This window comes from Porcisia hertigi, chromosome 36 (genome assembly GCF_017918235.1).
Source record: "Porcisia hertigi strain C119 chromosome 36, whole genome shotgun sequence".
In the NCBI taxonomy this organism is placed as follows: domain Eukaryota; phylum Euglenozoa; class Kinetoplastea; order Trypanosomatida; family Trypanosomatidae; genus Porcisia; species Porcisia hertigi.
Genome location: NC_090595.1, coordinates 1,909,025 through 2,046,541, shown reverse-complemented (window position 1 = coordinate 2,046,541; position 137,517 = coordinate 1,909,025). Strand labels below are relative to the sequence as shown.

The 137,517-nt window shown below is 56.4% G+C and overlaps 26 protein-coding genes across 26 annotated transcripts; 1 reads left to right on the top strand and 25 right to left on the bottom strand.

Moving 5' to 3' along the window:
• Positions 1–221: 221 nt before the first annotated feature.
• Positions 222–719, top strand: JKF63_00523 (uncharacterized protein; the record flags this gene model as incomplete). The annotated part of the gene is made up of 1 exon (XM_067896574.1): positions 222–719. The coding sequence occupies one exon, from the start codon at positions 222–224 to the stop codon at positions 717–719; it is 498 nt and encodes a 165-aa protein (XP_067752731.1).
• A 979-nt stretch (positions 720–1,698) lies between these two features.
• Positions 1,699–9,600, bottom strand: JKF63_00522 (uncharacterized protein; the record flags this gene model as incomplete). Its single annotated transcript, XM_067896573.1, has 1 exon — positions 1,699–9,600. The coding sequence occupies one exon, from the start codon at positions 9,598–9,600 to the stop codon at positions 1,699–1,701; it is 7,902 nt and encodes a 2,633-aa protein (XP_067752730.1).
• Positions 9,601–11,373: 1,773 nt separating this feature from the next.
• On the bottom strand, positions 11,374–15,474 carry JKF63_00521 (uncharacterized protein; the record flags this gene model as incomplete). The annotated part of the gene is made up of 1 exon (XM_067896572.1): positions 11,374–15,474. The coding sequence occupies one exon, from the start codon at positions 15,472–15,474 to the stop codon at positions 11,374–11,376; it is 4,101 nt and encodes a 1,366-aa protein (XP_067752729.1).
• Positions 15,475–18,346: 2,872 nt separating this feature from the next.
• Positions 18,347–20,497, bottom strand: JKF63_00520 (uncharacterized protein; the record flags this gene model as incomplete). Its single annotated transcript, XM_067896571.1, has 1 exon — positions 18,347–20,497. The coding sequence occupies one exon, from the start codon at positions 20,495–20,497 to the stop codon at positions 18,347–18,349; it is 2,151 nt and encodes a 716-aa protein (XP_067752728.1).
• A 1,189-nt stretch (positions 20,498–21,686) lies between these two features.
• JKF63_00519 (uncharacterized protein) lies at positions 21,687–22,151 on the bottom strand (the record flags this gene model as incomplete). Its single annotated transcript, XM_067896570.1, has 1 exon — positions 21,687–22,151. The coding sequence occupies one exon, from the start codon at positions 22,149–22,151 to the stop codon at positions 21,687–21,689; it is 465 nt and encodes a 154-aa protein (XP_067752727.1).
• A 2,670-nt stretch (positions 22,152–24,821) lies between these two features.
• On the bottom strand, positions 24,822–28,496 carry JKF63_00518 (uncharacterized protein; the record flags this gene model as incomplete). Its single annotated transcript, XM_067896569.1, has 1 exon — positions 24,822–28,496. One exon carries the CDS (start codon positions 28,494–28,496, stop codon positions 24,822–24,824), a length of 3,675 nt encoding a protein of 1,224 aa, XP_067752726.1.
• Positions 28,497–31,899: 3,403 nt separating this feature from the next.
• On the bottom strand, positions 31,900–41,333 carry JKF63_00517 (uncharacterized protein; the record flags this gene model as incomplete). The annotated part of the gene is made up of 2 exons (XM_067896568.1): positions 31,900–32,273; positions 39,581–41,333. 2 exons carry the CDS (start codon positions 41,331–41,333, stop codon positions 31,900–31,902), a joined length of 2,127 nt encoding a protein of 708 aa, XP_067752725.1.
• A 7,494-nt stretch (positions 41,334–48,827) lies between these two features.
• JKF63_00516 (uncharacterized protein) lies at positions 48,828–50,966 on the bottom strand (the record flags this gene model as incomplete). The annotated part of the gene is made up of 1 exon (XM_067896567.1): positions 48,828–50,966. One exon carries the CDS (start codon positions 50,964–50,966, stop codon positions 48,828–48,830), a length of 2,139 nt encoding a protein of 712 aa, XP_067752724.1.
• Positions 50,967–52,782: 1,816 nt separating this feature from the next.
• JKF63_00515 (uncharacterized protein) lies at positions 52,783–53,361 on the bottom strand (the record flags this gene model as incomplete). The annotated part of the gene is made up of 1 exon (XM_067896566.1): positions 52,783–53,361. The coding sequence occupies one exon, from the start codon at positions 53,359–53,361 to the stop codon at positions 52,783–52,785; it is 579 nt and encodes a 192-aa protein (XP_067752723.1).
• Positions 53,362–54,244: 883 nt separating this feature from the next.
• Positions 54,245–56,617, bottom strand: JKF63_00514 (uncharacterized protein; the record flags this gene model as incomplete). The annotated part of the gene is made up of 5 exons (XM_067896565.1): positions 54,245–54,298; positions 54,338–54,705; positions 54,742–55,405; positions 55,454–55,743; positions 55,789–56,617. The coding sequence occupies 5 exons, from the start codon at positions 56,615–56,617 to the stop codon at positions 54,245–54,247; spliced, it is 2,205 nt and encodes a 734-aa protein (XP_067752722.1).
• A 1,045-nt stretch (positions 56,618–57,662) lies between these two features.
• On the bottom strand, positions 57,663–59,828 carry JKF63_00513 (uncharacterized protein; the record flags this gene model as incomplete). Its single annotated transcript, XM_067896564.1, has 1 exon — positions 57,663–59,828. One exon carries the CDS (start codon positions 59,826–59,828, stop codon positions 57,663–57,665), a length of 2,166 nt encoding a protein of 721 aa, XP_067752721.1.
• A 1,911-nt stretch (positions 59,829–61,739) lies between these two features.
• On the bottom strand, positions 61,740–62,945 carry JKF63_00512 (uncharacterized protein; the record flags this gene model as incomplete). The annotated part of the gene is made up of 1 exon (XM_067896563.1): positions 61,740–62,945. One exon carries the CDS (start codon positions 62,943–62,945, stop codon positions 61,740–61,742), a length of 1,206 nt encoding a protein of 401 aa, XP_067752720.1.
• A 928-nt stretch (positions 62,946–63,873) lies between these two features.
• Positions 63,874–65,772, bottom strand: JKF63_00511 (uncharacterized protein; the record flags this gene model as incomplete). The annotated part of the gene is made up of 1 exon (XM_067896562.1): positions 63,874–65,772. One exon carries the CDS (start codon positions 65,770–65,772, stop codon positions 63,874–63,876), a length of 1,899 nt encoding a protein of 632 aa, XP_067752719.1.
• A 1,557-nt stretch (positions 65,773–67,329) lies between these two features.
• JKF63_00510 (uncharacterized protein) lies at positions 67,330–68,511 on the bottom strand (the record flags this gene model as incomplete). The annotated part of the gene is made up of 1 exon (XM_067896561.1): positions 67,330–68,511. The coding sequence occupies one exon, from the start codon at positions 68,509–68,511 to the stop codon at positions 67,330–67,332; it is 1,182 nt and encodes a 393-aa protein (XP_067752718.1).
• Positions 68,512–69,153: 642 nt separating this feature from the next.
• Positions 69,154–69,528, bottom strand: JKF63_00509 (uncharacterized protein; the record flags this gene model as incomplete). The annotated part of the gene is made up of 1 exon (XM_067896560.1): positions 69,154–69,528. One exon carries the CDS (start codon positions 69,526–69,528, stop codon positions 69,154–69,156), a length of 375 nt encoding a protein of 124 aa, XP_067752717.1.
• Positions 69,529–75,380: 5,852 nt separating this feature from the next.
• JKF63_00508 (uncharacterized protein) lies at positions 75,381–77,444 on the bottom strand (the record flags this gene model as incomplete). Its single annotated transcript, XM_067896559.1, has 1 exon — positions 75,381–77,444. The coding sequence occupies one exon, from the start codon at positions 77,442–77,444 to the stop codon at positions 75,381–75,383; it is 2,064 nt and encodes a 687-aa protein (XP_067752716.1).
• Positions 77,445–78,384: 940 nt separating this feature from the next.
• Positions 78,385–79,533, bottom strand: JKF63_00507 (uncharacterized protein; the record flags this gene model as incomplete). The annotated part of the gene is made up of 1 exon (XM_067896558.1): positions 78,385–79,533. The coding sequence occupies one exon, from the start codon at positions 79,531–79,533 to the stop codon at positions 78,385–78,387; it is 1,149 nt and encodes a 382-aa protein (XP_067752715.1).
• Positions 79,534–80,483: 950 nt separating this feature from the next.
• On the bottom strand, positions 80,484–83,573 carry JKF63_00506 (uncharacterized protein; the record flags this gene model as incomplete). The annotated part of the gene is made up of 1 exon (XM_067896557.1): positions 80,484–83,573. One exon carries the CDS (start codon positions 83,571–83,573, stop codon positions 80,841–80,843), a length of 2,733 nt encoding a protein of 910 aa, XP_067752714.1. The 3' UTR covers positions 80,484–80,840.
• Positions 83,574–84,807: 1,234 nt separating this feature from the next.
• On the bottom strand, positions 84,808–91,467 carry JKF63_00505 (uncharacterized protein; the record flags this gene model as incomplete). The annotated part of the gene is made up of 1 exon (XM_067896556.1): positions 84,808–91,467. The coding sequence occupies one exon, from the start codon at positions 91,465–91,467 to the stop codon at positions 84,808–84,810; it is 6,660 nt and encodes a 2,219-aa protein (XP_067752713.1).
• A 1,490-nt stretch (positions 91,468–92,957) lies between these two features.
• On the bottom strand, positions 92,958–95,876 carry JKF63_00504 (uncharacterized protein; the record flags this gene model as incomplete). The annotated part of the gene is made up of 1 exon (XM_067896555.1): positions 92,958–95,876. The coding sequence occupies one exon, from the start codon at positions 95,874–95,876 to the stop codon at positions 92,958–92,960; it is 2,919 nt and encodes a 972-aa protein (XP_067752712.1).
• Positions 95,877–100,231: 4,355 nt separating this feature from the next.
• On the bottom strand, positions 100,232–101,527 carry JKF63_00503 (uncharacterized protein; the record flags this gene model as incomplete). The annotated part of the gene is made up of 1 exon (XM_067896554.1): positions 100,232–101,527. The coding sequence occupies one exon, from the start codon at positions 101,525–101,527 to the stop codon at positions 100,232–100,234; it is 1,296 nt and encodes a 431-aa protein (XP_067752711.1).
• Positions 101,528–111,338: 9,811 nt separating this feature from the next.
• JKF63_00502 (uncharacterized protein) lies at positions 111,339–112,634 on the bottom strand (the record flags this gene model as incomplete). The annotated part of the gene is made up of 1 exon (XM_067896553.1): positions 111,339–112,634. The coding sequence occupies one exon, from the start codon at positions 112,632–112,634 to the stop codon at positions 111,339–111,341; it is 1,296 nt and encodes a 431-aa protein (XP_067752710.1).
• Positions 112,635–116,392: 3,758 nt separating this feature from the next.
• JKF63_00501 (uncharacterized protein) lies at positions 116,393–117,196 on the bottom strand (the record flags this gene model as incomplete). Its single annotated transcript, XM_067896552.1, has 1 exon — positions 116,393–117,196. One exon carries the CDS (start codon positions 117,194–117,196, stop codon positions 116,393–116,395), a length of 804 nt encoding a protein of 267 aa, XP_067752709.1.
• A 3,286-nt stretch (positions 117,197–120,482) lies between these two features.
• Positions 120,483–121,679, bottom strand: JKF63_00500 (uncharacterized protein; the record flags this gene model as incomplete). Its single annotated transcript, XM_067896551.1, has 1 exon — positions 120,483–121,679. The coding sequence occupies one exon, from the start codon at positions 121,677–121,679 to the stop codon at positions 120,483–120,485; it is 1,197 nt and encodes a 398-aa protein (XP_067752708.1).
• A 1,688-nt stretch (positions 121,680–123,367) lies between these two features.
• Positions 123,368–127,069, bottom strand: JKF63_00499 (uncharacterized protein; the record flags this gene model as incomplete). Its single annotated transcript, XM_067896550.1, has 1 exon — positions 123,368–127,069. The coding sequence occupies one exon, from the start codon at positions 127,067–127,069 to the stop codon at positions 123,368–123,370; it is 3,702 nt and encodes a 1,233-aa protein (XP_067752707.1).
• A 1,095-nt stretch (positions 127,070–128,164) lies between these two features.
• On the bottom strand, positions 128,165–131,452 carry JKF63_00498 (uncharacterized protein; the record flags this gene model as incomplete). The annotated part of the gene is made up of 1 exon (XM_067896549.1): positions 128,165–131,452. One exon carries the CDS (start codon positions 131,450–131,452, stop codon positions 128,165–128,167), a length of 3,288 nt encoding a protein of 1,095 aa, XP_067752706.1.
• Positions 131,453–137,517: the final 6,065 nt, after the last annotated feature.

The window sequence follows — 137,517 nt, the reverse complement described above, 5'->3', positions numbered from 1 at the left end:
TTCGTAATTGTCGGTGTGCTGTTGTTTCTTTTCCCTTGTTTCACCTTATCCCCCCCCCTCTCATCCTTCCTTTCCTTCACATACAGCACAGAAAAAAAAACCTGTCGTTGCATAGTGCACATTTATATCGAAGTCACAAAAAGGAAAAAAAAAGGACACCCAAGGCGGGCGGCAAACACAAGAATTTCTTTGCCCTGATCGTCGTGTTGCGTGTACCCGCAATGATCCAGTTCCTCCTCCTCATGAGTCGCCAGGGCAAGATACGGCTATCCAGATGGTATGTGACGCTTTCGCAGAAGGAGCAGTCGAAGATTCTCCGCGAGGTGAGCCAGGTGGCGCTTGGTCGCACCACTCGCTTGTCAAACATCTTCGAGGTCGAGGGGCGCAAGTACGTCTGTCGCCGGTACGCCTCTCTATACTTCATCGCGTGTGTTGACAAGACGGAAAACGAGCTGATTACCCTGGAGATCATCCATCACATTGTCGAGGTGCTGGATCAATATTTCGGCAACGTCTGCGAGCTGGACTTGATCTTCAACTTCCACCGCGCGCATTTCATTCTTGACGAGGTGCTCCTTGGAGGGGAGCTGCAACTGAGCAGCAAACGTGCCACCCTTGCGTACGTAGACCGGTTGGACCTCGCTGCGGAGCGCAGCGAGGTGAGCCTAGAGGGCAGCTCTATTGTTGACCAGATGTCTAACGTCATCAAGGGTGTCTGAGCAGTACACGTTCTTTTTTACAGGATATCGTAAGATTTCCATCCCTTGGTTCTCCCCGAGTGGGCAGGCATGTTGCCCCGCGATTTCTCTCCATCCTGCAACGTCCTTTTCTGCAACACACAAACGGACCAGTAGATGTCCATATACACGCGCGCAGGCTTCCTCCCCCCAGCACGCCCACCGCTACTCTTGGACCCCTGCCGTGTAGTACGGGCCGTCCTCCCCGCCCCCCCCCCCCCCTCAAAAGCGGGCCGTGCCTCCGACAAACTTCTCGCAGACCCCCCCCTCCCCGGAAAAACCCTCTACCCGCATCTGCGCTTCGCGTTCGCCGAGGGGCGTTTCCCGGCCGGCGGCATGTCCGCCCCCCAGCCCCCGGCTGGGGGCCCGGGGACGGCGGGCCGCGTGCCCGGGAAACCCACCGCGGGGGCCGGGGCGCACACAGCCGCGCGCGTAGGCCATGCAGGCGGACGTGGGGTGCCGCTCGCCTGGCTGGGGCATCGCGAACAAAAGTGTGCCGCGGCTTCCCCTCAGCTTTGTCTGTGGTAACGGTGGGGGGGAGAAACAGCGGGCGGGTGCGTATAAGGTTGGTGAGGTGGCAACAAAGGGTGTCCTGCGGTGAGGCAAAATGCCCCGGGGGAACCGCAAGTGCGCTGAGCCCCAACGCTAGCTCGCGTCTGTTTGCCGACACCAAAAATGCCCAGCTGTAGCCGAAGGAAGATTGCAGACTCCTCGCCCCACATACGTCCACACAGCGATTGTGGGTTACTAGAACCCTGATAACACAATTTTGTTTTTTTGCGGGGAGACAACATGAGGGGCGAGCTAACGCCTGATACAGACCCACGAAAACCGAAAATAGGCTTCAGTAGTGGTGCGCGGCGTTGGCAAAGGCGAAAGGCAGTAACACGGGAGGAGGGAGGGGGGGGGTATATATATCCCCCCCCTCCAGAGGCGCCGGACCGGATCGAAAAAGACAGGTTTACATTTCAATGCCCTCAGCCACTTTTTGGTAAAAGTCATAGAGGACGGTTCGGTAGTTTTGCCGCGACTCGTGGATGCGGCGACGCATGTAGTTGGCGGCGTCGATTTCGTTCATGTCAATGGCCAGTCGCTGCGCGAGGTTGGCGATGGTCTGCTTGGGCTTAAAGCACGGCAGACCGCTCTCCAGCATGAGCTCTACCATGATGCAGATCTCACGCGCGTACTCTCGCACAGCAAGGTAGCAGCGGTTCAGCAGGGTCTTGAAGTAGATGTAATTCTCCTCGTCCACGAGAGCTCGGGTGAGTGTCTTGCTCTGCAGGGTTGAGTTGCCCCCGACATTCTTGCCGATGAGCTGCACCATTTCTGTTGTCAGTTTGAAGGGCGACGACTCGAAGTTGATGTCGCCCCCTGGTGAGACGTCGAACAAGAAGCCGAAGTCGATGTGGACGAGATTGCCATCAGCATCTATCATTATGTTGCCGTTGTGGCGATCCTTGATGTTGAGGATAAACGACACAACGGAGTACGCGGCTGTGCTCTTCACGAAATTCTCGCGAGCGCGTCGGAAACCGACGGATTCTGGATCGCCAAATGTCTGCACGAAAAATTCTGCAAGGTTCGACTCGACGAGTTTGCCAATCTCATTCCGACTCTTCGACCGCGGCACGCACTCAATGATGCCGCTGCTTTGCCCCGTCGTGACAACACGGTACGGGTAGAGGAAGGACGGCACGTCCACCGAGCAAAGGATGCGCTGCATGAAGCCGATGAGTTGCAGTGATATCTGGTCTTGTCGGCAGTCGTCGCCCATCTTGAAAATGCAAGCCTTCACGACCGGGTGTGGTGTTGCGTTGCCGTGGTTGTTTTCCGCGGCTTGCTCGCGCTCGTCGGTCGCCGCCATGGCAAGGACGGCTGGTGTGCGCGTATCCTCTGCTGCGCGCGGCACGCAGGTGAACTGCACCAGAATCGGGCATTTGGCAGCGCTCTGCATGGCGCCGGCTGTGTGCGGAATAACACCGGTGATCCGAAAGTCCGGGTTTGTAGGAAGGTACAAGTGCTGCAACTTAGGCAGGTCGTGGAAGACGTCGTCTTTGAGCCGCAACCGCAGCTTCTCCTTGCGCTGTGCCTTGTCGTACGCCATGATTTCTCCGGACAGCGACGTCACAAGATCGACGAACGCAAATTCCGACTTGTAGAAGGCCTCCTTGTCCGGTGTGAAGGTCGCCTTGACTCGCTTCCCGAGCTCTTGGCACTTGTTCGCCAGGGGTCCATTGCTTTCGCCCTCAGTCTGCAGGCTCCAAAGCAGCTGGTGCGCGAACATAGTGCTGTTTGCGCTGGTGTGGAGGAGAAAAGCCTCGATGTGGCCACTCTTGTCCATCGCCAGCAGCTGCAGCAGCTGTGGCAGGTAAAAGATGAGCACCTCGCTGCGCTGCGAGAGCAGGCTTCGCATAGCGTAACTAGACACCGTTTCACACGCAGTATAGTGTGTGTGGAGGAGGCGCAGGGCTTGAATGATGGTGCACGTGCGGAAAAGGAACAGCCTCGGCGCACCAGCGCGCAGTACGTCCTCCGTCAGGTAAAGCTCCACTGCCTCGGCAACGTGCGCGTACCGCTCCGGATGCGCCACGACACGCCGCGACGCCTCTCTCCGGACAGTAGGTATGCTGGAGAATCGGTAGACCATGGCGACGACGACCGCCGGGTTGTGGTGGTCAGCGCACTCGATCAACTTTTCCCAGCCAAGAGAGGGCGTCGTGTTCGGTATTTCGAGCGTGCGGCGCGGCGCGCGCCAGACACTTAGCCGCAGCACCTCGTGCTCCACAAGGACCCGCAACAGCCGCAACAGGCCCAGAAGTCGCTGCTGCTCCCGTACAATCAGCTTTCCAAACCCTGTCCCCCCACCGCTGTCCAACGCCGGTCGCAAAGCCACAAGGGCCTCGTGCACCACGCTCAGAGAATCCCAGCTACGGGCGGCTGGCGTGTCCCCCTTGGAGGGCAGGCTGGTGCTAAAATCAAGAAAGCCCAGCGTGGTTCGGGTGAGGAGATTTTCCTCCTCGTTCACCAGCCGCAATAGCGAATGCACCACTTTTGTCTCTTCCATGGCTATCTCCGGCCTCTTGGCGTAGTACCACCTCGGCGGTGTCTTCGTGAACCACCGCAACAGCGCATTGTACCACCGCTGGCGCAGTGCCCCGAGCGCCGAGAAAGGCACAATGGTCGCAAGTCCGGCGCGCAGCCGGCGCATATTCGCCTCTCGCAACAACTGCGCAACGCTGCCAACCACCAACATGCAGCGCATCGTTTCGCCAAACATGTTGTCCCGTAGGGACAGCACCGTCGAGTACTGCATAATGTGAGCTGCGACCAGATACAGATGGCGTAGCACCTCCACAGTGAGGCAGAGTGGGCTCCCCTCCACCACATACATGTCAGAGAGAAAGGAAAGGAGCAGCTTGTGTGGAGAGGCGCTGTCGATTGTGCCGTCCATAGACGTCACAGCTTCCGCCCGCGCACCGATTCCGCTGTACCCGCTCGCAGCGGTGGTGTCATGACGGACCGGTATCTCGCCTGTTTGCACCTGCCAGTTATTGGATGCGCAGTAGCCGTCAAACAGCCCCAGCCGATTGTTCGCTGTCCATAGAAAGGCCGTGTCCAGCTCCTGCAGGATCGGTAACAGGTAGGCCTCGCGGTTCTGGCGCAGCAACCACTTCCAACTGAGAATGGCGTCATACAGCACCTCGGAGCGGAATGTCTGGACGGCACCTTGCACGAGATACTGCAGCAACTGCCAGCGACCGGTGGGGATGCCGTTACCCGAGACAAGCAGCGCCACTGCGGCCGCAAAGATCGCGGCCGTCTCCGTGCGGTCTGGTGCACGCAAGGACACCGGCCCACCGCTCACTTTCTTCAGCGCTGCAGCATCCTCCTTATCATCAACGGTCGATGTCCCAAGCGTGAGCACAGGGGCCAACGGGTAGAGAGTCTCTACAAAAAAAACCCGGGCAGGCCGCAGGATGCTCGACTCGAGCTGCCGCGCCACAGCTGTCGCTAAGGCACGCCGACTGAGGCTCGTGGCTTCCCACAGTTGTGCCACAACGGTGTTTTGAATCTGATCAGCAGATGCATACCAGCTGGCGGCCAGCAGGGTACCCTGCGCATGCCCATACAACACCAGCGTTTGCACCGGGTCAGTCTCGACGGCACTGTCAGCGGCCGCGGCGCCATGCAATACTGCGACAGCGCTGTGGTCTAAATTCGGTGGGGTCTCTTCAAGGCCGTACTGAAGGGCGAGGACGGCACACTGCGATCCAGCAGCGCGCCTGCCAGTCTGCGTCGAAGTCGGCTCTCCAGACTCTTGCTGCTGAACAACCATAAACTTGATGGCTGTTTCAAAGAGAGCTAGTGGCGACTTCTCTCGCAGCACAGCGGCCCATCTCTGTGCTACATTTGCGACAAAGAGCGTGTGCCGTTGGCGCTCTGCGCGATGTGGATCAGCAGCCACCGCTGGGGCCACTGCGAAGTGCACGTGCGCGCAGAGCGCCTCGATCTGCGAAGCCGTGCCTGTTTCAAGGAGGTCTAGCACGCACCACAGAAGCGGCAACCCGCTAGAGTACGCAGCGTAGATAGGGAATGATTCCACTATTTGCATCACCAGCTTGCTGGCTGACTCGCGCACCGAGCCGATCGCGAAGCTCAGCAGGAATATCAGCTGTGATAGGTTCGTGCGAACAACATGGGAAGCGACACCCGGCAGCATCGACTGCACCGCACGGATGTAGTACTCACACGCCGTGCCGAGGATGTAACTGAGCGCCTCCGGTATTGAAGCGCTTGCGACAAACTCTCGCACCTCGAAATGACGATAGAGCGGCAGCTGCGCCACCGACCCCGTCGCCGCTCGCAGGATCTCGAGCTCCGCCACGCTCTGGAGAATCATCAGCTCCCCCGTGTTCAGCCGCTTCCAGACGACTTTGTGGCCGCCACAGAGCTGCTTTAGCGACTTGCATAATGAGGTGTGGAGGATACCGCTCGTCGCGTTAGCGTCTGCCGCCGCGACATGGTCTTGGCGTGTACCGGAAAGCGCGTAGCGTAGAAGCACGGCGGTGTCGGCCATTGCCTGCTGCACATCAGACGAGCACATGCGCAGGAGTGGTGCCGCAGAGGCGGCAATGAGGCGCACAAGCGTGCACTGTTTTGTCGACAAGATAGGCGGGCGGTCGAGCACGACTCCGGCGGGGGTAGGGTGTGGAGACTCCCTGGGCGCCACACCCCCATAGCGCACTCCCAGAAGAGACTCGGCTGTGTATTTGTAGTAGGAGAACATCAACCAGCAAGAGCGGAACAGCGCCCAACACTCAAGCTCCATCTGATCCTCGGCAGAGGCAGTTTTAGCGCCGTTGTTGCCATCGGCCTCGCCCACCCGATGCATACGCGACAGGTGGTGGTAGTAGTGAAACACGTGTTGGTCGTCGTTGCTGAGATCTTCCAGGGTGAGGTAGCGCGCGTACTGATGGTGCATGCACAGATGCTTTATTGACCGGGCTGGGAAGAGGGTGGAGAGGTGAAGCAACATCGTCAGGGGCTGAAGTAACGGCGACAGCGCTGCAAAGGCAATTGGGGCCATCACGGAGGCCGATGTCCTTTTGTCTAGCGGCCGTTGTCCTCCGCCGACAGGGTTCTGATACAGAGCCCCCGAGGACGGCCATGCCACGCGTAGCATGCATTGGATGACACCACGCAAGAGCAACACCACGCTCATGCGCTCCGCGTTAAAGGCGTGGAGCAGTCGCTTGCGATCCTGCTCGATGGCTGACTCAGACCGGCGAGTCTCCTTGTACGGTTTCCCCGCCCCCGTCTGCGCTTCCTGCACGAGCGCGAGCGCCATGCTTGACATCCCGTGCAGCCGCTTATGCACTCGGAGCACCAAATCCACAAGGGCCCTGACAGCAACCGTCATCACCGGCGTGATCATAGTGCTGTAGCTCGTGCGCCCCTCTGCAGCGCGCGAGAGATGCTCGTGCAGGGAGTCCAAGTAAGTGTCGCACAGCAGTTGCCCGTAGCGTGAGAGCCTCTCGCGCCTTGACTCACCGCGGTCACTCGTTGTCGTGCCGCTCCGCGCGAGGCCAGCCTTCTCCTCCTGCGCCTTTGCCGCGTGATGAGAGCCCTCCACGTTGACGACAACTGGTACCAGGATCGAGGACATAGCGTTGAAGCACAGCGCCAACCGGCGGGCCCGGAGCTGTCTTGCCTGTTCGCGTGCCTTCTCTGGGTCTACAGGAGGGTTGGCAACGCTGTTTTTTTGCGAAGTCGCGTCCTGGACGCTGCGGCGAATGGAAAGGCGCACAACCATGTCCATCACCTCCGAGGTGACAAAAGAACGAATATGGTGATTCGCTGAGCACATGTATTGCAAGCACACTGCCGCCACCATGCCCCGAAGCATCGCGTCGCTACCGGTATCTTGGACAGGTGGCCTCGCAGGCTGCTCATCTGACACCCCTCCAAGCGAATCTCGGATAGTGGCGGTGGCCACAGCGTCACCAGAGTTGTGCTGCTGGAGAAGTGTTTGGATCAGCTCCTGCACGAGCCCCTCGATGGAGCGGTAGAAGTTGTTAGAGAAATGTGCACGCCTCCGTGATCCCGCAAGGAGGGGAGTGCTCGAAGCGGCAACCTCGATGTTGTGCATTTCCCTCGGCGTCGCTGCCACTGCGCTCGTCGGAATCGTGGTGCGTGTCGCTGTGGAGGTGGCGGTGGTGGGGCTGCTGCTGTCAAACGCGGCCACAAATGTGTCCTCGTCGCTCGTGAAATCTCTCGCTGTCACGACACTTAGCACACGAGCCGCCGCCTCTGTGAGCGACTTGCGCAGCTGTTTTGCCTCCTCTGTCCCCGGAAGTGCGTTCATAATGCTAGTGGGGAGCAGGAGGAACTTGATGATGTTGCCGCAGATCAAAACACGCAGCGACTCTTCTTTTGGGGGCGGGACGTACGGGGCCGCCGCCGCCGAGGCGGCGGTGGTGGTGCGCCATGTGTACCCTTGTGGTTCGCCAAGGGCGGCCCTCGGAGACACATTGGCCGGCTGCTGCGTCTCTTTTTCCATCTCGAGTTGTGGCTGCACAGCAGAAGAGTGCCACTGGGTTGTAGTTGTGACCGAACCAGCGGGCAACACCACAAGCGACGAATGGTAGGCGGCCCTAGCACTCGTAATGATGTAGTAGCACCGCAGCCGCTCCACCTCTGTCCGAAGAAGATGCTGAACAACGACCTCGATGTTGTGCCGGAATAGTGTGAGAGGATGCCTCTCGGCAGCAGTCGCGGCGTCTTCCCAGGAGCCGATAGTGTCTTGCAGGGCCTTCCAGACAAGTTCGATGAGCTGGTCACCTTCTGTGAAGTCTGGCATCATACCAAGTTCAATCACGTTGGCTGCGCACCCCTTCGCCATTTCCTGATACTGCCGGATAAGCATCGTCAGCGTGGCTGTGACAACGTGCGCGTGCAGCTCCTCGCGCTGGAAGAGGCCGCGTACGACGTATGTCTCCTGAATGATCGCCGTAATCCAGTTGTTTGTTCGCTCGTAGTCGATCACCCGAGAGCAGCTAATGGCTTCTAGAAGCACGGAGAACACGCGCTTGTACGACAGCTCGCGCCGGTGACTGGACATGGCAAAGGCATCGGTGAGGTCATGCATGTGGTTCACTAGCTGCGAGCCGAGGCAGAAGAGTTGATGAGAGTGCGTTAGTGAGATGCCCCGCAGAACACCCACCGCTACAGCGTCATGCACGCAGTGGTTAATGTTCTTGGGGATGAAGTGCACAAAGGTGGCGTCGAGGGCGCGGTGACAAAAGCCGACAAGACCCCAGTTCTTTTCCCGTGCGGAGGACAGCGGTGCCGGCGTTCTGAGATCAGTACCGCTACCATTCCCTACTCGTGCTACACCAGACACCGCAACACTGTTGTTGTTGCTACGGCCACTGTACGGAATACCCGGTGTCCCTGGAGCGGAGGCACCCGCCTCCTCATCCCCCCCTTCTTCACCTTCGTCATCGCGCAACTTGAGACCACATGCCACGAGAGAAGCGGTGAAGTCCTCCAAGCTGACACCGCCACACAAACGCAGTGAGGGTAACTTTGAGAGGAGAGTTGTGTAGAGTGCACTGCACTCCGTGAAAAAGCCTTTTGTGCGATCGGCAGGTAGCCTGTTGTATCGGCACGACACTGCGAAGGCGAAAAATGACACCATTGCAGCTGCTGTGCGCTGCGAAATGAGAAGCTGGGGCGCCTTAGAACCCGTGAGAACGTCGTTAAGCCGTGAGAGCCGCAGAAGAGTACGCACACGTGGGTCGTGAAGAATATCAGGACTGGCACCGATGGCGCTCATACTGCCCCTGCCATTCAAACCAGTGAAGGCGACGCTGCTGCGGGGAGGTCCTGACCAAGTGGCACCTGTTGGCATGGCGGCTGCAGTAGAAGTGGCCGCCTTCCAGGGAAGGTAGGTCGTTGACGAGGCCACACCGGCCGCGGGTGGCAGGGAATCCAACTCCCTCGAATTCTGCTCTAGCAACCGCTCTACCATACGCAGGTACCCCGTGTCCATCCCCCCTGTACTTCCCTGGAGCGCGTCCTGACCAACATGATCGTGGCACCTCTCCTCACTCGGGCCGAAGTTCTCCAGTTTCGCCTCGTCACATCTGTCGATGCTGTTGTTCATGTTGCATTCATCGGAAAACAGGCGGCTCCGCCAGCCTCCCCTGCCACCATGCTCGCATGTCTGGGACGTGTGACATAGCGCAGCCGTAGACGAAGCCGTCTCCGCAAATTCATTTGCCAAGAGTTGCGCAAGCACCGACGCCATCATGAGCGTCGGGCTGCTCTTGATCCACCCAGGAAACCGAATGTCGTTCATGGTGTCGGGAGATCCACCGCAGGGGAGCGGGGAAAAAAAACTTCACATCTATTTGAATTTATATTTGTCCCCTCCCTGCGTGAATGTTGCACACTGTATGGCGTGCTTTTGAGCGCAATGGGTTAGAACAAGTATCGTCGCCTTGTGTGTCCAAGTGTGCTTCCTTATATACCGGGAAGCACGCAACAATCCGCTGAAGAGGAAGCGGGGGGAGGGGGGGGGGCGATCAGACGGTCGAAATCAATCGAGGTAGTTTCAGTTCGACACACAGTAACACACAGAAGAGAGCTACGCAAAAAAAAAAATCATAGACAGACGACCCAGACAGCGCGTGTGCGGGAAGGCGTGCACCAGGGGGGGGGAGGGGGATCTAACGGGTAAGTGCAAGAAAGAGAATATCAAATAAAGACACACACGCAATAGGAGACAGGGTACATAAATAATATACAATACAACGTATTATATATGTGATTTATGCGCGCGCGCCTCTCTCTTTCGTTGCGCTGTAAACACAGAAATCAGGTCTAGTACAGGTCAGCTGCCCATCACCACTAAAAGTGCGGAAGTTATTGGGAAGGCGAGTAGAGAGGGTGGAAGAGATTAAGCGAAAGCGAGGCAGTGGTGTGTTTAGGGCCCGTGTGCGTATGCGCGCGCTTGCGTGTGTCCTTGTAGATTGGCAGTTGTTTTTTTTTTCGCGATCGTTGTTGTTGTATTTGCTCAACTAATGACGAAAGGCTACAAAGGGCGACCGCACAGGTAGTCAATGAAGCGCGTCGAGGGGGGAAGAAGAGATGAGGCAAACGTGTATGGATGTGTTACCGTGAAGAAAGCGACGGGTAGGGACAGCCCTTTGGATGCCCTGTACTCAAAGGGATAGCGTACCCAGCCGAAGTATCGGCAGTGGCAGTGGCAGGGGTGAGGGAGCGTGTCCAATTCCAAGACGCCTAGCTCGAGTGCCCGGGCTTTGTTTACGCGCAACTAGAGTTAGAGCGCACACACACTTTCCACTCCCCGTCTACTCCCTTCCCCTCTTTCCACCTTTTGCTCGCCCCCCTCCCCCCCCCCCCCCCCGCCCCCCGATCGTCTCGGTATAACATGTGCGGGAGGGAGGGGGGGGGAGGGTAAAGGGAGCGCAAGAAAGGAAGAAGGGTGAGGGTTAGGCGGATTGTCTGTAGATTTTTCTGGGGTCTGCGCAGCACGCTCTCTGCTTACCTTAGCGAGAAGAAGTGTATCTCCCCTACTTGCCGCCTCTCTGCCTTTGGCGTGCTTGTGTTTTTACGTGCGCGAGTACAACTATGTGATGGCAACAAAAACAAACGAATAAACCGACACCACACACACACACACACACACACGTACATACAGTCTCTTATACATGTCTCGCGTGTCCGCACATCTCTAGACCATAAGCTGCAACGTCACTTTAAAGTCTCGGGGGGTAGAGAAGCGCTGCCTTCTGTGCTCGAGAGCGCACGTGCGTCAAGAGTCTCACAGTTCGAGCGCACTCGAGCTGCTCTCATGCGTCCCTCCCTCTCCTGTCATTGGACAAAGCACCGGAGGCGGGCGTAATGCGAAGGGTAGCCAAACGAGCTCAACTCTGAGAACACGCCGACAGGGTGATGTTCATGGGCAAACCTTTAATGTATTCAGTACGTTCATTCCTCCGCACCCGAGGCGCGCCCGGGAGTGAAGGGGGGGGGGGAGGGGAAGGGAAGGGAAAGGAAGGCCGTCTTGTGTTATCTGTTGATCTCCGCAATATGACATTCCGTGTTTCTACGCTCTTTGGGGGTCTGACGCCCCTGAGGTGCGGTAGCCCCGCTGCATTGTTTCTGCTGCGTGCAGTGCCGTTTCGAAGAGGTTCTCCAGCGCCATCAGCGCGGCACGGTCCAACGCCTCCACCTGTGTCGAAGTGGAGGCGCCGTATCCTACAAGTTGGGTACTTCCCTGTCGCACAACCAAGCCACGCTGAAGGTAGAGGCGATACTGGAAGCCGTGAGTCGAGTCATATGAGCTCTGCACGCGAATACGGTGATCACGCATCGGGTACGCTACCTTCATGCACCGCATAAGCAGGCGGAACGGCGGCGGCGGCCGGTTGCGTTTGGCCTTTGCAAGCTGCGCCAGCACGTCGCGACACACCTCGGGCGGGAGCTGCTCAATGACGGGCTCGGAGAGAACTTCGGTCGCCACCGTTGCTGCCGCCATATCACGCTTGATGATGTACTGCAAGACTCGCGGGAAGCTGCGCCGAGTGGCCAGCGTGAGGGCGTCTCGCGAGCACCGTCGCTTCGATGTAGCAACAGCTCTGGCAATGGGCAACATACCGAAGCGCGGGAGGACGGCAGTACCGAACCAGTAGCACCCCACGCTGGTCATGATCACGTTAATCGGTGCAGTTGGGTCGTTCATCGCATCGTGCCCATCACCCACCATGGGAGGGGGCACCCCGCCGGCGTCGACCGGCTCGCCCCCCGGTGGTGCGGCCGCTGCCACCATGGGAGTACTTGTATGCTGTCCGAAAAACGCTCCAAAGAGAGCGAGGCACAACTCGCGTGTAGAGTTGGCACCGAGCACTGGGTAGGTTTCGTATTCCGTCCATAAAGTCTCAGCATCCGCACCGGCAAGGTGAAAAGACGCCGACTTGAGTGCCGTCACGAGGACAGGAACAGCTTCTGCATCGGCAGGGGTGGTGGCGCGGCTAGAGTCGTAGTCAGCGATTAGAACGTTTCCTCGTTCTCCGAGGACTTGCGCGCTGTACGATAGGTGTAAGGGTCGCAGGAGCATTTCCGGCTGCTGACTGAGCAGAATGCTCCTCTCTCCGTCCCAATAACTCGTGTCAAGCTCCATGTCGTCGTCATCTCCGCCCCCGCCCGCGGCATCAGCCTCTTGGGAGCCCTGAGGAACCACACATGCCTCCAAGGTGACCTTCACCGGTGCAATCGTCGCGTGGTCACGCTCCATCAAGGACGTGACGTGCCTCAACATCGACCCATCAAAACTGCTCTTCGGGTCATAGAGTCGAGTGCGGCGCACGTTGATGTCGATCTCCGGGTCGTCTCCATCGCTGCGGTTCAGGGACTGATACACCTCCAGCTCTTTGGGAAAGTACTGCTTTGCAAGTCTGAAGAACAGGGACTTGCGCGCTTGCTTCACTTGCAAGAACGGGGGAGAAACGGCCACCACGCGCCGCTCCTCCTCTCCCTCGACCTGCGCCTCCATTTCTGCAATCCACTGCGGCAGGCCAATATCTCCTGACAGATTGCGAAGCCGGACACGCGACTGCCTCCATCCGAGGTCCTCCTCCGCGAATGTTGTCACCATCGATACAAAGTCGCACATGTGTGTGATACGCTTTTCTCGAGGTAGTGCGCGGTAGCGCTGCCCCCGCGCTCCCGTGTCAGCAGAGAGATCCACGTCGGGATGTTTCTCGAGAACAGCGGCGTACTGCCGAGGGAAGTTGTCGCGGATGGCGGCCAGACACGCAAGTCTCCACGCTTCTCCTTTGATCTTTGAGCGGCGCTGTGAGAGAGGGTAACTCGACTGCCGGCCATTGTTTACGGCGACCGTTGACACCCACTCCTTCGTTGCAAGGTCAAAGTGGTAATGGGTGCTGAAGGGGCAGCCGAGCAGATGCATGGTGAGCGAGCCGAGAAGTGCGTAGCAGCTCCACTTGCCGTGGTGGTGATTCAGGATTGGGAAGGTGTCGTGCCGCAACACCTGCAGTTTTAGAACGTCGGCACTGGGAAACAGCAGACCCTCACCTTGCCCGGCGGCCATGCATGGCAGTGAGGAAAGGCAGTCGCTGTACTGATCCAGGAGGTAGGACACAGCCTGGACATATGTGTCGAACTCCACGCGATAGCGCCCGGGCTCGGTTGTCTGCCACACCAGTGCATTGTTCTCTGTGAAGAGGGAGCCGGTGAAAAGGATGGGGAGGTTGGCAGGGGTATTATCAGACTGAGTACGGGTCAGCGCTGCCGCGCTGCCGGCCTCATGCTTAGCTGGAGCGGTGTCACTGCTGCTGCTGCTGCCCGTGCCACCCAAGCAAATCCGGGCAACCTCCAGCGGTGATTTTCCAGTGACACGGCAGATGTGGTCCACCAGCATGTCGAATTGCCACCGCAGCCGCGAGAGCAACGGCGCCGGCGCCAATCTGTCAGATAACAAGTGCGCTTCCCTGTCCCACGCACTCTCGGATCGAATGGCGCTCATTGCAACTGTCTGGAACCCAACGTACGGGGAGGCCTGGCGTCGTGCGCTGTACACGACCGTATTCCTCCGCGCATCAGTCAACTCCAGCAGAGCGGTGTACGTAGGCGGTTCCGTCAAAGAGGCAACCGAGTTCGCGTGCGCTGTTCTCTGTACTGTGGTCGTGTCGTCTTTGGCCTCTTCGCCCAAGTTGCTTTCTGGAGTTTTCGCATCAGCCGTTCCGCCGGCCGTCTCCTCCCTCCAGGTTGCTCTTACGGTCTTCCGCTGCCCCTGCACCAGCGCTGCCGCCTCGTGCACACCCTCTTGAATCACGCTTGTAGAGTCAATCTCATCCTTGTACTGACGCCGGAGCTCCGCGACGCAACGGACGAGGGCATCGTTCGGGCTGCAGCCGCATGCCTCATGAGCAAGGCGAGCCTGTGGTGAAGTACTCCATTCCTCTTTGACGTAGCAGCGGCAGCGCCAAGGCGTCGCCACCGCCTCCGACGCTGCGGCACCGTCCGTCTCTGTAGAGGGGTGCGGTGTGCGCGATTGCAGCGGAGGCTTCACCGAAAACTTTAACGTCCGACTAAAGTGAACGCAGAGCTGACGCAGATCACTCATAATGGCCTTCAGTTCTTGCTGGTGTGGTGACAGTCGGGAGGAGACACCACCTCTACCATCGCCCTGGGTGTAAAGCCCGGCCGCGTGGTTCTTCCTTCCATCATTCTGCTGGTGCCCTCCTTGCCTTCTGCCACCGCCAAGGCGGTGTTGTTGGTGGGTTGCGCGCCCATGGCCGCTAACAGGGCCCATAAACTTGATGTCGCTAGACAATGCTTGCTGGAGACACATCTCGATCGTCTCGCTGGCATCCATGCCATTTGCGACAGCGAGCTCAACAGGGAAGCCGAACTGACGAAAGGTTGCGGAAACGCGGTAGTAACAGCTCTGCTCCGGTTGCTGTAAGGGCGACGCCCGCGCGGATACCGCTGCTTCACCCCCCACACTGCTCACCACCAGCGGCTCCCTCTCCGTGTCATGATTATCGCCCACCATTGCGTCGTCGGTCCCGACTTGCTGGTCCTCGGTTGCTGTGGGCGTTTCGGCATCTACCCCTGCCGCCGCCGGTGTTCTGCGGCGTTGAGGTATACGATTCAGAACAAGCTTCGCCAAGGGCCCGAACATCTCTCGCAAAACCGCCTCTGCATTCTCTACCTGGCGCTCTGGGTCGCACTCCGCTTCGGCTGCCTCGCCCACATCGCCATGAACATAATCTTCCCTTTTCCTATTGCTGGCGTCACAGAGGGCGACGTTCTTCGTTTTGCGTGCTTGTTCATTGTTTGCATCTGTTGAGATGTATCGCGCACACGAAGCGAGGGTTGACGGTAATTCTGCAGTCAACGCTTTAACAAAAGAAACGGGCCATGCACGTCGCATCGGTGACGCACAGCTGGCGGACCCACCACGGATGACCCCAATCGACCATAGGCGAAGGGATCGCTGTCGCGATGCCGGTGGTATCAACGATTGCGCCTCGCCAGTTAGGGGTGAGCATGCCACTGCAGTGCGTGCCAGAGGGGTGACAGCTGTGCGAGGAACGGAAGAATCCAGGGAGGGCTCCAGCGGGATGACCCTCCACACACTCGCGCAGTTACCATGGGACGAAAGACGACTGTGATGGCGCATGATTCTATGATAGATGATGTGACGTTAGTGTGTGGCGAAGCTGCGAGATCTCGCAGCGCAACCTCTGCCCCGATAATCAAGCGTGTAATACAAGTGTGTGCGTGTGCTCTCTAGAGAGTACTACACTGTGTTTTCCTTTGGCGTGTCTGCGCTGAAATGTGAGTACGTCTGTGCAGGTGAGCGGTTTATGTGATCGCAGGGAGTGTGTGGTCGAGTGGGTCAGCCAGCACGTGGGACGTGTGCCGTCGGCTGCTTCTGTTCACTGGTGCGCGCACGGATTTGTGTCAAGTAGACAAATCCACACACACACACACGTACATATATATATATATATACACACGTGTATTTGTGATTATGTGGGGGAGTGTGTGTCACTCAGCTCGTTAATCTCAGGGTCCGTGATTACCTCCACCAACCCGGTCGTGTGTGGGTGAAGGAAACCAACGGAGAGGGGAAAAATGAGAGGGAGGGGGCGCAGCCTCCACTCCCAGTAAACAAAACGAAAGGGGGACTCCTGACAACAAGGTGTACTCCACTCGCCACCCCAAAATACACACACACAGGAAGGGCGTCGCTGAGCTGTGTGTCGGTGCGTGAAGGGACACGTGCTGGGATTTGCGCGCGCACACCCACACACAAGCGCAATACACTGCAAGAGGGAGAGAGAGAGCAGTAACGGTGGCAGCAGGAAGTTGAATAGTTTTCTTGGTTCAAGGCGGGCGGGAGCGAGGGGGGGGGGAGAATAACGAAAGTGTTGATGGCTTCAAAAGCCACCGGTATGGCGCCATGGGGTGGGCGAACTTTGAACACCAGGTAGTTTTTTTTTTTGCCCCTCCCTCCCCTCCGCATCAAATGCACGAGCATGGACACGTCAGTGTACAACACACACACACACACACACACACGAGGCTGTGGGTCCCGGGGAGTGGCAACAGACTAAACTGTCTGGCAGGAAAACAAAAAACCCTGCGGGAAACACAATCCGGGGAGGCACCTAGAACCCCAAAGGACAGAGGTAACTTTCAGGCTACTTTGTGTCGGCCAGCTGCCCCGACCCCACAACATCGAAGAAAACAGAAAAAAATACACCGATAAGCGCAGCTGCTAGCTCGAAATACATTGTTATCCTCACTCAATGGCGGCTTTTCATCATGCCGCCCCCCCCCCCGTGGTTAACGCGTTCTTTTCGCTGCGTTTAGTTTGGCACCGCGTGTGTATGGTCAGGCTCGCTAAACCTCTTGTCCACCTCCCCCCCGGTAAGAGGGAGCGCGGACGGGCGGAGGGACTAACAGCACCTTCATTCGTCGTAAAGCAAACGGGGGAATGCAACGGTGTAGCCGCAATATCGCCATTAATGACCTATTTGGTTTGTCCTCTATCATTATATAAATAAATATATGTGCATGTGTGTGTGTGGGAGGGAAGGGGGGGGTGAAGCGGTTCGTGCTGCTGCACAGCCGCTGCCACCCTTTGGGATTCCAGACAGCGGTTCCGTGAGAACAACGAGCCCGCAACATTGCCCAATGGCAACAACACAGAGGACACACTCGGAGAAATAAACACCAAGCGAGCACCACAGGAACAAGTGATGACGACTACTGCACCGCGTCTACAGAGGCTGTAAAATACATCTAGGCGTTTTTTTCTAATTTCCTTGTTGTATCAACCTGTGCTCTCTCTCCCCTCCCCTCCCCTCCCCTCCCCTCCCCCGCACGCACACACACACGCAACTGTGGGCCCGTACATTCACACAAATCTGTCCAAGTCCTGATCGAGAGGTGCGAAACAGCGGTCGACGCGAATTACCACAGTGCCCACTCATTTCCCCGAGCGCGGCCTCTGCCTCGACCTCCCACCACTCGAACCACCCACCACCACCACCACCACCGCCGCCCCCAAGCATTGCAAGTCGCCCGACGCAGCACACTCCTCGCAGTCACCCAGCCTGCCCCCACTCGCAGGCACTCAGTGCTGGTAGAAGCACGCTCGAGTCACCTTACCACCCGGCACCACCACATCGATGGCCGCGAAGCGTGTTCACTTTTACAGACCGCTGTGACACAACGCTGTCCGCTAAGCAACCGCCAAGAGCAGCATGACTCAACCACTACTATGAAGTCGTTGCATTATTGGGACCTCTCAGCTCCATCACACTACCACAGATGGTACAGTGTGTGTGGGTGTGGGAGGGGGGAGGGTGAGGGGCTTGAGAGGGTGATAGACAGAGAGGCAGGGAGGGGAGGAGGCTGGCTGGCTCGCCTGGTCAAGAGTGACTTGGGGGCCCCCAATACCCCACGCTGGAGCGCGCCCCCTCCCTCAACGGACATGAGAGCGAACAGCCTGCAACGAGAAATTAGCTGAAGAGGGAACATCAAGCTGACTCGAGGACATGGTCAGCGGAGGTAGATGGAAAGTAAAGGACACACCCATTCAAAAAAAAAAAAGAAGCACGCCCGAACAAACCGCGAAGAGATCATGATGGGATAGCCGCCTCCGCGAGTGGAAGAAAAAAAAAGCGTAAACTCATACAGAAGAAAAGATGCAGATTCCATGATGCTCTTGAGTTCGTCACCGCATCCCTTCCGCCACAGTATGTATAACCGTTTCTCGCGGTCATTTCGACGAGCATCAGCACTCTCTCCAGCAATGGACAGCTTCTCCTCCGGAGAAGACTGATGAAAGCCTCCCCCCCCCTCCCACCTCCCACGAATGCACAGCATACATCTGCTGCTGCAACAATAACAACGAAAAATAATAAGAGGAATATCTGGAAGAGAAGCGGCGACGCTAGGATCATTAGAGAACGAACGAACGAGCGAGCGGGGTTGGAAAAAGTGAGGGGGCAAAGAGAAACGGAGAGGCGCGCGCGCGCTCAGATGGAGTAGACAGGTAGCGATAACCTGGCCGCAGGCATCGGCGCAAGCCCATCGATCTCGCGCCGGGTTGTGAGAGACAGCGCGTACACGTAGTCACGGTTTGCAACCAGCTCGTCAAAGTTGGACTTGGCGAGGTCGCTGTCGGTGATGCCAAACATGGTCGGAACAAGGAGCATCTTCGCGGACAAGAGCTTCAAGGCGAGCAGCATTAAGTGATCCACCTTAGCCGTTGAGATGATGGTAGAAAAAAGGGCGTACGCAACTTCAGCTGCGGGAATTCCTCCGTCAGCATCGATAGACGGGCCGGTGTTGCGCATGTCGCGTTTCCGGAAGACGACAAGATCTGTCACTGAACCCTGCGCGTTGATCCGAACGAAGGCGCGGTGATCTGGGTGCCCAATGTAGCTTCGGCGCAGCTCCTGCACATCCTCCGGCACACATGCCAACTCGACGTTGGACTCTGCGCTGCCTGCCTTGGCCTGCATGAAGCTCAGCACTAACGCGCACTGCTCATCGGAATTCACTTCGAGGTGGCACCACGATGGCATGTCCGCTGTGTAGTGTTGCACGAGCGACGCGGGAACCGCACCCTTCAGAACTGCATCGGCACGCAGTACTTCATCGTAGTTGAAAAAATCGGGGAACACGTCGTAGGCGCTGTCGGACGCGTAAAAGTACGAGGGGTCAAAAACACGGCGAAACCACTTCACTGTCGCTATGGCTGCCGGCGGGCGACTTAGCTGTGTGCTGGAGGCGAAGAAAACGGCAAGGCCGCTGCCGCTGTTAGCCAGCCCCTCAATGCGGACACGCAAAGCGTGAAGCAAGGCGGCGGCGACACCCTTATGTTTATTTTCATCGTCCACCGCCAAGTGTGCCGCGACTGCTACGGTTGCGACGCTGACCTTTTTGGCCACAGGCCCTTTCAAGGACACGTTCGGCAGGACTTGCGCCACAACTACTCCCGTCGCCTTGGTGCAAGTCGTTGCCGTAGTTGCAACTGCTTGCGATGCCAACGCAACCTGCCAGTGCTCACAAGGCATCCGCGCATCTCGTGTGACGGGTCGAAGCCACTGTAAACGACCATGATGGTCTAACGAGCAAACCGCGTCGCTGACGGCCTGCCGCTCGGCGTCAGTCATGTCGGTACCGCTGCTACACTGCACACTGGCGGCTGCTTCGCTACGAGAGCCAGGGGACCAAAACGTGCGTTCACGGGTGGCTTCCGGTGCTTTGGGGACAGGCTTGCTCAAAACAAATTTTGGTGGCGGTGGGGCATGCGCCATGAGCACCTTCTCTCGTGTCTTTGCATTCTCCCCACTGCCACCAACGTTTCCGTCAGCGTGTCCCGACGCCTTGGCTGCTGCGAAGAGAGCCGCGTAGACCTCATCGCTCTCGGCGCCGGTGTGACCGTTCAAAATGGCGATGTCGAGCGGTGTTAGTTGCTTCTCATCCGCCACGTACGGGACACGCAGGTCGTCCGCCACCAGTCGAATGAGGGCTGCAGAACTGGAATCGGCTGCGTAGTGCAGCGCGTTTCGACCGTGATTGTCCAAGAATGTTTTCCAGGCGATACCACACGCAGCGCCAAAGTTCTTCATAGAGACACCGTCGCCCATCTTCGCAAGCCTAAGCACCTCGAAATCACCAAGCTCATGTGAGCAAGGGGCGTTCTTGTCTGTTGCAACAACATCCACACCGTCATTGGCGTCCCTCGTAGCACTCACCCCAGCAACGGAGGCAACGTTTAGCTCGTGCGTTGATACTGGATGCGCTTGCCCCTGCTGCTGCTGCTGTTCAGCGATGTGGCGGAGGAACTCATCTTCAAACTGCTCACGGGCGTTGTCAAGTTCGTCCTCCTCATCGCAGTCGTCATCTTCGTAGCCGTATCCTATCTGCGGTGGTGGTGGTGGTGGTGCTGCTGCTGCTGAACCGACAGCACCGCCACGCTGGTTCTGCGACGGTGTCTCTTGCGGTTGGGTCTGCTGTGGCATCGCATCATCGCGGGAGGAGCCGTTTTTATCCCCGGCAGACAGCGTAGAGGCAGAACCGCCCTCGACTTCGGCCGCCGCAGCTTGGGCGGCTCGCAGCTGCGCGAGGCGCTGTTCCAGCGCCGCCCGCTGCTCTTCACTCATCGGAGTCCCGCTCATGGCCGATGATGGCATACGTAGGACTCTGTCACCTTTCCGTATCAGGGTCCCCGCCCCTTACCCGAGCAAGCGGTGCAACACGTTTATGTCGGTTAATATCTTAGGAGAAACAGTTTTGGGGCTCGCGATGCGAAAGTTTGGTTTTGTTCTCCTCTTCTCTCGCCCCGCCCCGTGGAGGCTCTATCCCGAGAACCGCCCCCCCCCCTGTCTGTCTGTCAGAGAAAGAGTAAGACACACACACACACAGAAAAGAGCACGTCGCAACACACAAAGTCAACAACCGAATACTTCCAGCACTGAACAACAAAAAAAGGCCTCCCCCTCAAAAAAAAAGAGTACAACAGAACGACTATTGCCCACTGCGTGCGCACAATAATCACAGGAGGAAAAGGGAGTTTTGATGGGAACACAGGGCGTCAGAAGTGTGGCTTTGAAGCGCACTGAGGAAGGTCAAGCAGCGTATCACTATATATATATGTGTGTGTGTGTGTGTGTTCACTGGCGGCAAGCGCATGGATAGATACGCGTGTGCGTGTGTGTGTATGTGGACGAGAAAAGGGGGCAGAAAAGTTAAGTGGACACACTGGCAGAAGTAACGGAAGGAAAGGCTGAGAGACAGGGAGAGGCGGGCGTGTGTTCTCTTTTCGAGTTCGCGCCAGCAAGAAGAGAAACGTTCACCTACAGTGTCCAGTAAAGGGGAAATTGATGGTATATACAATCATCTCTGCCACTGCACTCACCGAGTGGTGGCACTCGAGGAGCAAGAGCTTGTACATGTGCCTCGTGTGCACTTACCATGTGTTTTGCTTCTTCACGGATGCGCGCGTGTGCGTGTATGTCTTTTGGTTTGCTTGTGTGTCTAAGCACGACACGCGAAACAAACAGTCAGAGAGGGGGAGGTGAGATGCAAAATGACTCGAGGAATAGAAAATGGATGCCCTCGTCAACGGACGTGGGGGATGGAGGGGGGGGGAGCTACGACCAGGGTACTAGGCGCATGTAGCCAAGCACCTCTTTCCCCCCTCAGCCTCCCCCCACACATTCAGAGCCTTTTATTTCTCGCTCGGCCACAGCTACCATTGCTTCAAAAGAAGAAGAAAACAATACGCCACACGACGGACTGACCTCCGCGCAACCCCCCCCCTCTCTCTATCGTGTTGATCTCACCTCAGACGCGTCCTGCGCAGACCTAATGACCAGACCGCGTTTGATTCGAGCCGCGCGGCGTATCGGAAGCCTTCGGCACAGACTTCACTTCTTCGACATAGGGCACGTACTCTGGTGATGGATTAGACTCCACAAAGGCTAGAATCACGTTCAGTCCAATCAAAAGCAGAGCTGCACCGATGGCATAGTTGTAAATGAGACGCCAGTCTGTGAACTTGTCTTGTTCAATAAGCCTTCTCTCTCTCGCCTCCTGTTCGCGGACTTTCGTCATATGGCTTCCCAGTTTTACGCCACCACGGAATTGCCGCCGCACCTCCTCCTTCTCTGGATTACGCCACCGGTGCACGTCGGTGGAGTGTCCAATGTGTGCGTGACGGCAGCACATCAGACTGCTGACATTGGTGAAAGAAATCCTTACCGCGCTGCAGCGTCGCAGTAAGTATGAGCCCGAGCTACAGGATGGCCTTGCTTTTGATGCAAGTGCCATCGCCAAGGCCGCCGCAGCCACGGTTGCGGTAGTAGTTGTCAGAGAGATGATTGATGCTTCCTCCCTACCCGTGTTATTTTTGTTGGTCTTTTCTGTGAGTTCATACGCATGGCGAATGAGCAGAGTTTCATCTCTTTTTTTTTGTTCGTCAGCAACCAAAGCGTCAGGCACCCAAAGAGGGGGGAACAAGGGGGGGGAGGGAGGGGGAAGAGAAGGGGGGAACAACGATGCGCACACGCAAAACGCAGTACTGAAAGGGGCCTCAATCTGCTTCTCTCACGACGGGAGAGCTGCATTGGGAATTTTTATATCGGGCAAAGAGAGCGCGTTCCGCCCTCCCCCCTCTCCCAGGCCGTGCTGCTGAGAAAGCCTATCGCCTCACCTTTGGCGTGGACACCGTCTTTGCTGTGAGCCCGTGATGGGTCATTCAGCCATGACAGCAGTGGCAGTGCGTCGATTCCGGCCCTTGGCTCCGGAGTTCGCTGAGGGGATGGGTGAAAAAAATGAATATAACGTTTCGGGGGGGGGGGGGGATCAGAATGGGGAGGACAACACAGCATAATGACAGCATAGCCCCCCCCTTCCCTCCCTCTCTTCATCATGCACACACACAGACACACATACTCGCAGATGGGCGGTATAATTGGTGCGGGCGGGGTACGGAGGAGTAAAAAAAAAAAGTGCACTCGAAGGTAGGGGAAGAGCAGCCAATACGAAAACCCGCGCGAGTAAAAAAAAAAGTGCGATTAGGGTTTGCATGTATCTCGACAACGAGCACACAACGAACCACATCGACTTCACTACACATCAAAGATTAATGCCCAGCACATCACTTCGTGTGTAGACGGTTTGCCTTTTCCAACGCGCTGTGACTCTCAAAAGGGAGAGCTCCTCTTTGGTCGCTCACCCCACCCGCACCCCGCATTCCCCGCAGCCTCCATGATGTCAATCGGGGTAGCAGCGTGCGACACGCTAACTGCATAACCAGAACCTCATCGCTTATACCGTATGCGCATTCCCCGGGGATGAGGTTCCTCATGGGTAAGACCAACAATTATCAGCTCTTTTATCAACCTGTGCTCTCTCTCTCCCCTCCCCTCCCCTCCCCCGCACGCACACACACACACACGACTGTGGGCCCGTACATTCACACAAATCAGTCCAAGTCCTGATCGAGAGGTGCGAAACAGCGGTCGACGCGAATTACCACGGTGCCCACTCATTTCCCCGAGCGCGGCCTCGGCCTCGACCTCCCACCACTCGAACCACCCACCACCACCACCACCGCCGCCGCCCCCAAGCATTGCAAGTCGCCCGACGCAGCACACTCCTCGCAGTCACCCAGCCTGCCCCCACTCGCAGGCACTCAGTGCTGGTAGAAGCACGCTCGAGTCACCTTACCACCCGGCACCACCACATCGATGGCCGCGAAGCGTGTTCACTTTTACAGACCGCTGCGACACAACGCTGTCCGCTAAGCAACCGCCAAGAGCAGCATGACTCAACCACTACTATGAAGTCGTTGCATTATTGGGACCTCTCAGCTCCATCACACTACCACAGATGGTACAGTGTGTGTGTGTGTGTGTGTGTGTGTGTGTGTGTGTGTGTGTAGGAGGGGGGAGGGTGAGGGGCTTGAGAGGGTGATAGACAGAGAGGCAGGGAGGGGAGGAGGCTGGCTGGCTCGCCTGGTCAAGAGTGACTTGGGGGCCCCCAATACCCCACGCCGAGGCGCGTTCTTTTATCACAATGAGTACAGTTTAGGAAATCTACATGTACTATGAAGGCGCAGTAGAGAGATCGAGAGCAGAAAATACCCCTGCAAGTTTCGTGAACAACTAGACACACACACACACACGTAAACACGCGTGGGGGGGGGGGGAGGGCGCAGGGACATACAGACAAAGTCATCTACGCACGGAAGTCACTCGCTGCTGCAGCTATCAGGCACACACTTTTAAAAAATCCCTACTGTTTCAGTCAAGGGCGTCTCATAGAAAAGCGGTTTCGATAGGGAACGATAGATGTACGTAGTCCCTTTCTCAGGATGATGATTATCGAGCGAGGGGCAGTAAGTGCGTGTGTCTTTGGTGGAGGAGAGAGGGGAGGACACAAACACAAACTGCAATCGTTGTGCTCCCTATTGAATTGATGAGCTCATATCCGTGACCGCTTTGGGTGTGGGCCCCCCTCTTACCAAGACATCTTTTCGGTACCACTTCCCCCCCCCCGCCCCCACGCTGTACCCCTCCCCTCGCACCATAAGAATTGCCTGCAGCCCCCACCGCGTGAACCGCACACAGTGGGTCATACAAAACGCCAGAGGATGCGGGGAGTGGGGTGTGGTAGGTCGCAGTGAATACCTTGACAGTAAACACACGGAGAGGCTTCTCCCTCACCCTCATTCACCTCCCTCCCTCCCCCCCTCCCTCCCTCTCCTTCTTTCTGGTCCGTCCACCACACCACCGTGGTCACCCGGGTTTTCGCATAAACGCCAACAACGTTTGTGCGCGTTAAATGAGCTAATATAATATATTATGCATTTATGTATCAAGTAGTAGAGTCATCGTGGGACAGCGGTAAAACCCAAGGCTGGTCCGCCATATCCGCTCCAGCTGAGTTCTCGACAACTCCCCCGCCGCGTCCCAGCCTCTTTAATGTGAATCAACGTCAAAAATCATTGGTGCCTTTGACCTTGCGCTCCGCCACGCGGGAGCCGAATTGAATAGCGCGCTTTTGTAGATGAGTCACGTCCCCCAGACCCAAGACGCTCGCCACGCGGCGCAATACACGCTTGTCACCCTCGCCGAGGTTCAGCCGGAAGCTCACAATGGGTTCCATGGCAAGCCGCAAGAGCTCGTCGCTTGTCAGTGGGGAGGGTGCATCACGGGAACACGAGGCCGACGTCTGACGCAGCGAGGAAGTAGTACCAGGCGACATCGTCGGCCCAGGATCCTCACAGGCTGCACTGTCCCCCACCGCGTGCCGCGACAACGAGTCGTGGGTGGTCAGGATGTTGTTGCGACGCTTCAGCACAACCCACTCTAGGGTGCGCACGACACCCTCATCGAGGTAAGGGAAGCGCGGTTCCCGCCCACTGTCCATTGTGATACGATCGTCGCGACCCAAGTTGCGCTGCCACAGTCTGGCGAAGTCTCGTTCAAGCTCCCGCCAGGCACCCGGCATGCCCTCTCGCTGAAAGAAGCGCCGGTAGCGCGTATACCCACCCAGCGTCTCGTCGGCGCCCATGCCAAGCAGTACCACCTTCGCTTGCGATACATACGACTCCTCATACGTTCCTGGGTACGGCAGCGGCGGCTGCACCGATCCGTCGGGAGCGTGTACTGGCTCCTTCCCCTTCATGTACCGCGTCGTGAACCACGGACTGGGCGGCACGGCGGCGGCGCGCTGCGTGTCGCACGGCCGGCAGAGCCGCACCGCTTTAGATGGGGCGTCCGGCGCAAACTTGACGTACCCTGCCTTGGCTGCGTCGTTCAAGAAGCTGCCGAGTTTCTTGTACCCGTAGCGCTTGATGTGCGGATGGAGAAAGAGGCTGTACTCCTTGCCGAGCGTAGACAACAGCACTGGTGTCTGCGGACCAGAGCCGCTGCGCCCCTCCTTGACAAGAATGTCCACCAGAATTTGGTACTTCTGCACGTTTGCCACAGAGTCCAGATCGTCTGACGTGGATGACGGAGGGGCCGATGAGGTGTTCGCCGTGGTGTGCGCGGCGTTGCTGGCGTACAAGGTGCAGGGGATGCCGGCGGACGGCGTCTCTGAAGCCGTGCCCTTATGTAAAGATCTGGCAGCAGGTATCGCAGCTGTGTAGGCACGGAAATGCTTGGAGAACTCGTCCAGCGTGACAGTGGGGCTGCTCGTAGCCCCGCACACCGTGGCGGAGGGCGAAGTCAGACTACCACGCGCTGTGGTCACCGTCGTCGTCGTCGGCGGCGGCGTATTGCCAGCCTCTACGTCGCTGCTGCGTAATCTCTGCATGCGTCCCGAAGCGCGCGCGGCATGCCAGAGCGCTGTGCCGATGTCAAGATCCATGATGGTGTGCTGCGGCACAAGCAGATCCTTTATGTGGGCACTGTCCGCAGTGGATTTCGACGGGACATCCACCAAGACCAAGCGCCATTCCCGCTGCGGTGCAGCAGCAGCAGCAGTCTCCCTGACTCCCGCTACCGCGTCGTCCGCCGAGGTGTGAAGAAGCGGAAGGCGCAGAAGCTCTTCCATCGAGCGGAAGGCAGCGATGCGGTCGGGCGCTTGTTCTGGCGTTGCCCCAAACGCCACGTTCACCAGTTCGATTGGGGTTTCCACCGGCAGGAGATAGTGCGCCAGGGCAGCGATGACGGTACAGTCGATGCCGCCGGAAAATAAGATGCACAGGGGCCGCCGACGTGCGGTTGTCAGCTCCTGCGCATCACAGGCGTCCGCTGCGCCGGCATTCGCCACAGTGATGCGGCGGTGCATCGAGACGGCAAGGGCCAGCATGTAATGCGCAGCAGTCCAGTCCACCCAGCTCTGGTCCTGTGACCCCTCAGGTTGGATGCCTTTCATTAAGTTCCGCGCCCATTGCAAAAGCGGCTCCGGCAGCACCGCGATCTCCTCGTGGGCGAGGATTTGCTCAAACGGCGGCGGCTCGTGCGGCACCATCGGCAGTGCAGCCGTTCGCAGCAGTGGATGCACCAGGTGGTTTGTTCGTTGCCACGGGCAGTGCAGGAGGCGTACCTGTGCAGCATAGGCACTGCCTTGGTGCACCCTACGGGCGCCGTTCCCCGCTGCCGCAGCAGAGAGGCAGACGGGATGAAGGCTAAACAGCTCGTGCGGCGCAGCGTCTTGGGAGTCGGCAATATCGTCATCCCCTGCCTCCGCAGCCGCTGTGGGACTGCCGTAGGCCAGAGGGGTCTGCAAAGGAATCGCAAAAAGTCCCGTGACACCGACCTCCTCCCAGCAGACCTCTCGGCTGCTCGCAGCGGCGACATCGCCGTTGTCCTCCTCGTCCTCCTCATCCGCTGCATTCTGCGGCGACAGCTTCATCGAGCGCGACACGGGCGGTGGTGTGCAGGGGGACGTTGACGCCAGCGACGCAGCCGCTGATATCGCCTTCTCATGACGAGGGCGCTTCGACGTGGCAGCGCTGCCACCGCTCACCCTCACGGGGTTCCCCGAAAGCGGCAGGAGACTGTCACTGCTCGTGATGTGCGACGAAGAGCAACACACCGCACTGGGGGCGGTGTCGACAGCCGCAGCGGTGGGAGCCGTGACACACGCCGGTGGGCTGTGCTGCACGCCGACAGAGGTGACAATGAGCTCCACATCCCACTCTGCCGGCACCTCATGCAGCGCCGCTGGGGCGGCAGCAGTCGCGGCACCCACAGACTGCGCGTGCCCCGCATTTTGCAGTGGCGCCCTCACGCTGACGTGCGTGAGGAGCGAGTGCCGACCAAGTGGGTCTCGCCCAAAGACGGCGAGACGCAGCCGCGTCGCGATAAAGATAAAGCTATACGGACCCTCCACCTGCTGCTCAAACAGAGCGGTGCACTTCTGCAGGAAGATGCGCTGACGCTGCGACAGCGGGAGAAGCTTGCGCCCCGCTGGCGTGTTTTGCGTCATCCTCACGCACTCCAACTCCATCTGGGAGAGGCGGCTCGCCAGCAGCACCGTGTCAGAGCCCCACGGAGGTGGACAGAGAGCACCGCCGAAGATTTCCCCATTCCACAGGAGGGAGGAGCGGAAGTCCCACGAATCAGCCGAGCCGTCTTCCTGGGCGTCCGTCTCCACGTTCATGTCGTAGGGTTGTGCTACAGTGGAGCGCCCGCGCAAGCCGAGGACAGACGCCACGCCTGCCACCTCAGTGCGAACGTTTACGGCAGCGGCGGTGGGTACACACACGTGCGGCACAGCAACACCAGCTGTCCCGCCCTCACTCGTCGCCGTTTGTTCTGATGGCATCTGTGACACATCGCTGTCGGTGGGTATCTGACAGACCGTTGAAAAAGAACGCCGTGTGATGCCATACGTGTTGGGACCGCGACGGCGCAGATTGTGAATCATTTCTTCGAAGAGGTCATTGGAAGCGTCGGTGCTGTTGCCGCTGAGAAATCTCCTTACGTTTAGTTCTGCCTCTGTGCATAGGCATGGTGTGAGGCGGTGTGTCTGGGCCACTGAGGGCGCAAAGCAGGTGTCACCGCCGATGCCGTTAGCGTGGTTGCAGTAATCCTGCTGCTGCTGATGCTCGGCCTCGTCCGGTGCTGGGCAGAAGGACTCCGAGTCTGGAACCACCGTGGGAGTGGCATCGGCGCTCACGATCCTCTGCCGCACAAGAAGGCAGATGCCACACATCTAAGGTTCAACGAAGACGACGACAACGGAGGTAGATAGAGGCGTGAAAGGTATCCGCTCGTGAAAAGGACTTGCACCACCAACAAAAAGGAAGGAAAATCAACCATGCGCGACGAGCACAAAATCGCAAATTATAAAAAAAATACGCTTGCTACCACTTCAGCGACAAGAAGCGAAGGAAGGAGACGCAAGAATGTTCCCGCCCTCAACCACAACGGCAAGCGGGGTCGTGGGGGAGAGGGGTCACGCTTAAACGACAGGGTAGTTCACGGGCGGAGGAGACCGCAACACTTTGAAGGGCCCTCCCGGATCGCTTGCGACGAGAAAATGAGCGTGCTCTCCGGGTGGGGTGAGGTGAGAGGGGAGATGAAGAAGGCGCGCAAAGTGAGGACGGTGACCGGGGGCTGTTCGTGCAAGTGAGACGCATGAGAGCCCCCCCCCCCGGGGGGGGGGGGTAGTCATGCGTTAGTGGTTGCTGGCATACTGTAGCCTAGTGGTCTCTCGTCCATTGTTTTTATTTCTGACACACACGTCACAACCCGTGGGGCGTCGTCTAACGTACTCCCGGTTGCGTGTGTTTTATTGCCTCTTGTGCAACTCATAACGGCAATCACTGGCATCGCATGAACTCTGTTTCATTCCACTAATATTTGTTTCTTGTCCCCAGCGCTATTTTGCAATAATTCACAAAACTTTCCACTCCAAAGGACGTTTATCTCCACGGTTCGCTTTTAAGCGCACACAAACACACAAGCTCTTTGGGCACCCCCTTGTCTCGAAGTCCGCGAGGCATTTCACTAACTACACCAGCATCACCCTTCCAAGACCCCAGAGGCGTGCTCGAGGACGGACATGCGGCAGTTCCACTTGATTTTCAGTTCCAATGAACTCCGAACATGGCTCTTCCCCACCGAAAAATCTATGCGCAGCTATTCGCACCTGGTGCTCTTTATCCTTCGCCTTGGTGGCTCCCGACTGGTCAAGGCGCACCCGCGCAAGGCGGCGTGGGCTACCAAGTCAAATAGACACCAGAATAGCGCAATGCGCGCCACACACAACGCACATCTCCTCCCCCCCAAAAAAAAAAAAAATTGGCCAAGCGCATTGGTGCCAGCGTTTGCCGCAGGAGATGTGTGTGTGTGGGGGGGGGGGGGCACGGGTGGCGTTGTGAGAAGAGCGTTACAAAAAAAAAAGTAAACGCCCGAAACAAACCCGAACCACGTCGCCGTTGTTGGCGGCTGATGAGAGAACACAGAGAAATGAGTCAAAGATGAATGACATTCTGAACGGCCAAGAAGACGGGGGCAACTGGAGGCGTGCGAAACAGAAGTGGTCCCTCTTCGGATGTTGGTACCCCTGGCGCGCACACGTCACGGTTGTGCCAGATACAAAGGAGTAATGGCTGATAGGGAGGGGGAAAAACCGAAGAAGTGACAGCCCATGAGGAGTGGGGAGAAAGAGGGGAGAGAGGTGGTGGTAAGAAGAAAAAAAACAAAAAAAACAGAAAAACAGAAAAACCTGGCCAGGTGCACCCACACACACACCGAGTGAAAGGGTGTGTGAGTGGAAGCTGGGGTTCGTGTGTGCAGCTGTTTCCACCCCATCAGAAATGTCATAGTGAGTCGCGTATCACGAGGGAAACAAAAAAGTAGCCGCAGAAACATATATATGAAAACCTTCACACATCCGCAAGAGAAACTAAAACATCGAGCCCAGTAATGTATACTGGCATTTATCGATGGGGTCAAAAATAAACAATAAGAGGTGCGCGTGTGAGCGGGGAGGCCGCCGACGGGGCCGGCAGAGAAAAAGTGAAACTTGACGTGGTGATGAAATACCGCAGGGGAGACAAGGCGGCCGGATGCGAAACCAGAAAAAGGGAGGTTTGAAAAAAAAAAGATGCCCTTGCTGTCGTCGGTGATGCACTGGTGTGAGGGATGCACGCGTTCCATCGCCAACACCGAGCCTCGTCGACACATAAGCAATGCGTGACTGAGCACCGCCTCTTCGCCCCATTTTTTTTCTTGTTTGCTGTTTTCGCAAACCCTTCGGAACCAGCCCGTCTTCACCTCTATTCCTTTCTTGGTCTCTGACACCCCGACCACGACGTACACGCGCGCACACGGGCACATGGCTAGAGGACAATGAAAAGCTGAAAGGCCAGCGCAAAAAAAAAAAAACAAAAAAAAAGGTGAGAGTCGTGCTCCACATTTAAATGTAAAGGAAGGTGGGGGAGGGGGGGGTACACCTGGAAAAGAGAAGCGGGGGAGTGTGTGTGGAAAGGAGGTGTGTGGAAGCGCAAAAAAAAAAAAGGATGGGCTGATCGAAAAAAAAAACGGAGGAGATCTGCTCACGGGATCTCGCATAAGGGGGAAAACGCTTGTCAGAGTTCCTCTTCTCTCTCTTCCCCTCGCTCCCCCAAATAGCTACCACACACACACACACACACACACACACACACGCAAACACACACGCGAAAAATAAAGATATGCTTAAAGACGCAGCAGAACTATTTTGTGTCTCCTCTGTTGCTTCTGCTGGTCTTCTGTCGCAGCGATCCTGCGTAATACAGTGTCCCGCTCACAGTTCGCGACTCCTCTGTATAGATCGCAGCGCTACAACCCCCCCCCATATTACCTGGTGCCTATGTTTGCCCGTTCGCTTTCCGTTTACACAACCCGCGCGTGTGTGTGTGTGTGTGTGTGCACATTTTTCTTAAAATGCTCCCTCAGGTAAACAAAAACCACTCGGACCATTACTTCCCCACACACATAAAACATCAATAGAGCGATGCATCGACGACTTCTTGCCACATCCAGCACCCCCCCCGTTTTTTCTTTCATATGTATACAAATATGCTTTTGGTGGTGGTACCCAGCCGGAAAGGCACGAGCCGTGCAGCTGAGCCAAAGAACCTTGCGGCGATAATGACATCCTTGTGCGGGGCTCCCTAATAATCGTGTCTGGACGTCGGTAAGAGAAAAACAAAAAAATGAAAAATTTTGAGCTTCACATTCACCTACCGCAGCACACCGCATTTGGGGGTGCGGGTAACGTGTTCTTTTAGGTAGACTTTTTTTTTCGTTGTTACGAAGGGAAATATTATTCTTTAACTTTTCTTCGCTACCGCCGCTCCGCCCGGTGGTGACGCTTCCCGCGTAAAAAAAAAAGGACAGTGGGGAGAGGCCTGTCGCATGGAAAGAGCGGTGCCCAGAAGCCCGAAAGGGAAAGGAGAAGGAGAAGGGGGGGAAGTGACAGCGGGAATCGAAAACGGCGATTGGTGCATTCCACTACGCAAAGGGAGTGTTGTTTGGCAAGCATCTTCTTTGGCAGGACTTCACCGCAGCAGAGCACCATTCCCCTCCCCCTCCCCCTCCCCCCCCCCCCACCGCGGCTACACACACTAGTTGCGCGTCGCATCCACTCCCGAGGGTTCGCTCTCGTTCTTCACATTCACCGTCAAGACCGCCTCGGCCCGTTTCGCACGCTCCTGTCGCACAAAACGGCGGAAACGGAAGTGCAACAGAACAGCTGACACAGTGGATATCGCATTTACAGCCATGAGGATAAACATTTGATCCCGCACACACGATGACTGGTTACAGTTGGGTGCTGTGCCAAGACGGCTGGCCTCATTATCGAACATGGTACCGAACATGAAGCGGTTGAGCGCGATGGTGCTGACAAAACCGGACGAGAACATGAAGTTGTAGTGTTTGCCAATGTCGTTGGCGTAGACGATACGCACGCACAGTGCGCCAAGGCCCCAGCCCATACCTGTACCGATGGAGCCCAGAAGAAAGGGTAGGATGAGACCATCCGCTGGGATCACCGCGAAGAGGAGGTAGGAAAAAAAGAGCAGCACCGCACCGATAGGAAGGAAAGTTGTTGTCAAGATCTCGTTCGTGCAGCGCGTCTTTCGCCGGATGAGCCACATGTCCAGTGTGCCGCTCGTGATACGGCCAATGGCGCTGCCCACGCCTATGAGGGCGACGTAGAGAGAGAGGCTAGAACTGGTGTACACACCGAGGTTTCGACTGCGGTAGATTTGCGCCGCGTTCATCTGCATCACAGTGCCGGTGCCCCACATGCCGAAGAAACTGAGCCAGAAGAGCCACAGATCCACCGTGAGGAGATTGCGCCAGAACGATTGGCAGTATTGCGGGTCGCCGGCGACCTTCGTCTGCTGCGCAGCAGAGGTCTGGCCCTCCGCCTCTCGGGAACTCAGCTCCTCGTCCTTGTTACCCCACACCGCTGTCAAGCTCTCATCACCCATCTTCGCCTCCGTTGCATCATTACCAGCCGCATTCTGGCTGCCCGCGTCTCTCATCAACGTCTGGACACCGGTCGGCTCCCTGTTGGCGTCAGCCGTGGCCTCCGTACCACTGATGCCTGTAGAACCAGCTTTCCGGTACACTCCCGAATCCTCCAGCACGTCGTCCGTGTAGCCCAAGCCGGAAAAGTGGGGGTGGCTCTTCGTGATGACGGGGTAGCGCCCCAGGAACTGGAAGGGTAGCGCTATAAAGGAAAAGAACGTCAGCAGCAAAATGGCAACAATAGAGATGGCGATGTAGCCGCTTCTCGATGTGGACACGTAGCCCGTCACGATGGCGCTGATGGTGAGAAAGATCAAGTTGGCACCGACCGCGCCGCAGCCAATGTACAGTCGCCGCAAAGGTGCGTGCTGTTTGCTGTAAATGGCCAGTGTGGCCTGCCGCTCCGCTGCCTGCTCCGCGGTGAGGCGGTTCCGCCGAAACTGGCACGGCACGTACGGGGGGAGGTCAATGAAAAAGCAGCCTAGCAGGGAACAGAACAGTATCTGCGCGCCGACAAAGTAGGCGTAGCCCGAGTAGTTGCTCGCCACACCCTCCGATGACGAGTTGAACCAGCCGTTGAAGTACGCCATGAGCACCGATGTGCCGAGGCCGGAGAACGTCTTCTGGATAATGACTATGTACCCCCGCTCCAGCGGGAAGTTCCCCATGAGCGGCATCAGCGTTGCCACATCCATGGCCGGGCATCCAAAGTACAAAATGGCGTTGAAGATGCAAAACTTGATAAGCGCCGCCTCCTTTGTGGAGCTCGTGATGACATCGTCAAACGAGAGCCCAAAGAGAACATAGCCGAGAAAGCCTAGAAACCCGGCAACCGGGAAAAGCACCTTCGGGCCCGCAAAGTCGAACAGCATACCGGCGAAGAAGACAAGGTACCCACAGCAGTTCCCCACGGTGCTGATCGTGGTGATGTCCGCCTGGTTGAACTGGTACTTGTTGCGCAGATGCTCTGTGAAGATGCTGAAGCCGTACGTGGAGCTGATGGCAATGCCCAGATACACACCGGCCATCAGCATCCGGCAACGGTACAAATCATCAACGACAAGCATCTTGCCACGCTGCGTAATTCTCGTCGTAGTGGTGACCTTGGGGACCACCGGAGGTGGGTGATAGAGATTGCGCCGTTCCTTTTCCGAGGCGAACCAGGAGAAACGAGGGGGTTGCAAGCAACGAAGGAGAGGAGAGGAGGGAGAGAAAACGGCTGAACGGGGAAAGGAATCGAGGACGCGACAACGTTCAGAGAGAGAAAAAAAACGGATAAGCGCGCTATTACCGGGAACAGCACACGGACACCCGGGCAAGGGGGTGGATCTGTGTGTGTGTGTGTGTCTGTTGGTGGATAGAGCAAAAGGGATAACAACCGAGAGGAAAAAACCGCTATGACAGCGAAGCGAGGGGAGGAGCGAGGGAAAACGGCTGAACGAAGGGTGACCTGGGGCAATGCTTGAAAAAACAATAAATACATATAGATATATATATATATAATTTACTGCCTTGCTTCCACCGCTGTCCGCTTCTTCTGGTCTTCGCGTTTTTTTTCTTCTCGTTCCTTGTTTACGTTTCGAGCCGGTGGAATCTTAAATGGTTCGCCGTACTGAAAAATAAGGGGGAGGGTGTGAGGGGGCGGCCGAAACTCGGATGTCGTGATGGGGATTTAGGGACAGCGGCTGCTAGATTGGCACACCGGTAGGTCCAAGAGAGGGGGCGCAGAATGTGGCCTGCTCTAAGAGACGGTGCGATATTAGTAGGTATCCAAAGGGGCGACCAGGGTTAGCGTGCGCACAAGCGTGCACATGTTGATGTGCGTCGAAAGAAAAGACCAAAGAGGGGGAGAGGTGCGTATGGGGCGGAGAGATGAGCAGGCAGTGCCATTGTACGCCAGGGCGGGAAAAGACATCATCCCTCGCCGGTCACCCCACCAACTATGAGATGTTTCGTACTGCACTGCGTGACCACTGGATACTGGAGGGTCTCCCTCTATCCCAGCGAGGTTGAGGACAACCACAAAATAAACAAAGGGGGCGATTCTTCGCGGAGGGGGAGGGAGGGAGGGAGGGAGGGAGAGGGAGAGGAAGAGGGTGCGTGTCTGAAAGCTCCACGACCCCCAACGTCTCTGGCGGGGGGACACTTTCTCAGGGAAGCCGGTGATGTGAAGAGCTATGCAGTTGCTGAGCTCTGTGCTTTCCGCTGACGTTCTTGCTCATGTTTTTTCGCTGAAGGTTGTCACAGGTGAGCGGCCTGGCCTAAACACAGGAGGTAGAAGGGAAAAAAAAAGTGGTACAGTGCTGGCACATACAGTGCGTAAAGGAATTGAAAAGGGGGGGCATCACGCACCCCCTTCTCCTGCCCTCGGCCCCCCCCTTGTTGCCTTGCCTTCTGTCTCTTCTCACACCGTTTCCAAACCCCGAGGCTCAAAAGACGCACAGCTTCCTCTGTCATAGCTGACGGGCAAACGGGCAACGCGTGCGAATATGCCAATGCCGACGCACATCGCTGTGTGTGTGTGTGTGTGTAGGGGGGGGTGCTCTTGGGCTGCCGTGTGCGCACTCTCTCTAGCCATCGCTTCTCGCAAAGCTCCTATGGAGCACAGAACCCCCATGAAAAAAAAGGGTAGCCCCTCAAACATCTTCGCTTTTCACTCCCATATACCCTCGACGCACAAAGCCTCGCATGGGCCCAGCTGACGCATGGGCGGCAAAAGACAGAACAATAAATCTCCAAAGGCTATGACACTGGAGACCCTAATGAAAATAGAGGGGAAGCGACGCGGAAAGAGGGGGGGTGATTCTGAGGAGGTGATACGAAGGGAGGGGCAGGCAGAGGCAGAAGTGAGCACGATGCAGTTGAATGTGGAGGGAGGAGGGGGAGGAGACGAGCCGCAATTGCGAGCTTGACTTCATCCGCCCTCTTCCCCTTCCCCATCCGCTCTGCAGTGCCGCTTTCTACACATCTGCAACACCCGTCTCTGCGTATTACTCAGTCTCACCACCTCAATTCCTGTCGCGCACCAGTTCTTTGTCCTTTGTGAAGTCAGGAGGCCCGCCAAGAACAGAAGAATTCGAGTGGGGGGATCCTGCACAGCATACCTATACACACTGCCTACAAGCAGCCGAACCGCTCCCCACAAAGGGAACCGCCAACAACGCGCTTCTCAGCACGTCAGCGCCGCGTCTCCAGTCGTGAGAATAACACCACAACGACGTCAAGTACGTTGACCTCCCCGACCCCAAGTTCCGTCACGCCCCTTCCTCTCAGAAGACTTGGCGGACAGCAGAAAGACTCCAGTTGCGACTACTCCAGCGCCCTTAGCCCTCCTCGCAGCAACAACATACGCCACACTCACCCCCAGCAAAACGCAGCCCAGCGGAAAAAAAACAGTACATTCTCTGACCCCTTCAATGTATCGCACCCATCAGTCGCCTGCTCGCGCGCATGGCCAAGGGGGAGGGTGCGAGCACACGCCGTGTGTGTGTGTGTGTACAACGCCTTTGCACGCACGCACGCCGTAGCGTAGGCACGCGCACAGTCATTGCACAGAGACACGCAAGGCGCAGCGGAACCTTCCTAGGCACACACACACAGAGAAAAGGGAGGATGCGATACCAGAATAGAGCCATTCCTTTTTTTTTTGTAACCCCACCCACCGACAAATACAGCCATAGCACGACGTTGTGCAGCCAACAATGATACCGCCCGTCTTTCCACACATTCGGAGACCCTTTTATGGGGGAGGTGGAAAAAAAAAAACATAGAGAAACAAAAACGCAAAGGATGGAAAGGCACACATGTGTGGGTGTGCATGTGTGTTGAGGCGAAGAGAGGGGAAAAGAAAGAATGAACAGAAAACGTCGGACAGAGGGAGGTGACAGCCGCAATGTACCTTGCGCTCGACACAAATGAGGAACCCACACGCAAGCTCCAGCACTGTTACCCGCCGCGCTGAGTAAACGCATAAGCAGGAACAACGAATGGGAGGAAGGGAACACAAGCAGCCCTGTTGCATACACAGGCACGCACGGAGGCACGGTGCGTCGCTACCACCAACACACATGGAGTTGTTTTCACTGCTGAATGGCTTTGACAGGATTCTCATTATATTTCACGGCCGAAAAAAAAGAAGCCGCTTTTGCGTGTTGAGCCAATCGATACACGAGGAGGGGGTGGGGGAGCTTAGAAGGAAAACAGCGATGTGAGTACACATTTGAAGCCAGTGCCCTACACGTTTGCCTTATTCTGTACTTTGGGGTGGGGTAGAGGAAGGAAAACGTGAACCCTGTTTTGTTTTTTGTTGGGGGGGGGGGGGGGACGAATCCTGGACGACAGAGAGAGAGATGCAAGTTCAAAGAGAAGAGAAGCATATCTACACACTTTTATCCCATGGAGGCCTATACACACACACTACTGGTGACCAGTACACGTGGGTGTCCATTATGCTCGTTACTGCTGTATGTGTTCGAGTTACACCCTCCTATTCCCCGTCTATACTTCTCTGCGCACTCTCCTCTTGACTTATCGGCCCTCGCCACGCCCTTCCTCAGTATCTTCCTTGAACGGTCAAGGAACACTTTTTTCTCAGGGTTTCATTCCATTGTTTCATATATACATTTTTCTTCGATGGGTGCAACGAAGGCCACCGGAGTGAGAGGGGTGCCAAAGACACAGGCGCAGTCAAAGAGAAATGGACATCGGCCGTAACAGCAGGCAAATCCGTCTCCGTGTTCTGTTTGGCCTTCGGGTGAAGTAAAAAAGAGAGAGACAACGGCGAAATCCCACAGTGGACTTCAGGACCACAGGGAGGACACTCTTTGAGGCACTCTCCAGCAAGAACACTGCAATATATACATACATATGTATAGTAAGACTATTATTAACGATAGTACTCAAAAAAATTCGATAAACGGTAAAGCAAACAAACCAAAAACAGATAGAAGAGAGGAGACAAGTGGGAGGAGGACGGGCATCAGTCCCCATCACCGTCGGTAGGCGCAGGTCAGACCTTCACAAATATATGGGTATGTATGTCTTTTGGGTACGTGCACGTGAAGTCCGCCCTTCCCCCTCCCCCTCCACACACACACACACTCGCTGGCGAATCTCATCAAGGTGTGAAGCGGAGAAAGCAGAACCCAAGTCAACTGCGTTATCTGAACACCACTGAAAAAATATGAAACGTCATCGGTATAAAACAAACCCCGAAAAAGAGAGAAACGAGAACGATGCCACCACTCGACTATAATAGAGAGAAGTAAGAGGGGGAGGGGGAGAGGGGGGGAAAGGGGGGGGAGAGAGCTCAAACAAGGAAGATGAAGGGGGTTATACAACATGAGAGAGGAATAGGGCGAAAGGGGGAAGGGATGGGGGGGAGAGAGAAGGGGGAAAGGTTACCGGTAACCAAATAAACACTACGCACATAAAATAGGGGGGGGCAACGAAAAAAGACAGCAGGCAAACAAAGAAAACACTAGAATATTACATCTGCATGTATGTGCTTGTTCTGTTGGCTCCCACTTTTTTTCCTTCGCGTTGGTGTGCGTTACAAGACGGCTCTCTATAATGGCAAGGGAAGCACACACACACACACACACAAATATAAGAAAAAAAAACAACGTTATGAACAACGAGTGCACACTTCACCTAGAAAAAACACTGGTGCAACCGCACCGGATGCACGACTTTGCTGTGCGCTCCACCAGCCGACATAGAGATGCCCACATCTGATTTTCTCGTCTTCAAACGAGAAGTAAAAAAAAAGGATGAAGGAAGAGGAAGGGAAAACTGCTATCGCAGATCCAACTTGACTCCGAATAATAAAAAAAGCAAGCGACGAAACGTGGGTGCCAATCAGTGTGAGTTCTCCTCCCCCCCCCCCCCACCTGTCCCCTCAACGCGTCGGCTCTCCCGCAGAACATGAACGGCAATCCACTCTCTCTAGCCTGGCCATTCACAGGCTTATCAGGCGGGATGCTGCGCTGGGAGTAGAGACGCCTTGGAGTAATGGCTGACTGGGTGATCTGAGCATACCCCAGCCCAGAACGATACAGAACGATCCCCCCCCCCCCCGCGCCTTCCAAGCCACGCCTACGATACTGGAGACTATAGATGGGCTGCCTACCTCGGGGTGAAAAGGCCTACCTGGAGCGTGCAAATGGCGGACCCAGCGAGATGCGTTCATGTTGATATTTTTACTAGCCAGCAAAAAAACAACCACCACATGCAAACGCCTGTACTCTTGTGGGCACCTGAAACGCGATGCCATCAACGATCCGACTGCCAAGATCCGCAGGGAGCGCTGCTCTGACTTTTGCAAGGGCTCGGGTGCCAAACCTTGTTACAACTACATCAACTTCGGTAGTGAAAATCTCCACGCAGGGGGGGGGAGTGGGTGCAGTCCTACTCACCATATTGTCTCGACTGTGCCCTGATAACGGCCAGGATTGATCCTGGCCCCTCCCCTCCCCTTTGGTCCTCATTGTGGACGTTATTTTTTGTTCCAGGGATACAGGAGAGAGACGACACCAGCATTCGCTGCTCCTCTTTTCCTACAAAAACGGAACAAAGCTCAAGTGATGCAGAGAAAAGAGGGAGCACACATGTAAACGTGTAGGGCTCGATTTGTGATCGCCATGGTGGGTTCTCCCTTCGCAATGTTTTTGTTTCTCATTCTCTGCAACCCGCAAACCAGCACTTAATGGCTCGCATTGGCGTCGATTGCCTCAATGGGGTGGTTAGACATCTCCGCGCACGCCACAGCAGCCTTCTCGGCGCGGTGCCTGAGCACAAATCTGCGATAGCGCAGGTGTAACCACACGCTCCCAGCAATCGCAGTAGCATTCACGCACACGAGGATGACGAAGCTGGTGGTGACACACTCCTTCCCGGCACAGCGGGGGTAGATGGGCGTCCTGCCAGCAGCCAGGTCGGCGTCGCGCTGCCGCTTCGCCTGACGATCGTAGTTCTCACCGAAGCCGAATCGATTTAGCGCAATGACTGCGAAGAAGGCACCAACGTACATAAAGTTGTAGTGCTTACCAATGTCCTTGGCGAAGAGTCCACGCACCGTCAGCGCCGTGGAGGCCCAACTGAAGCCGTTCCCGAAGGAGTCGAAAAAAAAGCCAACGACGATGCCCTTCGACTCTAGGGGAAGCGCCAACAGAAAGATGAGGCCGATCACCATGCAGATGGACGATACCGGAAAGACGACCGTGATGACGTGGCGCTTCTCAGACGAATAGTGGCTGAGGACGTGCTCGAATATACCCATGGACAGCCGGCCCAGCGCACTCGCGACGCTGATGATGACAGAGTACATCGTGTTCGTCTTCTTCTCGTACTTATTGTTTGCGAGTGACTGATAAATCTGGGCTGAATTGAAAGCCATGACCATGCCGCATCCCCAGGTCGCCATCGTGTTCCACCAGCACAGCCAGATGTCGGGCCGCTGGAGGCTCTGCAAGAAGGTCGTCTGGTACTGCGGGTCCTGGTCGGAGATCAGCATCCGCGCCTTGTTTTCGTCTTGCAGCACCGCCGCGTCTTCGGAGTCCACAAATAGGCGCGCTGGACCGGAATCGGGGCAGTCCGCACACTTTTTCTCGACGTTGACTGGGTGGTGTTCGTCCTCCATGCGATGCTCGCACAACGCGCACCGATACTGCGCCACCTCTGCTTCTGTCGACTGTAGCACACGCTTCACATCGTCGTTTTCGGAGCTCGGAGCCTCGTCCGCTGGGTAGTCGGGGAAATCCTTGCTCGGCTTCTTATCCATCCCGCCCAGGAGCGGGAACGGCGCCGCCATGAAGACCAGGGATACGAGAAGAACCAGGACCCCGATCGTGTTGCCCATGCGCGCCGAGTCGCTCGGGTTCGCGTAGGCGACACAGAGCGACTGCACCGTCAGGTACACGAGGAGCGAAACCATTATACCAAACCCGAGGTAAAAGCGCTTCATCGGCGGGACCTGAGTCAAATAGGCGCGCTCCGTCAGGCGGCGGCGCACCTGCATCCTCTCCGGCACACGTGTTTTCTCGTACTGCACGATGTGGTAGGGGGGAAAGCGAATGAAAGCGATCGCAATGCTGCCCATGCAAATGACTAGCGTCGTCATGAAAAACATGTAGTGCGCATCACTCTTGCGAAAGAAGCTGTAGTTGATCACTGCAAGGATGGACGCGCCGAGTCCGGTGAGGGTCTTCATGATGGCAACGACAGGGCCCTTTGTGAGCGGGAAATTGCCGAGCACCGCCATCAGTGAGCCCGTATCGAAGGAGGAGCAGCCGAGGCTCATAATCGCGCTGAACACGGACAGAGTCGGGACGGTCCCTTTAACGTTCCCGTTGAAGGCAAGGGCGTAAAGAAGCGCTCCGAGAGCGTTCAGCGTGCAAGCCAAAATACACACCCACTTCGGGCCCAAGTAGTCGAGCAGAACACCAAATGGGAAGTTGGCAAACCCAACAACGATACCGATCGTCGTAATCGTTGTCAAGTCGGCACCGGTTAGGTTAAACATATCGACGAGGTTCTTGCTGATGATGTTGAAGCCGTAGAAGGTAGACATGCACATACTGGCACAAACACCTCCCACGAGAATGAGGAAGCGCCGGATCTCGCTGATCCTGTACTCTGCTGGGGACACCATTCTTTAGTTTTTTTACGCTTTTAGCTGCGGATCCCTAAGATGAAGGCGGTATATTCCAGGATCGGTCCCTTGTAGTTGCTTTTTGGTTGTTGCTTTTTTTTTTTTTGGGGGGAAGGAGGGGGAGAGAGAGGGGGGCACCTGAGTTTTGCGTCTATGGTTCCAACGTGAAACAGTCGTGCCGTTGAGGTAGGGGAAAAAACAAAGCACGAGGGTGTGATTGTGCAGGCACGAATGTAATACGATATCCATGCGTTTACCACTGCGGTGCAATCCACAACCGTAAGCACGCGCGCGCGGGGAACGGGGAAAGAAGAGGGAGACGCAAAGAAAAAGAGAAAACATAAAAACAAACACAGACAGAAACAAAATTGGAATTAGCGTGGAGGGGCGCCATAAATGTGTATATCTATGTCTACACATGCATATACATACCTGCAAAAGAAAAGTGTTTGTTCTTTTGTTTTCTGAGTGACGTGTGTGTGTGTGTGTGTGTGCTACAGAATGCGGGGGGGGAGCAATGTATCATCAAAATGAAGAGGTACAAGCTCGAAGCACAAAGAGAAACACACACAAAAAAGTCGAGGTTAGTGGTGGTGGTGGTATAAGAAAGGGGAGAGGTAGTACTCTTCCGGTTAGGCGTTCGTTGGTGAGCTCCCCCTGCATAGGTTAAATTGAAGCTCCCGACTGAGTCGTTCACCGATGCACGGCGAAGCTAGTGAAGGCATCGCTCCTAGAAAACGGGGGGGGGGGACAGGGAAAAACGGAAGCACAAAGACAAGACGGCAGAGAGGTTAACGGTGGGGGACGGCCTGTTGAAGGACGTAAAAACATATATCCGCCCCTCCAAGCAAGATTCAACTTTTCTAGACTCACGGTGCACGAGCGAGTCTATGGGTATATACCCAGAAGCCACTTCAGGCACACCTACCCGTCGTCGCATCACAGCTGCACCGCCCCTGCGGTCGAGGCCGAGCACGCGTTTCATGACCGCCCGCGCCTTTGTGTGCATGTCTGAGAAGCACAGGAGTGAAGTCGGCGAGCGCAAACGCAGGTCTGCTGCGCCAACGCACACGTGCGCAGTGGGGTTGCGGGGCATGTCGCCGCTCCCTCAGGCCCGAAGGCGTTTTGGTGGGAAAGCGTGGGTGCGCGTCCAGACGGGCGGGGACGGGAAGCGAGAGAGAGCGATGGGGGGAGGGGGCCAGGGCGCACACAGCCGCGCGCCTGCGCGCAAAAGCGCGCGTAGGCCATGCAGTCGGCCGTGGAGAAGCGCAGGAGTACAGCGATGGACACTTGACATGGAAAGCTGGCGCAGCGCGAGTCGAAGCAATGTAATCAGCGCATCGTGTGCAAGAGCATGGCGTGCAACGAGGAGCTTCTTGAACCCCAAGCGACTCGCCTGCCCGTCGCATCACGGCGATGTAAGATGCTAGAGCGGACGCCTTCCGGGAAGGAACATGAAGCGGCGGAGACGCTGGGGAAGAGCAGGAAAGGAACCCGCGGAGAACTCGACGCCACGAGGGTATCGGTGGGCACGCCATCGGCATATCAGCTTGCCATTGTGTGCCATCTGCTGTGGCAGGCCTGAAAAGCGGGCACAGGTGGGACACGGAGTGCTGAGTGAATATTATCTGCTCTCGTCCCATGAACTCAGCGACCCCCCCCCTGTTTTTTGGAGATGAAACGCTTCCCGCCGCCGCAACGTGAGTGCTGCCCTTAGCAGCCCCCGCATCACGGACCCTGTAAATGTCGGCGTGGCGTCTGAGACCGGCGACAGGAGCAGCACGGAATGGCGCCGATTCGGGCTTCCTCTCGGAAACGGGTGAGAGGCTGCACATGTGTCATAGTTTACCAACTGTCTTCTATTCAGAGTGAATTGAGAGACCAACTGGATTGAGCTACGCGCGGGCGATTACCACCCAAGAGGCGTGGGAGTCAGCGCGTTACATCATCCCTACCAGCTTATATGTACCCCTCTTGGCGTAACCAGTCCCCCCCCCCTCACCCCATCTGGAGGAGCTCCCATACTTTGACAGTAAACGCGATGGCTGCTTGGAAAGAGAGACTCGCCTCTGACCTTGATAGCCGCGAACAAATCCCTCTAAAAAGAAAAAAAAAGGGAGAGGGGGGAGAGGGAGGGGGCATGATAGTCCCGAACGGGTTGAGACTTCATCTGTGCCGCACTGTAAGGTGCTCGGCAAGTCGACAAACGCTGCGAGACACATGGATTGTTCGCTGAATTCGGCGTGTCTCTTCCATTCTGGGCAGTCCGTTTTTTACCTCGTCGGGGGCGTGACCAGCTGCCCGTGCAGGGCGGCGCTCTGCACGGACAGCTGACTCCGTTGGAAAAGTAGAATGGTAGAAAACGTTGAAGGGCAAAACGAGGGAAGGGCTGATGCCACACGAGTGGAGGCTGAAACGCAGATGAGGGGACGTGAAAAGCCTTTGAACCACGAGTGACGCATGCTCAACAAAACAACACAAATGCGAGCGCACATATGCAGTGTGCATATTGTATGACACCTGTATGCCCGACAGTGTCCACCTTAATCCCACTGGATTTTGGGGGTACGTCATTAATGAGTAGGGCGGATGTGCGGCATACAAACCGGAAAGTCCAGGAAAAAAAAATGGGTAACCGGAAAGAGGGAAAAAGTGTCGCCGAGAAATAGAAATGAAACGTGAATACAAAGAGGAAGACTAAAAGAAAAAATTGAAGTTGCACTCCACAATAAAAAGCAAATCAGAGCAGCGATTACGTGCCTCTCTCTCTCCCTACGTATACGATTGCGTATGCGTGTGTATGGAGGGAGAGAGAGAGGGGGGAAGGAAGGGAGGAAAGAGACAGCACCAGGTGGAATGAAGAGATTCTTGGTGATGCGCACTGCCTAGAACAAATCGGTACACGCATCAGAAACGCGGTGGCCTAAAAGATGGTGAACCAACACACACAGACAGACACACAGGGGGGACACACATAAAAGACCGCAGGAGGGGGGGGTTATTAATTCCTGCCCTGAAAAGAAAAAAGGCTTTGCCGAAGAAGATCGGTGGAGGGTAGGCTCGAGAATCCGATCTTTTACGCTGCGACTTAAACTGGGCTTCCTCTTTTACAGCGCTTACGTGTGCGCACTATGCCTCCAGCACTTTACGCAGTAAAAGAAAACGTGGAACACACCAAAAGACGGACGTGCGCCTTCCCCCTTCCCCATCTCTACCCGCGTGTGTGTTTAAGTGGTGGTGGTGGTGGGGGGGAACCAGCGAAGGGTATAAGTTGGGGAATGGAAGAAGGAAAAAAGGAGGGGAAAAAAAGAAGGGGAAAGCCACGCGCGCGTGAAAAAGGGGGAAACGAAATTCTCTACTAATGGAGCGAGACGCAAAACCAAATTTGACGGGGGTAGTCAAACCGTCACGAGAGTGAATGCAAGAGTAAAAACTAAAAGAAGATTTTTTCCCCACTCAGAGGGGAGATAAGGACGCGTTTGTCGAGGAAAGCTTCGCATTTTTTGTTGTTGCTTCCGGGCTCCAGCTTCCCCTCACCCCATGTGTGCGAATTTCCTGGAGCACAGACGGCAGGAGGGGGGGGGGATATGCGGGTGAGGCGCGAAACACGGTGTGGGGGAGAGCGGTCACAAACAACCTTACACGCAGGCCTTGGCAAGAGGGCACCTCAGCAGACTAGCCCAGGAATGAGTCTCTTCCTCAAGGTCCTCGCAGCGGGCACGCGCTACCTGCCACCTGCCACCTGCCCACACCCTGATCTCCCGCTCATCTTTTCTTGGGTCCTCGCACCTCAGCACCTCTTCCATTCTCTTTGTTGTTCGCTTCACCCTTTCCAGAGGCCTGCAGGCGCAACGCTGGTGCGTGCATCTTTCGATCCCGCAGAGCTCGGAGAAGCGCCCAACAACGGATAGAGAAAGAGGAGTAGCGCGCCGACACGCGCCGAGAAAACGTGGCAGAGGGGCCGCAAGATATCACCTAAACAGAATGAAAACAGCGCCCAATGTGAAATAAACCAAAGACGTCTGAGTCACCCAACACGCGTCCCTTGCCACACACCTCTGGCACACAAGTAGAGGCGCAAAGGGGACTGCGCAGAAATGCGCTACGGCATTTCTTTGTGGGGCCCCGCCCCCGCTCCCATCTTCCGCGCCTAGGTCTGAGCTGCCTGCTGCACTTTCTCCGACTCGTGTTGGCATGGCCAAAACCTCTTCGCAGCAGCAGCCTTCTCGGCGCGGTGCCTGAGCACAAATCTGCGATAGCGCAGGTGCAACCACACGCTCCCAGCAATCGCAGTAGCATTCACGCACACGAGGATGATGAAGCTGGTGGTGACACACTCCTTCCCGGCACAGCGGGGGTAGATGGGCGTCCTGCCAGCAGCCAGGTCAGCATCGCGCTGCCGCTTCGCCTGACGATCGTAGTTCTCACCGAAGCCGAATCGATTTAGCGCAATGACTGCGAAGAAGGCACCAACGTACATAAAGTTGTAGTGCTTACCAATGTCCTTGGCGAAGAGTCCACGCACCGTCAGCGCCGTAGAGGCCCAACTGAAGCCGTTCCCGAAGGAAACGGTAAAAAAGCCAACGACGATGCCCTTTGACTCTAGGGGAAGCGCCAACAGAAAGATGAGGCCGATCACCATGCAGATGGACGATACCGGAAAGACGACCGTGATGACGTGGCGCTTCTCAGACGAATAGTGGCTGAGGACGTGCTCGAATATACCCATGGACAGCCGGCCCAGCGCACTCGCTACGCTGATGATGACAGAGTACATCGTGTTCGTCTTCTTCTCGTACTTATTGTTTGCGAGTGACTGATAAATCTGGGCTGAATTGAAAGCCATGACCATGCCGCATCCCCAGGTCGCCATCGTGTTCCACCAGCACAGCCAGATGTCGGGCCGCTGGAGGCTCTGCAAGAAGGTCGTCTGGTACTGCGGGTCCTGGTCGGAGATCAGCATCCGCGCCTTGTTTTCGTCTTGCAGCACCGCCGCGTCTTCGGAGTCCACAAATAGGCGCGCTGGACCGGAATCGGGGCAGTCCGCACACTTTTTCTCGACGTTGACTGGGTGGTGTTCGTCCTCCATGCGATGCTCGCACAACGCGCACCGATACTGCGCCACCTCTGCTTCTGTCGACTGTAGCACACGCTTCACATCGTCGTTTTCGGAGCTCGGAGCCTCGTCCGCTGGGTAGTCGGGGAAATCCTTGCTCGGCTTCTTATCCATCCCGCCCAGGAGCGGGAACGGCGCCGCCATGAAGACCAGGGATACGAGAAGAACCAGGACCCCGATCGTGTTGCCCATGCGCGCCGAGTCGCTCGGGTTCGCGTAGGCGACACAGAGCGACTGCACCGTCAGGTACACGAGGAGCGAAACCATTATACCAAACCCGAGGTAAAAGCGCTTCATCGGCGGGACCTGAGTCAAATAGGCGCGCTCCGTCAGGCGGCGGCGCACCTGCATCCTCTCCGGCACACGTGTTTTCTCGTACTGCACGATGTGGTAGGGGGGAAAGCGAATGAAAGCGATCGCAATGCTGCCCATGCAAATGACTAGCGTCGTCATGAAAAACATGTAGTGCGCATCACTCTTGCGAAAGAAGCTGTAGTTGATCATTGCAAGGATGGACGCGCCGAGTCCGGTGAGGGTCTTCATGATGGCAACGACAGGGCCCTTTGTGAGTGGGAAATTGCCGAGCACCGGCATCAGTGAGCCCGTATCGAAGGAGGAGCAGCCGAGGCTCATAATCGCGCTGAACACGGACAGAGTCGGGACGGTCCCTTTAACGTTCCCGTTGAAGGCAAGGGCGTAAAGAAGCGCTCCGAGAGCGTTCAGCGTGCAAGCCAAAATACACACCCACTTCGGGCCCAAGTAGTCGAGTAGAACACCAAATGGGAAGTTGGCAAACCCAACAACGATACCGACAGTGGATATGGTCGTCAGTTCTGCGCTGTTGAGGCTGTACATTTCCACCATCCTGTTGCTGATGATGTTGAAGCCGTACAAGGTCGAGATGCACATACTGGCACAAACACCTCCCACGAGAATGAGGAAGCGCCGGATCTCGCTGATGCGGTAGTTCTCTGCCACTATCATTGTCCTCCCTCCTAGGTGCTGCGCCGGCGGCAAAGTTGAGCGTGAATGTATGTATATGTTGAGGGGAAGAAGGGAGGGGGGGGGGGGCGGGCGGGCGAGTGCGTGTGACCGAAGATGAAGGTTGTATGCACTGAGAAGAAAAAAACAGACCAGCTCGTAATCAGGGAGCAAGACGGATGACGAAGAAAACAAAAAGGCGGTGCTAGAGCTGTCTCAGAAAGTGATGAGGTGGGAGTACAAGAAGGCGCCACAGGCACGGGATTCGAGTGGCTATTTACTCGTGAGGAACGTGATCCCTGCTAAGGCACCTAAAATAAATATTGGGGAAAGCAGAGGGGGGGGGACCGTGTTTGGGGTAGGTTTACGTGCGTGTACAGCAAGGGGGAAAGAAATTAGGCGTGAGCGTTTTAGCGTGGATGTATATGAGAAATTCTCTATAATGTGTATATTATGTATGTATATATATATATATACGATGTCTTGTGTGAACCCCACCGGCTCCCCACCCACCCCCACCCCACGGTCTCGCTATGATGGCAGAGTTGGTGGATAAACAATATGAAGTAAGGCAGTTTGTCTGGAGAAGGGGCGACAGGTGAAGTAGCTTTTTGTGTTTTCCCCTTGTGTTTCCCCGCTTCTGTGTCCTGATTCGCACCCCCTGAGATAAACCAGTGAAGACAGGCGCTTCTATATATATATATATATATGTATGTATGTATATGTATGTATTGGAGAGGGGTGGGGGGGGGATAGAGGAAGGGGGAGAGGAGAACGGTTGAGCGAGTGAGTGCCGTCAAGTGGGGATCATGGTGGAGCAAAAGTGGAAGGGAAATAGGATAGCGGGGCAGCTGTGGTCGCCTGCGCATTATGACAGAGTACCAAAGATAAAATACAAGAGCGGGATACGCCACGCATGTGTATGCCCCTCACCCTGCTTCCCAGCCCCCTCCCCCCCCCCCGTCTACAACATCCATCGAAAGAGGACTCACGGTTGAGGGAGGTTCCGTCTGAGGTCACATGATGCCTAAAGTGCACCCCCTTTTTTTTGCACGCCACCATTTTTTTTTTCATCCACTTCACAACTATCGTGACGTAAACACAACAGCAAGCACCGGGAAGACACTAGTGGCAACACAAGTGCACACAGAACCACAAAAAGTTCAGGTGAGCCACGAATGGTGGCCCGATGCGCGCACGGACAGAGCTTCTTGGATGCCGTGGAGAATAAAAAAGGCACTCCATGAGGGTTTGTGGAAGGGGGCACTTTACGGCTTCAAGCTCAAGATCATGCCCGACAGCACTAGAGCAAAGGGTATCAACAGGAACCAGGCCATGCGTAGCGACAGCGAGCTGTTGCTCAATGCATACGTGAGGGAAGACAGACGGCCACCACACGCCGCCCCCAATGGAGGGAACAGCGAGGATGAAGAGGCCAAGCGGGGCTGCACTATAGGTGTGGCGCTCAGTACCTTTGACGATGGCATTGTCGTCCTCGAGGGATGCGCGCACGGCACAAGGTACGGCAGTGTTGTCAGCGCCAGATTCTGAGCAATGTCGGCACTCAACACGTCGTTTTCTGCGGAGACGGCAACGCAGGAGACGGGCTCTTTGTGCAGCGCTGGGTAGCGCCGCGCCACAAATTTGTTACTTGAAGGGCGAATCTCATCCGCCTGCCAGTGGTGCGGCTGCCCGTGACCGGAGGTTAGACGCAGAGATGCGACCCAGCCCTCCACCGTCCCAGCAATCCAATGCCTGGGGACAGAAGCGCCGAGAGGATTTGCCAAGACGCGAGTGGCATACTCGGCCGGTGGTCCGTCCGTGCAAACGGCCAGCGAAGTGATCGCGTCGCTCAAGGAAGGGGATGGGTCGGCTCGCGACCACTGCACCTTCACACCCAGTGGCCTGTCACGGTTCGTCGAAGAGGAGGATGAGTCCAATGATGTTAGCGGTGCAAACTCGACCATACCGTCAATGACATACGACTCATTCGCCAAGGAGTTGTAAGCTACCACGACAACGCTGCAGAGCGGACCGTGCGTCACTGCACCCCCCGCCTGGAGAGACTGCCACGTGAGGCGTCGCCGCATATCCGCCTGCTGGGCGCCGTCGATGTCGCCCCATCCGAAGAGACGCACAAGACGAAGAGAAGAAGGGAGCAGCTTGAACGGCAGCGGCAGCGCATCCCCTCCCAAAGTCAGCGCGGTACCCATGGACATGACCGCCTCCGTATCAGACTTGGCTTCCCCCTGCGTGTTTTCATTAATAGGCCTCGCCCCATTAGTGGCGGAAAGCTTGCGACTACGCGCTTTGGTGTATCGCCGCCGCAAGCGCACCGTGGTCAGCACCAGCGTTTTGTCCAGCAAAACCGCAGCTACAAGGAGATGCTCTTGCAGATGTGCCCTACAGGGCTGCGAAGACGCGGACGACGCTGAGCTGCTCGCGTCAGCCTGTACGAGACACACTCGATTCACGCTCAGATCATTTACACGCGCCGGCAGCTGCCACGAGGCCACCGGCACAGCCTCGGTTCGCACACGTGGAACGCGTCGCTGCAGCCCTGAGCCAGGAACGCTACTCAAAATCTGATCGGCGTACTTGCGCGTGTACGCGTCGACATCGTCGTCCTCAAAGCTGTCCGGCACGAGATCAGTGATAGAAAAAACAAGCACGCCATTCTCATCATGTGAGACCAGCAGCGTGTTTTGGACCAGAGCGATGGGTTTCTTGTCTGGGTTCTTTGCGTCACTCGGCACTTCGATGCGAGCCAGTCGGCGAAGGTAGCGTCGAGACCCCATGTCTGCGCTACTGCCAGCGGGCGTGCAGCCCCCAGAGGATGCGGAAGCTTCTGTAGCTCCTGGGGTTGCCGGCTCGGGACCACGATAAACCCCGAGAAACACGAAGGATGTTATGCTGCTGAGCGCCACAAATCCAACCAGGCCGTCGAGGATGCGCCGCTGGGCATCAGACCAGTCCAGTGCTGCCGGCTCAGTCGACGAGCCGCTGCCCGTTTTCCCGCTCGGTGTACTTGCCTCGAAAGGAAGAAAAGCTGAAGTGCACCATGGAATGTCGTCTGGGCCGAGATCCACCGCCCCTGCAAAGCTCCACACCGGGGGCACGACTCCGGAAGGCGCCAAGGGCGTAGTGGATGCAATGGCGGAGGGGGTGGTCACCTTCGGCACGCTGCACAAGGACTGCACGCGCAGCAGCAGGGCAACATTCGGCATGCCAAATCGCTGCCCCCCTCCTCCAGCTCCTATGAGTGCGTGATGGGCATCCACGAAGATGGCGGTGTAGATGGGCGACGGCATCTGAAGAACGTTTTCCTCACGCCCTGCCGCAATTACCTGCTCTGCCCTCAGCACCGTGCGAGGGGGCAGTGGGCTGGCATCGCAGCTGTCCGCCATATAGGGGAGAGGGAGCGCAAATAGACCCTTGGCCACGAGGAAGTACAAAAGAGTAAAGAGTACTTCCACCGCATAGAGAGCGGGAAGAAGGAGGAGGAGGGGGGGATGGACGAGCACAACGTTCAGCCCACAAAACAGTCAGATACACTCACCTCAGAGAAGTAATGTGCCTCCCTCCTTTCTCTCCCTGTTTCTTTTCCGAATGATGATGCAAGACTGGAAGGCGGAAGGACAGAGAAAGGAAATACGCAGCGACGTTGAAGTTTCAAAAAGAGTATCAGGGGGTCCCAGGAGGAGCAGAATGGGCAGTACATGGGCAAAATACAGCCAAGTGGGTAGAAGCGGCGAGAGCGTGAGAGAAAACCTGGATGGCCGACTGGTCCCCTCGTCAACAAATTCTCCTCAAATCCTCAAAGCTTTTTTTACACGCATGAGCATCCTCCTCTTCCTCCCCCCCCCCCCTTTCTCTCCCACCGCCAAGAGCGCGGGAGAACGGCTATGTACCTCCATATATACAACACCATGTAGTCCGTCAGAATACAAAGATGGCCTCATCAACCTCCTCTGTAAAAAGAGCCCATGGATTCCCTTGGGTAGCAACTGGGCAAATACTGCATAAACGCAGGCGTTTGCACTTCTTCTTCGTGTGTACTCCACCACAGATCGCCCCCTTTTGATGAGCTCAGTCTTTCTTTCAGGTTCTTTTGTGTCCGTCATCATCGGATCAACGGTGCCCACGCACTGAAAGGACAAACACACGGGATAACCCCTTCCCTTCCTCCGCCCCCTCCCCCCTCCCCCCAAATGGCCGATGACGCTAGACACACCACCGAATCGTGCGCCTGAAGGGGAGAATCCACAACACTCCGGTTAACATGACCATGGTGTCATATAAACCGATGAGTCGAGCCCAATCACTACCTGATGCGTCGCCAGTGCACCACGCGGCGTGCGAAGCACCGGTGCGCACGACTTGGAGCAACGCCCCCCCCCCTCCACCCACTGAAGATGGTCTGTTCCGCAAACGCTGCCCAACGGTAGCCTCGCGGGTCATCGCATGGCAAACTTAGCATCCTAGTGTTCGCGCAATGCATCCCCCACTCCGGATGGCCAAGGATCCACCACCAATGGATGGAGGGGGCTGCGCACGACACATCCGCCAGACTTCTGACGCATTTGTCCAAGATGGATGTGATGCTGCCGTCTATCGCACGCAGGTTGAAAAAAAGACGTGACGCCACCAACGACCTGGCTGGCGACGTCTAGCAGTGATGGTTGCTCTGGTTCCGCTACGTTGTTGGAGTCTGACCACCTCAACCAGATTTGGTCTGGCATGGACAAGATACAGAGGAGAGACCGACGCGGCCTCCCCACATAGTGGGGCCTTAAACCCCCTCCCCCCCCCTGTGCAACCTCAAACGACGTGGTATATGGCTCGCTGCCATCTGGGTGGGATGGGCAAAGGAAAGAGAGGAAGAGGATGTAGAGCACCATGAAGGGGGAAACTAGCTAAGAAAAATGAATGTCCGCGTTGTCTTTGCAGAGGACCAACACACAACAACATCCAGCCCACCTTTCGACTTACGTGCACGTGTGGATGCGTAAAGCAACCCAAGATTCTCCGCACGTAAGAAGAGCCGCGCCATTCCTTTTTTTTTTGGAAACAGCCGGGCGCTACAAGTCTTCCCAGCAATACAGCGCCGAGGCAGTGGACAGTACAGCGGCGTTCATGAACGCGCGCACGCACGTGAGCTTCCCCCCGCCCCCTCCCCCCTCTCCCCGTCCTCAGCACACAAGCGCGTGAAATGATCAGGGCCTAGTTGACGCGCCAGCGGTAGTTGAAGCGATCGTTGTGGATCTGCTTCATAGTGGCCACGTGTTTCGGCACTAACTGAATTCTGGGCAGTGTCTGGACACTGCGACGGATTGCTGCGTACTTCCGCTCGTGTGTCGCATCGCCAACCGTGGACTGCGGGTCACCAAGTGCAGCGTTCACCGACGCTTGCCCATATTGGGAGACCAGCCTCGCCTGTTCCTCAAGTACTTTCATTGTCTTGAACTGCATGAACGCAATGAAAGACTTTTGCAACATTCGGTGCGAGCGGCGACGAAGGAACTCACCCTCGCGTAGCTTACACTCCGTCGTATTCGACTTTTGCTGGTAGGACCGGAACAGCTGGAAGTGGCGCAGGCGGGATCGATGCACGTAGGCCATCATACGTCGATCCACGATAGAAACCGGGACGTTCACTGGCACCTCCTCCATCATGGCGGTGCGGTTGTAAAAGTGGCTCAGCCCGCCGCGTGCACCCTTCCACTTGCTATAGCGCATGGTACTCATCGACTTGCGATGATACATCATGTACCCGCCCAGCAGGCGGGATGTGCACTGCATCGTACTGCAAGAGACTGCCGCGGTACGTGTTGATTGATCTCCTTTGGGACGTGTGTGTGTGTGTGTGTGTGTGTGTGTGTGTTTTGGTTTGCGAGTGTGCCTCGTAGTTGAGACTCCCGAGGAAGCGCACGAGAAACAAAAGAGGGAGAAAGAGGGTGCGAAAGAGGCTTGGATGCGTAGAGAAGTGAGTGACTGGAGACAAAGATAGAAAAAGGCCCCACCCCCCCCCCCCACCACCCCATACAGACAACGTACAGGCAACAACAGCGCGCTGTGCATGACCAATCGCTCGTTGAAAGCACACCCTGCGTTACTGTTGCTTCACCACTTTCGATAGCAGTGCAACGAATTGACACAGCTCCTCCCCACGGACGTCTGCCGTGCGCGGACTTGAGTAAGGGTGAGGTGGAGTGCGATGCCGCACACGCCGACAACTCCATAGCCTCCACAGACACGCTCAGCCAGTGGAGAGCAGGGCCCTGAAGAGGGCAGATGTCCATGTATGGAAAAAAAACAGATGCCACGGATGAGAGTCATGAAGCGCGGCAAGGCCGCGTGTTCTCTGCGCACTTTTCTGTTATGCCTCTCTCGTTTTAGAAGGAAAGGGAGGGGGGGGGGGGCTACCTGACAGCATGAGATCATTGGCTTGTTCTGTTCACATATCAGCTTTTTTTTCGTACTACGCGTGCGCCTGGGCACGGGGCACATGTCTCATGTATGTTTCTCTCTCCTTCCCGCTCTGCGTGTATCTGTGCTCAAGTCACAAATGCTCGCATACACAAATACACACACACACACAGCAACAAAGAAAACAGACGCCCTCGCACCGGCACACAGAGTGAACCCCCTTTTTTCTCTCCAGGGCAAAATGCTGTTCCCCCGCCTAGGTACGACAGAGCTGAAGCATTGCATTCACACAGTACGCCGGTACACGAGCTTGGCGCAAAGCCGCAGTGTCGGTCGATTCGCTCGTCACAATGGCTGTCTCTGGCAGCAGTCCTTCCGTCACGAGAACGCCATTGCCCTCCGTTGCCCACTCCTCCTCCGTCTCCAGAACCACCATATAGGCAAGACCGTAGTAATTAGCGTCGGGCGACCAACGATTGGCGCCTCCGCGTTCAATCCATTGCACATGGCTGAAGGCAGGGGACGAGGCTGCGGTAGGGGAAGAAGCCGTTTTGGAGCGCTGATGACGTCGCGCGGCGTCTACTGTGCGAATGACGTAGTGGCGCAGCGGGTCTGTCGGTGCATCACATCGAGTCGGGGCACGTAGAGGTGCGCGGGCGCTACCTGTGCCAATTCTGTCCGTCTCTCCGATGCACAATTCGGTCGCGGTCACATCTGCGGCAGTGGGGCGACGGCCATTTTGAGGCACCGCACTCACCCCTGAGGCCAACGCCGGAGACATCTCCTCTTCCTTTTTCATCCGTTGCTGCCACGTGCTGCCGAGGAACCGCATGTGCTGGTGCACAAACGTTAGTACCTCGTCCGCCTCCCCAACAACAAGACAAAAGGCGCAGTACGTGCGCTGAAGCGTGACGAGCTCCTCCTGCACCAGTTGCGCCTGCATTGGGTCCGGTTGAGAGAAGAGATCCGGGTCAAGGCAGTCGGGGGTGAGGAAGAACTGATCTGCATACAGGCTCTGCACGCGTTTTAGTGCAGCCGCTCGGTGCCACCCCCCAACTGCCGCGCTTGAAGGAAAACCGCTTTCGACGTGACTGCCCGCCATTGCTCGAATAGACCGCAAAAAAAGCGGCAGCCCGTACAACTGGGCCTCATTGAGGAGTCGCCGCAGTACGTGAACGCGAGAGGCGTGATGTACCACGTAGAGGCCGTCCGTGCACCGCCACGACGCGGTGGCAGCCAGAGGGCCCCACGAGGCCGCCTCCACGGCGGTCGTGTTTTTCAGAGCCGCAACATAGCTTTGCACAAGCGCTTCCTCCTGCGGGTAGCGGGCGGTTATACCCACAAAAGGCAGCAGAGTGTCCAGGACAAGCGGATTGCCGAGGAAACAGGATAGAACCTTTGCCAACTCGGTGTTGCTCTGGGGCAGAGCAGGGCTATAACTGGATACATCAGCCGTGAGCGCCGCGTTGCAGGGGCCGTCTCTCCAAGCTTGGCACATACAGCCTAGCGTATGACATGCTGCCGCGTCGTGCGCAAAGAAAACGTGTCGCAGATCCTCAAAAGTTGACGCGGCGCGGAATGCTGGGATGCGCTCGCCATATGCGACTTGAAGCTCATGGAGTCGACGGAGACACGTGTGTCGTTTTTGCACATCGGCGAACAACACTGGCGAGGGAACAAGGTCAATAGTCGCCTCACTGGCACCCTCTGCTTCCGCTGCGCCTCCTTGGGCTCCAGTTGACCCAGTCTCCTTGGCGGCAGCATTTAAGAGGGCAACCGATGCACCTCTGGCCCTGGCACCAGCAGCTGTAAAAGGAATAGTCCACAATAGCGGCGTTTTACGACCTGGGAAGCACTTCCCTCCTTCCGGAGACACACCGCTCGGCCGAGACAAGCGCAGCATCGACGGAAGCGGCACCGGCACGGCGGCCTCACAAACTCGCGCCAGAGCTACCACCGCCGCGTACTGCTCTGGGCGCACCCAACACGGGTAGCCGATGCAGGGTGCGCCGGCTGCAGCACTTGTGTCGGCAGGGGAATAGAGGAGATCATTCAAGTTGTGTAGTGCACGTCTAGCTGTTTCCATGCGGTCTACGCTGCAGCTAAATAGCTGCTCCTGTGACAGGGCGCATCCACCACCCTGGCCTACGGATTCCCACGACCCGCCAGACACGCCACAGTTGGAGAGAGCGCGGACACGGTTGATATCGCTGCACACACGCTGACAAAACGAAATCACCTCTTCCTCTGAAGTGCTGCCACCGGCAGCCGAGGTAGTTGCGGCTGTGCCCGCGCCTGCCCCAGCATCCTTGGCAGGGACAGCCGCCCCCGCCAACCCGTCTGCGCTATTCAGCTGCTTTGTGAGCCGTGTTCGTGGCTTACGATAAACAAATGTCACATCCTCTTCCACATCTCCTCCTGAAGACGCCATGACGGTGGCAGAAGTATTGCCACGGCGACGGTTGCCTTCACCTTGTACGAGCGCAGAAAGCGACTCGCTGCCGACGCTAGTGACTGAAGGGGTGGGCCGCCCCGTGACCTTGCTGCCTTGTGCAAGAGAACGTTTAGCGACTGAGACAGCACCACCACCACCACCACGCCCACGCCCATGGGGGCGCTTACCAACCATGTCCGTACTCTCTTCTCCTTGCTACCGAAATCGCAGCAGCGCGGCGTACAATATATGCTGAACAGAAAAGAGGGCACCACACAAAAAACAAAGAGACGAGAGAGGCAAGTTGGGTGAGGGTAGAATAAGGGGAGGGGACTAAAGGGTCAGAGGGGTCAGAGGGTAGGGGGGGGGGGGGAGACGCGCAGCAAGCAAGCACATGAGCACGCCCTAGGTACAAGTAGAGGACGGGAAGTATCCGTTGACGCCCTCACGTAGGAGTCATAAGGACTACCTACCTTGATGAATGCAGGTGTGAGAAGAAACAGAAACCACAGCCAAGAAGAACTCCGTACAGAAGCAGGATTAACAGCGCTGACTCAATACCTTCGCGGACATGTCACGCGGAGTTCTTTTTGTGTTTTTCGGGGGAGGCTTTCACCGCATGGAAGTTTGAAGCTCGAAGATCGTCCCTCGTAGGCGATGTGCTGCAGAGAGGTTTATCGGGGAAGGGGGAGAGTCGGTGGCCTCTACTGTTACGCTCTGGCTACCTCTCCCTCTCCCTTTCTCCCCCCCCCCTCCAAACAATCGCTATCTTCGTTTTTTAGGTGCGCATGCACATACATATGCGTGTGTTCACCCCCCCCCCCCATATTCAGATGAATGCATGTGTCGAATCTGTCGTGCAGAGACGCTCTCGGGTCTTGTTTGCATGTGCACAGCATGCGGATGGGTGGGGGGCCGTCGAGAAGCTGTGGAGAAGGGGCGGGGGGCGCCAGTAGTAGATTTGCGTACTGGAGGGTGGAAAAAAAAAGGGGGGGAAAGAGGGGGAACACGGAGAGGGGGGGGGGCCTAAAAACGGGGTGCAGCAACGGCAAAGTCAAAAGGAAATAGGGTTTGGACGATACTAAGGCTCTTCCCTGTAGAGCCCGCCCCCCTCATCCGAAACAGAAAATGGACGTGGGGCAGAGCAGCATACACTGACGTTGTTTCAGGAGAGACGGCACATCACCAGGGAACGAAAAATACGCACCCTGAAAAGCGCAAAGAAATAACTCATGAAGACTCAGTAGTGGCCTGCGCGTTTTTGACGCGATACACAGAGCTCCTGCGCCACACGGAACTCCCGCTGTTCAGCACGAGCCTGCTCTCGTGCTTTCATCTGCACCACCACTGCCGGCTTGCACTGCCGGCGTAGATGATGCAGCTGTGCCGGTGTGATGGCCAGCGACTGGGCTAGGCGAAGGAGCGTTGCAGCGTCGAAGAGACAAGCTGTGTGCTCGCGTAGGGATGCCAAAAGCTCGCCGGCATCATCGCCGCTCTTGAGGACACCCGCGTCGTCGAGATACTTCAGCGTGGCGAGTGTGACTTCAAGGTGTGCCGGGGTGCGCTCACCGGGAGTCGGCGTGCGGCAAAAGAAGTAGTCCCAGACATGCAGTGTTGTTTCGATGGGGAACACATTCACGAACAAAGACATGTTCCAGTTCGCCACCAGCGTCTTGACTTGCAGGCCAGCCTCTCGGAACTTTGCGGCGATGCGAGGCAGCTTCTTCTCCACAAGGTGCTCCAGCACAGTCTGCTCAACGTTGGCACCAAGCAAAGTCTCTCCGTAAAAGTCGTTGGGCAGCAGATCCTCAAAGATGTGCGTGAGTAACCAAAACACACGCTCTTCGTCGTCCAGGACGAGGAGGAGGAACGCAGCCAGATAATTGAAGGATTGGCAGTAACTGAGCAGCGGATTGCGCCAGCACAATGCGTGCAGGACGTTAGTGAGTTTGTATATGCCCACATCCTTGTCGGAGAAATAAGGGTGACAGGGGAAGGTTCGCTGAACATCCGCAGCAATAGCGACCGCATTCGGACCCGTGACGTATCCGTTGCGCCGCAGTAGCTCGGCACAGAAGTACTCGTTTTCGTCTACCTTGAGCGCCATGCCTGTCAGTGTGAGCCACATGACGCCGCGCAGGTGGTGCGGAATTCCGCACTCCCGCGCTACGGCGCGCAGCTGCACAATCGCCTCTGGAGACGCACTTGCGAGCAGTGAAACACCGCGGCAGAGGCGGTGCCACCTCCTCTCTCGTTTGTGCTCCTGCTCATCACGGACACGTCGCGAAAGGAGCTCAGCGTGAACCCCACACGGATCCGTCGGGGGCGGGAAGCCGAGTCGTGGCACGGATGACCAGTCATGCAGGCTGCTCACTGAAGTCACCGGGTACGGCGTTGGCTGCCCTGCATTTCCGCTGCTCGACTGGGGGGATTTTGATGACGTCTTCTCGAGTGCGGCACCGTTGCTGCTGCTTCTGTACGACCCACAAGCACCCCTGGCCGCAGTAGTACTCACTTCTTGGGCGGACACATTGGCAAGCCCTGAGATGCACTTGGCTCCAACGGACTCCTTCGAACCCGACCACAAAATCCCCGCCTCCAGAGTGGGAAGTGCGCCCCGTACAGCGTCGACCGGCGCCGTCTCCGTTGGAACGATTGCACAGACGACACCACCGCTGTCGTCAAAGCTACCAATCAACCTCATTTCTTCGTCGACAGCGTGGTTTGGGGAATCACAGTCGTGTGTGTAACTGGCAGGCTGCGTTGAAGGACGTTGACCGACGGCCTCACAAGTACGATCCTCAGTCATGGTGGGCGATGGCCACACATCAGCAGATTTACATGCCAAGGGGGTCGTGCGTAACGCGGACGCACTTGCCAGTAGGTGCTCATCCAGCATTACTGTCACGCTCCGGCGCTCTGATGACTTGAGGGCGCTGGCAGAAGAGGCGAGCGATGTCGACGCAGAGCCCTCATCCACCGACTTTGCGGTCTGTGTCGATTTCCATGAAGAGAAGAGGCAGTCTGGCAACAAAGCAGACACCGACGCCTCTAGCGACGACTTCGCCGAACAACTTGGGGGAGGAGAGGAGCTAGCTAATGGGGGAAGAGGTTCCATGTACTCCACACGGGATGGAGGTGACACGGAGGAAGACTGGTACAAAAACGATTCGATAGTGTCGGCTACAACCTTCTCGGTTTGACTGCATTGACTCCCCAGAGCGGCTGGGGAGGACAACAAAACTGCCGCTGGCGTCACGCAAACGCTGGGGTTATCGCCGGCAGCACTGCCCGCAGCAATAGGTGTAATGAAGTTCCTCGAGAGCAGACTGCCATCATGGAGGCGCTGGTCGCTATCCTGGCCAAAAACCGTGCCGCTCTCCGTGGAAGGTGATCCTCGTGGCATTTGGCTGGACTCTACACCATTCGCTACACCTGTTGGCGACCAAGCTCTGTCCGTGATCACTACCAGATATTCCAATATGAAAAGCGTAACAAAAAAGACTTGCAATGCGTTGCAAGGGGAGATCCCCCCGCCCCCCCCCCCTCCCGTGGACAGTCAACTAGAATATCACAGCAAAAAACCACTTCGATCACCGCTGGATCCCTTTCCCCGGTCCCGAAAAAAAAAACACATGAGCCGCTGCTTTGAGGCTCGCGACTGAGGTGTCCTCGGTTTCAGTGATTCAAGTGCAACAGCGCTTACCACCGTCGGTGTACCGTTCTAGGGTACTTCGGCGAGAGTGACACGGACTTGACTGAGCCGGGCGTGTGTGTATGTGTGTGTGTATAAGCGTGGGTGAGTGTGAAGTGGGAGGTGTCACCTGTATGATAAACCTATGCGAAGCGGACTGAATGAGGGGAGAGGGGGGGGGGGGCAGACGAGGTCCACTGCAGCACGCGTAGTGAAGGGATGACAGCACGAGAATGGAGAGAGGGTGAAACGCACGCTGGACAAGAGCACAACAAACCCAGAAATGCGGCAACAAATGCACGTGACCGCAGACACGACTTGAGTGCTTTCTGTGGATGCCAGCGTGAGAGTGAACGACTGCCCTGTCGAACTACCTTGACGTAAGAGTTTCCTCGGAGGGGGGGGGGAGGGGAAGGGGAAAGGAGAGGAGAGGAGGGGGAAGAGTAAACATCGAGTGGAGTACTTCTGTGAACTCCAGCAAGGGAAACCTCTCTGAGCCCACTCGCGCGCCTGTCTACGCGCGCGCGTGTGTGTGTAACCGTTGGCGTGGCAGCACAGATTCTTTCCTCAGGCGTCTTTCTTTACACACAGCGGCACGTGAAATCTGGCCCGTGGCCATCTCCCGAAAACATGCTCTTCTTTTTTTTTCTTTTGCCCCCTCCCACACATGGTCATCGGTCTCTTTTCAAGACGATATGCAAACAACAGAGGAGGTCAAGGACCGTGTGTTTGAGAGCATAGATGAGTGCAAGACGGTAGTGTGGCAAAACAGGAGTAGAGGGGGTGGACTAGCATATTTCTATAATAGAGGAAGAGCAACTCCAATGGCGTGCCTCGTGGAATAATAGGGCGGAGGGGAGGGGGAGTATTGCAATTAAAAGGGGCGCTGCAAACCGTCCACACACATACATATGCCCTCCGCCCCTTCCCACCACTGAGCCACCGACACTCCGGTGAACTAGTAGCAGACGCAAGCCACATGAAAGCATATAATTTCAAAAATGAGAGACGATAAAAGCAATGGTGAAAATGAGTGAAGGGTTTAGATAAATCGATATATGCGCCGATCCTCAAACTACAAAGCGGCATAGACAGGTGCGACGTGCACAGCTGTGAATGTTGCGCATTCACTTCTCGCGAACGGAATGTCATGAGACATACGCGTTTCGACGACGAGACAGGGACGGGAAAGCAAGAACGGGGGAAAAGCGATTCTACAATGATTGGCAGTAGGAGTAGGAAAGCAGTAACAAGCACTGAGAGTGGTAGACCACCAGAGTCAAAGCAAAAAAAAAAGACATGCGCCATCGGGGTTGATGGCCAGGGCAGGGCAGGGCGCTATGCGCACTTTCGTTTTTACAGATACACGTCACAGCATCAAAAACAAGCACAGAAAAACACACTGCCGATCAAAAGGATAGCGATCAGCCTGGTCGACAGATGCGGCGTGTAGGGCGTGCTCGCTCGTGCTAATCTGACCATTATATTGTCTGCGTATGTGCGCCTATTCAGTGGGGGAGGGAGGGCGGGCGGGGCGGAAACAGGGTCGTGTCCAGACAAAGGACAAGAGTGGCGCACCCCATACGGTTGAAATCGCCTTGTGAACTGACACGGACCACCAGTCTACAGATTGCCTGAGCCACAGCAGTTTGGATCTGTGTACAGACGAACCATGTCCATCGTGAACGCCGTGCTCTTCTCCATGTCATCCACCAAGACGTATTCGTTCGCCAGATGCGCCATCGCACTAGGACCAGGACCCACAATCACTGTCGGTATGCCCAGGACACCGTCGAAGTAGCCACTCTCCGTGCCACCGCCCGTCCTGTACGTCATCCTCTCCTTCCTGAGCTTCAAAGCCCTCTGTGTCACAGCAGCATCCTCTTTGCCGTTGAACGCCGGCATAGTACAGGAACGCGTCACCGTCACGTCAGCCTCGGGGTACTCCTCACGCATTAGAGGCAAAACTCGATCGTTGATGTACGCACGCACGCTCCGCTCGATTTCCTCCGGTGTCTCGTTTTCTGTCGTGCGCACCGTAAACACGAAATCGCATTGCGCAGGCACAGTATTTATTGCATTGCCGCCTTGGATCAGCCCGGTGGTGATACAAGGAAACGGGCAGTCGAACCCAGGAGCTTTGCGCCCGTTTTTGCGCAGGTCCAACGCGATCTCTCGCACCTTCGTGACAATCTGCGCAGCGTACTCAATCGCATTGCAGCTCGTGTTCATCAGCGCCATCGACGAATGGATTGCTTTGCCGCGCACCGTGACGTCCCACTGCGACATACCCTTTGAGCCGATGTACACCCTCATGTCAGTCGGCTCACCCACCAGACACGCATCCGCCTTGAAGCCCTTGTCCTTCAAGTAGGTAATAAGGTACGGCACACCGGTACAGCCCACCTCTTCGTCAAACGAGAAGGCATAGTGCACCGGCTTTGAACGCTTCATCGCCAGAAACCGTGGCGTCAGCGCCAGCACAACGGCCAGGAAACCCTTCATGTCGCAGGCTCCGCGGCCAAAGAGCTTCCCATCCTTCTCCACCATTGTGAAGGGGTCGCTGTCCCACTGCTGCCCATCCACCGGCACCACGTCTGTGTGGCCCGACAGCACGATGCCGCCCTGCATCACACCATTCTCACCAGGCAGCGTCGCCCAGAGGTTTGCATGCGTCTTTGCGGGGCTGTACAGAAACGTTGACGCGACACCGACGCTTTGGAGGTAGTCACGGATGTACTCCACCATCGGCAAGTTCGAGTTGCGGCTCGTGGTGTCGAAGCTTATAATCTTCGCCAACCACTCGCGGAACGTCGACGGGTAGGACATGGCAACGCAGGAGAGTATCTTCAATAGGGGAAATGAAGAGAAAAAGAGAAACCAAATATTAATATGAAAGATGCCCGGCTTTAAAGACTATAGAGGGTGGGGGAGGGGGTGGGGGAGGGGAGGGGCCGGCGATCGTAGTGCTGGAGGCCTCAGCGTGAGTGGGGGTTGGTAGTGTTTGTCGCGTTTGCGGTGGTCTTTTTAGGTGGTAGGCTTAAGGGTGGGGGGGGGGGGGTCGAGGCACAAAGAGTTGTCTAGCATAGTAGCCAGGCAACGTCAGGAAGGAGGCACACATAAAGTAACGAAGGAGTGAGGTGCATGAAGCTAGGGTCAGATATCGGGTGCAGCGACGCATAGTTGGTGATGGGAATGATGACCACAACAGGTTCGCTGACGATCTATGCGAGTCCTAGCAAGGGGCACAGACACGCATGTTGCTTGGCGCGGTGCCATTGCTACGCCCACTACCGCGGCCTCTTGAGCCAACAACAACTAACAACCAAGAAGGGGGGGGACGTCATGCCGCCGGAACGGAAGGCGAGTGTCTGCACAGGGGGGGGGGGGAGGGGGGGGGCTCTCTTCTCACCTCCCTGTCACCGCGCGCACGCGTGCGCGTCTCGCGAGAGGCGGTGAACCAAAGGTGAAGCGAGCCTGCGGTAAAGGAGCGTCTTTGACGCAGTGCGCTGCCGACTCGCTCCCCCTTTTCCTCCCTTCCTCTCCCCAGATTTGAAGGGAGAGATTCAACATACATAATGGAGGAGGGGGTTGAAGGGGGTGTCACGGGAACAAAAACAAACAAAGAAATAGAGCAGTACAAGAACGTTGAAGGTGAGAGTGGAGACGCAGAGGGAGGTAGAACGAAGTAGGGGGACCCGGTTCACGACGAGGCTGCTCTGATGAATGACGTGCATATAGGTATAGATGTACTTGGCTACACAAGGACGTGGTGGCATCCCTCGCTCCCCATCTCGGAGGGCGAAACGGCACCACCGGAGCGACCGCGGTTGGGTGGGGGCAATGGAAAGCACTTCAGGCTCCCTACCGATAACCGTGGTGGTGGCAACGAAGACGCTGAGGGCTCCGTCGACACGGCGCGTTGGAGTTGTGCCTCGGTGGACTGCATTTGCACTACCCAGACGGTTTGCCCGTCGGCGGCAAAGCCGCTCTCACAGCTCAGCCAACCATCGTTGACGGCTGCCCCCGCAGCGGGCACGAAATTGTTGCCCTCTGCATGAGAGGCCGCACAGTTTGCTCGAGATGCGACAGCTGCAGTTGATGTCAAGGCGCTACCTAGTCTCCGGGGCGTGGACTTTGGCGGGACGGCGCTGGCGCTGGGGGTTGGGCGAGACATTAAGATTACCTTGTGCTTTGAGTCGGCCCGCACTTTGCTTGAGGCCGCGGCTCCGCCAACAGTCCTTGGCGACCACGCGCCGCGACCCGAAACAGGCGAAGAAACGCTTGCGTCCCTCGACACCTCCCATGATTGCACGGCAGCGGCACAATCGAACACATGCAGAGTACCGTTGGCGCTAAGTGCAGCGATGCGGTGTGCGTCTTGCTGTACAGCGAGCGAGAGAACCGCGGCGGGACGGTGGCCCCGCTGGAGCTCTACAAGTAACGCACCAGTGGCGCTGTCAAAGAGCTTCACTGTCGTGCCACGCTCCGAGGTGGTAGCCAGCAGACGGCCGTCTGGACGAAAACGCAAATGCGCCACCGAGTGATGGTGCGCCGGGATGGTGCGCTGTTGCATGGGCGGTGTAGCAGCCGCACATGTACTGGTGCTAGTCGGGTTGGCCGCCGTCGCTGGATTGGTATCACAAGAGGTACTGGCATCCTCGGCTGACGTCGGTGCCCCAGGGGCCTGCGCGCCCCACTCTCCTGTTCGCGTTTGCCGGCCCGATTTAGGTGGTGGAGAATGCAGCGTCAGGACGGTCACATCCCCAGAGTACCCGCGCGCAGATTGAGGGAAGGCGACGGCGTATGTCGTGCCACCGCTGGTCATCTGCGACGGTACGGAAGCCGAAAGATCCAGCACACCGCGACGGTTCAAGGGCTTGAACATGCTCTGCTGTCGAATATACCGCAGCGTGCGGATGTCAACGAGATGGAAAAGGTCCACAGCCGCCACCAGAAGAACGGACAAGTTTGCCCGAAGCGTCAGAACTGGCGACCCGCAGAAGTGCAGTGCGGTTAAGCATGTGCCAGTCGTAGCGTCGAACAAGTACACGTAGCGCCGGCACTCGGCATCGGCGGCTTCGAGGGCCGGGGCATCAGCTGAGTTAGCTGCTGGCGCAAGCAAATCGTCCTGCTCCTCGTCGTCATCGTCTGATGACGCGGAGACATTCGCCGGTGCGGCACAGTCACCGCTGCTCCTGCAGCCTGTCAGTGGCGTGGCTCCACTTTGGTGGCTATTCACTTCGCCTTTCTCGGTCACCGTTATGGTCGACGGCACAAACACGAGCGGAGGAGTCCTAAAAACGACAGCGACAAGACTACTGTCGCCAGCCAGCGTTGCTGTGAATACAGGCGTGCGCCACAGGGCAGGGGGCGGGGCCGCAGCGTCAGTGGTACCAGGGGAACGGGGGTGGTGGTGCTCCGGGGATGCCGCAACGATGGGGGGAGGGTCGGGATGCAGTGGCCGAACCACCGCCCCTTCACGCTGCTCGGACGCCGTGATCAACTCATACGCCCTGACACCCGCTACTGTCGACAGGAGAGCGACGGTGCAGGAGGGATTTAGCGCGCAGGCAGACGGATAAAGAAGTCGCTGTCTTCCCCGACTGACGTGCATCTCTGCGGCGCAACGCGCAGTACCGGGTGCGTTTTCCATGACCTCGACGAATGCAGGGGTTGCTGACCAACGCGGGGATGTGACAGCGTGTGTGTTTGTGAAGGTGTAAGTGAGTGTGTGTGTGTCGTCTCCAAGAAATTGATGCAAAAGAGTGGAGGGAGTGAGAAAAAAAAACGAGAAAAGAGAAGAGAGACAGGAATCAACAACGAAGAGAGGTTGTGGTGCAGAAAGAAAGGGGAGCGATAGGTCAACGTATCTAGGACAACGATATGGACTCGCGATACGGCGGGGGATAGGAAAGCGGACTGAGTTTGCGAATGCCCCCCTCCCCTCCCCCCTTTTTCCACTCCACGTGTAACAGTGCACAGCTCTTCTCAGAATACGAAACGAAAGGGTTTTTGTGCGTCGCTCCATGCTGCTATGACCGCTACGTAGCTTGGCGGGGGTGACAGAGAGGTGAAGAGGCGGCTAATGGTGAGGAGGAGGGGGGGAGGGAGGGAGAGACAGCTGAGGCAGACTAGAGAGGGTGCCTCACGCTCCGCGAGAACAGAAAAAGAAGGGGCCCTACCTCATATCACTTCAGTGTAGTAAATCGCGTGTACACGACTTTCGCCCTAGGCCCCCTCGCCCTCTCTCTCTCTCCCCGCAACTGAGCACAAGATCATGCGCGTGTAGAAGACATGACCCTTCTCCACTTGGAATCAAGAGGGAGAACAACAACCCTGTGAGGCGGCTCAGCGGAGTTGTTGCCCTGCTACACAGCGCAACAAAAGTCCCACCCACGCGAAGCTTGGATCGAAGTGGCTTTTCGAAAAAAAAAAACAATGAGCTTAGCCTCGCATGGTCACCACCACCACACCACTTTTTTTTTAAATACCCTCCACCCCCCCCCCACACACACACACAGCTAAAGCCAAAGCACAGGCAGAGGGAGATGTTCGGAGGTATACGCGCTTACGTATACCACACACAAAAAAGGGGGCAGCACACAGTCCTCGTTTTAGTAAAGTGATCTACGCCACTCAATTAATTCTCACAGCTTCGGCTCCCATCTCGGCTTCCCCTCCCCCCTCTTCGTTTCTTCAACAGAACACCGAGTGACACACACACACAGAGAGAGGCTTATACTGGAATTGCTGTAGACAGGGCCTCATAACCCTAATGCACGGGGGGAGAGAGGGAGGGAGGGGAGAGGGAGGGAGGGGAGCAACTAGAGAAGAGAAAGACACCCTCCCAATGAAAAAAAAGTGAAAGGGAATTAGAAGAATGAGGCAATCAGTAGAGTCGATCGTCACGCACACCAATCGGAAAGATGCGCGTGACAGAGAGCACCAAAGAGGACTACTCATCAAAGCGCGCCTCGAGTCCGGCTGTGTTGCCCTTCTGTCCCTCGAAGGATGCGCTTCGGATCGTCACTGACTTGGGCCTTTGCACGCGTCAATGTACCTGCGATGCAGCACTCAGCGAGAACGGTGGACGTGCCTGTCTGGAAGTGCGTCATTACATATCCATATGTGTGAGAGACACGCGTGGGGGGGGGGGGAGGAGGGCGCCACTGGTAACTACCCATTACTACCAGACCAAAGTCCTTTCCCACTAGACCTCTGGTGGGGCCTCAAAGAGCATGTTCGACGCACGGTCGATGCTACGATGGCACCGGTAGAAAGCAAGCTTACACTGCTCGTAAGTGAACCCCAGCTCGGTAAGCGCCTGAATCTTTTCTTCATCCTCCTCAGAAGGAACTCGGGAAAGAATGAGGTCCTTGTCCACCAGCCTCTTCGCCTTGCCAGCGCTTGCACCGCCGCTGGCATTTTCCCTATCGCCATCGTACTCCTCCACCTGCATCCCACTGGCCTCCAGCTCGGCGAGGTCGGCAGCGTCGAAATCCCCGCCGTCACCGGCCCTGGACACTGAGGCCATGTAGCCCTGAAGCAGCGTGTTCATCTGGTCAGCCGTCTCCTCATCCATTTCCTCGTCCTCCTCCTCCTCGCCCATGGACCACTCGAGGGAACCCTCCTCTTCCTCGTCTTCGTCGCCATCCATGGTGCCACCGTGCAGCATTCCCTGTGCAGCCCTGGTGAGTTGCTCGTTGTTCATGAGTGTGACAAAGGTCTCCTGGTTTTGCGCGATTACCTGGAAGAGAGAGGGGTGGTTACGCTGTATTCGCTCCATCAGAGCCTGTGGGTTAGATAGAAACTCCTGCCGCAGCACCGTCAAATCAGGAACAACCTCCCGCAATGCATCGAACAAGTCATTTCGACCCTTGTCGTCGTCGTCGTCTTCAGTATCCTCGTCGAGCGCGCTCTCCTCGTCGACCTCTTCGTCCGCAGAGGAGGTGGAACCTTCCAGCGGATCGGTCGGCTCGAGGCGTACCCGTTTCGCTACGGAGCTCTCCAACGGCACAGCTCCACTCGAAGTAACAACGGCCTCACCGCCCACGCTCGAAGAGATGTAGCTTTTCGGCACCACCGTCAAGTGATCGCCCTCTCGCAACCCACATTCTGTGAGTAACTTCTTCTCGTCGCCGAGGTCTACGGTAGTGGAGGCGGAAGGGGGTAGACACGGCGTCGCTGAGTCCCCGTCAGCCGCGCCCTCGTGATGATCGAAACGAAACGCAAAGGCCAAAACGTTGAGCCGGAACTGAATGGCCACTGTCGCACGCAAGTTTTGCACATTTGCCTTTGGGTTGGCCACAGTGATTTCCTTTGTAACAGCCTCGCTCTCTGCCAAGAGGGACGAGTTGGCAGAGGAAACGAGGCAAGTCACCGTAAACTTCATGTGTACGCGAGCGTTTTCCCCGTGTTCGTGCCTATGCCACCCGTAGTAGTAGTGGTGGTGGTGGTGGTGGTGGTTACTACTGCTGTGGTTATGGTGGCGGTAATGATAGTTCACCCGCGTTGGTGAAGGAAAAGAAAAAGTGTGTGTGTGTGTGTGTGTGTGTTTGAGCAACAGCAAGAAAAAAGCAAGAGAGGTTGGTATATGTATTACAGAGGAGGGAGGGGAGGGGATATAGCGTATCGCTCTTGGGGTGTGTGGGCAGTAGGCTCATCTCTCACCTCCATTCCCCTCGTCTCCCCCAGACACCTACCAGCATAAACAGAAAACGCACTTCTGTGTGAGGAGGAGGGAGGTATGACCGAAGCAACGTCCACCAGGGGCACATGATGCCAGGGAAAAAAGCACAAGCTATGATTTCCGCTTGATGGTGTATAGGGGTGTGTTTTCCTCCCCCACTTTTTCCCGCAAGCGCACGGAGCTTTTTTTGGGGGGGGAGGGGGGGGGGGCGGGGGGCTCTCTTTGCCGTTGCTCCCAGCGTCACGACGGCTGAGTCGTGACCATGTGCGCCGAAGCACAATATATGGCTCGTCGGGAAAGGGGGTGCATCACCAGGGAACGCCACACCCACCTGCGTTGGGTTCCTCACCGATGTGCATGAAAGTCTACAGGCTCTGTACCAAAGGGACACTCGGCAGTGCCGGGCGGTGCCCACACCTCCTTTGGCAATGCAGTCCCGCACCACACCTCTGCAGCAGGGCAGAGGCGCACACACTCCTCCATTGCCCAGGCCGGGTTCGTAAGATTCAGGTTAAGTTGGGCAACCATCCGCGGCAGTGCATCAGGAAACCTATCGATGCGCTGCGTCGATGTCGCGGATGGCTCCGCGGCTTCCGTTCCCGCCGCCGCTCCTGAATGTAAGCACGCTTCATTGTAATCGCATACCGAGTCCAAGAGAGCCTTGCGAATACGGAGCGTGCCGCCCTTGCCGGTGGCGAGTGGATCCTTTTTACCATTCATGATGATAAAACTCACTCACACACACACACACACGGAAATGGAGGAGGAGGGGGGGGTCCGGTCGGTCGGTCGGTAAGCAACGCTCTCCACGTCTTTCTCACTTTAACCGGAAAAGTGTGGAGAACTGGGGTGATGTGAATGCCGTATTGTGGATAACCCAGCAGGGAGAGTATGAGAGAAGGCAGCGAGGGTTTTCGCTCCCACACAGACAAAAAAAAGAGAGAGAGCAGGCAAACAGCAGAGGGAAAAACAGTTGATAAAGAACCCAGATACACACACACAGGCACATGGACTTCTCCTTTTTTTACATACATGGGATTGGTATTCTCCCCCCCCATAATCTGCTGCATACCCCACCCACTCACACACCCCCTCCCTCCCCCCAATAAGAAGAGTGCGGAGGGGGGGGGGGGACTCGGGAAGGGTGAAGATGATCACGCATAGATCTGCATTGCACTCTGTAACGAACATACCATTCCTCTTTTCCTTTGGGTTGTTTCTTCGCTCAGAAATTCGTCACACTTTTCCTTGGAGCGGTCTATTTTTTTGCGTTTGTTTGCGTGTTTTCGCTCTTCGGTCATGCACCCATGCGATCCAAAAGGCGTGGCGCATCATGTCAATCGCAGTGCAGAGCACACGTGCACGCACAAGCCACGTCCACCACGCCCACATCACAGTCAACATCGGGGGTGGTCCCTGTCAGTATCGTCTGGAACGGATATGCCTGCAGACATTCTTGCCGTCATTGTTTTCGCGGCTGTGCTTCCTAACCCCATATTGCCACTGCGTCATCGCGGCCCTCTTCAGTTCAACTTGCCCCTGCCAGAGATCGTCGGAGCGGGTATAGGTATCTGTATGTGCGGCTCCGACTCGTCGTCGTCCTCGCCCTCGTCATCATCACAGTCAGCTAGTTGGTGGTGTGATGGTTGGGACACAGACAAATTAACCCGAAGGCTCTGCGCGACTGATGTGTATGTGCTCAATTCCTCGGTTGCGTCGACTAGCCCAAGCGAAGGGTTTGTGGCAGTAGCATTCTTCCACGATTCCTGGGAGACAACTCCTCCACACCCTGACAGAACCGGCACAGTGGGGGTGGCCAGGGGAGGCACGACCACTCCGTGAGTAGCGTCGGCGCTCGGGACAGTGATGCCCCCATGGGCGCCGCACAGGCTGCAAGTTGCCGCGCTCACAGTTCGCGACGCCTTAGTACTACACCTTGAAGGCTGACCACTGAAAGCTCCCGTTGGCACACGCGTGTCGGTTGCGCCTGCTTCGGGCACGGTTACAGTCTGACTGATGCGTGAGCAACGACGGGTGGTCACGGAGGGTGGTGAAGGTGAGCCGACCTTGAGAAGGTGCCGCCGCCCTTTGGCCGGGGAAACATTTCCGCGCGTTTCACCCCGCGCCCGCACCACACGACCCCCGACCGAGCCAGAGGTGAGGCTGGCGTTGCCGTTGAGTACGCAGTCTACTTCGTTGCTGAGGGCCCTCCTCGGCGCCGCAGATGAGATAATTCGGGACGCCGCTTTGGTGTTTGCCCAGTTCGCAGCCCCAGACACGGAGGCCGCGCCATCGGCCCGGAACTGCCTCTCCGTCGTCAGCTTTGCGGCTCGGGGAGAGCGAGCCTCCCACAGAGGCGGCCTAATCGTACCGACAGTGGAGGATTCGCCGCAGCTTTGGTCGGCTGCCGGTGCCTGGGCCAAAGGTGGGACCAGTAAAGCCCTCTGTTTTGTTGACAGCACACCTTGCACGCCCCCTGCTAGGGCAGCTTCGATCTGCGAGAGGGGTACGCTAGGAGACGAAGGTCGCGGGCTACTACCACCGTGACAGGGCCCACCCGGGCCCCTATAGCTTGACATCACTGCAGATGTCGACAAACATGATGGCACTGCTGAGGAGCGGCGCCGTAAATCACCAATGGATGGCGGCGGAGGCGGGGCATGAACACCCGTTTGACACGACGACGCGACGACGCATTCGTTGCTGGAATACGTTGATGTAAGGGAAGAAGGCTGGTGCACCAGCACTGGGGCCGAGTCACAGCCGTTGCCACTAATGAGATCGCTGGCGTCGCTAACAGTCACGCGACAGCCGCTCACTGAGGCAGCGGCAACGGAAAGGATGCTGGCAAAGTGCGGATTCATGACGGCGCGTGTGCCCTGCGGAGTGCGAGAGCGGGCTAAGAAAACAGGAGTGCTGAGGACGTTACACTTGAGAGTGGCATAGTTGTCTCGCTTGTGCCCTGCCACTCCGTATTCACGCGGGGTGCCGCGTGGCGACATGAGCGCCCCTGACGACATCGTCGCCGGCTCGATCGCTGCTGCCGTGAGGGGCCTTAGATGAGCACCAAACTCCTTGTTGAACCACTCCGAATTGGCACCCCAGTTATCTGCGCCCGTTTTACTCATGGAACCCGTCGTGCCTGTAGACAGTAGACGTCTTCTCAAGCCGTTCCTGGCACAGGGTGACAGCATCGCACTCCCCCGCTTCCCGCACCCTGAGGGAAGGCCCGATTGATTGTCACTCTCCTCAATGTCCTCCGCAGAGTCGTCCCCGTACTCGACTGCAGCCTCGTCGAACGTCACGTGCCGTGAGAGTCTTGCGAGTGGGCTGGCGCTGATGTTTTCTGAGCTGGACAACAAATCGGCGGGTGCGCCGACGAGGCCAGTCTCCAGATCGCCAAGTTGTGTGAGGGTCTCACAGAGTGAAATCGAGGGATGGGTAGAGGAAACGCTGCTCGCGGCCACACTCGTGGTCATTTTCATGCGTCCCCCCCGTTTAAGGATGCTGCGAGCGGGCGTTGTCGTTAGCCACGGCCTGTCTAGGGCTGCCGACCCTTCGGGGCCGCGATGAGTCGCAGCGCCAATAGAGGTGGCGCTAGTTGACGTCTGGAGTGTTGAAACGCCGCACGTCACATCCCTGTAATTTTCACTAGTAGGGGCGGTGGACGCTGTGACACCGGTTAGACAACTTGGGTGGAGGCTGGCCGCCCCGACGGACCAAGAGCCGTTGCGGTGCAATACTGGAGAAGTTGCGTACGAGGACGAGGCGTCATGGGAGGAGGTGCTGTCAGATATCGCAGAACCTTGCGGCTCAGCGATCATCGCATCGCTGCTCCGACACGGGTATAAGCGAGCATCGGCACTCGGATCTGTGTGGAGGGGGTGGGCCCGAACAAATGTGGATTGCGATGACCGAACACAGCGGCGCGTGGCGTGGGAACCGTGAAAACGCCCTCCACCTTCTTTGACGCAGGCAGAAGCACAACCTAGTGAGGCTGCGCGGCCGCCTGTCGATGAACAAGAGGATCGGTAGAGCTCTAAAGTTTGAACTCGGGTTAGTGGATAGTCAAACATGACTCGAGCAGCAGCCTCTTTTTCGCGTTCCGGAGCTAACAGGGAGCTGCGTGGCGTGCTGCAACCCGAGTAGACCCTTGGACTCTTGGAGACCCTTGCTGTTCCTAGAGCATTGCTTTGGCAGCTAGCGTCTCGACCCCTGCCAGAGCGCGGGGTGATAGGCGATGCGTGGGGACGCGCCAACTCTGTTCGGTGTGGCGTCTTTGCCAACACGATGGAGACGACTGACCGTTGCGCCAGAGATGCTGAGTCCTCGTGAGTAGCCTCTAGCCAAGGATCGCCTTTCAATACGGGTGTCTCTCCCGTGGACCCCGACTGCTTTGTTCGGTGCAGCTGCGGAGCCGTCATTCACCTGCGGGGTGGGGAGCGACGAAAAAACGCGACAATAAAGGACAGGAGACCAGTATCCGGGTTTGGGGGGGGGGGAAGTCCTCCCCCTTCCGAGAATGGGTAAAGACAAGCACCCTTCCTCCAACAAACAAGGGCGATAAAAAGAAGAAAAGGTGTCTTTGGGAGGGGGGGGCGGAGGGGAGGGAGGAGGGAGGAGGGAGGGAGGAGGGAGGGAGGACTGTCTCTGCCTGGTCTACATGCCCGCCCTGTTTGTTCACCCCCTCCTCCTCCCCTTTTCCCTGTCGTATACACGTAGGTATAAACCGCGTGGGTTATTACCGATGGGTGACGGAGCCGTGCAGCTAACTCGGACAGCTGTAGTGGCGCCTTGAGATGCGTGTGTATGTGTATGTTGTGGTGGGGGGTGCGCGAGCAAAATGAAAAGATGATACAAAATAATTTCTAGACAAGGCCCCGCAAGTGTGTGGGGGGAGCAGGGGGGAGGAGGGGTAGTCCTTTTGTTTCAGGAAGAGACGATGCGGTGCGAAGCTGAGGAACCGCTGACATGACAAAAGTGCAAAGAAACGGAAGAGAGACTCGCGTAAGGAAGAACCCACGCGCCAAGACGAGAGACATGCAAAAGAGCAACAAACGAGAAAGGGGGAGGAAGGAATACGACACACCAACATAAAAGCAGAACAAAGAGGGTGAGGGAAGGGTGTGTGCGTGGGTGGGGGGGGGGGCAAAAAAAAGGCAGATCAAGGGCTTCTTCGCGTGGTTTCCCTTGTTGGTCGTTCACAGTCCCCTGTACACGGCACAGTGTATGTGTGAATCGTACGTGCGTGAGGGTGTGTAAATTATATATATGGATATATAGAGAGATGCATATTTAAGTGTGTAAGAGTGTAGGGAAGGGAGGAAGGGGGAGGGGGGACGAGACGAGCGACAAACCGAGTGATGCTACATGGGTACCAACGCTGATAAGCAAAACAACGACGGCGGGCACACACACACACACACAGGGTGAGGTAATCCCACGAGCAGAGGAGAGGGGAGGGGGAGGGGGGGGGGGCGGGGGCAAAACAAAACAAAGCAAAGCAAAGGGGAAGGTGAGAGTCACTGATGGTTATTACCTGTGCAAAAAAAACAATTGTGTGCTTGTGGATGCGATCGAGACACTCCTCGTCAGATAATGATGGTGGTATTCAAAAAAAAAAGGTCGTGAGAAACAGAGACACAAACAAGCGAGATTATCCAAAGACATAGCGTGTGTCGGTGTGCGCGCGCAACGAGCCGTCGTTGACCCCAACGCGATCTTTGATACACGCTGAGTTTGTTGGAGGAAGATGCTTAAGGGGGAGGGGGGGAGGGGGCGGAAGCGATCTGGGACGCACACTCACATATAGATACACTCATCCTGAGGGGTGAAGGGAGAGCGAAGATGAGATGACGTCGACGAAGTGAGTGAGTATATGTTGGAATGGTGAGCGTGCGTGTGTGTGTGCAAAAAAAAAAAAAGGCAAATAAAACGGATATTAGAAGGCGTCCACTCAAAGATGGAGAAGCATGGCGAGTGATGGGGAAGGCGCTGAGGCAGTTCGAGGGGGTAAATCGCACACAGACACGTGAAGTGTTGTGCACAACACCGCGGCATTGGTTCAAAGATAGGTTGACGCGAAAAAAAACTCTCGAAAAACCTACACACACACACAAAGGGAATATATTTTGTGGGAGGTGAGGGGGGGAGGCCGGGTGTGGGGATAGAAGCTTGCAGGTTCGCAGTTTTATCCTCATCACCGCTCCTTTTCAACATCAAGGGGGGGAAAGGGGAGAGGTAAATTCATGTTCCTATATATATATATATATATGCATATATGCATACACATCCGTACACACAAAAGAAATACAGTAGTCCTGCCAACAGATAGAATAACAGCAAGAACACAAATGGAGCCAACAAGGGTTGTATGAGTGTGACACCAGGGAAGGGAGGCTCAAAAAAAAAATTCTGTGGGGGAACAAAAAGCACGCGCGCGACAAAAGAAGCGGCTGATGAGCGCAACCCGGCAAATTAAAGAGAACACAAAAACATTGCATCCTGACGTCGTCTCCATTTCTTCTCCTTTTTTTCTTCTCCAAAAAAGTGAGGAGGAGTGGCTATCCTCTCTAGTCAATCTTGATGCTGCTGTAGATCATGCGCACAAACGCAATGGATACGGTCACCCCGACAGCACCGGCGGCGAGTCCGTACAGGTACGAGACCATCCCCATGTATGCAAAGAAAATGACTGCAGAGGAGAAGCTGCTTACAGAAAGATAGGTTGTGAAGAAAATCACCGACATGCAGAATATGTGCACACCGGCGCCACCAGGTACGAAGTACGCGGTCCACCACCAGCGATGGTTCTCATAGCACAAGGTGTAGTACAAGGTCGAGATGGTGGTGAGAGCGCAGAGCAGAACCCAAATGCATGCCGTCAGGGTAAGGAAGCCAAAGGAGTAGTAGATTCGCCCCTCCCATAAATCCTGCATAATGTAGTGCAGCTCAATGTAGGTCACGACAAGCGGCACACATGGCCAGAAGGAGTACATGAACCAGGGCCGGTGACTCCATTTTTGTGCGGGGATCTCGCGAGCGAGGCGGCCGACTCGCGTCGGGTTCACGATGGGCTGCTGGCAAAAGGCGATCGAGCCACCCAGTACCGTCAGTGGCAGGCTCACAGTCACGCAGAGAGCCAGAATCTGCAACAGCGTCGTCAGCGGAATGGCCGTAGTAGCACCGTGCGCTTTGTTGATAATGAGAATAAAAACGTACATGATCAGAATCGCACCTGGCAGCGTGAGACTGCAGGTGAAAACGTGCCTCCAGGCGCGACAGTTGAGGTACTGCAGCAGCAGCCCGCACACGTAGCCACTAGCACTCGATGTGAAGGCGGCGGTCAGTAGAAGCGTTTTAAGGAGTGCGCCGCGGCGAGAAGGGGAGAGAAAGCCCATAAGGGCGACGATCAGCACTACACCAACCGTGATTAGAACTTGCACACCGTTGGCGACGAGGATTGCAAGCCAGTTTGCGTTAAACGGCGGGCGAAACACGTCGGCGTGCAGAAGTTTCCACCCCACCTCCTCGCACATGTCTTCAGGGTCTTCAGAATTGTAACGGTTGAAGTCCTTGTGCAACGTACGTAGCAACAAACCCAACACGGCAGAGCCAATGACCAGCACCATAATGAATGAGAAAATGATGAACATGACGTGGGCGCCGGGTTGGGATGCGGCAGTGGTGGTGAGGTAAAAGTCCCACCGCGTCGCCCATCGAACATTTGGGTTTTCCTCCCACCTGACACTGTACGTCCAGTACACGGTCGCCGCTTTGTTCACAACGTCGCTCATGAGGAGTTTGCGTTCGACTTCCTGTGCCCCGGGTAGGTCGGTCATCCTCTTGATGCATTGTTCGGTCCCGGTCCAAGCGATACTTTTGGCCTTGACGCCCACGAAGACCACGATATACTTCCTCTGGGCCTCCTCTGTCGCGATGTCTGTGAGGCTGTCACGATTATACTGAATCGTAAACTCAATGTGATTATTTAGCGCCGTCTCCGCATCTTTTCTACACCTCGCTGGGAGGCCTAGCGGAAACCCCCGTGCGCTCATGGCGAGGTATTTTCTCAGTTTTCTAGGGCAGTCCTTTATCTCTTCCTCCTCCACTTCGGTGGAGAAGGCAGGCAAGTTGTCAATGCTCATGTAGACTCGATACCGCTGATTGATCATTTTCGTGATGTTTTTCGAGTGCCTGTCGCGAATCTCCTCAGTCTTCTGGGCGAAGTCGCAGTGGGGGAGAGGCATACACATCACATCCTCCATCATTTTTACGGTATACAGGGAATCCAGCACGCGGTCACCCCAGATGATCTCGCCAAACGATTCCTCCTTCCGCTCCGGCTTCGCTGGTTGGCAAAAGGGCATTTTTGCATAGTCAATGGGGAACATCTCAGACGAGGACCGCAAGGCATTTACCATAATTTTCACGGTTTCACCTTTTTGGTACGAGACTTCGGATGCACCAGGGACATAAATGGCGTTTGCAGGGGTCACATATGTGGTCAACTGGAGCAGCAGCAGCAGCAGCACAAGAAGCACCGCACCCGCCAGTGGGTTATGCGATGAGATTCGATGTCTCCCAACACCGAGGCTGCTGGAGTGAATGCAGGCATGGTGAGCGGAGGGGGACATCGTCAAGACCAAAGCGCACACAGAGAAACAGGGAGCACAAGTTTCTTGTTTTCAATATTCGCCTAATGTGTTATGTATAAATGTACACTAGACAAATCCGTGGGTGTGTGTGTGTGTGTGTGTGTGTGTGGAGGGGAGGGGGGGGCGTTGCGATCCACGAGAATTAAAAAAAAAGGGGAAGTGGAAGAAGCGTATCGGAATGCGAAAGGCATACCGGCAAAGAGGCATTCACTGGAAGCTCTATCCCCCCAACCGAGGGTCTTCCCCCCCCCCATGGATACTTGGCGTATAAAGAGATGCTTCAAAAGAGTGAGCGAGTATTTGTACCCAAAAGCGCGTAGAACCGTAATAGCAGACGCATGCGTGGAACTCAAGAATTGACGACTTCGCACTATGGCTTACCACCCCCACATCGCGACACCACGGGATGACAAACCACCTTCGGCGAAAAGAACAATTAGAATCCACGGGAAGGGGGGGGAAGGCCTTCTCTTTGAAAGTTGCCTCTTCAGGTATGCACTACACAGCCCAATCCTGGTGAGCAGAGGCGCACGTGCCCCTCCCCCCTCCCCTCCACACACACACGGCCGCCCAAGAGATCAACAGGCCACACAGATGGAAGGAGGAGGGATGGAGAGAGGGGGGGGGGACAATATTAGAAGCAAAACAGGAAATGGCATAAAAATAGAGCAACATAATCTCGATCTGTTCAGCTCACCACTAAAGAAGGAAAACTGGCGAGTCCGTCGAAACTCCAAAAAAAAAAATAGGCACTCAAACGCAAAGAAGCACTCACCCCCCTCTTCCTACCCTCTCCCAACTGTACTGCTGAAGCATCGCAGATGTGGGGATAATCGAATGGGGCACCGGCCAATAGCAGTACGCATCCCTCTTTTCATTCGCGTGCGTAAAAGCGAATCACATAACCAAAACAAAAAACCTACACTGTCTTGTGCTTCTCTACTATGTCTTCTGAAGATCGACTTACGTTGACTGCAACGCCCTTGACCCTTCTGGTGCTTTGGGCGGGCGCAGGGACCCGGACGCGACCACTTGGCTCCTGAAGGTTACTGAACCCATAAACGTCAGCACTACCACCGCTGCTCTGCCGCTGTATTTCTCGCACAGCGACTTGTATCTCTTCGCGGATCATGTCATTCCCGGTGTGGTTATCCCTCACCCATGTCGTCATGGCTGGCGGTACGCCTGGGCCGAGGCTCACCGCCCTACTGCCAGTAAAGCGAACCTCCTGCAACTCTTTTCGTCGGCAGAACAGGTACGTTGCACTGTACATGACCACCATGCCCAGCGCGCACGATGCCCACCAAACTAGCCCACCCCAGAAAAAACGGCGCAGCACAATACCCGCCAGTACCCAATACGCCAAATAGATGGTACCCACGAAGTCGAGCACAAGCTTGCGGCGTTGCAGCAGTGTTGCGAGAGGGTACGCACAAAGAAGACCCGCGAAGAAGTGCTGTAGGACAAAGCGCGTTTTACAGCCATTGTACTGCGGTAGGCGGCCAGAGGTCTTCTCGCCAAGTAGGGGACCACCCCCTTCTATTCGCTCAGCCTGGTTACCCTCCTTGCGAAGCCTAGAGACGGGGTCCAGTGACTTTTCCACCGCAGCTGTTGACCTAGCATGCTCGTCAATGGCATCGATAAACAAAGAGTCAAGCGGCACGTAAAAGCAGTACCGGAGCTTCGTAAAAAAAAACAGCGACGCTGCGAGTGGATCCAACGCCAACGAATCCGTCGGCTTCATGGACAATAAATTGTTGCTTACGGGAACATGGAGTTCACCCTCGGGAATGTGTGAGACCTCACTAAGTACAGACGATCGGTAGTGCTGTTGCACCCCCCCAGTTGTGGAGACACGACTCGGTAGGTTGGTCATCTCCAGGCCCGGTGCGTGAGTATCCATTGGTTGTGGCCTTCCATCTACAACGTCAGAGCAAATCGCCAGCTCCGCCACCCCGAGCAAAACTCGCGCTACGCCAATCATGACCAGAAACAAACTCACGCCATGGATAATCTGGAAAAGAAGAAAAGCGGGGCTGCTGATGGTACGACCCAGTCTAATCGACATGGCCTGTGCACTGCAAGCGTCCAGTGCTAGAGGGAAGAGGACCGCCAAGAGAAAACGTGGCAGGATTCCCTAGGTGGTGGTGGTGGGGGGGGGGGGGGTCAGGGTGTGGGTGTCCGTCAGAACAAGAGATACTTGACAAGCAAAATGCTTCGGAGCAACTGACAAAAGCAGGGGGAACAAAAATGGGGGGGGGGGAGAGAGCGGGTCCGTACCGAGGTGGTTGTGTGTGGGTGAGTGTGTAAAGCCACACTGAAATCCGGAGGTGGTGAAGCGGGTGGTCAATGGTGTGGAAGGAAGAAAAAAAAGGGGGGGAAGGGGATCGTACGTTTTTTTTCACCCTCTGAGGACTGGTGACAAGTGTGTTACAAAAAGATATGTAGATATATATATATATATATATCGGTAACAATACAACAGACTTTGAAAGCGGACAACACCAGTCACCTCCTTCCTTGGCGTATATCCCTCACGCGTACTGTCAAAAGACGCACGCACGCACGCACGTGGGGAGGAGTAGGGGGAAAAAGAAGAGAATGGGTACAACAGTGTAAAAGGGCAAATAACAGCGGGTAGTCGCTACGTGTGCAACAAGACAGCTTGAATCGGCACACGGATTATGCAAGAGGGAAAGGGGGTAGGCGCGCAATGAACTTCGAGAAAGTCCGATTTTTATTTGTGATGGCGCGTGTGTGTGCTTAGTGAAAGGGACAGGGACCGCGGGTCATCTCCGATAAAGACGGTGGTGGTGTGAAGTGGGTACGGGCAATACAAGACGTGCGAAGGGACAGTGGAACGGAAAGGGGGAGGAGAAGTAAGCGAGACAGGAAAGAACAGGAATCGACGGCATACGGTGCCTTCCCTCGAAGAGCAAAGCAGAGGCAAGCATCGTGCAGAGAAAAAAAACGGCACACCATCATCGTGTGTGAATGCCTGAAAAGGTTGCACGCCAACTATGGGGGGCAATGGAGACGTGATACTTGACGCCCGTGAAGAGAAGGTGGGGTAGAACAGCAGTTTGAGCAGCATCTGCTGGTATACCGTCGTTGGATCTTTCCTTCATTTGTCTCTTGCGAATCCGAAAAATGAGAAAAAAAGAGGACAACTTTTTTATTATTTGGAGAATGGGGAGATGAGAGGGGGGGGGAGGGGGAGCAGTTGATGAGAGCAATGAAAGAAAAGAGGAAGAAAAGAAGAGATATTCACGTTACGCGTCGCGTGGTCGAACACGCACACGCGCGACACACACACACGCACACAATGACAGAAACGCACCAAGATACGAAGAAAAAAAAGTCGGCACCTCGCCGTCAGAAAGACGGCGCGGCGTCTTCTTTCGGTGACGCCTTTTCTACAGCAACAGAGGTGTCGTTTGAGGGCCTATTCTCGAGCGAGTGGCTCTCCAAAGATTCGAGCTTCCGCTCGAGCACCGCGAGCCGCTGCGGGAACTCGTTAAGGAGGGCCAGACGGTCTCTCACGGCGGCCTGGACCCCGCTACGCAACCACGTATGCTCCTCTTGGTATGCCCGAGAGGCCTCCGAGGTAGTGGAGGCCAACCAGTCTTCCACAATATCCCGCCACAGGTCCGCGGGACTGTAGAATCTCCAGCGCTGTCTCCAAGACACCCTCAGCTCCTCGCGTTCCTTCTCAGAGAGAGAAGACGCGGCGGTGAGAAGTCCGTTACCGCCGGCATGCGCTACAGCACTTCCTCCACTCGACGATCGTCGTGGGCTGCCCTGAGCAGTGAGCCTGTCGGGAAAAAAAGGGAGGTCCATAGGTAGAGACATCGCTTCGTTAAACTCAGCTTCGCTGAGCAGCTGCCCAAGCTCATCCGTGATATGGTCCAGCACCGGGAATCGTGCAGCCCGGTAGGACCGCAAAGACTGTGCGGCGTGCCGAAGCAACGCCGCGTCACCACGGCCCGCCCACCATCGCAGGACCAATATTGGCCACTCGCGCGGGTTTCGCATACACTTCCATGTACGCTGCAGCACCCATCGTGTCTGGTACGCCCGCCTATCCGAGACTGGCTCCGCCTTGCGGACCTCTGCAAAGGCGTGGGCAACGATTCCCAGAGAGAGGTTTATGAGGACTAATCCACAGACGAACACGAACGCGAAGAGGGCGAAGGCAAGCCCAAGGGAGTCGAGCGTGCCGCTGGCCAGTGCACTCATGCTCTGCTGACGCGCTAGCACGCGCAGAAGGGTGTTCAACGAGGCATCGATATTGTGAAATGCCCATACAGTGTTGCCATACAGCGCACCAAGGGTCATCGCCAACACAGTCGATAGAAACAGGGCGGTGAAAAGACAGCCGATCAGCGCAGATCGTGCATGGGAAAGCACCCGCATCACAAGAGCAGCCCGCGACTCGAGAGAGACGTAGTAGAGCGCCCTGTAAAAAATAAGAATTGTTACGCTAGCGTTCAAGTAGAGCTGCAGCCGGTCCATCATCAAAAGGTACTCCACCTCCATGGGATAGCTCGCCCGGCGGATCATGCTGTCCAGCGTAGGCACCCCCCGGACGCTGTGCACCACCGCAGCAACGCGACACCCACTCGTGACCACCAGCAGACACAAGATAACAAGCGTCATCAAGTTCCAGGATCGGCTGAAGAACTCCAATAAGCCCCACACCGCGGCTAGCCGCGGTGTGCAGGTTGCGCCAGAGCTTGACACCTCATAACTATCGGTATAACAAGCGAAGCGCTGCGCCTTCATCCGCGCAACCACGAACTGCCCTACGTCCCGGACAAATACGCAGATCCACACCAGCCCTAGCGCCATGACAACAGCGTCGTAGGCGGTTTTTCCCACGTCGTCGCGCGTCCATACGCGCGCTGTGGCGAAGCGGCCGGTCGTCTTCCAGGAGCCCCCCAGAGTCACCTCCCCAACCAGCTTCACCGCTGCGAAGCGCTGCAGCGGAGGGTTGTAGAACAACAGCTCCACCACGGCGACACGTGTGGCATCGTCGTCGAGGAACGGTGCAGACATCCCCCAGAGAATGGGCCGCAGATAAGACTCCTGTACGACTTGCAGGGAGATACGCTCGTAGGGGAGCGTGCCATCCGCAAATGGAAAAGCCTGTTCGGCGGTACCGAGGGAGGGAGCAGCACTACATGCGCCGCTCGACATGCTCGATGATGCGGCACAAGAAAGAGAGCTGCCACAACGCGCTGCAACGGTCAGTACACCGATCTTGTCACCACCATCGTTGCAATTTCTCTCCCCGTGGACACCAGAGCGGTGTGGGTTGTCTTCGCTCATGCTCGTGTTTTCTGTCGTTCTGTTAAGCCACATTGGCACGTCGAACAGGAAACCGCCACAGTGGTAGGACTGGAGGTAACCGTAGAGACGCAGCCAGTGACTACCACTGAGGGAATAGCAGCTATAGTAGTGCCAGTTCCGCTCGCGGCTGTAGAGGGTCCCGGCAACACCCGTATCCTCTACCGCAGCGGATAAACAGTCATCGGCGCAGTCGATCGAGTGGTAGAGGTGCATGAGCCCGACCATGGCGTTGTCGCCCTCATGACCAACGCTGCCACCGCTACGTTGAGTGCGCAAGCGCATCGCCCCCAGAATGATGCTGGACCCGGTGGGGTAAAAGACGTTCGCTGTGAGAGGCGCCACCACGTCCACCACGTACTCACCGAATCCCCGCGCGTTGGACACATCGGCAAAATACGAGACTGACTTCAGTGGGGAATAGGGTGTTTGCGTGAGTGTGTCGAGGAGGCTGTGCCTCAGCTGCGAGCACCCGGATACATCCACGTCGTAGAGGAAGTAGAGGCAGAATCCGACCAAAAACAGAAGGTAGAACCCGAAATAGCTGCACTGATCCAGCGTATTGGCCTTAGCAATGAGGTGCTCATCCACAAACACGTAGTGCAGACGGTAAGCGGCAGCGTCGGCAGAGAGGCTCTCTTGGAGAGGTGGACCTCGAGGCAGCAGATTGGACGTCGCACAAGTGTCACGAGTCGCTGCAGTTGCGCCCGCACTTGCAGAGGCGCATGGGGGAGGGGCGAGCGGCGCCGCGGTGGGCATGATAGAGGCCCGCTAGTTACTGCCGAGCGAGTAGGAGCGAGTTTATTTGGACGCTAGGAGTAGAGGAGAGGGAAGGGGGAAAAGACAGTCCATCAGCGCCCAAAACAAATGCTAGAAAAAAAAAGCACATAAAAATCGGCAGCAGAGAGAAGTAAGAAAAGATGGTCAGAGAGACTGCTGTGCCTGTGTGTGTGTGTGTGTGTGTGTATGGGGAGGAGGAGGGGGACCTGGTCGTATGCAAGCGTGGGGCGCCGCAGTCGCCGCAGCTGACACCGTCTCCTTGTATTCTTCCCACCCCTTGCGTCCCTGTTCTCAACACAATCGCTATCTGATGCGCGCCGCTTCTCCTCTACCCATGGCGAAAGTTGAGTGGAGAGGAACACCCATGAAGGAGTGCGCACATCTGTGCGTGTGTGTGTGTGTGTGTGTGTGTGTCTGCATCGGTCTTCACCCCCGAGCCACTGGGCAACACATATTCATTGAGCTAGTTCGAAGGGTTCAGCGAGACAACAAGACAGAAAGAACTGAGGCAGCGCGTGGGCACAGTGGGTACAACACGTCGACCGCATCCGGACGAGAGACAGAGAACTCCAGGGACTGATGCATGGCGGTCTCCGGTGATCCAAGTCGTCAGGAGCTGAGGGGTGCCACAGTCAAACTTGCACAGGAAAAACAAAGCGGAACTATCGACCATACACACACACAAACCACAAGCGGGCACGGGCATGGGCGCGCAGACGCTCACCACCGCTATGGGGAGCTCGATTTACTTTCCCTTGGTTTCTGGCTGAGCGTCTTCGCCGCTTTTGCCCCTCCCCTTTCCCTCCTCCTCCCTCACACACTTTTGCGGGTGCCGACCCGCACCCCCCCTCCCACCACCACCACCACCACCGCCGCCGTTTGTTTGCTTCATCGGTGTTACGCGTTTGCGTGTATGTGTGAAACGAGATCGCCTTTGGGGGTAAGGTGGATCAGTGGCGCAGGAAGATAATAGACGCACACCGCTGGCCGAACAGCGCGACTCAGTGCGTGCGCCCTACGCCTGCGAGTCTGCTGACTAGAGGGGGGGGAACAAAAACAACGACAATAACACGTGGAGGGGGGAGAAGAAGAAGGGGTCAGGGATGAGGAGGAATGGCCAACACGGTGTACTTTTCAATCCGGTACTTGAACAAAAAAAAAAGGTCCCTCACAACCCCCCCCTCCCCTCCCCTCCCTCGCCCTCGTTGCGCCCCTACACGGCATCAGCACTGCGGATGTGCCCATCAGCGGCACTACGCACAGCCAATGTAAAAAGATGTGAGATAGCGCACCGCTCCTGCGGCGAGAAGGGGGTCGTCGTCTCCACACGTGAACGCAGGTGCGCAGAAAGGCGTGTCAGCTCCTCTACAGAGCTGTGGCGATGCACGAGCAGCGGCACCGTTTCTTGGAATGCTAACATGAGCATCGGCAAGTTCTCCCCAACCGCACGCAGTGCACCAGAAGAAGGCATGTCATCTGACGCGATGGATGTAGCGCGGTGCGATTGCAGTGACGCGGACCTCGTCGGTGTCACCGGGACTAGCACTGCGGCAAGCGGTGAGACACATGTCCCCAAGACGCGCACGAACTGGCCAACGTCCAAACCATCCTCGTCGTCGATGTCAACGAGCTTTACCCCGTCCTTCTCGGCTTCCTCGTCGTCATTAGCAACATCAGTGGCGTCTTCCGCGTCGTCATCTCTTGCCTGATCGATACCGTTGCTAACTCCAGGTTCACGCGAAGGGCTCAGCAAGACAGACGCCTGCTCCTGCTCCAGTGTCGAAGCTACCAGTCCCTCGGTAGGATAGACCACACAGCCAAAGGTGGCAAAGCATGTCGCCATTGCTAAGAAGTCCCTAGCTGACGCTACTGCTTTGCCGTCGTTTGTGTCACCAGTACCGACACGCACAGCTGCGTAACGCGCCGATTGCCTGTGCTGGAAGATCAAACACTTTGCAACGGCACCCCTCTCGTCGAACGACCCGTCGTTGTCGCCGCCGTCGAGTTCATCCACTTCGCCCCCTCTCTCCACATACGTGGCCCGCACCCAAACTGCATGAAGCGCGGCTGACGTAGCAACTGCGCATTGCAACAGTGGGCGCAGCGTGCGACGCTCTGTCAGAGTGAGGGCGCCAGTACCTGGAACAGATGACTTGTTTGCACCCGCTACTCCTAGACAAGCGCCCCACGTCTCTGGCGACTGCAACCACGGCAGAGGCGATGCCTTCCCTGCGGCTGCCGCGACGGAGACTTCCATCCAGACGGCTTCGAGTCGCTGCTCCACCTTCGACGCGAAACGGAGCACCGCATCCGGCAAAGGGGGCGCTGTCGCATCCAGCGAGACCAACACCGCGTCTGTTACGTCCACACTGTGGTATGGCGCCAAGCGTGAGGCGGGCGGCTGCGGAACCTCTGCGTATCCGTCGTTGTTAGCGGCAACAGCAGACCGCAGCGATTGCTGGTCATACCACTCCAATGTGTCCTCGGCACATGCCACCATCGCCACTGCGCGCACGGCCCACGGGGTACAGCCTAACAACAGACCCATGAGAATCAAGTGAGCCAGCTGCAACGGCAGCTCACGGCCTCGCTCTGCCCACTTTGTCGTGTGTGAAACCAACTGCGTCCCAGCAGTACTTTTGCCGTACTCTTCGTCGCTCAGCAGACCAGGAATTTCAGGAAGGCACTGGCACAGGATTGCCAATGCGCCAGCAAGCGGTGTCGGCGCGGCGGGCAAATCCTGGCCGGAGCTCACACCGCGCGTCAGCAATGCTTTCGTCGCGGACGGCGCAGAACACACAAGACCATAGCGCACAAAGGTTGACTCCAGTGTCGATGGAAGCCGTCTGTGCTGCAGGCATCCAGAGTCTGTCTCCCCACTCTGCGCTGCAGGCAATAGAGCTTGCGGGCCGCTGAAGGCAACGACCCACTTCTGTAGCACCTCTACACACCACGTCGGAGGGGAGGGAGCGCTGGGCTGGCGATCGCCCGCGAGAAATGCCAGCAGAGCGGCGGAATTCCCCGCCTGCAGCGTCGCGGCAGGCTGTGCCATGCGCGCGCCTGCGTGAGAGTCGCAAACTTGTGCATGCAGGTGGTGCACAACATCTTCGGGGTCGGTCAGCAAGCGAAGAGACGGAATGTGCAACTGAGGCTGTTGTGAGAGAAAGCGATAGAGTCTCTGCATCGTTGGCGCGCGCTGGACTTCGCGGAGAAGCTGCCGGAGTGCTCCGTGAACGGAAGCCGTGGCGCCGGTGGTGGCTGCAGGGCCGGCGGTCTCACAGGAAGCATGAAAAAGAACTTTTTCAAGGCCCTCACGCGACTCCGCTATAGATGCGACACCCTGATATGTGGCGGAGGGGCAAGACGTCCAAGGCGGGGACGAGCCCGGTGTTGGCTGTGGAGTCGGTGATACGGCTTCGCCGTGCGGATGCACGTGCACTATGCCCGGTTCCTCGGTTGGCATCTCCACTTTCTGGATGAACGTGCGAACCCTGAGAGGAGGGTAGTGCATGGCGGCCCACATACGCAGAACCCAGAGACAGCCGTGCGGAGTGATCTGATCCCTCATGCAGTCGTGTATGCACAAGGTGCGTCGTGGCCCATCCCACCAGGTACGACGCGGCGTCGGCGTCGTGACGCTGTTTGGTCGCACGACGAGGAGGAGGAGCTGGACGCCGTGCCCGAACGCGCGATAGCGACTCTCCGCCGGCACTGTGTCGCTGACACCACGCATTGTGTATGGTGTCCCAGAAAGTCCTTGAAACGTAAAGAAGCGCCGTTCGGTGGGAGAAAGAGCAACAGACTCCCAGGGCACCTCGTTGGTGGAGTCGGGCAGTCCAGCGATTCGACACAAGTCAAGCAGTTGGCGCCGCGTAAACTTGTCACTGGGGATGTCCCTAGCCATCTCCGCCGCGGTGTCCTCAGCAACGAGATTCGAGCAAGGGACCCGTGGCCCTTCTGGTGCACTGACTGCCTCCTTCACCCGCGTCTCACGATGGCGTGTCACGTACGACGCACAGTCCCGCACAAAGGCACCCCAGAAAGCTGGAATCCGGCGGTCGCTGCACCGGGGCAGCTTTGGAATCTCTGGAGGCTTCTTCTTGGCAGCGGCACACGTTGTGAGATAGTAGAGCCCTGGAGGAGACGGTGTGTCACTTCTGCCGGGGACTTGATTAGAGAAGGGTGCATCGCGGCCCTGCACAGCCGCCGCCCGCGCGTACCTTTTCTGCTTCCCGGGCTGATTGAAGACGGGGATGCGCAAAGCATCCAGGATGAGCAAGGCGTGCTTGCAGCAGAGGAAAAGCGCCTGACGCTTCGCGGAGCCACAGCCGACGGCGTACCGCCTCCCGTATGACGCGGGCAAAGGCATCTCCACAATGGCCCGGTGTATCGTTCCCAGCTCCGGGTGCCGCACCGTGTACTGACGCACTGTTCGATAAATGTCGGACCCTTGACTCGAGAAATACCCGGCTACGCGGCGCAGCACCCCTTGGCCAATGTCCGTATGGTAAACGAATTGGAGAGCGGCAATGTCACACAGCACCTCATCATCCACACCAGCGGCGCTGGGGTGCACCGTCGCACTCGCACACTCACCGCTTTTCAAACCCACCGGCGACGTGACAGCTCCATAGCCAGCGGACTCGCCCGTGACCGCGTTACATGCCGAGGCGCACTGTTGCTCCTGTACACGAGCCCACACTACACTTCCGCGCGCAACCTTGCGAAGCGGAGGGGGTATGCGACGAAGCGACTCAGGAGGCAAGGCAGCGCCACGTACCAGCGGTGCCCAACGCCCAAGCGCACGCGCTGTATCGGCGTGTTTTCGCTGCAAGAGTGAATGATCGTAGAACGGTTCACCCGCGGCATCCAGTAGGACCTCGGCATGCGCTGCGCACAGCAAAACTGCATCGTCGCGGGTGGGTCCCTCGCCTTGCGCCACGTACCCCACCGTCGGTGGTTGCTCAGGCTGCGGCGGCTCCGCCAGGTGCGGAGCGCTGGATGACAATGCACCAGACTGGCCTTCGAGACCCGAGAACTGCCTCCGCTTCGCCTTGGGACCGCGCCGCAGTGTGACCGGCAGCAGTACCTTTGCTACATACAGTGCGCCTTCCTCTGCGCTTTCCGGTTTGCCACACACACGCACAACAGAAAGCGCCATCTCGGGCGACTTGCCGTGGCGCTCCAGGTAATCCCGTAATCGAGTGGTCGCCATCGAGTCGGGCTGGCGCACGGACGAAAGCGTGTGGTTGTACATACGGCTCTTCTGGACGTCTTGATCGGGTGATACGATAATGCGGCCTTCAGCGTCTGGAGACGTATCCCACTGCATGCGGGGAAGTCGTTCTTGAGATGCGCGCAGCTCCCGTAAGAGATCATCTTCGCGGTTGAGCGTCGTCACAGCCCTTCCCGTTTCCTCGGACAGTAACGGGACACGGGTCGCGAAGCGACCCCTGGCCTCTTCTGTATCCACATCCTTGGGCAAGTACCTGCGACTTCTGAGGTTTAACCCTGATGCCGCGATGCGGCCCACAAAGCCCTCCATGACCCGCACCGGTGCGGGCAGAGAGCCTGGCGGGAGTTGCGAGGGATACAACAGGGGCTTAGCCGCGTCGTAAAGAGGTATTTGTGCCCGCATCGCGAAGGACTCTAGCGCCTGGACCATGGAGACGCTACCGCGCACTAAGCAGAGGCGATTCAGCGCTGCCAGCGTGCGCAGCGCGTGCACAGCAGCAGCCACCTCGGCCAGGTGATTGGTGTAGGAGACACCAATGGCCACAAACGACTGCGTGTACGGAAGCGGTGAGGCGGTGTCGAAATGAGGCACCGCATCTGCCGCCGCTTCTGCGGCAACAACCGCGGTTGCCTCAGTCCTCGAGACGCAGAGCGGCACTGTGATGGTGGCCCGAAAGACACGTCGGTCACGCTGACCCAACTCTTCTACAAACATGAGCTCCATCAAAAATGAGTCGCGGGATGCTGCGTTTGGTGCGTGCGTGGTGGAAGTAGTCTGCGGGGCGGGCGGCTGCATGAACTGCTCGACGTAGCGCTCCAGTAGCACACGCGCCGACTCGTAGTCCCGCAGCGACGGCTCGTCTGTAAAAATGCTTACTGCTTGCATGGCTTGCTGATGCTGCAGTAAAATTGACTCAACCGAGGGCGACGCGGTGCGGGTGCACGCCTCCGCGATTCGACTGGATGGAAAAGAGGAGCTGGAGCCACGACCGGCTCCATGAGTTCCGGCAGCACTATCTAGAACACCAGAGTGAGGAAATGCATTTTCGACGCCGCCAGAAGCCTCGGAAAACACCACTGTTGCTGGCGAGACCCTTGACTGGTGAAGCTCCTCCACCAGCTCCATCGGCGGCGGCGAAGGGGTGGCATACCGGTATGCACAGTCGCCGGGCTGTGCGCACCAGCGGTGCATCTTTGCGCACTCCGCAGCATGGGCAGCCTGATTCTCACGGTTGTCAGGGTAAAGCGCGAAGCCCACGGCGTCGATAATGAGCTCCGCGTGCATGCAGGCGAGCAATACTGCCTCTTTGCGAATAGGTGCCTTTCCCATGGCGACACGCTTCCCGAAGCGTGCGGGCAGGGGAAGAAGGAGTTGTGCGAGGAAGAGATCCCCCGGCTTAGTAGAATGTTGGTGCATCTTCACACCATGGCCGTCATTGCTGGCTTTGATAGCGTCATGGCCTTCACCTTTCAGTAATACAAGGCGCAGGTTCGCCTTTAACGATGTGCGGTGCACCCGGAAAAAGCGCTCGATGCGCGCGTGGCTGCTTGAGTCCAGGTGGTGTGGCGATGCTAGTGTGAAGGCGAGAGGGGTAAAACCGCTGCGCTGAACCGGGACGAACTTGGCTCCGTTGATTCGTAAATCTTTTTCCTGCCGCTGTTGCGCGGACAGCTCCAACAGCTGCAAAGGTGGCGGCGAGGGCGTGTCAGGTGGCGGCACCACCTCCGCAGCAGTGATCGTTGCATCACTCGACGACGCAGGGGTGGCGGTAACCGCGGGCATCGGGGCCCATCGACCTGCTGCCCGCGCCGCCTCCGCGTGCTTGCGCTGCTTAGACGAAAGCTGAAAAAGCTGAAATCCCAATGTGTCGATAACGCGCTCGGCGTGCATGGCAGCCACGGCCTCCGCCTCCTTCGCTGTCGGCGCAAACCCCTCCCCATAGCGCTCCCCAAACTCTGCCGGCAGTGGCAGGCGCCAGCGAGCGTGGTACTGCGCGCCCTTACCGCATCCCTGTACTTGCCTCACCTCCAGCCCGAGAGCAGAAGAAGAGGTGGTGCCGGCAGCGCCAGCAGTAGTAGAGGGCTGCAGCAGACGCCGCACAAAATTACTCACTTTCGCTTTGGCGTACGAGTCGATGGTGTCAATCGTCTCCACCGAAGTGGCTGCGGTGCTGCTGTTCGTCTGGGAGGCAGGTGAAGCGTGACCGGCATCTGCTGCAGCCTCCGCAGTCGATGTCGACGAGGATTTGCTCGAGGAAGTTACTTTCGGCTCAGGCATTAACACTTCCACCTCAACACTAGACCAATCGTCGGTATTGCCCTCGTCGCGTGCCGCCGCCGCCGAGGGAATATGTAGGGGGGGTTGAGATGAGAGCGACCATTGGAAGCGACGCTGCAGGTTCACAACCCCGAGTGCCACCGTTGGCAAATAGACAAGTCGAGACACTGTCATTTGACGTATCAAAACCCTACGAAACGAGAGGGTGGCCGCAGACCTGTATGCATGGGAACAACCACATCGCAGTGGAAGGCGTCGGGTTTCTAGTGGCGGGGGCGTAGAGCTCTTGGGAGGAGCAGTGCGCCGTGCAATGACGCTCACATGCCTACATCTCACAACTGCACAAAAGCAAAGCGGCATACCACAAATCGGGCAAACTATCTGCTGCTCGAGAATCCATCACACACTCAGAGAGGAGTACGGGGGGGGGGGGGGCAACCATACGTACAGAAGCACGCGAAGCGCAGAAGAGTGACGAGTGAAAAAAAAGAGGCACAGGTAGGGGAAAGTCACAAATATATACAGGAGAGAGAGACATACACGGTGTCCAATCCATTTGCGTGAACGAAAGAAACAGCAGGAGAAGAAGGGGATGCAAACTCAAAATCACAAGCACACACATCTAGCGAAATGGAAAGAGACGACATGTGTCATCGGGGTCGCAGATTTGCGTGTCAGACGACAAGACAAGCTGAGTCCATTGAAGAAGAAACGGGAATCACAATCTTATGTACTGCTCTTTTTTTTTCGGGGGAGGAGGGAGGAGGGAAGGCCTTCGATCCCCCTCCCCCGAAAGAGAGAGAAGGGGAAAAGGGGGTAATGAGTAGACACACGCTTGTGTGCGAAGGCCTTGAATTCTTCAGCTTTTGCTGTAGAGTGTTCCTCCTCCTCCGCCCCCCCCCACCACCTCTCTACAGTGGAAGTGCGAGCCAAATGTGTTATAGCGGAAGCTCTTTTCTTCGGTGTTCCTACACCCCTCCTCCACCACGACCTCCTTACCTGCACTGGCGCTACCGCCTTCGCTCTTTGTCTGAGGGGCGGCTGCCATCCTCCTCTTGGGCTCTGGTGCCCCCCCCAGGACAAAAAGGGATGCCGCAGAGACCAGAGCGACGGAAAGGTAAGCGTGATCTCCCGACCGCGTGTAGAACAGAAACAGTGAGAAGATGCCGAAGGCCGCTTGAGTGTGGCATCACGGGACATTAGGCGGAGAGAAGAACCTGTCTAAAGGGAATTCAAAAATAAAGGAAAAAGTTCTGCGCTCTCACCAGCCCCGCCCGGCAGGCCCATCAGACAAACGTGCGCATGCACACACACACACACACACACGCGCATCACCACCACAACACCGCTAAGGCCCTTTGTTCTCTTGAATACAGGCTCGAATTAGTTTCTCTTTTTTTTTGATTGTATCTCAACGCGTAAAGCGGAAAAGGGGGGAGAGTTAGCACAGCAATACGTGTAGGGATATATCCACAGTTACACACACATATACATGCATGCATGCACACGAAAATGTATATAATAAATATGTATGCATACATCTTTATTCATGTTCGTTGAAAAACACACTTAGACGCACACACACACACACACGCACACGCACACATCTGTACACCAACAAAGAAAAAGCACGCCTGTACAGGAGCGTGTCTTTTTTTTTGGGGGGAGGGAGAGGGGGAGGGGGAGGGGGACTGCATACTGTGCCGCCCATGAGGACGTGGAATATTGCCAAGAGATGCACAAATCCAACATGGATGAACAGGAAGCATCATGGAAAGATGATAAGGCGAAAGGCGTTAGTGAGCCGGCACCGCTTCCGCTTCCTCACTCTCCGGCGTGGCGTCGACGCTTCACTCGACGAAGTCGAGAGTGTCCACGCTTTCCCAGCTCTCCTCAGACTCGCCGTCCGCGGAGCTGTCACTGCTTGCGCCAGACTCGATGCAAGGACCCACCATCTGGTGCACATTGTACTTCCGCTCAAACGTCTCCTCCACCAGAGTAGGGTAGCTCTTCCAAAGCAGCTGTACAAAAGGGCGAATGTAGACGAAGCCAAGGATTGGCACCGCGAACAGAATCGCGGTGGTGAAGGCCATGCCGAATATCACAGAGCGGACAAACAACGCGGGGTTCCAGCAGAAAAAACTCAAAGACACGGCCCCTAAAAAAACAGGTAAAGCGCTTTTCGTGAAGCACATCATGAAGGTGCCGCAGAGAACGGGCAAGACCCAAATCGTGAACGATGTAAACGTGAAGAAGAGAACCGCCACCACAATACGACGCAGCAGTAGGTGCGACGGGATATTGGCCTCCTCCAGGTACTCCTCGCGACGGTCGAACCCTACGGGCTCGGCCGTCGGGGGCAAGAAAAGCTCATCCTCATTATCCTGCTCCAAAAATCCCTCCACCGCGCGTAGGTGCTCTGGGTCAAACAAGTACTCCTCCATGTGCACGACACGTTGACCGATCCAACGAACCACTGGAAAGAAAAGACCTAGCTGCGCGCGCTGAATCGGGTATACAAGGAAGCAAGATAGGACCGTGGACACAGCTGCCACGCACGCGACGAGGTCAATTACATAGTTTACAAAGGTGTTGCGAAGCAGCAGCAGCGACCACCACTCGTACGCAAGAGCGCGCCAGCGACCCATGCCCCAATAGGGGTATGACAACTGCATGGTAGCCATATAGCACTTCACGGCGCTCATTGTATCAAGTTCTGCATAGACTAAGCGCTGCTCCGGGTAGGACGACGGCAATGATGGCATTGCGTCGAGCCGCAGAACTCCAGCAATATGGCGCCTGGCTTCTTGATATGCTCGTCTCCACGCGTCGAGCATCACCTGATGCGCATTTGCGGTTGGGGTACTCTCCTGTTCTGATGCCAAGGTTGGCGGCGCCACAATTACCTCTATATCGACAAGAGGGGGCGGCTGTAGCCGCGGCTGCGCCATCCAGACTGCTGACGAGGACAAAGCTACTAGTGTGTTGCACACTCCATCCTCGGATGTTGCAACGCGCAGCCACTCCATCGGCTCCTGGACACGCTCCATCGTTCGGCGAAAACCCTCTGACGCCGCCGCAACCCTCTTGGCGGAGCGGGAATCGATGAGATTAAAGAGAAAAACCGATCGATCCGACATGTTGCCCCAGACCTGTTCCCACAGCTCCTGTGCGGTTGGGGTAGTGGAAGTAGAGTTTGCGGCGGCAAGCACGAGACTGTCGAGGGAGTCGTGAGAGGTGGACTCAACCATTGGCACCAGCCCTTCCCGGAGTCGCTCAACGTACATGGCGCCAAAGGGCAGCAACACTTGCTGGGTCAGAACGCGTAGCACCTCAGTACGACCCCAATCGGCAAAGGTGGTGTTTGCGTTGATGTCATACCCAGTCACCATCCCCAAGGAAAGCGGCATCCTCAGCGGAAGGCCGGTCTCCGCTACCGTGCCATCACCCCACAACAAATCACGGCATCCCAACATTCCCCAAAACGGCATACGCACAAAGATAAGCAGGGCTACCAGCTCTACCAGCGCCACCCGGATAAAGCCCCAGACGATGCGGAGAGGATCGGCGTCGAATATCTGTGTAACGACGCAGCGCCAGTACTCCAGGACGGAGTCCCAGCGGGCGTCGAAGCTGCGCACAAAGAACAAGTCGACGCCGTTGGCGAATAGGGGCCCGACGACCGTTAACTCAGTCGTTGTAAGAAGCATCACCAGCATCGCGCCCAGCATCCAGTAAAGCGTCACCTTCAGCACCGTGAGGCCCTGAAAAAATACCAAAAAGCCGCGATCGAAGCCCACGTTGATGTATGGAGCCACAGCGTAGTGCAGCACCATTCCTCCCAACTCTGGCAAAGCAACATAAAAAAAAAACGCGTCCACAAGGTAGATCCCAAAGAGCGTCCTCACTGCCTCTTGTGACAGGAGCGGCACCCGTTCCGCCACCTCGTGTAAGCGACGCTTCTGTGTCGTCAGAACATTCCGCTTGTGACGATAGGACCAGCTTGAGATGAACACTGCGAAGGCAAGCGCCACCACTACTCTACCCCAGATCGATCGAAGGAGCAGTGCCGGCACAAGGCCGTAGGACAGATGCTGTATCGACGAAGGCAGGACCTCCTTCAACCCGCCTCCACCGGCGCTGGACCTTACCCAGTCGATGGCGTCAAAAATTTCGTCCACAAAGGAGAGCCGGTAGGGTGTGTCGCTGCCGCGGTCCGAGTCGCCACCATCGCTGTCGCTCTCGCTGCCCCAGTCTTGCTCACCTGCCAGTGCCCTCGCCTCTGCCTGTTCCCCAGGTTGACGCGGCTCACCCGCACCCTCAGGGAACAGAGGCGCAAGTCGCTCCACCGGCTGAGGTTGCACAGCATTATCCCCAAGACGCCCCGCCACACCTTCTGCCCTCCCCCCAGCGTTCTCCAATGTTTCGTTTTCCTCATGGAAATCGAGGGGCGCTCTGGGCTCCATCTCTGCCATTTGCGCCCCGCCCTCTTCACCAGCCTGCCCCGCTGCCTCGCCGGCGACTCGCGCCCGGCATACATGGAAGTAGTGGTTCCACTTCTCCCACCCCACCCTCACCGCGTTCATCACGGCGCACAGAACGAGACCAAAGATAATCGCATCAGCCCACGCCAAGAGAGACGCCGTCAAGGTGTACGCGCCGTCCGCGTCACCCATCACATCTGGGGTGCTGGGAACGTCGACTGAAGAGATATCCTTCACGTTGAGCCCCGCTGCCGATGCTGCCAAACGAGACGTGATCCTTCGCATGGGCCACCAAAGGAGTGACCAGCGATGAACACTGTACACGAGCCCAAGGAGGAGAGGGACAACGACAAAGCGCAGGAGAATGCAGCAGAGGGCCTCGGCAGACTCCAGAAGAAGCGGCTTAACGAGAAATTTCAAAAGAAACATGCGCCGCTCATGTGGCTTCAGAGGAAGACTAGCACCAGGAGGGTACTCCGAGTGTACCAGTTTGTAGGAAACCCCGCAGCTGCGACAGGTGCGGTTGTGCTGCTGGATGACCCAGCGATTAATGCACTTTTGATGCACGTAACCAACAGAGCCGCGGCAGAGGCACCGGTGGGTGACTATCGGAGCCGAAGGGATGCTGGTGGTGTCGAAGCAAATCCAGCACTCAGGAGTGGACCTTGATACGGTGTTCCCGCTCGATCCTGAGATGAGCGAGGAGGCGTCTGGAGCGGTTTGCGGCGTAACTCGTGATGGGTGTCCCCTAACGTGTTCACTCCCTGCGGAGACGTCAGCGTTTACCGCTGCAGAGGTAGAGGCGGAAAGAGGCTCTCCAGATGCCCTCCACGGCCCACTCTTTTCTGTGTGGATAGGAAACTCTTTCATTACGCCAAGTAGATACGCTGGTTAGTGTCTCGTGTGTGCGGCTAGACCTGCGCGGCAGATTTGCAAGAAAATAAGTTTGAAGAGTGTAGCGGAAAAGTGCAAGCAGGTGGGGAAGGGGTTCGAGCGGTGGGATTCGAAGAAGTCACGAAATGTGAAGGAGCAGTACGACAAGAACCACTCGCAAGAGCGGGGAAAAAAAAGAATCCAAATAAAAGACAACACCCGCAGAAGAGGGAGAAACCCGCAAAAATTCACTCGCAAACACAAAACGAAGAAAATCTCTACTGGAGCAGTGGCGGCGGCGGCGGCGGCGTCAGCAAAAACAGTCCTACCCCCCAAAAAAAGAAAAAGTGGTCAAACAATGTGTACGCGTCCACTCACACCGCCACACAGGCATTCAAAAATCCTGAGCCGCCAACAGTGTGCAACGTTAAGAAGACGCTCAAAAGATCATAAATGTGAGAATGACCCTGAAAGTGTGTGTGTGTGTGAGTATGTGCGGGGGAGGGGGGGGGGAGGGAGAGAGAGAGAGGTACGGAGGTAACGTGAGGCAAATCGGTAAAAAGTGCGAGGGTTTATGGCGTCCAAGCAGAGAGGGAACGGGGGAGAGAGAAAAAAAAAGAGGTGTAGACCCTCTGCAATGCAACACGGGGCTCAGAACAAGAAACAAAAAAAGTACAAAAACAGTGAACGCACCAGCCGCCTTCACGACCCGCAGAGTTTGTCCGACTTGGTGCAACCTTATGCGTCGATGCACGTATTCCCAAGCACTCGTGCAGTGGACACGTCCCCGTTGATGCCTCCGTGTACTGCTTCGCACGGGCACACGCTACCTGAGAGGAAGAGCAAGAAAAAAGAGAGTGTGTAAGATACTGCGTGGCTTCTCTCGCTTTACGCACGTGTGTGAAGTCGTCAAGAAAGAGGTGAAACTAATGAACGTGGTCCGTACTCTTGCATATATGTAGAGGGGCAGAGGTAATAAGAGGTCACCTCCCCTGCGTGAAAGCCAAATACAACACTAATAAAAAATATATATCCTCAGCGTAGAGATCAAGAAGACGGAAAAGAAGGGGGAAGAAAAAACCCCAAAGATGTCAATTGAAGTGTACGTACGCTCCCCTTGGGACTTTTTTTTTTCCTCTTCTCTCTTTTGTGTGTGCTTATTTGGTCTTTGCTGCCGTGATGTAAATATGAAAAATATATGTTTTTTTTTTAAATGAGTAAACATAAATCCTGTAATGCATATGTGTGTGTGTGTGTGGAGGGAAGGGAGGGGAGGGGAGGCGGTGTGTCCGTGCGTAAACGCGTGGATGCGTAAATAAGCGACATTCGTACGGTGAAAGAATAAAGGTGAGATGGAAGAAACAAGGAGTGGTGGAAAACATCTAGTCCGTCTGGGTGATGAGCATATACATACACACAAAGTGACACGACAAGTAACGCGTCTAAAGTGTTCAGCTTGAGATGTCTGTGTGTGTGCGCCCAAGGGAGATGGCCAAAGAAGACCACATCAGAGAAGCCCCGCCCCGCCCCGCCCCCCCCCCTCCGGTGCGCATACGCATGCACACACTCGCTAGTAGCAAAAACAACAGCCAAACAGACCTGGCGTATCACCTCAGAATGCCGTGCGTCGATCTACACGGAATATCTCCCTCCGTAGATGCATGCAGTGCTATCATTCCCTCCTGACAGCCCGTGAAGACACCACAGAGCCTCGACAAAAAGGAAAATCGACACGTACACCTCTCACTACTCACTTTGATTGAAAATTATGTGTTGATGTTTTCCCTTTTCTGTTGTTTGTTCTGCTTTGTTGACACCCCTCGCGCTGAAAGGCGGAGGGAGGGGGAGGGGGGGAGCGCACGAAGTGGAAGGACAGAAAAGGAAGGAAGTCCCACAACATCGAGCACGTGCCTTTGGAAGAGAGAAAAAAAGAAAAAAGAGGTATCAACAAGCAGAAAAATAGGGGGAGAGAAGCAACAAGCAACAACCAAACACACGTGGATAGGCAACACACCAAGACACAGAAAAAAAAAAGGGGGACAAACAAAATGAAAAGCGGACAATGAGCTGCACATGTTAGCAGTTTTCTCCCCCTTGAAGACAGAGGGATCGAGTGCAGTCCGGGAAGGAAAGATGCGGGCTATCCAATACTCAACCAAAGCAATAATAATAATAAAGCATTAGAGAGAGACGGACATACAGCACACCCACAAAGAAACTCACACAAGAAGTGTGTGCCATGTCGTGAAGAGAAAGAGAAAATTGCTCCGGGGAAAGAGGGGGGGGTAAAGGAATGGGGACAGAAAAGATGAGCAACAAAGGCAAAAATACTCGTTTGTCTTTCGCTTGCTTTCGGGTCAATAGAGGCAAACCAACAGAGGGCGATAAGGTGTGAGGGGCCACCACCTCAAGCAGCTGACCCAAGGAAACGGAGAAAGAGGGACAGGCACACCAAACCAGGATGGGGATATAGGGAAAGACGATGCGCGTCAGTGACACAAATGCACACAGCGCGAATAGTATAAACCCCACACCGTCAGGGAAGGGGGGGGAGAGAATATATATATATATATATAATAAATTGTTTTTTTTTCGTAATAATGCAAAACGTCGCCACTTTGCCCTCCAATATGTGAGTCAAGCTCCACACTCCGCCTCCCCCAGCCTGTTCAGAGGTTCTTCGCGTAGCGCCATGCTGAAGCAAACATGCGATACACGAATGCTGACACAGTCGCGCGGCGACGGACTTCGATTCTAGCGAAAAATCCCTCCCCACACACACACACACCACATTGAAATGTTGCCGCATATCCGCTCTTATTATCTACACCATCTAGTGTCGCCACGAAGGGGGGGGGGTGCAAGCTTCTCCAAAAAGTGATTAATAGAGGAAAACGGGGGAAGGGGGGAGGGGGGGGGGGCATTCATGCTACGCCGACACCGCTGACCTAAAATAATAACAAATGTGCACACGTGTTCGCTGTTGTAGGTCTCCCAGACTAAAGGAACATCCAAGACATGACACTCGTGGCATCAGTAGTAATACTCTCCTCTGTGTGTGCGTGTAGGCGCGGAAAGCAAAAGAATGATACAGCACAAACTCAGTAACTGCCCTCTAGGCCTCCCACGCCTCCCACGATGAACGCCACGTTGGGCGCTTCAATCAGAACACAGGAAACAGAGGAAAAGAAGCAACTGACCAAATTATATATACACATACATGTAAAAAAAAATAAATAAGACCGAAAAGCGAAAGCAATAACCGCAGGATCGCAGTAAGATGAGAAAACGGCCGACTCCGCCCCATCACCGGCCTCCCCTCATCAGCAGTCTGGACTACATCCAGAGCGGCACCATGAGCCGGGGGTGACCAAATACATAGAGAGAGAAAGTGAAAGTGAATTCAGATGGTATTTAATCGGCTTCAGCGACAAAAAAAAAAAACAAAGAAAAAACATATGCTGAGACCGTGAATAATGAAGACGTCCGTCTCTCTGTAGGATGCAAATATGGGGAGGGAGGGGGAAAGGCGGAGAGAGAAATCGGCAGCCACCCCCTGCAGATGAGCAGAGAGAAAACACTTTTTTTTTTCAAAGTGAGAAAAGGCGACATGGTATAATTTTTTTCATTCGCGCCACCACCAGCCCGACGACGACAGCGCTTATAAGGTGCCTGTGGCGCACACGGACGTTTTGCTCACACTCTCGACGGATGCGCAGAGTCATACTTGAACGACGTGGCGAGAGTCGGATGCTACCCTTTTATCGTCATCTGCCGCCCCTATCCTGTTCCGCATGAGGAGAAATGAGTGAAAGGGGATTGGATGTGCTCCTGCTGAGGAGGATTTGTGGGATTGTCGGGGTACAGTGGTTGCTGTCCGAAGCTTTGGCGGCGACTAGATGGCTGAGAACTTGTCCGGCCCCAGCGGGGGGCAGAGTAGCGGACATAGGGGAATCCGTCGAAAACACGATGAGGGGAAAATTCGTCGTCACGACGGATTCCGATGACTGAGCCTCGTGCTCCTGGTCCAAGCTATCGTCTTTTTTTCCTGTCTTCGGTAGTGTCGTGGCATCCGGTTCGCTGTCGTCCCTGGCGGGCGTGAGTCGTGTGAGACTGGTAGTTGTGGTCTCCTTGACGGCCAGGTACTTGGTGTAGGCCGCTAAGCTTAGACTCGTGGGCAGCGAATTGAACACCTCCTTGATGAAGCGGCCATCGTTCACGTAGAGAATTCGATCAGCGTAGCACTCAATGTCCGGGTTGTGTGTTACCATTATGCAGGTGGTCCTAGTGCGGCGGTTGATGCGCATCAGGAGATCCATCACTTCGAGAGTGTTGATCGTGTCCAGGTCACCGGTCGGCTCATCGAGCAGAAGGATAGACGGATTGTTCGCCAGGCTTCGTGCAATTGTCACACGCTGCTGCTCACCACCACTCAGCTCCGAGGGGAGGTGGTTGACGCGATTGCGCAGGCCAACAAGCGTGAGCAGCTGGCGAGACCGCAGTCGCATCGCCTTTGCTGACAGTTGTCCCAACAATGTCATGGGCAGCTCCACATTCTCTACAGCCGTCATTGTAGCGATCAAGTTGAACGTCTGAAAGACGAACCCGAGCGTCTTGAGGCGGATGTCTGCTAAAACGCTCTCCTTTGTGCTCTTGTCAAGCACACGTCCGTTCAGCTCGATCGTGCCCTCGGTGCAGGAGTCGATGGTGCCAATGATGTTGAGGAGTGTTGTCTTGCCACCACCGCTGGGCCCACGAATCATAATGAACTCACCGCGTCGCACCGGCGAGAACGGCGGGGGCAAATTACGCTGTTTTGAACTTTTACCGCTGGAGCCCTCTTGAGTCGCTGGGGTCTCGCCCAAGTGATCCGGTTCCGCCAAGTTGATGTCCTTGAGTGCCACAACTTTCTCATCAGAGCCGGCGATAGGATAGCTCTTGCCGATGTGGCACAAACGCAGCACCACCGGTTCACACTGCAGCATGCTCTGCCTATTCACCTCTGACACGGATGCAACATTGAGTAGGCTGCACTCGCCTTTTTGTAGCGCCTCCATCGTCATGAAGCTAGTATCCTCGCGAATGTTGGGCGCCCCAGAAAACGGCTTCGTGTCCCTCGTCTTCACAGATGTATCCACACAGCCGCGTATGCGGGGACCCTTGCATGCGCCTCTGCGCTTTGTGGGTGTCCAGATGCGTCTAGAGTGTCTACAACTCGGAAAGGAGACACTGCGACAAAAAGCACGGGCCGCACGGCTAGATGGAGGGACCGTAATCGTAGCACAGTGCGGTTGTATGGAAAAAATGAGCGCTTTCACTGGAAGAACAAAAAAAGCCAGATGAGTCACCGATAGGAATAAGCGAACCAAGACGCGCAAAGACGGAGTGAGAGAAGGTTGTGAGGGGGGGGAGGGAGGGAGGGGGGGAAGAAGGAATAAATAAATAGAATGGAGAAAGCGTCGATCTCAGCGTGGGAATGAGATGAGCTGCACGTCAGAGCTCGAGATGACAGGAAGGTAAAGAGAGAGGCGTGACGGCTATGAAAGTCCCAGGGAAGCACCAGCGACGAAAGGGGAGGAGAGAAGGGCAGTGGGCGAAAATATGCGAAGACAAACGAATTGAGTGCGTCTCTCTTCTTTTTCGGTGGACGCTTCCCCAACCGGACACACACAGTGTTGCTCATGTATCCTTTATAATCAAAGGAGCCCCCTTGGTGATGCCGACCACACCTTGACGTATTGGTCGGGGTCTAGTACCCTGATGTGGGGGAAGTCAAGCGCCTGCGTAATTCCCGGCTCACAAGAACTGGGGCGGGCATCCGGCCTTCGACAACCAAGTTGAGAGTTTGCCCCCATCATCGGCAATCTGAGGTGACAGCACACGTTCGACCACACTCCCCACCCCCCCCTCCCTGCCCTTCCCTGCACGCGCGGACGTGTCCAACCGGGGTTTATGCCGGACCCCATTTGCCCATTAGCGAGGATGTCGAGCAGAACCCGGGTCCGATTTTGGAAGGGAGGGCAGCGGAAATGCTTGGGGTCTCTCCTTCCCGGCCGAAGCGCCTCACCCTGACCAAGTGGCAAGAGGGAAGATGGCGGATACTTCAATTTTAACGGGAACGGCACGTGCCGGATAAACGCACACGGAGCAAAAAAAAATAGAAAAGTAAAAAAAAAAGACCCCCTTTGAGCATTGGGCGTGAGCGTAAAATGCTGGAAAAAGCGGACTAAATCTACGGAAAGAGAAGCAATGAGAACCAATGAGGTGCGGTGAGCGCCGCGGTGCACATCACACAGTGTGCCCCACCCCACCTACCTCACCCCCCCTCCCCGGTACCCATTGCGTGTTTCCTGCGCAAAGTTGAATGTTTTTTTTTGTTGGTGTGTGTTTATATACGGTTGAACGCTTGAGCACCTCGTGTTGCTTTGCAGGATTTGATGTCGGTGGCCCTGGCGAGACACATGCGCACGGCGGCACAAGCACACACCGAGATGAAGGAGCGAGAGACGTCGGTCTTCAGAGCTGACACGAATGAGTGTGACGCTGCCACTCTCTACAGCGCAGAAGGAATACAATTCCACTCGCCCAAGCAGACTCAGGTCCCCCTTCTTTCCTGCATCATCTACCAAGCCAACACGCTTTCCAGGGTGGTGGTTAGACATGCGGCTGGTCGACTGGCTGCATCTCATGAGTCTCTTCAGCGTTTAGGATCACGACATAGGCTTTCCGGGTCCTTTGGCACAGCGAACCCCGCTGCATTGCAGCTTGTAAAACACTGCCGGCAACGCCAACGCATACGGCGATGCCGAATACAAGGAGCACCTCCCTCCATGACAGGTGCCGCGCATCTGGCACGGTGCGGTGGTGAGCGCTTTTTACCAACCGCTGCCCGCTCAGCGCGGGAACACGGGCGATGGTGCGACACTCTACCTCTACAGGCCTCCCTGAAGCGGTGGAGCCTGCAGATGGTGCCGATGTGCTGGGAGTGGTGCCACCGGAGCGTGACTGCACGGCGCGAGTCAGCCTCACCTCTTGAGCTACTACTACCGCATCAAGAACAGACTCGTTCGCCACCACAACGCCAGCCCTGGCGTTCCACAAAAGAGAGAGAACGACACGCGTGGTCCATTGCGAATGCGTCGCCGTCGTGGTAGCGCTGGTGTTTGTCCCGCTAGGGATACCCGAGGGGGCATTGGATGGCGCTAAATAAAGCGGCACCCCAACCTCGATCTCCGGGGCGTCGACGCAGTCGTGGAGATCCCGAAGTACGATGGGGGTGAAGTTAAAGGCTGCAATCGACAGCGGTGCCTGTGGGAGTGGGGTAGCTGCAGCGATGCCATGGGATCCCATGGAGAAACATAGCGGCTCCAGAACAGTGTTTTGCTTGGTGGCCGCGTCTACACGAGAGACCTTCTCAGAAGCTGAAGATACGCCCAACGACAAGCCAAGCCTCTTTGCGTGCTTGTCCATCCATGTACGATCCGCTTGCAGCTGCACTGTAAGCCTCAGCCTTGCCTCGACGATTTGACTCCCATCAACTGAGTGCGACTGTCCCGTCCCCAGCAACGCCGCTGTTGGAAGTGTGAGCGGAGGGAGGTACAACCAGGTGAAGCCCTGTACAATGAGCGGTGCACGTGCGATGCCACGCACTGGCACGGTCAAAGTTGCCGCTGAGTCCGTGCTATCACGCCATCGCTGCCAGTCCAACGAGTGCCCTGACTTGAGTGATACCGAGAGTCGAGCCTCTGCCGCCGCCATCGACGAGCACGGCACCATCCAAGCCAGATCCCCGCCTTTTTGGAAACTCTTGCTCGAGACCTGTAGCGCGTTCAGCTGCTTCGAAAGTACCCCGACGTCTGAGGCATTCTTGTCGCAGTGCCACCCAACGTACGGTGGCTTGCAGAGGCACCGTTCTTTTGGTAGTCCAATGTTGTCACCGCAACACCAGTGTCCCGGCTGACCAGTGAGATTCTGGCTTTGACAGCGGCTACTGCATCTCGTAAAGCGATAAAAAAGAAGAAACCCAGGGGCTACCCCTTCCCAGTCGGAGACAAACTCCACATCCATCCGATTTTCTGTGGAGGTCAAAGGGAGTGGCACTTTGTGCATCACACCACTGAAGGTGCCCAAGGACTGCCGGCGGACATGCTTGGGATTGGACGAGTTCAGCACATCGTACACCTTGAGGCGGTCGTACATCTCAATGTTGTACGTGATAATATCCAAGTGAACCTGCTGGCCAGTGCGTGCCTGCAGCTGCCAGCGGCATGTAGTGCTGTACGGATATGCTCCGTAGCCATTCACCTGGATATACCCACCGCCAGCGTCATCCACAAGGACAGGCGCACCAGTGGTGTTGCACCAGTAGCTACGCTGATCGCAGGCCTCGCCGGCGCGTCCCTCGCAGCAGTATTGACACCTGTTCCCGTCAAAACAGCTTTTGCCAAGATCGTTACTTTGTAAGCATGTACATTGTCCAGTACTTTTGTCACACACACCACCGTTCTGGCACACGCAGTCCGAATCGCAGAGAGGGCCATACCAGCCCTCCGCGCACACAGAGCACTGCGCATCGGCAAAGTGGCCGCGTGGATCGCAGGTGCATTGCATGCTCGGCGCGGTGCACATACCGTGGCCGTGACACACCACGTCTGCATTGCATTCTGCACAGTCGACGGAGGCGTAGCCGGAGTCACACGAGCAGAGCAGTGAGCTTGGATCGCAGGAGCCGTGATGGCTACAGTTAACGGGACAAAAGGCGCCAGCGGCTGTCACATGCGGAGCTGCTTCACCTTGTCGCCAGTCCGAGAAGAGGTCCGCACACCTCACCGCGGTCAGCCCCGGCGCGCTTACGGTCAACGCGAACGACTGCCCCTCCGGGTTGCGAATAGAAGCACCACGCACCAACACGCGAAAGCCTGCAGCCCATTCGCCTGCTGGACTGTCACTACCACCCTGCAGCAGGGCTCGTACCTGTTCCACGGTACCGCTGTCATCCCGTTTCCCTCCGGCAGCGGCGTAGTAAGTGGTACCAAACTGAGTCACAAGCATGAGATCGAGGTCGTGTACCTGACTGCGCTTCGATCCCTCAACAGCTAGACCAGGGTCACTCCAGACCAGGGTGGCCATCACGGTACTGGCCTGAGCAAGCCGACAGCTACGTGAATTGTCAGTAAGGGTGACAGAGGTGGGCTGCTCAGACAGCAGACTCAGTGCGAAGCAGTATTGTTTAATCTCGTCATCTGTCACGACGGCGTCATCGAGAATCCAGTGCTCTATAGGCGCGAGGACTCCTTCCAAAGAGTGACTCGCGTGCGGCAGGAACAGGGATAGGTCGAGTCGGCCAAAGTCGCTGCGGGGATGAGGGGACGCACTGATATTGGTAGTGCTGTGCACCAGCGCTGCGCGTAGCAGCGCAGCAGACGGTTCCTCGATCCTCCAGTGCTCCCGCAAGTACTGCCGCATAATCGCAGCAGCCCCGGCAACTGCCCCTGTCGCCATAGATGTTCCCTGAGACTCATAAACGTCGCACCGGGGCCCAGAGGTAGATTTTGCGGAGGTGATGACGGTGCCAGAACCGCCGCCCGGTGCCAACAATTCAGGCTTTCGTCGATTGTCGTAAGTGGGGCCGGAGGAAGAGAATGAAGAAACGCTGTCCTGCAGGAAGCCGTCTGCGGAGTTTGGGTGTGCCCCGACAGTCAAGACGTTCTTCGCTCGCGCCGGCATATACAGGCCACGCTCGGGTTGGTTGCCACTTGCCATGATGATCAGCATGTCACGCTGCTTTGCAACAAAACTGTCGATCATCTTCTCTACAGCCAAATAGGACGTCGAGGCGGTGGAGAGACCCCACGAGTTGGAAGATATGCGAGCCCCGACCCCCCGTGCCACCGTGAACAAGTCGAGCACGTTCGTTGGTAGCAGCAGGCTCTTCGTGTCATTTGGGGCGAGGTCGCGCACAAACAACCTAGCGCCGGTGGCGACGCCGTTGTAATTAGTCATCTTCGCAGAGGCCGTGCTCGGATTGGGTATGCAGTAACCCACAGCCGTTCCCGCCACGTGCGTGCCATGGCCGGCTTTGTGATCCGTCGTGTCTGGCGGGTGGCCGTCGCGCTTGTAGGCGTAGTAGGACAGTATCTTTCGATGACGTAAACTCACGTTCGGATAGATGGCAACCGGCTCCACATCATCGCGAAAGAAACAGTTTTGCACGTCGACGCCACTGTCAGAGATGGCGATGATCTCACCTGTCCCATTCCAGCCAAGGCCCCAAAAGGGGTGCAACATTTCAGCAGCCTTGGCGCCGTTGCTGCCGCCAAGAGCTGTGCCTGAGATTGCGTCCGGAGCGTAGCTGCTACAGTGCCCGTATTGAATGACGCTTGCAGCGACGTTGTTGAGCGTCTCTGCGTGTCGCATCGTTTCCTCGACCCAGCGCACTGCCGGATGTGCCGCAACAGTGAGCAAAACATCCCGCAGGCAAGAGCGATAAAGTACCTCCTGCCCGTGCGAGTGATGAGGGCTGTGCGATGAGTTCGACTGCCGCAATGACAGCTCTGCGATGCTGGCGTCAACCTCAAGTACGATTTGCGGTGGCACCCTGGTCTTGATGCTCACCACCACTGTCCCCATCTCCTCGTTCACATGCAGAAGCTGCGCGCTGCAAGCAGGAGAGCCAGTCGCAGCGCTGCTTTCCTGAAAGAAGCGCCGCAGGCGAGGCGCCCTGGCTAGTGCGCGATGCACCGCGCCGGCCATCCCTCTGGCTGTCCACAATGTCACTTCCAGTGGCAGCAGTGAAGGAGTGGCGTGACCCCCCCTTTGCGCAGTAACCTTCGCGGTATGGGGCCCCGTAGTAACCTCGACAGTCTCCGACAAGTCTCGAAGTTTATCCGATAGCTTGAGCTTGGCGCCTCCGCGTGAGGCGAAGACGTCCCACATCCGCCACAAGGCCCCACCGTCACTATCTGGGGCTGCCAGTGCCTGCAGCAGTGACACCGACGGTGAGGAGTCGTCGCTAGCGAACGGTAGATACACAAGAACGTGATCCGCATCTACTACGTGGACCTCCAACTCAGGCAAGGGTTTCAGTGATGCGGTGCGGGTCGGCCGCGCACCTTGAGCATATGACTGCGAGAAAGAAGTCCGCTGCTCAGGAGGCCGGGCTGTCCCTGCTGCATCTCCAGTCCTGCTGGTATTCCCGATATCCCATTGTTCACGGACTGGGGCGGATGGTGCCCCTGTGGGGTATGGCATGCGTTCCCTAAACGCAGCAGTCGCAGCAGCTACACGCTGTAGAGCTTCTTCGGGGAACACACGCACCCTGGCAGTTCTCTTGGCACCCAACTCCGCTGCGGCATCGATGCCCGCATCCAGTTTGCCCACTGTGCCGCACCGCGCACCACCACAGCCATACTGCTGACCAGAGCTCCCCCTTCGCTGGGAGCCCCGCTCTACACCACGACCGCTGAGCCTGGAGCTGCTGGAACTCCTCACCCACGATGGGATTCTCGAGAGCACAACGTAACGGCCGCTCAGATAAGCTCCCAGAGAAGAAGCGTGAGCCGAAGAGGCAGATGATGACGATGACGACGACGACGACGACGACGACGGGTTGTTCTGTGCAATCTCTTCAGCAGCAACCGATAAACTCCTTTCGCTCCCAGTAGCATGGTACAGAGGCGATGCCGTGTCTAGGGTAGTTGTTTGGAGAGCGCCTCCGATCAGCACAGCGTCCTCGGCTGCTTCGACGGAGTACAAGTACGACTGAAGTAAAGAGAGAGAGGGCTCGGGCACCTGTTGCGCCGCATGTGACTCTGTTGTATCTTCGCTGAAGTTTCTGTCGCCCGCAGCCTCTGGTGAAGCTGCCGCGGCAAACACGACAGGGGGGAATGCAGACCATTGCTGACGCCTCGAGCCAGAATGATCACTTCTCAGTCCGTTAGACGCGCGGCGGATGGCCTTGCGTAACCCGTCTGAAGCGCTTCCAGGGGCATGAGCAGCAGATTCACAATGGCCTTTCGGCGCGCTTTGAAGTATGTCTGACGAGCTCAAAGCCGACAGCAATATCACCACCAAAAAAAATGGTACAAATGCTGTAACACAGCGCACCATCGGTTCGTGACACCAGCCCCCCCGAGACGTGCACATGACAGTCAAGCTGTTGTACCGGTGTAATTCTCCGCGCCACAATGCACAGTGACCCAAGCGGACACCGATTCTTCCTCAGACTAAAGAATAAAGACGGCAGCACAGATCTCAATGTAGTCCTTGCCCCATGCGCCCCCCTCCCCCCTCCGTTGTCTCGCACAACACACACACACACACACACACACACACACGCTGGCAGACGAGACGATGCAGAGCGAGGAGACGAGAAAAACAAAATGGAAGAGGAGTGGAGTGAACGATAGGGTGGGGAGACACGCGAAGAGAAAAGGGGGGAAAACACTGACCGTTACCGAAGGAGTAAAATGATTAAATTAGAGCAATATGTAGGCGTGTGTGTGTGTGTAGGCAGGTGTGGGTGTGGGGGTGTGCATATACATACATACAAATATATATATATATATATATATATAATTGTGTGTGTATAAAAGTGTGTATAACAAAGGAAAGAAAAGTGGATAACGAGGCGCACGCCAGGAAGGGGATAAAAGCCCGTGAGTGTGAGAGGGCCGGGGGTGCGGAGCTACAGCTGGTGACGTTTTTAAACAGAGAAACACAAATGTTTTGCAAGTACGGTAGGTGTGAGGGGGGATGAAATGATTACCGGTACGTCAAAAAATAGGAGTACACACAGACACCCCCCCCCTCTTGTTGCAAGGGGCTGCGTGTGTGTGTGTATGTGTGTGTGTGCACCGTAGTAACATCAAGAGACGTGAAAACACCACACAGAGAAAAATGCTTTTCGCAAAGACTTCCAGGAGCAGCAACACGCAAAAATCCAACAAAGAGCAGCTACGAAATCCTAAGCCAAGGACCGGCTACCACCGCTGCCAAGGAGAGTGGAGGGGGGAAGAGCGAGAAAACACAGTAGAAACATGGTGACGCATGCACTCACTGCGGTGGTTGAACGGCTCAACCCCCGAATCGGGAGATGTGAAACACGTGTCGAGAAGATTTGAGTGAGAGACCGTGTCCGTCCGAGAAGATCAAAAAGGGTGAAAAACTGTTAGAACATCGCCAGAGGTCCCGTTTCCTCTCCACCTACTGCGAAACATAATCAACTTTTTTTTCCCTGACGGTGAGCTATAAAAGTTGTGATATTAATCCAAAGGTCGAGGAAGCGGGCACCCACATACGGGAAAGAGAAAAACCCAGGGCTACAGCAACATCAGTGAAAACAAAGTCCAAAAAGTCCGTTTTGTGTGTGTGTGTGTGTTGTGTTTCAAACAGTGCGTGCCACCTCCACAAGCAATGCAAGAAACCCGCGAGGTGAAGCCACAGCCGCCGCACCTCCCCCCACCACCACCACGGCCAAATCCCTGGTGCCGTCGAGGGCGAGACGTCTCTAACCTTCAGCCAGGGCGTGTGTCCACAGGCACCCTGTGGTCCTTGCACGAATGCGTGCGGCGCGAGAGACAGCCCGACACACCCGCACGCACCGCAGATACACACACACCCACACACACACACACAATCCAGTCGGGCAGTTCCCATGGTCCCACTCGAGGGCGGACACAGTGGTGTCACTGCCGCGCGCACAGCGGAGGGGAATCCACGTGCATGCGAGGTGCTCCAGGCGGGGGGATTCCGCCAGCGTCAGGCCGGGGCCCTCCCAACCACTCGGCCTGGATATGCCATGCTTTTTCTTCAGTCGCTCCCGACCGCGGCACGTCACACAGCGTGGAGAATCCACACACAGGAGTTGGGGAAGCCCCCGGGCGTCCTTCCGGGGTGCGCTCGTCGACTCTCCGGCACCAGTGTCGCATCCGCCCCCACAGTCGCACATGGACGGCTGCCGTATGCTTCACACACATCACACACAACATTGGGGACTGGTCGGCTCCACCCCCCTCACGTCCTCGTCGTCGGCCCCCCGGGTGTCTTCCTGGCCACCAGGCGAAACCGCTTAGGTGTGGCATACAACGCCATTTATGGTCGGCAGCGCGTGCTCGTCCCTGGATGGCGTGCCCACGTGTGCGGCGACAGGTGGGACGCCTTGTTGTGGGACTGTGGCAGCCGACAGAGGCATGTGTCGCCGCCCCCCCCCCCACCCCCACGGGCCTGAACGTCCTTGGGAGGAAGGCGGCGGTGCGTCATGCAGAAGGGAGGCAGCGAGGAGCCCGCGCCCAAAGCGGACGTAGGTCGGCGCCTCGCAGCTATGCAAAGAGAGTAGCGATGAACTTAGGACAGAAGACGACTCCGTAGCGCTGACAACGCGGGGATGATTAAGTCGTTGCGTGCGAATGAAAAGCCTTACATAAGGACCGCATCAAGTCTCAAGCGACCCGCGAAGCTCTCGGAGCATGTCGGGTGCGGCAGTGGGTCCGCTGCTCGCACAACAAAACGCCAGGCTGTGATAACCTCAGCCTTGTCCTTGGAAACGGGGGAGGGGGGGGGAGGAGGGGACATCATCAGGACGGGGCCATTCAAAAAGCAAAAAAATCAAAGGGGCCACGGAACTGGAGAGCCGTGGAGGAAACGAAACAAACGTACATTAGTACGTGTACGTGTACGTTAGACGAAACCGGAGCGAGGCGCGTCGTTGCGGATGTAATGCCTTGTCGTCCTATCTTCACCACTCCTCTCGCTCATGAACTGGGAGCAGCTTTGCAGTCCAGCACGTCTCGGTGCGAGGGAAAAATGGAATGCAAGAAAATGTGAGAGCAATGCGAGAAAAAAAGACGCAGCCTTGAGAGCAATCGCGAGATCTAGCTACACTTCAGATGGCTTCTTTATCCCACCGTGGAGGGTATTGTCGTCAGTCGATGAAGGGCTTCCCTCTGACAAGTCGTCTTCCGTCAAGATCTCCACCAATCTCTTGATCTCGTCTTCGTGAGAGCCTTCAACACGACCTACAATACAGCCGTTGCGGTACGCCACGCATGTCGGAAGGCTGCGGATGTCGTGCAAAGCGGTTACCTCGGTGTTGGCGTTCGTGTCCACGGTGAGTACGATAACCGGGTGTGGCAACGTCTTCGTCACGTCCCCGATGGGGCGACAGGAAGCGTTGCAAGCCCCCTGGTCGCTCACCACCATGTTAGTGGCAGAAGAGGAGGAGGCGAACGCAGCACTGGTGGGTTTCTCTGACTGGTGTTCGTCTTTCTGCCCCTGGGAACGTCGAAGCGGCGGCGACCCACCGGCCTCTGCAACCTCCCCAGAAAGCGCAGTGGAAGCTGGTGAGATAACTGTGGCGCCGCCACTGAGGCTGCCGACGCCAGCTCCCGCCACCGCATCAAGCAGCTTTGGCCGGATCGCATCACAAGGGACACACGAACCATTGTGGAAAAACACAACAACTTTGGCGCCCCGGAGACGTTCCTGAAGATCGTGCGGGTTGCCGCAGAAAGAAAAGACTTGCGCAGATGACGTCGCCGTCGGTTTCCCGGCGCTTGATGGCGGCAAAGGGGGGCTGTTGCTAATGGGGCCAGCCGCAGGTGACTCAGGGCTACGCATCCCTCTCTCAGAAGATGCCTTCTTAAGGGGCGACTCAGAGGGAGGAGCGCTTCCGCCTTGTGGGTGCTGTGAGGCATCACCAACGAACGACGCCATAACAGCACCATTAGGCACTCGAGTAGATGTAGCAGTCGTGCCCGATGGCGCGAACCCTTTCTTGCGAGTCCAAAACGACACGGCCTCTGCGTCTGTCTCCCCCAAGAATACCGCTGCAGTTCTGCCCTGCTGCGCGCGTAGCGATTCCATCTTGGGTGTCAGGGATGCCTTCGTGCACAATAGGTGCCGTTCAAAAGAAAGGCCGAGCTCTTGACTGCGCCGCGCTGCGGTACACGGCGCGATAGCACAGTGCACCACAGCGCGACCTCCTGCCTGGCCTGCATCGGAGTTTGTGGTAGGTACTCCCGCAGTATGCGAAGGCGGGCACACAGACGGTAGCATGCAGAACTTATTACGGGATGTGGTAATGCGTGAGATGGCTACACGCGTGAGCCAGCACCCACGGTGCACCCCCACAGCGGCCCATTCCACAAACATGCTAGTCACACCGACAAACATGCCGCGTCTTTCGTGTTACAGTCTCCGTGGCTAAACAAAAAACGTTGAATACGCTGGGCGTCTCCGTGCGTGCGCCTGCGCACACCGGCTCCTGGAAACCCTGAATCAGGGGTGTGGGAGCGAAGGAAAGGCGACCGAGGCCACTGTGTGCCGGCAGTTTCTTTATGTGTGCGTGCGCGTGTCACCTTTGGGGGAGGGAGGGGGGGGGGGAAGGCGTAAGTAAAAAGGAGGCAACAAAGAACAATAAAAAAAGGGGGGCGAAACAGCGAAACGCCGAGAGCGGTGCAGCGACAAGAAAAAAATAAAATACTTGACTTGTGGCGGTGTGTATGGAAGGGTGGGGGGAGGGAGGTATTATATGAAGAGGGTGTCAGCAAACGCGCGCGAAAGAAGAAAAAAAGGCAAGCGGTGCGAATGAAAAAGTGGAAAGAGGATGTACAAGCCTAGGCACACACGCCAGGGTCGCTCTACAGTGGAACGGCAGGAATGGGAGACTGCAAACGATTAACAAATGGAGGGTGGAAAGATAAGTTCTTGGGTTAGCAGATCTACGCTGTACGTACGAATACACATATGTGTGTGTGTGTGTGTGTGTGTTTGGGGGGAGGGGGAACGTTGTGTGGACCAGCGCCAGTAGGAGACAAAAGAGGCGCAAAAGGAGGACAGGGGAGACACTTTGTACAGCGCACCCTGAAATCGATCAGCGCCGAGCTGGGAGGGGGGGGACACAATTATAGCGCAACACTTTTATCATTCAAAACAAAATACACACCAAAGTCCACCGAGTATGAATTGTGGCACGGCTGATGTTCCCTTGATTTCACAACTACCCGGTAGAAAAAAGGGGGTGTGAGCCACACAGGGTTGAAAAAGAGAGAGATGAGGAACAACAAAACAACGAAGGAAAAGAAGAGGGGGGAGCGATTGCAAAGCCGGTCAAGCACCAATTAAATAGGTGAAGAGCAACCCCAAGCACAAACACAGCACCCGAGACCAGCACGGCAAGCTTCGTATGGAGCGCAACGCAGCGGCAGGTAAGGCGGTGAGATATAAAACGCGTGGAAGAGGTGAGACAAATCTGTGTGGTCGCAATTACAAAAATAGCGTGCCGACCGCCACACGTCGCTGCAGGTGATAGCGTGAGTGCGATAGAAAACAGCCAAGTGGAAACGAACTAGCAGACAGACAACTTGATGTGTCTATCGCTGCACCGGGTTGGAGAGTTTCGTATGAGTGCGCGCACGTCCAGTGCGGCTGAATTATGTCTCAGAGTCTGTGTGTGCCCGGTACGACGGGAGTCTTTTTGTTCTTCTTCTAGTGCTGACGGTGGGTGTTGGTACTTCGAGAACTAAATCCGGAAACGAAAAAAATAGGCGTGATTCAGAGAGGATAGAGAAAGAGCGATGTGGAGGGAGGGGCTTCGCGATCGTGCTTCAGTTGGAGATGGCCTGAATGCAGCCTGACGAGGGGGGGGGTCTTGAACACTTTTCAGAACAACAAAAAAAAAATTTCTTCCCCCGCGTCGAAAACTTCCTTGGAATTGATTACACTACCGGTGCGTGTCCGGTCCCCCCTCGATTTTCTCTTCCTCCTGCGTCCTTCCTCTTGGATGCTTCTGTGTGAAACCTCGTAGCCGTCATCGAGCAGACAAACGAAGCGTATAAGCCCCGTATAAGAAGGGCTTACGGCTTTCGTGAGAGCCACAAGCAGTTGAACCAAACAAAACGTAAGAAAGAAGGAAAAAAAAAGAAAGCAGAACGCTAATACAAGCCGTCTCTGAAGAGATAGCATCATGCATATGCTTGCAAATAAGATGACAGAACTGCCTGCTAAGCAGGACGGGGCTACAGTCCCTCGAAACACCCCTGCGTTTGAGGACCAAAGAAAAGAAAGTGGCACACGGTCATTGTCATTGCTGCTGATACGCATAGCCGCTTCCTTCCCTGCATTTCGTCCAGGATTCTCCCACGACTGTGGACGCAAGAGGCAGAAAACATCTCACACACACAACGCGTGAGATGACAACAAAAAACTTTTTTCCTCCAGGGTGGCATTTCGCGATGCAGATATCAACAGTTTTACTAGTGCGAGAGGCAAAGCCACAGCCGCCGCCCCCCCCCCACCCCACCACCACCACTTGCCACCTGCACCCACCACGGCTAAATCCCTGGTGCCGTCGAGGGCGAGACGTCTCTAACCTTCAGCCAGGGCGTGTGCCCACCGGCACCCTGTGGTCCTTGCACGAATGCGTGCGGCGCGAGAGACAGCCCGACACACCCGCACGCACCGCAGACACACACACACCCACACACAATCCAGGCGGGCAGTTCCCATGGTCCCACTCGAGGGCGGACACAGTGGTGTCACTGCCGCGCGCACAGCGGAGGGGAATCCACGTGCATGCGAGGTGCTCCAGGCGGGGGGATTCCGCCAGCGTCAGGCCGGGGCCCTCCCAACCACTCGGCCTGGATATGCCATGCTTTTTCTTCAGTCGCTCCCGACCGCGGCACGTCACACAGCGTGGAGAATCCACACACAGGAGTTGGGGAAGCCCCCGGGCGTCCTTCCGGGGTGCGCTCGTCGACTCCGGCACCAGTGTCGCATCCGCCCCCACAGTCGCACATGGACGGCTGCCGTATGCTTCACACACATCACACACAACATTGGGGACTGGTCGGCTCCACCCCCCTCACGTCCTCGTCGTCGGCCCCCCGGGTGTCTTCCCGGCCACCAGGCGAAACCGCTTAGGTGTGGCATACAACGCCATTTATGGTCGGCAGCGCGTGCTCGTCCCTGGATGGCGTGCCCACGTGTGCGGCGACAGGTGGGACGCCTTGTTGTGGGACTGTGGCAGCCGACAGAGGCATGTGTCGCCGCCGCCCCCCCCCCCCACGGGCCCGAACGTCCTTGGGAGGAAGGCGGCGGTGCGTCATGCAGAAGGGAGGCAGCGAGGAGCCTGCGCACACGCATGAAGTACCGAACCGAGGACACGAGAAAAAAAGGGAACGACTAAAAAAGACAAGACAGACCTAATAGTGAAGACGCCGCTGCCGGGGCTACTGCTGCATTTACATCACCTCACCAAACATTACAAATGATGAAAGAACGATGCAGAAGCGAAGTGAAGAACTGAGCAGAAACACGAATTGTTAACAACGTGGAATAGCATGAAAGAGAAAAAAAATGCTGGCAGGGCGACTGAATACGAGGAGCAGCTAAGGGGGGGGGAAGGTGGAGGAGAAGAGAGGAGTCAATGACCAGAGAACAAAAAAAAACGTGAAACAACGGATACTGTGGAAACAACAGCGACACGACGAAAACTTGGAAGACGGACAGGTAGGTGATCATCTGGGAGTGAGAGGTGAAGCTGCTATTATGGTGGTGCTAGCATTTACTTTTATAGCCATAGCACTCGTACATGAACAGCCAAATAGAGAGAAATGGTTCTGAAGCACCTCGGATCCACTACTACGATAACGGGTCAGAGCTTCGGCGAGGGAGGAGAGGATCATAAGCCCACAACGTATTGCCAATCCGGGGGGGGGGGGGGGATCAATGATGACAAGGCATCTCGGCTCGACAATAACAGCTGCAGGTATGAACTTTGGTGACGCGCACAAAGATGTGTGAAGCGCGTATTTCAGAGAGTCAGAGAAGAGTATAGGCATAACAGCCTCACCTATATCGCTCAAAAAAGGGGGGCCTTCTGTTGGCAGAAGGATTTTTTTTGTGGCTCTTTGTCGTGCACATCGATCCGCCTAAACCCCCACAGCATAGCTCTCCCCGAGAAAAGTGCTCACGATGTCCTTCCATTCTGCGCTTTCCGACGCTGTCAGCACCCCTGGATGTTCATGGAAGAGCCAGTGCCAGACCGAAGCCACACCATCTCGTATATCCTCTGCTTCGGACTGCGGGATATCGCTGGGATCTGGGATCGATTCGAACCCGCAATGTTGCCCAATCTGACCCACAAGCACCGTGATTACGAGCAGCTTCAGAAGAGCTTGACGCCGCACAGCAGACCTCTCTTTGTCTGGCGACTGACCAGTAGAGTTTTGGGGATTCCCGGTGAACACCAACGACCCAGACGGGGAGCCGCGATTGCTGGACCGAAATGAAAGTGGAAGCACTGCGGTATTTGCCTCTAGGTTTTCCTTGACGCCGGTCAAGAGTTCCTCCACAGCGGCCTCAACTCCGCTAAAGTCGGCATAGTCGTCAGTGTCACTGTACGGCACAATGTATTGCCCTTGGAGGAGCTCATCTCTCTGCTCTCGTTGATAATTCTCCGGCTCCACGAGAGACTCACGGAACGCGGCGAACGCATCCATCAGTCGCTCCACCACAGCATACACGTTCTCGTCAGCATTCACAGCAGCCATGAGCTCTCGCCATTGCACACTCCAGCGCAGCTGGTCCCGCCTGGCGCGTGCCGTCTTCAATTCACTTTGCAGTGCATCAAGTTGTATTTCGAGGTCTTGGACGTGCTGCGTCACCTCTCGAAGTTTCTCCCGCTCCGTCGCAACGGCAGAAGGAGCGATTTCAGCCACGGTCAGTGTGGACATCACGAAGGCCGCAACCCGTTCAGAGAGTGCAGAGAGTGTGTGAAAAGTGTGTCTTGCCGCCGCCTAAGCCTACGCGCGCGCACAGAAACGTGAAAAAGGGAGAAAAACGCGTATGCATGCACCCACTGGCAACCACAGACGCAACAACAACAATGCCAACAAGAACTACAAGACGCAGGAAGGGAGGGGAGGATTGGCTTCAGCCCCTTACCAACATAGGAAAGGGAAAACACAATGAAAAAAAAAGTGAATGAAAATAGAGGAGAGCGCCCGCTTCGCTGTATTGGGGAAAGTGAGTTCGTGGGGGTATGCGGAGTTGCTTTCCTTTGTGCGTGTATGTGTGTGTGTGGAGGCACGGTGGAAGGAGGAGGAAAGTCCAAAGAGCACACACGCGCGTATGCGCACACAAATTCAAAGGGTGAAAAGGGTGGCGGGTAACAGAAAGAGGCTGTGCAAGACAACACTAACATAGTTGATGCACACACAAGTAGGCGGGCACCCTTGCCCAAACTACAGTCATGAACAGCAACGATAAGTACGAGAACAAAAATTGCGCTGAGGGCTTCCCGTGCCAAATGAAAAAAAGTGGCACCACGCATATCCCTCTTTCCCCTTTTTACCCCTGCGGGTGATCAGCCCAAGAGGTATGCGATGGATATCGTTTGGCTATGGTGAGTACGACTCGTGTAGCACGCAGTATCAGAACGAATGCCCTCCCGTGTCGGGAGAGGTTGGGCAGCGAACGGCAAGGTAATGTTACAGAAAAGCAAGCAATGATCATGTTGAAGAAGTCTGCCTGAGATACAAGAAGTATATATATAAACAGTGAAAGTGAAGGCGACACGACAAGGAAAGAGCGGGGGAAGAGGGAGAAGGGAAGGGGACGCAAGTACTGTGGGAACATCGATCACAGCGGGAGGGGGGGACACCTGATGAAAAACAAATTTTTAGAGGGAGAAAACTGTGGCACGAGCGACATTGAGGGATTCCGAGGTGGTGAAGCATGTTAGCGGTAAACTTACTACCAGACAGCCCTCTCCTGTAGTTCAAGAGAAGCGGCAGACACCACCGTCTATCCTCCGTCAAAAAAAAAGGGGTATTCGGCTGTTTAGATTTCTCCAACCGCGCTTCGGAAGACTCCCCCCCCCCTCCCCTCCTACAAACGTTGCACACAGACACACTGCCCACGTGCTTCGGTGCTGATGTTCCCTGCCTCGCGCCTGCTTTGGGTGCCTGAAAAGCACTTCTTGCTTCTCTTTGAGGGGGAGGTTGTCTCCTCACGTGTGTGTGTGTGTGTGTGCAGGGGGGGGGGAGGGAGGGAGGAGGGAGAAGTGCAACGTCTCAGTCGACGCGGGCAGCATCCATCGGTGCTTGAGAGAAAAGATGATAAACCAGCCGGTGGGGTGGGGTGGGGTGGGAGGGAAAGAAGCGTGGGCGTGTGAATGCGTGGGGTGGGTATGCTCTAACAAGAACGATCCAACACACACACACACACATAATACATACATAAAATATGTAATGACAAACCTCCAGGAATCTCCAGAAGAGTCACAAGTGAAACACCACTACTACATTTTCCGAACATCCTGAGTACACCTCTTCCGCCCTGCGCGCACGTGAGTTGAACCTCCCAGACCCCACTACCCAGCCCCCCCCTCCACCCACAAATCCATCGCGTGCGCCACCGCAGCGGCTCACATCCGTCCGAGCAATGACCACGGAGTCAATCAAACACGACTTCTTACTCAACCCCCTACCCAGCCGGCCTTGTAGATCGGCTCTAATCCGCTCCTCTCATGCCGGTCGTCACCTGGTACACACAAGCACGCAAGTGACACGGACACACTGACCAGCTGGGAGTTCGCGTAGTGTGAGTAACCCTTCACCCACCCCCTGCCAACACACTGCGTATCACGTGAGCGGGTACAAGAGTCCTCCATGGGTCGCTCCGCAGCAGAGCCAGCGAACAACCAGACCCTCCAGCTCGCCAGCGATACACGATCTTTATTTTCTGGTATTGTGGGCACTTCGCTCCCTCGAAGACCGCAACCGGTTCAACAAGAGGAGCAGGACAACGTCCGTTTGGATACCTCCGAGCTTGGGTAGCGGTCACTGATGTTTCCCAGTCTGGACAAATCAGCCGCCCCTCCAGCCTAGCATGAGGCGCTACACCCGGGGAATGAATACATGTATATATAAAAAAAGGACAGCGCATAGTAGAAATCTGCGACGACAGGAACGCTCCCCTTGCTGTTTCCTCCAGGGTGGCATTTCGCGATGCAGATATCAACAGTTTTACTAGTGCGAGAGGCAAAGCCACAGCCGCCGCCCCCCCCCACCCCACCCCACCACCACCACTTGCCACCTGCACCCACCACGGCTAAATCCCTGGTGCCGTCGAGGGCGAGACGTCTCTAACCTTCAGCCAGGGCGTGTGCCCACCGGCACCCTGTGGTCCTTGCACGAATGCGTGCGGCGCGAGAGACAGCCCGACACACCCGCACGCACCACAGACACACGCACACACACACACACACACAGACACGCACACAGACACACACACCACCAGATCTTTGAAGGAGTCGGGCAGTAGACACGATGACACGAGCACGAGCCACTCAAACATGGAAAAGAACGACGGTTAAGAATTGGAGAAAACAGCACTTGCCTAGAGAAGCCCTCGATAGATAAACTTGAAAATACTGAGTAAGGGGAAAAGGGGGGGAGGCTGGGGGAGATGAAGAGAACAGAGAAGGAAGGTGAACAGAACTGTGCACACATCCCCAAGACACAATGTGCGCACAAACACTTTGGAAACCCGTAAGAAAGAATAGTGCACCTGGGGTACGGAGCTGCTGTCGTAATGCGAAGAAGAACCCCCCCCCCGCAAAAAAAAAAAAATCGACACAGAAAAGAGGGAGAGAAGAAGATTGGGGGGGATCAACGCTGGATTGCGTCGCAATCAACGTCATTCCCCTTTTTTTATATATAATCCCAATGCAGAGAAAGAGAGAAAATACGTACATCAAAAGAAGTGCTGTACTTTCATAGATTGCGCTCGAGGAGCTTGAACCATTTCTCTGCCATCGGGTATTCGTGCGTGCTTTCGAATGGTGTACACTGTCACGAACGCCATTACGCACACAGTCATACTTTCTCATCTACACACGCACATGTTCGGATGTGCACACTAGTGTGTGCAACGTGCTGCCGCTTTAAAGAAAGCGCTACTGAACCATTCGCGCATGCTTCTCATTCCTTCCCAATCTCCATTTCTCTGCCTGGCTTACAGTTTTGTCGTGCCTGTACGAGAGTTGCAGCGATAGAAGGCGTCACGAGTGGCAACGCTGGATTGGTAACGGGTCCTCGCATCCATGAAGTGTTGCAGCTCCTCCTGTGTCGCACCCTTCAACTCGAGACCGACCGGGATAGCGCGTTTCTGTCCAATGTCGTCGTTGTTGATTAATACGAACGCCGCACGATTTGTAACGACAGTCGTGTCTCTGCGCTCCGCCTTAAGCACCACGTCCACCTCCATTGTGGTGTTGCGCACGTAGATGACTGTAGCCTCGAGCGTTACCCAGTCGGTGGCGAAGACCGGCTGAGGGAAGGAGACACTGTGCATGCCAATCGTGAAAACATGGCGGTTTCCAGTAAACATGCGGCCACAATGCACAGCGTGCTGCTCCATCCATGCCATCAGTTCTCCACCAAAGACAGTATTGTTGTTGTTCATGCATGACGTGAAGAAGATACGGTTTGCCTCCACCCTGGAGGCGCTAATACGGGCGTGGATGGGCTTCCCTTCGTTAATGGGGCACTGCGCCTCCTCGGTGGTGACGGGGCGCTCCAAGCGCTTACTCCTGTTCTTTTCATTTTCCCTCTCAAACTCGCGAATCCGAAGGTAGCGGTTGTGCAAATCGATGTCAAACGGATCTGTCAGCTCTATCGCCGGCACCACCTTGGCAGCCTTCAAATCAGGCGTTATGGCCACCATGGTAAAAAAAGACTCGCCAGCAGACGTCTCATTGCGGGTCGACGGAGACTGCCGGTAAAACCGAATGTAAATACCCATGGAGCTGGAGCCACAGTGCACCAGACGGCCGTCCAGCCGCACCGCATCACCGTGCAGGATGGGTGACGAAAAGATCGTGTTCGTGACGCCAACGGTGCAGGTCAAGTACCGCTCATCGGTGAGGGAGGCTAGGTGACGAAGCGCCTTCTCAGAGGCGCGAGCAGCACACATGTCGAGCATAGCCAGCACGCGGCCAGCGGCCAGGCGTGCCCCTGATGTGGAGTCTGAGCCGACAATGTCGGTCCAGCCCACGTGGATGGGGGCTACAGTGCCTTGCTTGGGATTGCCAATGACGATACTGGTGCGGCGATTCTCGCTAAGTGCCCCCAGCGACGATGCGACACCAGCGGGCACCTTACTGCGGGAGAGGCGCGAGGAGACCGCCTGGAAGAGTGCACGGCGGAGCATTTTCACTGCCAGCTTCTTGTGCTCAATATGGGCTTGTACGCTTCTGTGAATGGGAGAGCGGAGGAGGGGGAGGGGGATGCGAAACTGTGGCACTAGGTATCCTTGCGTACCTATGGCCGTCCTTGTTTTTTTTTTCAAACCGTGGATATCAACACAACTACTTTGCCCTTGGAGAATTGAGCGGCAAATTAGCCCAAGGAGGGGGGGGGTCACACAGAACCATGCAAGTGTGGGCAATGAAGGGGGGGGGAGTAAAACGAAGGAGGAAGGGAGTGGAGTGGAGTGAAGTGGAAGGGGGGGGGGGGGAGGAGAGGAGAGGAGAGGAGAAGGAGAGGGAGAGGAGAGATGGCGAACCACAAGAGAAGCGCCTTCCGTGCCTTGCCCCCCCCCCCCTCTCGCTACTACATCGATTGAAATATTTATTTAGTGTTCAAGAGAAGCGCGTGTATGCATGTGTGTTTACGTACTCCCTTTGAGCGTTTGTTGTTGTTTTTTCAAGGGTACACACCTCCGAACGCAGAAACACAGCGCGGGGGTTGAAGGGGGGAAAACGAAAGTGGAAATAAATAAGAGAGCAATGATGACGGGCAACAAGGGATATGCACTCGGAAAAAGTCAGGGCCTATGTTCGTGCGACTCTTTGTGTGTGTGTGTGTGTGTGTGTGGTGCGTCGTTGGGTTGGGAAAAGGGGGGAGTCCAAGAGATGGCTCCCCCGCGACGCGATTTTGCTAATAAGTGACGCGCTCTTTTTTTTTTGGAGGGGGGCGGGGTAGAGAAAAAAGGGGTGAGGAACCTCTTGGTGCCGGTGATATTGTCAAGCGAAAGGACCAGTGAGTCACAGAAAGCGGTTGAGATATGAAAAGAGTAGATGAATCAGCATGTGAAAAAAAAAGGTCCCAACGTATAGCACTGTGTCTATTTCACCCTTTTTTTTTTGCGTGACACCCTCAGGGTGACATCGCGTACCCGACTTGCGCACCGCTGCACTCATGCAATAGATACACAAAGCACAAGACCGCAACTCCCCACCTCCCACCATAAGAACCGTAGCTCAATGAGCCCCTGTGCCTAGATGGGGAGAGAGAGAGCTAAAGACCGTGGGGGTATGAACGTAAACACCAAGAAGACGATACAGAATTTATCAGGAATAGCGAGGGGTTTCTTGATGTGCCCCATTTGCTTCGAAACAGGAGTCAATTCACATCGACACACACACACACACACACACGCATACAGACCAGAGGGGAAAAACAAAGAGGGTGAGAAGGCGGGGCAACAAATTGAGAGCTCCCAAGGGGGGGAAGGGAACCGCAGTGCAAATGGGAATGCGAGAAGAAGAGCAGCGCCCCCTGGTCACGTAGTCCGCTCATAGGGAACAGCGAGGGGATAAAATAGAGAATAAATACGAAAAAAAAAGTCTTTTCATACCCGCGCCTCAGCCGCCCACAAACACACCGGCGACAAACGGCAACGACGGCTACACACCATCGGTTGAGACACTCTTTCCTTTGTTTTTTTCTTCAGTGATAACCGATCGGCTTGTTTCGTCTTTTTTACATCATTTTTTTTTTGTACCTTGAATAGGCAAAATCGCGTGTCGGTGATACGAGGAAACCCCCCACCACCACCACCACCACCAAACCCTCCCACGCCCTTCCTCCACAGAGACACGGATACGTGGTGTCGACCTAATCCGGCTCATTCATGACGTACTGCAACTTTTCCATGATGACACGCCGCTCCTCCACAAGCGCGGCAAGGGTCTCTTTCGAGGCGGATGGTCGCTTTCGGTCCGCTTCCGTCATTGGTGCCACCTTCGAGTACGCTGCCTTGCCAGTGCCTCTGCCAGTGTGCTCCTCCTCCCTAGACAGCAGCACGAAGCGCAGCTGCCAGATGCGCTCATTTAGCGCCCTCATCTCCTCGGTAAGCAGGTGAATCTCGTCTTCGCGGGTGTTGCGTATCGCACTTGCCGCATCCATCAGCGCCTTCAGAGAGCCCCCGAGTGGCTTTAGCACCCGGGCCTGCCTCTCCCGCGCTCTCCCAGCTTCCAATGCGGAGGTGAGTCGGCCTCGTGAACCGGTCCGCACCGGCACGGCGACAGGGTGTGACGAACCTCTTGTTGGCGGTGTCAAGGAACCGGATTCCACGGAGCGATTTGGTGACTCAGCTCGTGCTATGATATCCATCTGGCGGATGCCTGCCTGGAACTTCGACAGGTACGCAGAGGAAGTCTGGGCAGAGGCGCGAAAGCCACCGCTGTCGCTCTTGGAATGGGGAGGGAGGGAGAGTCGCGCGCTTGACGGTACGGAAGCGGTGGGCGATACACTGTGAACAGACAAGCATGGCTCTGTGGCAGGGAGAGGGGGCGCATTTCGACCTGAGCGCAAGGGTTGCCTCGGACACTGCTTGGACATCGATTGACATGGCAAGACTGCGGGGCACGCTTTTTTCTTCGGGGGCATGGAGCCGTGGCGAGCTGCCTGCAGGGGGTCGCCGCCATCGCCACCCCCATTGGCACCCGTCCTATTTGGCGCCGCAGAACCGCTAACGGGGGTGCGAGAGCTACGCTTCTGATTTGCGGAGGTGATCAGCGGCACCGAAGGACGCTTTGCGTCCTTCGAGCTGTATCGTGGACTAGTTGACTGTGCCGCCGTCGCCGAGGATGTCCCTGGAGAGGCGTCGCCGCCGGCGGCCGCTGCCTCGCCTGCTGCAGAGGCCAGACGGGCCTCCCCCTTGCGCATGAAGGAGAAGGGCTGTCGCTTTCGCGAGTGCGACTGTGGCTCCTGCTGCGACTCTGGCATGCGGAACCTCAACGCCTCCGCTGAAAGCGTGTTCGGAAACTCATTCTCGGGGGTGAAGACGTTGCCGTTGAGAGCACCGGTGTCTGCTTCCACATGAGCACCACTGCTGCAGCGACCATCAGCGTTGGCAGCTACCGAATCATCAGACACCACCCCGTCTGCATAGCTACGTTCTGTGCGCACACCGTCTGCTGATGTGTATGTGCCAGCGCCGTGGAGGATATTGTGCCGCCATGTACAGCAGAGCTTATTTCCTTCAACAAACTTGTAGACGCCACGGCCGTGGCGCTGCAAATTGAAGAGGGGCTGCTCCTGCCGGCCTTCTCCGCAGCTGGCGTCTTCAACCTCACCGTCGTACACGTCGCCGTTTGCGAAGGTCATGACCCCTCGACCGGTGTGATTCGCCGCATCATAGACACCCTTGAAGGTCCACATCGCGTTGCCCGACTTGACGACGACATCCCCTCCGGCCAGCGGCAGAAGTTGCTCATCGAAGCAGCCCTCGATAGTGGTCTTGTTGCGAAGGGTCAGACAACCAGGACCGCCTCCGGGGACGCTCTTACGAAAGGTGCCCTTGTATTTCAGAAAGGGCGGCGGCGGCGTAGCAGATTTCGCTTGAAGCGCGGAGTCCCTGGAAGCTTCGTCCGCGCCGTCAAAGAAGATGGTCCCTTCGCCTTCGCGAAAGCCGTCGACGTACTCGCCCTGGTAGACAACGTGGCGACGATCCACAGATGTGTACTCCTTTCCCGGGCCAGATGGCTTCCCATTAGCCCACGCACCCTCGTATGCACATGAGAGAACCGTGAATATGGACGGGGACGCCTGCGGCGGGGGTGGCAACGCTACACTCAGTAGAGTAGCCACACCCGATCCGTGGGGCTGACCCGCCAGCCATTGTCCCTCGTACCTCAGACCGCGCGCTTTGTCCTCCCATATACCGGTCCCCTCTGCCTGACCCTCCCGAAGGTCCCCTTTGTAGTGCACAGAGCATGCGCTCAAGGTACCGGCACGGCTGGGCACGTAATGCGCCACCTCACCAGTGTAACGTGACCCATCCAACCACTGCCAGGTACCCTGCCCATGCGGCAGACCACGCGCCCACTGCCCCGTGTAGGCACCATCCAGGTGTCCGTACATGGCAGGGGCCCAGCAGCGCAGCCCCGCCTCCAGTGCTCGAATGAAGTTGTGGGGGGTAGCCGGCACTTCTCTTGGTAGCGCCGATGCCGAGGAGGCGTTTTGGGTTGAGCAGCCTGTGCGCCACTCGCCGATGCCGTTGCCGTCCGCCTCGCCGTTGGAAAAAGTCCCCTCGTAGCAGGTGAGCCTGAGCAACACTTCGGCCGGCACGCACGCGAGGGGAATGCGGTTGCGAACAGCACCGTCCGCGTCGATGCCATCGGCGCCAGTAGCACGTGGCAGGGGTCTTTCACGTAGGACACCAGTACCGTGAGGAGCACCGTTGCGTACGGCCCCGTTGTAGGTGCTCCCATCTATGTATGTGATGGCGGCCGGACTACCAGTGAGTATGCCGGCAACGCACGGGCCATGGTACATCTTCATCGGGTGAGCGGCATGTTCTGGTTGGCTCAGCCGCAGCAGACTGGCAATAGATGCCGAGGCAGCGCCGCGAGGGCTCCCCGCGCTTGCCGCACAAGACGAGGCGGAGGCGAACGATGAAGAAGGGTTGGCGAAAGTGATGCGCACATCCCCGTTAAGCTGGTCATGGTGCCACGGCCCCTCGCAAACGGTGCCGTCGCTTCCCTGGAGAACGCCCTGGCCCTCGCGCCGGTCCTGAGCAAACAAGCCCTCAAACACATCCCCGCTCGAGAGGCGGTGAACGCCTTTACCGTGGCGCCGCATCTGCGCGTCCGTACCGCCTGTGTAGAGACTGCCATCCGCGTACTCGATCTCCGCCTCGGCGACGCTGGAGGCTTGGGGAGCGTCACGGTCAAAAGCGCCGCGGTAACGAAGAGGGCGAGCGGCAGCGGCGGCACCTGTTCCCGATCTGTGCAACCACCACTCCCCGGATCCCTGTCGCTTCCCTGCCGCCCAGGAGCCGTCGTAGACGTCTCCGTTAGCGTAAACACACCTCCCCTGCGGCCCGCTACGGATACCGCTCTGAAAGCTGCCGGTGTACTCTGTAAAATCGTCCAAGTTTGATGCACCGCGCAGAGTGCCCGTCCCGTTCATCTCATCCTCTCTCCACTCACCCTCGTAAACCCGACCGTTAGTGAACTGGCACCGTCCCTTGCCGCTTCGCTTTCCGTCCTTGAACTCCCCTACATACTCGTAGCCGTCAACCCCAGGCACACTCATCACGCCCGTGCCGTGTGGCAGGCCGCCCTTCCAGTCTCCGTCGTACGAAGCCCCGCTGGAAGCCCACGTGTAGCGCCCCCTCCCATCCTTGACGGGTTTACGGTCAGCGTCGTGGACATAGAGCGCCTCACCGTGATAAGTGTCGCCGTTCGAGAATGTGCGATCCCACAAAGATCGTGTTGCTGTGGTTGCACCCACAGTTGCGGCAGCACTCCTGGGAGCCACAGACGAAGTGGCGTGCGGCTTGTAGGAGGACGAGACCGTTGCCGTGGGCATAGAAGCTGGTGAGAAAGATATGGGAGGGAGGTGCTCTAAGAGGGCGTCGGGATGAGAATCATAAAAGAGGAAGTGGTGGCTCTTCGCCAGTTTCGGAAAAAAGAAAGGAATATGTAACTTGCGCTGCTGGGGTAACCCTAGTGTCCCCCAGGAGCTGAGGAGTAGGCAGGAAGTGTGTCTGTGTAAGGAAGCGCTACGACACGCCACAAGTGTGACGCGATAATGATGGAAGGCCTGTTTGGCACATGAACCCCTCTGTAGGAGACGCTCACCGCTTGGTCCGCCAATGTGAGGGAGGGGGAAGATGATGGAAATGCGATCCCGAATCCACTCCGCAGTACACTACATATATGTGTGCGGACGTGTGTGCGTGTGTATGCATCAAGTCGCACCAGGGGCAAACAACGATAGGTACAAGAAGAGATAGAGAGAAACAGTAAAACAAAAACGAACAACCGAATAGGAGGTGGGATCGAGAGAGAGAGGGAGGGAGGGAGGGAGGGAGGGGGTCTTGAGATAAAAACAATGAGCACGAAACAAAAAAGAGCGCTGGATGCACGCTCAAAGAGATGGGGAAGACAAAACAGCAGAAGAATATCAGCAGACGTGTGTACACAACACAGCCGCGCGCTGAGGTGAGCCACCCTTTTTTTTCTCGTGCACAACGGCACCGGGGCGTGCGCAGACAAGGCTTACGCACAGACACACGCAGGGGTGTGTCCCCTTGGGGGATATGACGACTCCTTTCTCAAGGCATTTGAGGGTGAAATAGCAGACAACGTACAAAGAAAGAAACCAGTGGGGATAAGAAAATTGGCTGAAGCGTTCGTGACACTCGAGCGCGCACACACACGCAGGCGATGAGAAAAGGACGTGGATCTATGAAAGTGTTACCGGGAAGCTGAAGCAGTCCGTGCACCATTCGCAGAAACACACAAGAAAACGCGAAGGCGAAACGGACTCGCCCCTCACGCCCCTGCGGGTGTGCATGGAATGAGACTGGGGAGAGGAGCGTGTGCGTCACCCATCCTGCAAAGAGAGACGATACGTCTCTTCCCCTCCCTAGCGGTCATGGCAAGGGACACGCGCCAAACGTCATGGCGAACGATGGAGCACGCGTAGTGTGGCCTCCCAGTAGGTCAGCAGCTCCTCGTCGAGCCCGCACTGGCGCCCAATGACAGGCCCAACACCCAGCCGCCCTCCGCAGTGCTGCGCCCAGTCCTGTTGTCGGCGTGGCCCGATATGAGGCGTTAGACAGACAGGCTGGTACGTTGGTGTCACGTCCAGTGGGAATCGGACACCATCATCGACTGCGACCTGCGACAAGGGCAGCGGACCACTGCCGGCATGTAGGCTCCGGGGGTCTCTTAGATTATCCTCCTCGTCAGCGTAGGTTGTGTGGGTCTCCATCTCGTAAATCTTGACCCGCTCTAGGGGAAGCGGATTATCTGCAGTGGAAGAGAAAGCGACAGGCTCGCATGGGTGATCTTGCGCTGAAAGATCACTGGAGAGAGGAGGCCGTGCGGGAGCGGCATCCGCGCGTTCCGTTCCACAGCGAGGGCGACCGCTATTCATTTCTGCCGCCGCCCCAGAGTCAGAAGCAGCGTTGAGAGTGGGACAGCGAGGTGCGGCACGGTGCCCCTCCACGTCCAGCATCTCGACAAGATGAGTGGCGCAAAGGACCACCGGCACAGCGGGGCCGCCGCAACAACCACCGTCAGTACAGTACTCACCCCCCTCTGCAAAGTAACGTAAGGTTGCCTTCAGTAATGCACAGCCATCCTCCGGGGAGGTGCCGCGCCCGAACTCATCCAAAAGCACAAGTGCCCGCCCCGCCGCGTGGCTTCTGTGGAGTGTACTACCGTGGACTGCCCTGTGTGCTCGTTGCTGGCCAGCAACAAAGTGTAACACGCGATGAAGCGCTACACATTCGGTGTAGAAGCTGCCCGGAGCCGTTACGGCTACATCGGCAGTTGAACAGAGTGAGCGCAGAGATGCAGAGGAGGAAGGTGCGCAGACAGACGACGACGGAGCGAAAATGCTGTTGACGAGGCTCAGCCGCACTGCCACCGCTGGCACGTAGCACCCTAAATGAGCCAGAAACACAATTTGCGCAACGGCTCCCATAAGCACCGACTTGCCGCTGCCATTGACGCCAAGTACCAAGCAAACACGGTCGGTCGATGTGCGGAGATGAAGCGAAAACGGAACAAGCTGCTGCATACCCACATGCCGCGAGAGAAGCGGGTGCCAGCCATCCTCAATCTCGAGAATGCCCTCACCAGCTTCCTCCCCCGTTGACTCACTTGGCGCAGCGCAGTCAGCTACCGCAGCGACAATCTCTGGCCGACACCACCTCTCCTGGACCGACACGCGAGCAAAGCTCAAGAGACAGTCCAACTCTCCGAGTGCGCGAGTAGGCCGCAGCAAGTGGAGAGAGTTATACAGGAGCGACGTTTCCAGCTCGCGGCGGACCCGCTCCTCGCGTTGCTGGACACGCCGCTGGAGGTCCCCCACCCAAGTGTCGAGCTCCTCCATCACGGCAGACTTGAAACAATATTCGCCGCTCTGGGCTGTGTGATGCAACTTCCAACCAAAGGAATTTTCCATTATCGAGACGACTCGCTCACCGGGCGACAGCGTAAGGGCGGCCGTACCTGCCCTTGGGGGAGGTGCTGCAGGGACGGTGTTGAGTAAACCAGCAGTTCCCGTGCCTGCGTTGTCGCTGGTCCACGGCGCTGGTCCACCGTCGTCGTTGCCACTGCCGTCACCGTCTCGCTTGTCTCCATCGGCCATGTCTTGGACTTGGTGCACCGCTGCCAATTCCGCAGCCGGAACGCACAGCAGGTACCCGTGCGGCACTGTGTACACGCAACGCAGAGAAAGCCTTTCCCGTAATGCCCACGGAAGTTCTTCGAAGGCGGCCTCTGCTTTGGCTTGGAGAGAGAACCGCAGTTCATGAAAACGTACGCGCAACTCGTCCAGTACGGTGTCTGCTCCATCACGGATGCGCACGGCATTGGGCATACCGCGGTCAAAAGAGTCAAGTGCCGCTGTCGTCGGGGAAACAGGGCAATCTGGTTGACAATCCTGGGTCGCACATGGTGCACCTCCGACACCGCCACCGCGATAGCGGCCTGTAACCCCGACCACCGCTGTGGCGAGGGACACCGCCATGGCCCGCAGCGGTTCCACGTCGATGCTCTGAAGCAGCACGTTGAGACGACTCACCACATGAGCGACAGAGCCCAAGAGCTCCTGTACCTTGATGACCCCTTGCAAAGTTTGGTAGAGGGATACGTAGTGTTTGTGAAGAGCTCGGCCTGAACGCATCAGCGTGAAAACATGTGTTGTCGAATGCACCCTGTGCAGTGCAGCGCGCAGCTGGGCGGCTATGTCATGATGCACAGGGTTGACAAAGAAGGCGACGACGGACTGGCGTGTCTCAATCTCAGCCGCGTCGCAGCAGGGCAGGGCGATCCACTGTCGCAGCATCGCTCTCCCTACAGAACACTGTGCCGTGCTCAGTAGCCCTCGCAGCGAATGACCTTCCTTTGCGCGCCCACGACCTTGTCCGCTGCTAGGGTGGCGCTCTGTGCGGGTGATCTGCATAGCCTCAGCGCAGGCATCGTCAAGATAAAGCGCATGCAGGGCTTCGCGCTCCACAACATCGGCGACGTTCGACTGAACTGCGGCGACAAACTGAAGCAGCGCTGCCATGGAACGCATCATGGCTATTTTCTCTGTGTGAAATCGTGAAGCCAGCTCTGGCGCTCGAGCAGGATACATGTTCGCCAGGCGAGGAAGCGCTTCAGATCCGCAGAACGCCGTTGCGGCGCTTAGGCGGATCACCTCAATTGGCGTGTGCTCCGCTACCAGTGCGACCAAGTCTCCTAGCGCTTCGCTCCCGGTGTGCGGAAGGAGCACCTGTGGCTGATGGACTTGCAGGTAGCGCACCAGCCACAGCAAGCTCGGTGGTATGTCTTCGTGGGCAACAATGCGGACGTCGCCGCTGCTACCGGTAGCATGTGCATGCATGTAATGCGATCCGACGTGAGAAGCGCCGATCTGTGACTTGACTGCCGCCGCTGAAGTGGGGTGTCCACCGCGTCCGCGCCGAACGGTTTCACCCGCCACCATGCACACCGGAACCTCGAAGACCTCGATGCGACACTCCGCACACAAAAAGCGAGCTACACCGACACTGGCAGCACACCAGCACAGCGCTGCCACTTCATCCAAGAGGGGCTTGGATGCATCACAGTCGTCGTCTTCAAACTCGTCGTCGCTGTCGAGAAGAGAATCGCCAGCTAGCTGCACACTACAGTGCATGTCCCCGCGCATAAGTTCCTGCTCGATAACGTAGCCAGCGGAGCGCTGCATGAGAGTAACACGCGAAACAGCGAGGAGGTGCGGAAGGAATCTCCTTCACCCGTGCGATGCTTATGATGAAAGGGGGTCTACTACCCAAAACAATCTGTGGAAGAAAAAACAGGCAGGAGATGGGTAGATCGGAGAAAAACGATCTCACACAGTGAGGACAACCACTGCGGTGCTGCACAATGTGCATATGGACACGGCGTCTGCGCGAACATTAAGCTCACAAAAGCAAAGCAGGGGTGAAAGAAAGGAAGTGGAAGCCGCAGCGAGAAAGAAATGGTGACGAAAAAAAAACGATACAAGTTTGGAAGATAATCTCGTATCTGAGCACAAAGAAACCCTTTACTCACAAACGTTGAGTACCCGCCAAGAAGCACGCTGACCCGTAGAGCACATTATGCATCTCGTCAGGGAATCCTCCGTTCTACGCGAACTCACATGCACATCAACACGTGCGCGCACAGGACAATCGAATCAAAACAGAGAGTGGAAACGGTCCCAAGGATGATTCTCGATCCCCCGACATCTCGTGCTTTAGAACCCCTTTTCGCGGTGCACCTACTCTACCCCCCCCCCTCGCTTCAATGTAAACCGCAGCCGGAGATGATTTTTTTTTTACTTTTTCATGCTCGTTTTCATTCTTTCACGCCGGGCGTCTACCCTAGAGCCGGCAGAGGAAAAATAGGAAATGGGGGAACAAAAAGCAACATATGAGGTAAACTAAAATGTATCTATGGTGGTGGAAGACGATCGTACACACGTGTGTATGAGTGTGTCGAAAGAGGCCAAAAAAAGGGGGTGCGCAATGAGCGGGTCACAAAGCGCACAAGCACACACGCCCGACCCCATCTCCTTTTCACACGCTACGACCCCCACGTTCCGCTGCAAGAGAGGACGGGAGTGAGTGTAGCCTACGCTCGTGGAGTAGCCTTGCTCTTCTTTCCGCTCTTCTTCCCGTCGATAGCCTTTTTGAAGCTCGGCACAACACCGCCACGTGACACCGTCACGTTCTTCAGCAGCGAGCCGATGTCGTCGTCGTGGCGCACGGCCAGCATCACAACGCGCGGGTTCAGGCGGCGCACCTTCTTCTTGCTCTGCGCGGCGAACTTCACGGAAAGCTCCAGCAGCTCCGCTGTCAGGTACTCCAGCACGGCAGTCATGTACACGGCACCAGCAGCACCGATGCGGCGAGCGTACTGGCCGTTGCGCATGATCGAGCCGACGCGGCCGACCGGGAAGACCAGACCGGCCTTCTTGGACTTGCTGCCGCTCTTGCGGGAGGCCTTCTTGGCGCTGCGGGGAGTAGCCATGGTTGAATGAATGGGGGTGGGGGTGGAAGGTGGGAGGTGTAGGGATGTGTGGGATGCGGGAAGGTGCTGTATGGTGACTTGATGAGGTGTGAGAGGAGGCAGCGATCCGCAGCACGGCGGCAGTGGTGGATGCCGACCCAAGGAGAAACAGGAGAGAGAAGTGAACAGAGGGGAGTGCGGAACAGTGGAACACCCATCCCAGGCGGCGAGAAGAGGTCGACCGTCTCAATCCGCAGTGACGCAGCAGCGCCCGTCAGCAGAGTGACGCATCACTCACCGGATGTGAGCCTGAGCGCGTGGAGACGCAGACGAACACGCTTGGGAGAGAGTCTGTCCCAGTCAAGCAATAGAGTTCCAGTTCATTGTAGAGAAGCAAGTTCTGGTTCGAGCCTACCCGGACTCGTAACTCCCCCCCGGGAGAGAGAAAAAAAAACACAAGAAGAGAGAGAATCGAGGGGCCATCTAAGATGACCAAGAAAAAAAAAGAGAGAAAAAATGGAATTTATCTATGGAAACGTAATACGCCTCAGCACCTGCCTCGGTGGACAACACGCACACGAGAGCACCCGCAAAGCAGAGCCGACGTGCGGCGGCGTGTGCACACTGTCAGGGATGAAACCTAAGCCCTTGGTGTAGCCTTGCTCTTCTTTCCGCTCTTCTTCCCGTCGATAGCCTTTTTGAAGCTCGGCACAACACCGCCACGTGACACCGTCACGTTCTTCAGCAGCGAGCCGATGTCGTCGTCGTGGCGCACGGCCAGCATCACAACGCGCGGGTTCAGGCGGCGCACCTTCTTCTTGCTCTGCGCGGCGAACTTCACGGAAAGCTCCAGCAGCTCCGCTGTCAGGTACTCCAGCACGGCAGTCATGTACACGGCACCAGCAGCACCAATGCGGCGAGCGTACTGGCCGTTGCGCATGATCGAGCCGACGCGGCCGACCGGGAAGACCAGACCAGCCTTCTTGGACTTGCTGCCGCTCTTGCGGGAGGCCTTCTTGGCGCTGCGGGGAGTAGCCATGGTTGCGGTGTTTGGGTTGGAAGGGGGTAAGAGAAGTGGGACCGGTCGGACGAAGATGACTGAGTGAGGTGCGCAGGGTACCAAAAAAAGCGCAATCCAGAGAATATTCGGTGCGAATGAAAGAATAAAGAGTTGTGGTGGTGAGGGAAAACACACAAAGGAAGCGAAACGTTTGGTAAGATGTCGAGAGGGTGAAGGGGGGAGGAGGGGAGGAGGCAGACGAATTAAGAAGGGAAAATTACACTACATGAAAACAAAAGAGAGAGAGTGTCACACACAACATGGACGAACGTGGTGAGAGGTCGTGCTTGGAAGATGACGAGAAAGACCGCAACGCCAGCAGTTTTGGGCTTTCTCAGCTGAGAGGGGTCGATTTCTTTTTCTCCTAGACTTTAATATGCCCGCTTGCAGCTGTACTGATGTCTGTGAGGCACGAAGGGGAAAAGCGCATCGGATCGTTGCTTTTCTGTTCTCGGGTAACTGCCGACTATCTGACGCTATCCCAACACCTCAACAGGGAACGAAATGCGGCAAGAGCGGTTAATCCCCCGCTCTCCCCCTTGGAGGTCTCCTCCCATACCAAGGCGGAGAGCACCCAGCGGAGAGTGCGTAGCCCGCCTCCCTCTCCCCCCCCCGGTTCGACGGGGTCGTCTCGCTCTTTAGAAAGTTGTCTTGCATGTTTGATTTCTGGTCGGCCTGAGTACATCGAAATGAAATGGTAGGAGTAAACAGGAAAAATAAAATTACAAGGAACGGATATACAGAAAAAGAATGGTGGGCACAGCACATCCGCCCGCGCACACCCACGCATGCTTCACCTGTGGTTTCCGACAAACACTTGCTTGTATGTGCGCATATGTCAAGAGATATAAGCTCATATACGTACATATATATGTATACGATTGTAGAAAAAAGACGCGCATCTGACTTTAGCACAGATTTGAAAACAGGCGTGCCGACGAGAACACCCCCTTCAGACCCACCCATCCGACTCAGCCGCACTCTCCGTATGAAAACCGACCGAGATGTGAAAAAAAAATGTACCGCGTGAATAAGAAGCTGAGAAGCCTACGTAGGGTCTAGTCGGTGCTGCGAGACAGGGGGGAAAAAATGGGATGAAAGCGCGGACACACACGATCCCCGTGAAACACTAAGGGAAATCAAGGGGGAAAAAAAAACGGATCCAAAAACAGGAATGAAAACGAAACTACGGAGACGAAGACGAGGAAATAAAAAAACTGACTGTTGTACATCTCTTCCTTTCTGCCACCCCCTCCCCCACCGTCAACTCCAGCAACGTCACCTCCGTGGGAGATGCCCCTTAACACCAGCAAAACCTTTACAAATGCTTTCGGAGAGAGAGATGTATGCGACACTACGAACATAATGTGGTGCGCCTGTTTATTCGCGAGTGGTGATAATGGCAAAAACAGTGGAGTGTGTAAGTTTGGGGGAAGGGGGCATGTGTATATAGCAATCGGTTATACTCAATTGTATGGGGTGATCACGGCTGAGCGCTGAAACACTTTCGAGATAACCTGTGCCACCTCTCCGCGCACCCCCGCACCACTCACCAGAAGCGGTCTGGATATCCACGGGGGCATCCCCCAGCGCCGAAAGACCACGCAAGTTGACAGAGGCGGAGGATGAAGGGGAGAAAACTAAAAAGGAAACAAAAGTAGAACTACTTTCATAATCACACATGCGAACCAACGTTTCGAGCAAAAAAGGGGTTTGAAAGAATTGTTGCAAAGAGAATCACAAATGCATCTACAAACCCGCACCTCCAAATGACGCACAAACGTTGTTGCCCTTCTCCCTGCCTCTACCCCCCCCACCCCCCCCACACACACACACACACCTCACCACCGAGCCAGTGTGGGGAAAACAGAGCGGGTAAAAGAAGGGAGGAGAGGAGGACAATGAAAGCGCACTTCGCGCCATCCCTTTAGAGAATGAGCGAGAACTCAGCCCCGGAGTTACCCGAACAGGAGTCCCTCAAAGCTGGGTGGTAAAAACATGGTAAAAAATCCCTACGATCAACTCCATATGAGATACAGCGAGAAAAAACAGTGACGCCAAAGCCAATACACAAAAACACGCGAGCAGAAACACAGCCCACACACATATAGACAACAGGGAGACAGGAAAAAAGGGAAAATCACCAATGCAGATGTCTCAGAAACAAACCGGAGAGGCCCAAAGAAAAAAAAAACTAATCGACATCAGATAACAGAAAAAGGACTACCGAGCTCGGCAGTTCAACTTCTTTAAAGCATCCCTTACATCAACGCCACAAATGTGTGTAAATACTCTTTAGAACAGAACGTAACAGGATACCGTTGCTAGAGCGTCTTTGACGCATCGTCGGCGTGCACAGAACCGTTCGTGATCTGCGCCGCAGCATCCTCGCCGCCGGAGCGCAGCAGGCGTGCGCGCTTGATCTCCTCGCGCTCTGCCGCGATCTTCACCTCCTCCTGTTTCGACAGGTGCGACTTGTACTCCACCATCTTGCTGCGCCGCGTCAACACCTCCTCGTTGTTTTCGTCCACTGGGTGGTTGAACTCGATGCCCGCAGCGTCCAGTGCCTCCTCGGACTCCTTGAAGTCGTCCAGCGCGGCAGCCTGCTTCTCCTTCAACATCGCAAGCTCCTCCTCCACACCCTGGCGCAGCTTGTACAGCTCCTTCTTCATGTCCGCGTGCTTCTTCGCGTTCGGGTCGAAGGTCTCCACGCAGAACTCCAGCTGGATGTGCGCAAGGCGGATGTTCCGGTCGATCTCCTCCAGTCGCTTCTCCTTCTTGTAGATCAGAGACCCCAGCGTCAGGTACAGCATGCGGAAGTACTCCAAGTGCTCCTTGTGGACCTCCAGCCGCAGCGCGGCAAGCTCCTGGTTCGTCTTGTCGTACCGCGCCTTCACGCCCGCGCATCCCTCCGAGATCATCTCCTCCACAAGTCCAGTGCACTGAATCGCAACATCGCAGTTGTAGACCGTCAGCTCTAGCAGCTTCTTGTGCTGCGCAGCGATCTCGAGGAACTGCGCATTCTCCACGCGCCGCTTCTCCTCGCGGTCCACCTCCTCGATCCGTCGCCTCACCTCGTCGAATCGGTCCGTCCCAAGCCGCTGCAGCTGCCGCTCAAGGTCCTGGATCTTGTTCCACGCATCCTCCTGCGCATCCTCGTTCTCCTTGATCGTCCGCTCGGATCGCTCCTTGTTTGCAGAGTACCGCTTCGCCGCCTCCGCGTCCTCAAGGTCTGCCTTCTGGATCGCATCCTTGATGTGCTTCAGGTCTGTCTCGCACCGCTGCTTCAGCCGCCGCTTCGCGTCCTTCATCTGGCTCGTCTCCTGGTTCGCCTGCTTCTGCACATCGTAGATCTCCTGGAACTGTGCGTTCTCCTCCTCACAGCCCGCAATCAGCCCGAACTTCTGCTTCAGCAGCTCGATCAGTCGCTCCTGCAGCTGCACCTTCGTCCACATCTGCTCCTCCGCAACCTGCATCTCGCCGTCGTGCATTGCAACGTTCTGGATTTCGTTGGTCTTCTCAAGCTGCGCTAGCTGCGTCTTCATTTGGTCGTCCGTCGATGCAAGAGCGCTCTGGATCTGCGTTGCGTTCATGATGTCCTCCACCATCTTTAGCGTCCGAGACGGCACCTGCGCGAGCTGCGTCGCGTCCAGCTGAGACCGCCGCAGCTCCTCTTCCACCTTCTCCATCTTCGCGATGCTGTTGTCGATGAGCTGCGT